The following is a 144,179-nucleotide window of genomic DNA, read 5'->3' as shown; positions in this document are numbered from 1 at the left end:
GTTGTAACAAAACAAGTAAAACGATTCAATTAATGTAACCAATTCTTTTATTGGCACAACTTAAATCAACAATGAATCATCCCCTTACGAAAGAAGAGTTTCCAGTGTTCGTCCAGGAAACATCATGTTTATATCCTGTGTACATGCTGTGTATCCTGTCATACACCGTAGAAGGTAACGGCAAGTACATGCCTTACACTCCACATGGTGAACATTCCATACACTCCACATGTTGTACATGCCTTACACTCCACATGGTGTACATGCTTTACATTCCACATGGTGAACATGCCGTAAACTCCAAATGGTGTAAATATCTTACACTTCACATGGTGCACATGCCCTACACTCCACATGGTGTACTTGCTTTACACGCCACACGTGTTCATGCTTTACACTCCACATGATGTTTATACCGTACATTGCACACGGTGTACATGCCATGCACTAAAAATGTTGTACATGCCGTACACTCCACATGGTATACATAACTTACAATCCACATGGTGTACATTCCGTACATTCCTTGGGGGTTCCATGTGAGGGATTGCCTGTCGTATTGGATGCAGGCTTGCGAAGGGTGTGGCCTACCCACCGCCAACGTCTCTGAAGAATGTCTTTTTCAACTGGCTGCTTGTGTGTTCATCTCCATAATTCTTCGTTGGAGATCTTGTCTGGCCAGCGGATCTTGAGGATCTTTCTGAGGAAGGTAATGATGAAGACCTGTATTTTCTTTATGGTGTTGACAGTGTTTCTCTAGGACTCTGCACCAAACAGGAGTAGTGGCTTCACGATGTTTTTGATCTTGGTGGTGATGCCAATTGCGCTGGATCCTCAGATGTTCTTCAGATGATGGAAGGCTGCTCGTGCTTTACCGATGCGGGTTCTGACATATGCATCCGTTCCTCCCCACAGGAAGCAGTATCATAAATCCCCCCGGGCCCTACGACCCTCTCGAGCTTACCCCAGGGGTTTCAGATTGTTTTAGGTACACCTATTGTGTCTGGTTTGACTTTTCAAGAACGAATATTGACACAAATACACAGTTTGAAAAAATACCCCTCGTTAAGCTCGGGGAGGGGATGTAGTGTCCGGGGGGGGGGCAAATTTATGATACTGCTGCCTGTGTTCCTACGTGGTTGTCCAGAATGCTGCCGAGATAGGTGAAGCTATCCACCTCCTCCACGCCTTGGACTGTGATGGGTGTGTTCTTGGATGCGTTGGTGCTGAACACATTGCTCTTTCCACTGTTGATGGTGAGGCCCAGTTAAGCTGAGTTGTCCGCTACCATGTTTGTCTTTTCCTGCATCTGTTGTTGGGTGTGGGAGAGAAGAGCCGAATAATCGGCAAAGTCGAGGTCTTCCAACTGTTTCCAGAGTGTCCACTGAATTCCATTCCGCTTCTGCTCCGTTGATGTCTTCATTACCCAGTTTATGGCCAGCAGAAACAGGTAAGTTAGAGTAAGCAGCCTTGCCTAACACCGGTTCGCACTTCAAAGTCATCCGTGAGCTGTCTGCCATGAACAATTCTGCAGGTCATTCCCTCATAAGAACTCCTGATGATGTTAGTGATCTTTTCTGGCACTCCTTAGTGGCTCAGAAGTCTCCAGAGGGACTCCCGGTCAACGCCTTTTCATAGTCAATGTAATTGACAAACAACGGCGAATTCCACCTCAGGGATTGTTCCAGAATGATGCGCTGGGTTGCGATCTGATACCTGCACGATTTCTTTTTTCGGAAGCCTGCTTGTTGGTCGCAGAGATGCGGGTCTACTGCGTCTTTCATTTGGTTCAGCAGGATGCGATTAAACACCTTTCCTGGGATGTACAACAGAGTGATTCCTTGTTAGTTATAGCAGGATCTGAGGTCTCCTTTCTTGGAAAGCTTGATGAGGTAACCCTCTTTCAACTCTGTTGGAATTTCTTCTTCTTCCCATATCTTGCTGAAGAGCGGGTGTAATAGCTCCACACCGGTATCCACGTCAGCTTTAAGCGCTTATGCCGTAATGCTGTCAGGTTCTGCAGATTTGCCGTTCTTCAATTGCTTGATGGCGCTTCTGATCTCTTCATGTGTGGGAGTGCAGCATTTGAATGGCAGATCGCTTGTAGCTGGAAGAATCTCCGGTGGTTTCGCAGGAGCTGGCCTGTTGAGTAGCTTCTGGAAGTGCTCAATCCACTTTTTCTTCTGCCCTTCATCATCTGTTATTAACTCCCTTCCTGGCCTCTCTAGCTAGGCAAACTGTCCTTCTAATCTCTTGGTGATGGAGTACAGATCTTTAGTTCTGTTCTGATAGGCTGCCTCTTCCGCATTTGTAGCAAGTGTCTCTAGGTAGTTCCGCTTGTCTTCTCTAATGCTTCCCTTGACGCTCTGTGTACTCTTCTTGTGCTTTCTCTTTTGCGGCTCGTGTTCTGCTATTGTTTACACTTGCCTTCTTTTCTCGTCTTTCCGCAACTTTCTGAAGAATTTCAGCTGATATCCACTCCTTTTGGGTATATGACTTGGCGCCCAGTACTTCTTGTCATGTTGAAGTCACTGCTTCTTTCACGTTCTGCCACGTGTGCTCTATCGTCCCTTCTTCAAGTAGCTCCTCTAGGACCAGGAACTTGTTGGAGAGAGTGACATTGAACTCTTTTTGCTTCAAGGTGTCTTTTACAGTGGCAGTTTTGTTCCGTTGGCGTTGACTGGGACCCAATTCCAATTCTTCTTCAGATTTAGTTTCAATCGGGCAACAAGGAGATGATGGTCCGAAGCCACGTCTGCTCCTCGCTTGACACGTACATCCTAAAGAGAGCGACGAAACTTCCTTGCGATGCACAAGTGGTCAATCTGGTTCTCCGTTGACAGGTCTGGTGACACTCAAGTGGCCTTGTGTATACTTCTGTTTGGGAAACACTTTACAAGGTTACTTGTGGCGAACAGGTCGGCGAATCTATCTCCGTTGTCGTTCATCTCGCTTTACCGTTTATCTCGCCTAACCTTTGCTTCTCCATGATCTCCTCATATCCTCAGTTGTCACTGCCGATCATGGCGTTGAAGTCAGCCATTAGAATGATGATATTTCTCTTTGGTCTGTCTTTTATGATGGTTGACAGTCTATTGTCAAAGTTGCCCTTCTCATCATCTTTCCTGTCGTTTGTCGGGGCGTAGCACTGAATTATGTCCACGTTGATCCTCTTATTCTTTGTAAGGAAATAGGCCGTTATGATCCGTGGTCCGTATGCTTCCCACCCGATGAGCGCTCTCAGTGCCGACTTGGAAAGCATCAGGGCTACTCCCTGGGTGTGTGCTTCATCCTTCTGCTCATGCCCTGAGAACAACAGTAACTCATCGGAAGTCAGTAGCTTCCGCCCAGAGCCAGTCCACCTTGATTCACTGATCCCTAGGATGGTGAGGTTGAACTTCCTCATCTCTGCGGCCACTTGTGCTGTCTTCCCGGTCTCATACATGGTTCGGACATTCGATGTACCGATGGTTGTGGTGGTCCGGGTGGAGATGATGGTCTTCGGCCTGATGGCTTCCAGTTGACACTGGCTTTCACCGTACGGCGTTATACATCCTAAAGCTGGAGGTTCACCTTCTCCCAGGTCCGTGATGTCTGTTGTTATGTTTGGCGTTTCTGTAGCAATAAGGTTTCAACAGGGTAGGGTAGCTACCCCAACGCTTAACCCTCCTCCTTTTTCAGCGTGGGCTTGGGACCGTCCTTGGCGGAGTAAAGGATGTATTCACGCCGGGTATGCGAATACTTCGTTGACGGATGGCACTTCACTAACAGAGAACAACAAAAGCCACGCGCGAGAGGTGAGTTCTTCAGCTTTTTTTGTATTTATGTTCTGTTTATTTGTTTTTTAGACACAGAACAGTGTTTGGGTGATTAATGGTATTGCACTTCGTATTGCGAAGAAAGAAATTCGCGGAAAAAAACGGTGAATTATTTAAAAAACGATAAAATTCCATCGATAATCAGCATGAATTGAATGATCAGTACATATTTTAACAAAATAAACATACTTGGAAATAAATCAAGAACGTGCTACTATTCGAAATAAAAGATCAATATATCCAGTAATGTTACAACATGTTACATTTTAGTTTACTAATGTATTTGAGAACATTCAAATGTTTTAAGAGTCGCATGCACATTTTTCATCTGCACTTCGTTTACCGATCATCTAAAAAACAATGGCACTTCGTTTCCCGACATCTAGACACTTTTTTCCAGATATAACACACTCGTTTTTTGTGAATCAAAAATGCAGAATTCGCTGTGGAATACTGTTAAAGTAAGCAGGCAATAAATAAAAATGTATGTACTTAGTACTCAAATAAAAAAAAGAATTACCGAAGCATGTTCTTATCCCTTTGAAATATTATTATGATTTGGTATAAATGTGAAAGATAAATGTTAAACAAATTGGATATGTCTGATGAGTAAAATCTATATGACCATATATTTAAAATTACGTTCTAAACGGTTGGTCTAAAGCATTTATCTTTATGTCCAAATGAAGGTACTAAGGCTATTTACTTATATATTAGATAGCATGTCATGAATAATCACTCTGCTTAAACTGCCTCTCAGATATTAATATCAGCAGCGATGCAGGTCCGAAATTCTATTGGAACTTAAACTAGTGGCACCCTAAACTTAGTTTGTGGGGGTATACTAAGTACTGACTCCATAATATGACATTTAAACATTTTATGTACGCATTGCTTTTTTTCCAGAATCAGTTGTTTTTACGATATAATTTCACCCGTGTTTCTTTAAACACAACCAATACAGTGATTTAGGGTCAGGTAAATCGCACTTCGAGCAAACGTTAGCGTTGCGTAAAAAAATTAAGGGAGTTTTACCATTCTCTTTTTAATTTTGTTGCTACGCATAGTATCGTCTTGATGATGCGATTCAAATAAGCACAACCGACATAGGATTTTATGAAGAACAAATGTGTATTTGCCTCATAAAGACCCGTTCACTACCGTTATCTAGAGCCCTGCTATAAGTAAAATTAAACACGATTGTGTTGATCCGCATTATCCGTTGTGTTTTCATTTCTCTGAATCTCAAGTTACCAATAAAAAACAAGTTCATTATGTACACATTTATTTAATAATAAATATTATCTTATTTGAAAATTGCAATTATAATAAACATAGTATAAATAAATAGTAATGTGATTTTTGAAAAATATATTTTCAAAATGGTTCGTATGAATGGCCATAATATAAATAAATGCATTTAAGATAGAAGATAAAACTCAGTTATTAGAGTGCCCGTTTTGTTGAAAGTCTCCGTTATCTGAAGTGCCCTTTATCGGTAAACAAAGTGCCTGCAACTTTATGTATGCCACCTATTACAACATGCACTATCTTTGTTTATATTTCATTGAAAACTATCAAAATTTCAGTATTTGAAGCACAGTGATTACTCTACATGCTGGAATAGCAAACAATTTCTTGCAATAATTCTAAGTAGTTTTATTTTGTTAAAATGTTTACTGTTCATCCAGTTTATGCTGTTTTCCGATCGAATTTTCTATTTTTTGGGCAATACTGTACCATTCTTCCGTAAAATTGTGTATTCCCAATACAAAAGGATACACCATTTATCAACTCGACCATGGGTCTTGTCTTAAAAACTAATCTTTAGGATATAACTTTAAATAAAACAGAGGAACTTACCTCTCGCGCGTGGCGTTTGTTGTTCTCTGTTAGTGAAGTGCCCTCCGTCAACGAAGTATTCGCATACCCGGCGTGGTATTAAGACACATGAAAACACCGCATTAACATTTTTTTTTCAAGTCAAATTTTAGTCGACTATTATATCACGGCTACTAAAGTAAGATTTTCCACCACTTAAAACACTAGACAATGAATTCAAACACAACAAGTGTTGTTGTTTTTATTTGTTTCTAAGTCTCTAGACAAACATATCATATTAAAAAATATTATTTCTAAGAAGTTAAACCGTCTTAAACTCGGTTGGCAGATTTTGACATGTTAAGACTCATTTTTACACTACGACCTCATTATGTATACATGTCAAACATAAATCCGAATGTACCAAAATCATGTCAACAGGTACACGTTGAACGTAACTTAATGTGAGTGAAACTTTTTGCTGATATGCTTTTTTGTTTATTTATCATAGGAATACTTGAAATGTTGGAGATAAGGCCTGTGCCAGTAGTTTTGTAACCTTAAAACTCTTCTTTAAAAACAATACTTTTGTACATGTTTTCATTAACGTACATATGTAAACGTTTTAATCAATTATTTTCTACTGTAGATACTCTTGTAAACGTGTTCAATCTAAATTTTATGCCACCTTAAGAAAATATTAAGTAAATTGTTATTTGAGTAAATTGAGTATTGTTTAAATTTTGTATTTACTAAATGGACTAATTAATCGCTAAAATGTATTCGAAATTTCATTTAAACATACCGGTTCTGCTTTTAACAAAACCTGTTAAAGTGATTATAAGGCAGTTAAAAATCCGTGTTCTTCAAAACCAGAATAGTACAGTCGTATCATTGTATATATGCTCATTTTCACTATACATGTACATACATATCAATTTGATACACAATCCAAGCATGTACTGTCTATTAGGCAGTTCCATTAATTCGAATCACTTAGCACGCGCACATTTCATGGGACTGTTACATGAATTTCATAAACTACACCAGTACGCGCACTCTCAATTAGGTAGCTCCATGAATGTCAAACTTTTCACAAGCACGTACAATTTCCATTTGGCGTGTCGATGAATATGCTAGACTTCACCAGCACACTCATTGTTCATTAGTCATTTCAATAAAATGGATACACCGAGCCAGCATACGCAGTTTTCTGTTATGCATTTTCAAGCATCTGATACAATACGCCAGCACGTACGTTTTTCATTAGGCGTTTACATGAATTTAATACAAGTTTTGTTCTTCGTTTTCATAGTTGCCTTCTCGTACGCCTTTGTACGGCCTTTTGACGCTGCTTTTCAGATTGTTTTCGATTATAATTGTAGCGAGTACGAGTACAAGTCTTAACAATTTTCGTCATATGTAGTTAATTTATATCAATATTACTATTATCATCGTATTTTTCATCATTTTGGTCATCTTCGGTTTGGACACAATCAGCCGATTTATGTGAACATGTTTGATTATCATCGCTAGAATCAACATCTTGATTGCTTTCTTTTTCAACCATTCCATAGTTCTCTCTTTGATATAGCTTTTCATACTCGTTTTGCACGTACCTATCAAATGACTCATTTTCAAGAAATTCAAATTCAAATGGACAAGCACTACAAAACCGTCGATGACTGAGACTCCCATCTTCTTTGTCGAACACAAAAAGGAAATGGGGCACAGCTGTCGATGCCTAAGTCTCACATCTCCTTAGTCAATGCTTCAAATGGAAATGTGCGCATGGCAAAACACGCATCGAACGCAATTAAAAATATTGTTGGAGATGATACAAGGGTCGAAGATGAACCCTTAGTTAGCCAGGTATTTTTTGACACGCCATTACGGGATGGCCTGTTTTTAAAGAGTTGAAGTGTCTCATCCATATAAATTTCGATATCGAAAATACAAAGACATGTTTGCTAACGAACGTTGTCTGAATTACTAAGGAATTCATCTGCTATTTATACATACTTTTTGCAATGTAGCCTTCATATTATATAAAAACGCCCGGGAAAATTAGCGGGTGGGGGATTTTTTTTACCACCTACCCCTTTCTTCAACCCTCTGAACAATTTCCGGGCATATTATATAGAGCCGCATCCCGCCCCAAAAATGGACGAATGAAAAAAGTTGCTGTGGTATACACTACACCAGCACGCACAGTTGGTTTCTTGAACTTGAAGCCAGCGGGTTGCATACTCGGAGTAGATAAGGATGCCAGACGTAAATGAACATTAATATTGAAGTATCAATCTGTTAACTGAGTACTTTGTTCATCCTACCATAAACACATGTAGCTGTTTCAATCAAATAGAATATTTTCAAAACGGGAAACTTTGTTTCTAAAGGTAATTTCAAGGAAAGAAGATTTTTAAGAATAAACATTGCCTTTAACGAAAGGAGGCATACAGTAATCGCATCGAACGTCCTTCTGTCCTTACTCCCACGATCACGTGACTAAAACTAAAATATGATTTTGTGAGAGGACAACTAAGAAGAGTAGAATTGAGCCTGCATGCAAGAGATTGGTGAAGTGACCAACTATACTTAAAGTAAGATTGGCAATTTTATTGACGCTGTACATACATTTAAGCGTTACAGATAATCTGCATGAGCTGCGACAGGATCGACTGGAGGCTGTTGTAGCTGTGTACGTCAAACACGTGGTGGCTATCGGTGGCTAAAGCATTCAGTTCGGCAAGGTTGATGCCTGTAAAGTGAAATGTATCATATAACAGCAAACATTGACCACTTCTTCGTCTGTACTGAATTAAAAACAAGATGTGTTTGAGAAAATTGCTAGCTTCAATATTGCAGAAGTGACATTACATGCGCAATTTTGACCCATATACTTGACCTTGAAGGATGACCTTGACCTTTCACCACTCAAAATGTGCAGCTCCATGAGATACACATGCATGCCAAATATCAAGTTGCTATCATCAATATTGCAAAAGTATTCACAAAATAAGCGATTTGGGCCACATATATTTGACCTCTTACCTTGAAGGATGACCTTGACCTTGACCTTTCACCACTCAAAATGTGCAGCTCCATGAGATACACATGCATGCCAAATATCAAGTTGCTATCTTCAATATTACAAAAGTATTCATAAAATAAGCGATTTGGGCCATATATATTTGACCTCTGGCCTTGAAGGATGACCTTGACCTTGACCTTTCATCACTCAAAATGTGCAGCTCCATGAGATACACATGCATGCCAAATATCAAGTTGCTATCTTCAATATTGCAAAAGTATTTATAAAATGAGCGGTTTTGGCCACCTATATTTGACCTCTGACCTTGAAGGATGACCTTGACCTTTCACCACTCAAAATGTGCAGCTTCATTGAGATACACATGCATGCCAAATATCAAGTTGCTATCTTCAATATTGCAAAAGTATTCATAAAATGAGCGATTTTGGCCGCCTATATTTGACCTCTGACCTTGAAGGATGGCCTTGACCTTTCATCACTCAAAATGTGCAGCTTCATGAGATACACATGCATGCCAAATATGAAGTGCTATCTTCAATATAGCAAAAGTTATTGCAAAATGTTAAAGTTGGCGCAAACAGACAGACAGACCAACCAACCAACAGACAGGGCAAAAACAATATGTCCCCCACTACTATAATGGGGGACATAAAAATGTATCGACTATCGATCGACTCGTTGATCAAGGTAAAATAGTAACCAGGGTGCAGGATCAACGTGGTTTTCAGGGGTTTACACACGGGCTGGAAAGAATGTTAACACATCGTTAAGAATGAGATCGAAAAGCGATCGGACGATCAACGCACGGTTAGCGCCCGGCGATCGCCCGACATCGGATTCGTTGTACGTGTATCATGACGTCCGGCGTCCGTTAGTCATCGTGCACAGGCCCTCCGGCAATCAGACGGTCGGCGGCGGATGCATGTCCCTGGGAAATACCTTGACTTTTGCCGATACACGTACAATAAATCCGACCGATCTTTATTTCCGATTTAAACTCGATTCCTTCCCGGGCCCGGCGTCATGCAAACTTTTAAGCGAGAGTCAAACTTTATCCGGACGCCGCACGATGCTTAAGAAATAATATTTTTCTATCATGGTTTGTTGTCCAATAACCCACAGTAAGGAGTATAGATGCGTAGGAATTAAATCACGAGTGCGAAGCACGAGTGATTTGATAACAGGCATCTATACAACTTACATAGAAAAATATTATTTCGATTCTAACACGATTCTGATTGATTTGGTCCAAGCTTTAGGACTCGAACTATATTTTTCAATACTCCGCCCATCTTAGTAGAAAGTTCACTTTTTAGTGACGTCATTGAATTGTACAAACATATGACGTCGTTTTCATTCATAAATATTTTGCAAATGACGTCACTTTCATTGAAAACAGCAATCGTAGAAACTTAATGACGTCACGTTTCTTGATGCTACTGAAAAGCTGACATGCTATAAATGTTTTCTGAATTACGTTTCCTGACAAATTATATTCTTTGTAGGCGTGGTTATGCCACTTGTCACCAAATATACAATGTGTTGTTTCATTACATTTATATACATGCATCGTTTATTACATTTCTTTTAGAGCGGGTTTTAGCACGTGCATTTTACTGCATTATTTTCTTAATTTATTCGGAACTGTTTTCGAAACATTAAGCTCCGCCCATAAGTTATTGCAGAATAACCCATACTTGATTTCCTTCTTTGTCTATAGAAAACGAGTCGCGTACCGTGTTAGAATAAGAAATAACCCGGTGTCCGTGCGATCATCGGCCGGGCGCCAGACCGATGGGCGTAAAATACGTCGTCCGCTGATCGGTCTCTTTTTGTGACTGAGGTATTATGTATTTTTGATGCATTTCACATTGCCAAAAGCAGTATAAAAACTGTCCTTTATGCACTAGTTGAAATTCTTAGAAAAATTGTTTTAAAAAGTTAGATGAAATAAAACACCACTTACTGTTGTGTTTACATCCATTACAATTTAATTGGGAACCCCACAAAGTCACGTTGTCCTGCATCCTGGTAACGTTACTGTTTGAGTGTTGCCGTTTTTTTTGTCATTGCGAATGTCAACATAGCGTTAATGATCTACTTTATTTTTGAGAACGACGGAAATGTCCGATGTGTCTATGATATGTAGTGAAATTTACTGTTATTTTTTTAACTTAGCACTGTTACCTGATCCGATAACAATGCTGATGACGTCATCGCTAACGGTGCGCAGGTTGTTGGCTTCACTAATTGTGTCTTGTTTATCATTGGAATCTCCGTCAGTAAAAACGATGACGACGTTCTTGTTATTGGGGCGGTCGCCATGTTGTGATGTCAGCATGGTAGTACGAACCAGTTTCAAAGCCTCGTTTGTTCTCGTGATGCCTCCTTGGTAAGGTACGGACGACAGGTTAAGCAGCAGTTGTTGTTTAGTCAAAATTTCGTTCAGGTGCCACATCGGCTGATCAATAATGCAATCAACCATCAATCAATCATTCAATTAATCAAACAAGTAAAACATGAATGGTCATATAAAAGAACCCATATTGATTCTTAAAGAATAATTTTAAGTTAAAAAATATTTAAGTATTTAAGGTCTTGCTAAGGATTAGATATAAAATAAATAAATATGAAGATCCGCTCACGGATATATATTTTCTCTTCGTAATATGTTATCAATACCTGCAAGTGACAAGGAATCGTAACTTATTTCTCTGAAAAATAATTTTCCGTAAAACAACAAAAATATGTTAAATGTATATGTACATATGTAATTACACGTAAGAAATGTTATTATGATGTAGAATCTATAGACATCAGCGTTTTGTGAAAGCATTCCAAGGTTCGGGGCTTGTATATATATCCCGAGTTAAAAAGTGTAACAAGATAAAAGGCCGGTCTTACTACAGGGCTCATTAAACATCGTTTGCCTCACCCTTAAAATCCGGATCAGTGGACGTAACATTTGGTATGTTAAGTTCTCTATTGAATTTTACAAAAAGAGTCATAAATAGATATGAGCCTAATATAAATAAAGTGATTGTGTTGTTATATATGCAGAACGTTGAATTTTTGTTCCAGATATTTGATTTAATTTAGGGTAATATGAGATCCTTAATAGATCACTTCACATAAACTTAACCACCATTGCTTAACTGGACATATGTCCATAGGACACGGACTTTTCCGAAATTTACCTGCAGTGTTAATATCGGTTAGTAAGGCCAATGTCGTAAAAAAAACATCAAAGCAGTAGGCGTGCAGCAAGAGACCATTTTTCGTTGCTGTTTCTGCTATTATTATTTTTGCTTTATACTGGTGTACTGGATCATCACCGTATAGTACATTTTAATCACTGTTTATAACCAACGTGAAAAAATATGTACGTTGAAACTAAAGCTCTTCACAATCGCTTTATTTGCAGAAAATGCTGAGTTTTTACATATCAGTTTATTTATAAACGCGATAAAACGTATGTCATTGCGCCTACACATACTTTTTTACCTAATCTTTGTCAATCGCGTATTGGAATTAAACAGAGAGAATTGCTACGATGGAATTCGTACTTAAGATTTTTTTTAACAAATATGTATTGTATCAAAAATACGCATTGAAAGCATGATGAAGTAACGAGAAATATGCTAACATTAGTAAAATAAATTGATTCGTAATTTTAAATACAAATATCATCTATAAACAATTAGTCATTTGTCTATAATAAATATTCTACAACATAAATATATATATTTACTTTAATCTTAATACTTGGGCGCTAGGAGTGAAGACTTTTATAGGCGATGTAATGGCATGCATAAGCGTGGTTGATGGCGGTCAAGACTTACATAAGCGAGGTTGATTGAGTACGACTTACATTAGCGTGGTTGATTGAGGTTACGACTTACACAAGCGTGGTTGATGGAGTTTACGACTTACATAAGCATGGTTGATGTAGGTTACGACTTATATAAGCGTGGTTGATTGATGTTACGACTTACATAAGCGTGGTTGATGTAGATTACGTCTTATATAAGCGAGGTTGATGGAGGGTACGACTTACATAGCGCTGTTGATGGAGGTTACGACTTTTATGTTTGAGAGGTTGATGGAGGTTACGACTTACATAGGCGTGTTTGATATAGACAACGACTGACATAGACGTGACATATATAGGTAACGAATACAGTAATCGTATTTGTTTGAGGTAAGAATTAATTAAAATAGGCGTTGTTGATGGAGGTAATGATTGCCATAGGCGTGGTTAATGGATCTTTCGACTTGCATATGCATAGATGATGGGGGTAACGACTAACACAGGCGTGTTTGATGAAGGCAACGACTTATGTAGGCGTGTTTCATTGATGTCACGACTTACGTAGGCGTGTGTACTGTAGGCAACGAGCCCCGTCATTGCGTTTGCGGGACCTATGGTCAGTTGTTGGACGATTTCTCTGATGAAGCCCAACCCCTGCAAAAAGTTTGCTCGGCCAACACTTCCAGAGTCATCCAGAATAAACACAATGTCTCGATCGCATCCTAGCATGTTATAAATATACATATACAATAACATACGATATTTTGTATTGGTTATTTTACAGCTTTGTGTTCAATACTATGATGAATCGGTACTCGAACACAGCTGACATACACAATTTGACGAGCCGATATGCGAGTCTAACGTGAACATAGCACTTGTGTACGAGTGCAAATAAATATTGTACACAACTCTGTTGAATAAATATTTTTATTATTTACCTATTACAATATTTGATTTGATTGCATTATTCACCTTCAGTACGCATTTCAACGTCAAGTCTGCGAAAGAGCGCCAATGCCCACATATTCTCATTACCTTATCACAATGTGTGACGATACCTATACACTATTTATCGTGAAATGAGCCTTGAGAGAATATTTATAAATTTGTTAAAAGCGTATCTAATCTGGTATTTATTACATAACCACATTTTCACAGATCTTCGATACGTATGGTTTCAACATAATCTAGATCCTTCTTTACTCGGAAATGATCGTGCATTACGGAATATACTAATAGTGGACGCACGTGCGTTCAATACCCTTGCATATTGGACGGTTACCTGGTATCCGCGACGATATCTGATTGGATGATCTAAATAGCTTTATAAAAAATGATTACTTATCATTTTTGTATACATGAGGTGCTGTTTTTTACGGCTGTGGAACAATACATTTGTGATGTATATCGGCCGACAACGCTCACCGTGTGGGAACGGTCCCGATGACGTAGGCGGTAGCCTCGTTGTGGTCGTTGTCGTTGTTGTCAGATAGTTGGGAGAGTTGCAGAAGTCCGTGTCGCAGCAGGCGATACTCACGTCACGACCGTATCGATCCCGCTCAGACTCGCTTCCGTCCCGCTTGCCGAACCCGAAATTCAGTCCCACGCAAACCTGAAAGCGGAAATCGTAGTTCTTGAATGCATGCGTAATTGTTCTCTTAATTTTATTTATACATTTCTTTAATCAAAATGAATGTTTTATCTATATACATGTATATTAGGGTAACAAGTGTCCTTTAGTGACTACATATATGTGCATGTATATACTTGTTACCCACTACTTGTTAAATTAGTCAACGACGATGAATATTACAATACTGATCTATTAGATACTTACTGCTTTTTGTTCACATGCCAAGATATACTCATGGTGGCCAGCTGCTGCCAGATGCTTGGTAACACAATCCTGCAATGCAGGATGGATCAATTTAACGTTAACTTGTGCATAAATAGTTGCCCATATATTTGTTCAATTTATCAACGTATGTAACTTACTTAAAAAGTAGTCATCCAGATTAGCATGGTATCTTATTTTGTAGAAATATATTTAGATGTTTGTTTCCAATTACTCGACTGAATTTCTTTGGTGCCGACACAAAACCTTTTGTGTAATTCCAGCCATTTAATTATCATACATTATAATCGCAAAATTTACTTGTTATCATAAAAAAGATATGTTGCAATCAGATTTAGAAGATTTCGTTCATTAAACAACCTTTCAAAAAACGAACCACCTGCCTTTTTGGATATAAAATGCGTAGGACCTATATCACAAATACGAATCCCGTATGAGTTGTTACAACCTATCTTTACCCCTAACCGTGGACAACAAATTATGAAAGAAAAACATTATTTTGATTTTAACATGATGTTCTATTTCTTGATTCATATTGTAAAAGCTAATGCACGAGAATTGTATTCATGTAACATAACGCACCCGTCGTAAACGTGTGTTAACGACATCATTTAAAAATAACAAAACAACACGGCGTTAGTTTCATTAATAAATTTGAGCGAAAGAAGTCATTTTAATCGATATCAAAGATGGTTAGCGTGTGGCTATAATATTAATAAGTAAAAGCATCATTTTGAATGAAAAATACTCAAATTATAACGAATTATCGCGTAACCTACTCGTCGACGATCTGACCCGATCCCAAGACTGTAATCTTCACGGAGTAAAGGGCATTTTCCCTGCAAAGTTCACGGACCTCGGTACCATCATTCAATAAAACGAATGAAAAACATTCTTACCGTTCTTGTCGTTACATTATGCATCACAAATGACTGTCGTTTGAAACCTTTGTTTACATACATTTTAACTGGCCGACATGTTTAGCACACGAGTGATTTCATTGGTCCAATGCGAAGGTGTGCCTTTACTCACTGAAGATTTCATACTTGAATCGGGTCAGATCGATGACGAGAAGGTTACGCGAGTTGTGTATTATTTTTTAAATTTTGATCCAGCATTTGTAAAAAAAATATATTTACATTTCCAGAAAGAAAATTAATTTCTGCGTTTAATAACCCCCCGTTCTCACATAGCTGCGACTTTACGACGATCATCCCGATCAGGCCACGATCTGAAAAAAAGGATCGAGGCCGATCGGAGTCTAAATCGAGCAATTAGGAACATTATGGTCTGCATTTTGACCGTTCTACGATGCCCCTACGTCAAACGCTTACTGCGTTTACTGCCGCGACATTCAAGATCATACTACGACGCTACGCTGAGCTTTTACTGCGCTTTTACAACGATCATGAAGATCTCTCCACGATGCTTCCGCGCTGCCTGTACAATTACGGCGCTTCTACTACGCTCTTTTTACGACTTTACACCGATTCTTGTTGGCCAAGATCCCGCAACGCTTGTTTTGAGCATGTTCAAAATAAGCGTGGCAAGAGCGAATAGCTCTCCGATCACGAAGACTCTACCGCGATCATACTGCGCTTATGAAGACTCCAATACGTTTCTCCTGCGATTTGTCACGATTGGCCACGTTTTCGGCCAAGCTTTGATCGTAGTAAAAGCGGCGTCTATGTGTGAACGGGGGGTTAGACCGAGTTTATTGAAATCGCTGTTCAAATCGATGCACGCTATTGTCGGGCCTTTTTGAGTTGAATACCTATATATAGATGATAGTGAAAAAATATATTTCAGAGAAATGATGTTTCGGTATAATTTAACAATTTTTAAATCAAAATTATGTTTTTACTTATTAATATCATACCCACACGCTAACTACATGTGATCGATATGACATTGAATGGACGATTCTTAAAAAAAATACAGCTACAATAAAATGTTTAATATCGCTTCCTTTTTTGAAAGTGTACTTAAATTGTTTATCACAAAATATTATATTTTATATATTAATACTTTGTACTAGAATGGTAGGTTCAAACGATGTAATTAGAGCGCGTTTAATTGCGTGCATACACTATCCTCGAGTTCTTCAGAGCTATTTCCAAAACATTAGGCTCCATCCATAATTATTGCATAGTATCCCACACTTGATGTGCTTTGTTTACAATACAAAAACGAGTGTCGTGTTCATAAGGTACATACATAAATATCAATCGAAAAGGATTTCATTAACACAAATCAAGGTGAATAAACGTGACGTCAACCTACCTGGTTAATGGAACACGTGGTGGTGGTATTGCAGTCCAAGGGGTTTAGCACGGGGGTCGGGCAGGCGTAACATTCCAGAGCTTAAATGAGAGGTGTTAACATTTTCTGTTATTTGCTAACAATAAATACAATTCCCGGGTTGAACATAATATTTCAGGGGGTGGGGGGGGGGATGCGTATACGGGAGCTTACCGGGTTTAAGTGAGGTTGGATGGCGTCGTTTTCGTGTTTTTCGTGAGGGAGTAGCGGATATTTTCACCCTGTAAGCAACTTTATATTTCTTTTTAATGAATACGCACTTTCGGCTCTACCATGTTTGCGCCTCCCTCTGTTTTTTTTTGTTTCAAGATCGTAGACGTCGTGATAAAAAAGTTATTGAAAGAAAACCGTCCACAAATCTGTTTTCTTCCAACGTTGCGTTCGAGAAATTGGATATACAAATATCATTTGCTCTTATAATACACAGTATTAACGCCAGTATACAGTAAAAAATATAAATAAATAATGATTATTTCATTTTCCCGACTTCGTTTCATCTCTGATAACTTATTTATTGCCAGAACAATGGTTTAACAACCTTTATGGGAACTGACTTCCTTTTAAGCACATTTTCGGACATGACTTCCAAATGACAAACACCATCAGCCTAATCAGTCATCCTAGCAATTTACATCATACTTAATCAATTGAAAAGTGAGGCCGAAGAACCGCTAGCCGAAGAGAAGGCTGGATTCAGACGTGAGCGAAGTACAGTGGAACAGATCGTCAACTGCAGAATCATCATTGAAAAACACATGCAACACCAACGTGAGCTCTTCCACAACTTCATTGACTTTAAGAAGCTTCGAACGCGTCCAGCATGATGGCTTATGGTATGTTATGAGGGGATTCAACATTCACAACGGATAGGTGTAAGTAATTCAAAAATTATCCGGAAAGGCCAGCAGCGCAGTACTTCTCAACGGACAGAAGGGGGACTTCTTCAGGACATATGTGGGTGCCCGTGTAGGTTGTCTGCTCTCGCCCGTCCTGTTTAACCTTTTCCTTGAGAAGATAATGCAGGAGACTCCCCATGACCACCACACCTCGATCTCCAACGGTGGAAGACCCATCTCAAATTTAAGATTCGTTGATGACAAACACCTCATGGGTGGCACCAGTGAACTTCAAGATCTCACGAACAGACTCTATGAAAGAGCAGGAGCATGCGGGATGGAGGTCAGCACGGAGATGTCGAAGGCCATGGTGAACAGCGCGACCAACACCAGTGCAGACATCACCATGAGGTCCGATTAAGAATTGCCATTGCGACCGCAGCGATGGCCAGTCTGAGCAGGCTGTGAACAAGCAGTTCCGTCTGATTCGCCACCAAGTACAGACTCTACAACTCCCTCGTAATCTCCATCCTACCATACGGTTGCGAGACCTGGACCCATTACGCGCACACATAACATAGGATACAGGCATTTAAACATAAACATCTCCGTAGACTGCTCCGCATCTCATACAAGGAGCACAAGACTAACGATTACGTCGGGAACATGACTGCAACACTTGTTTGTCCACAAGAGCACATACTGGCGACCGTCACGCGAAGTAAGCTTGGTTGGTTTTGACACGTCATCAGTAGAGCTGTAACGATTCGGTTCGATGCATCGAAAAAACGGTTCAACGCCTCCGATTCGATTTCGATACCAATTCGGCCAATTTCGATTTGATTCACTGCAATCCCGATTGATTTGCAATTTAAGCCTTACTTTCCAAATCCGTCGTCTAAACTTTATTGTCATTTGTAATACGTCTTGTGATTGGTCAATAGCCAAAATGGCATCCAATAAATGAATAAATGACACGCTGAGCATTACATCAGTCGTTAAAATGGCTTATTCAACCACGCTGAAAGGCGCATCGACAAAATTAAAATCAAAAGCATGGGAACATTTCGGAATTTGCGAAGGTTCTGATGCAAAGGCAACTTGTAAAACGTGTTTTGTTGACGTAAGTTACCCTTAATCTGGAAGCACTACAAATTTGAGGCAGCATTTAAAGAGAAAACATTCGGTTGATTTTTCACATGTGATTTGTATCACCTACATTTTGATAACAGAAAGTTACTGTCACTAAAATATACCCATGTGATGTTTTGATCTCGTTTGTTTCCTCGATACATATGGTTTGTTTACTAAATTGTGTGCATTCTGTTAAGAAGTAAACTTGACGTTGTTTATATGCTTACATGTTTTTTTCCCTGTTAAACACGTGTGATACAGTGTGCATTTATTGTTAGTTAGAATAACTCAACAGGAAGTTTTGTTCAATTATTTTGTTACTTGTAAAATAATGTCGGTTTTTAATTTTATTAAAAAAACACTCTTTGAATGTAAAACATAATCAGTTAATAACAAATACCAAACATATTAGTTCAAGCCCTGAACAAACCAAACATGAAATAGTTTGCAAAATAAGCAGCAAATAGTTTAATTTGAATCGAATCGAAAATAATCGAATCGGACCATTTGGTATCGAAATCGAATCGAATCGACTGATGGGCGAATCGTTACAGCTCTAGTCATCAGGCACGACTATCTGTGCAAGACTATTCTCCAGCACGCTCGAGGGAGGTCGACGTCGATACCGTCTGAAGAAAAGCTTGATGGACAATGTAAAAGAGTGGATATCCCTTCCTATGGATGAATTACTCTCAGCAGCACACAACATACTGGACTGGAGGAGGATTTATGTATCGTCGTCCCTCATTCCCCTTCCCAACGGCAAAACCGGTCAAGGGATTGATGGTGATGATGATGATGATGGTTATGATGATAATGATGATAATGAAGATGATGATGATGACGATTTGTTGGAACTTACCTCACTTAAACCCGGCCAGCTCCTGTATACGCATGTCCCCCTTATTGAAGTACTGTTTTATTATTTGCGTACCAAAAATGTTTGCTTCTTTGATAAGAAATTGTAGCCAAATTAATTAATGTACATTTATTACATAAAGTTTAATAATTCTTTTAAATAGCATTCGTGTTTGTTGTGTTCTATAATTATTATATTTAAATAAAACACATTAACCATCACAGGTTTTGTTCATATTATATATGTTGACCTAATAATAATATTACTTTTATAAGTTTTGACGCTTATTATAATTTAAACAATAACTTCTTTCTAAACTATCCCGCTTCCACTCTGTGGGTTGTTTCAGCTGTCCACATTGCTCCTTTTCTACCGTAAGTTGTTTATCGGTGTTTGCAACAACTGGGTCCGGTTCCAATGGTATATGCTCCACTAATCATTAATGTTTATTTGAGGTATTTGAGGATTATTTGTTGGTCATTTGTGTCGCATTTTCCTGCGGTAACACTGTCCATCAAGAGGTTTGATGGCGTATGATCATTGTAGATAATCGTATTTCTTTACGTTATGTTTTCTATAGGTTGAAGAGGTTTTAATTCTTACATGCATATCATGGGTTGTCTTTCCATTTTTTTCTTTAGAAGATATTCCGAGTTGTGAGTGAATGTAGCCCAACATCTTTCCATGCCTTTGAAAGTATAACCGTTTTTACTTTCATTAGAACACTGTTCATGCTCGTGATGTAATGTTTAAAATTCCAACACATTATTCTCTAAATTTGAAACATCACGACGACTGTCCAGTCAATCGTGTATGACCGTATTGTTTAATAAACTTATTCCTATTCATTTTTCTGTTGCATTCTTTTTTCATCGATGAATTGCTCTCATAACATGTGACTACTATCCGTTACCCCAGCTAATGTGTATTCTTTCAACCAAGCCATGTTCCCATCGTCTGTTAGGCAACTGTAAACATCATTTCTACTAGTCAAACTTACCAGCATGAATATCTTTCGGAAATCTTTTGACGTTATTCATATTAAACGTTGATCATTAAAACTAATAAATTTGTCTGGCCTTAAACTTGTATTTAAGTTTTTGTATGAACGATTCTAATGGCAATATTTATTCCTCTCAATCTTTAAACAACACATGAATATGAAAGAGAACAGTTTAATAAAGTAGAACTTTCACTGTTGTGCGTGGAATTCCGTCAGCATCGCGCTTTGGCACATGACATAGACAGCTCAGTTTTATAAACTTGTTTCACAACAATGCATGCTTCATACATATGCAGTTTCGAATTGAGACATAATATGATGGTCGAGATAAGCTCTGGACAAAATTTCAGCATGTGGAGGCACACGGGTAATTATTGTGAAATTTCGAGAGCAAGCACTGCGGTTCTTATGCAATGAACTTTTCACCATTGTGATATGTTTGTCTACTAAATATCAAGTTGATACCAATGAGATATCGTAACCAAAACCGTTTCAAGTTTATACCGCTTTTGATAGGGAACGATCTAGATCGAAATTATATCCTAACCTTTTCACTTAACATAAGATCGCTAACTTTGAACAAATAAAAGCAAGAGTTTAAGTTCTTGCCGCAATTCATATTTCCTTATTTGGTCATGGGATATACATACCTTTATGTTCTGGACAAACGTATCGAGTTTATACCTCTTTTTTTAAACGTGCTACAAAATCTAAGTACAAACATTAAAAAGGAAAAATAAAAATATACTTTTAGAGAATCAGAGAGTTGTGCTTCTTACATGTATACATTGCAAATACAATAAATAAGATTAACATATCTCTTAAAGATTTATAATTTTTATTTGATACCACTTTTAATTTTCGAAACAAACTCAGGACTAATATGTACAAAAATAAAAAGGGGCACAACGTCTAAAAATATGAAAGCAATTGCAATTGTTTTGTTCACTGCACGTTCCCTCTAATATCTATTTACATGTGAAGTTTAAAGGTGATACCTCTTATAATAATCAACATATGCCACGGCAAAAAGATCATACAGCGGGACGACGACAACGGCCAGACGGACAACCTGGAACCAGTAGACCCCCCCCCCCCCCTTAAAACTTCTTTGTGCGAAGGTAAGCATAATATACTTTAAAAGATACCATACATGAAATTCTGATTACATCAATGAAATTCATAATTACCATGTTGCTCTAAGCACAATATCGATACCAACAAGTTTATTGAAACTAACTGGCTGATTTATTTAAAAGTACCTCAACCTTCTATTGTATCTTTTCATCAACACTTTTGATTCAAAGTGTTCAGTTGCTATTTTCATTTAATTAGGACGTTCTTGCTACTAACATTCAAATGGTCCCAGAATGTATTACGTCATATTTTAGAGCGATTGATTGTACATACGACCATCAAATCATTGCAATCACAGAGTCGAATAGCTTCTTAAGATCGTCACGTCGATCATAAGCATCGTATCTTATTGCGCTTTGCGCACTTTTTTTGAAGCGGTTATAAATACAAATTTTATTTCACAATTTGTAATATATATGCAGGAAAATGTCTCAAATGCAGAATTTTCTTAAATAACCATACGAAGAGTTTTGATTATGTGACTTGACCTTCCTATGTTTATATATCTAGTATCTCATGGCATTCACATCTTCTTCTGCTTATTATGCTCCTTGTTCTGCTTGTAACGTGCTCCTTGGACTTTGCTGATGCGTTATTAATTGTCGCTTGGATAGTAAGTTCTTGTTCTCGTTGCAAGCGCAATCGAAGATCAGTTTTATTGAGATAAAACAAAATTCTGTCAGTTATTATTGATATGTTTCAGCTATTATGATATGTTTCAGCTGTCCATAGTCACATGTGCTATAAAAAATCTTAAGCTCTGTGTCTAGCTCAAATGTATTACTGCATAGTGAATAGAGTATTGAACAAATATCTCTCGAACTCCACATTTCTGTTTGGACTGCCGCGTTTTATTTAACTTACTGGGAAGTGCATTCATTTTTATTTTTTCCTAATCTGCAACAAATTCTTATAAATGTATTGTGCACTTCTTCACTTAGAATGATTTTAAAACATTTTGAGAAACCCACCTCATCTCATTTTCAGTTTTCAAGTTGCGTTAGCGTATAACTCAAATTCCTGTTGAGTTGCCAATACATTTCTGTCAACTTTACATCATTCGAAAGCTCATCTGTCGGTGATAAATGTTATTTTATTGTTCGAACATTACGTTTACAATTGTATATGAATAATTGTTGTCCAATTGAAGTAGTTTACTACTGCCACCATTTGTTCTTGAATTATTGCAATCAATAAAAAAAATCGCAATCATCTTGTTAAGGGGCCTTTTCACGTTTTGGTAAATTGACAAACAAAAAAAGTTGTTTCAGATTCGCAAATTGTCGGTTTAGTTATGATATTTGTGAAGAAACAGTAATACTGAACATTTACCATGCTCTTAAATAGCCATTATATGCATCTGTTGCCAATTTAAAAACCCGAAAATTATAAAGCGTTGCAACGCGAAACGATTGAATAATTTGGAGAGTTCTGTTGTTGTCGTTATATTTTGTAAAACTACGAGGATTGCTTATATAAAGTATAAAATACATCCATCATGGTATGAGCACGGATGGTCGAGTGGTCTAAGTAATAGATTTTTTACTCCAGGACTCCAGGGGTCAGTTGTTCGAGCCCTATTGAGGGTTTCATTTTTATTTTTATTTTTAATTTTATTCTTGATTTTTTACTGGAGCTTTTCAGATCCAATTTTTTTCATTTATCAATATAAAGCATTTAATGGCCAACTTCAATACATGCCAAAATCTTTTAGAAGGCCCCTTTAATATGTATTATAAGTATAAACATATTCCCATGCTATTCCAAGAAAACATATTCATATAATTATGTATTAACTGATAAGATATACAGTACTAGCCAGCCCTAAATATTCAGCAAGTCCAGTAATAATTATAGCATTCAATTCATCGATGATTGTGAGTGAAAAATGATCGAAACATAATAGTGCACAAGCATTGTCTTGTTTTATTTCGTAAAACGTTTACAACGTACGACAGTTTCCACAGAAGCGTCTACATGTTGTTTGTGAGAATGCTGGGTCTTTGCAAAGGTTTGGATTGGCCATGGAGAACAGAAGGCATGACTGTGCGTCAAGGTCACGACAACTGCTCTGTGGGTACTGGGCAACGCATGCGCAGAAAAGTGCAACTAAAATTAATGATAGATACGGAAACAATAATTACTGATGGGATGAGATTTTTACAAATGAACATTAGAGCCTCACAGATATTTTTAACTGTAAATTTGATAGATTCTTACAATGACAATGAAGGCCAATGAAGCAGGCGGCATGTGGTGTAAAGACGTTGTAGCATGTCTTTATAGTAAAAATACCAAACATGTGTTGTTCATAAAAAATCATATAATGCCTGCAGGGACCACAATTTGGTTTATATTCGTGAATTTTACATTCGGAAATTAATCCACTCGTTTGGGTGCTGATAAAGATCGTCATTTCCTTACGCCAGGAGCCACCGGTTGGGCGGTTGATGTTTACTGTGCCACTTTTTTGATACCTTGTGTCATTTTATGCCTATAAACCTCTATCCAACTGACGCTCGATCTGTATGCTTATAAAAGAACCTGTTTCTGATATATACACGAATGTTGTTGTGTTTTTTAACCTTTGCTTTCTTCAGAATATTATTAACTGCAGATGTTTATGGCAGATGTTGATGGAGCAGAATTCGATTCGGCGTCTTTGTTCAACAATAAGTGCTGCGGTGAAACGAGCAAGATTTCATTGAATTAATTGTTCAACAAATAACATGACTTATCTAAAGAAGTAGAGAAATCAATGAAATTAGGCTTGTATTTCAAAAGGTGATGACCTGCTTGCTTTCATTAATATTTGGTGTTAGAATACTGCATGATATATGTGGGATGGTAAACATTTGACCTAGTACCAGCACCTTACACATCATGGGCTGAAAACATTGAAATATTGAAAGACAGTCATACTGTATAATAATGCTAGACTAGTTGATACATACGAATAATAAAATCGTCGTTATTGTTTCAGTGTTTAGCAAAGGAAACTAAAAAAAGATATTCTTTATAAAGTATTTTAAGGACGATTTTTTTAATTAACTACAAAAAAGAGGCAGCACTTACGAAAACCAACTAGTCGACAAACCACCATTTTGGCATGTCCTACTTTGACAAGTAAGAGGTCGAGCTGAGATAAGGCAATGTTATCGTCGTAGTACGGAAATAGATAAATAAGAATGCACGTATTGGTGGTTGGGATTGTATGTGTAGCGTTTTTACAAACTAAGTGTCTTTAAATTGCCTTAAAAGCGACCGGTTTGTTTGTTATTTTGGCACCATTAAAGAAAGCGTACATACGACTTAGTGATGGTCACTTTACAAACATAAATGAACAGAAGTCATTATAAGACCAGTTTCTTGTTTGAATGCTAGTAATGTATCATCTAATAAGTATACAATTATAATTATACACGAGTATTATCAAATCAAAAATTGAAGTATATATATAGCACAACGCTGTTTCAATCTATTTAATAAATTAAATTTAATAAGTAAAAAACAAAATGTTACAATAAACATCGGACCTGCACTTGTAAGGAAAGTTGATCGCATTTACGTTCAGTCTTATTGGACAAAGCAAATTATTTTCGTTAATCGACTATTATAAGTTTTTTGTCCGAATATTTGGGTAAGCTTACCATTACAAGTATTTCCAATTGTTCAGTTCGTGTTTCTTAAGTTTGAAGAGTAAATAAGACTGATACAAACACAATACGGTCCACTACCAGAATAAACAAAGGGAGATATTCGATATCGTATTCAACAATTAAAACGGTACACACAGGGTATGCACGCAATCTAAACAGTGCTCGTCGGTGTATTAAAATGATTTAAATGCTATTCCTATTAATGAAGACGTTATAACGAACATTGTTTGAAGATCATATATAGATTTGTCATCGTAGCAACTGTGGTGCGGTGGATTTTGATGTCTTTGTCAACGATGGTCTTGGATTGCGAATAACGTAAAAAAGGGCGTTAGTAGTTGCCGATCCAATACTTATCTTATACGCGTACAAATGAATCTTTAACTACGTAAGAAAGTCAGAGATGATGTTTGTGTATTTGGATTTACAAATATGGAATTACATTTAAAGTCAGTGTTATTTATATTGTGGATCCTTACTCCCATTAGTGTAAGTAATATTTATGAGTTGTAATGCGCACGAATAATATAAAAAGCAATATTTGTATATACATGTATACACTATATTAGTAAAAAGTTTTAAATAAAGAATAATCGAATAGATTTTTCCATGATCACATCAAATTTTTTAAAGATAATATTCTCATTTTCCTTGTATACGTTGATGCAATGAGTCATTTAATATTGTACGTAATAAGTGTTTGCTTAAATATACGCATTTACAATGTATTGCAAAAAAAAAATTATATTAAGAGCATACAGTTTTTATTGTTTTATTATATAAACAAAACAAATAACTAGCACATTACATGGAAATATATTTCTTTCTAAACGTAGCATTTCTTGAAAACACTATAGCATATAGTTACAATGTGTTCATGCATTAATTAACATTGTACGGATCAATCTATATGTATGCATTTGTCACGCGAAATACGACAGGACACTTATATGTAATTGAGCCGAGTCGCGCTAAAGTCTGTTGTTGTTTTTTTAATTCCGTTGGTAAAATACTTGATCAACGTTTTAAAATTATGCACGAATGTGCTTGAAGCAACATTTAAAATGACGATGTCCGGTGATCTTTTTTTACAAACTATTAACTTTGAAAAATATGAAAATATAACATACAGCTTTAAAATTAGTATTCTGTTGTTGTTTTAAATACAAGTTTTGTCGTTGACCGGTCGATTCTTGTATGAAGTATGTTTAATTTAAGTGAGCTTATTATAAGATTAACTAAACGTGATTCCGAAATACGACCCCTGATGCCGTTTCATATTGAACGAACGCTTAAGTGTCTTTATGAACGTCTCATTCTCATCATTAAATGAAAAACGGGTGGTTGTCTGTAATTTATAATTAAAAAGTGATACTTACTATATTGGTATCCTATTTGTTTACAAATAATAATTTAAGTCCTAAACATTTCATCGATAACGCAGACATAACCATGACAATTAACTTTGATTATACGCAGATGTTCAAAAAATAATTACACAACTTTTTTTATGTAGGTGTTTGCTGTTTATTATTAAATAAACTGAGGCGCTTTTCTATTTGGAAATGAAAACATTTTACTGTGTAAGACAATAATCAGATTCCGAGTTGCCCAATTCAGTTATTGTATCGATAAAACAATGCAAATAGAACTGTATAGAAGCACTTAATTGCATGAAGATTTTAGCAATTAATTGAGCAAATAGTTGTACGTTCGGTCTGATTTTGTAAACGTTTTAGCTCAACAGTATTGCGGTGAATCTGTATTGTTTCTTTATAACTGTCAATTAGCGTTAAAAGTATAACTAACTCAATAAGGATCGGTGTCATTTAATTACTGAAAATCTTAATCCTCTTAGGCTCTGCTAGCAGACTTAATCTCGGCTGATTATATTATTACATAATACCTTTTCAAGTTTGCAAGCCAATATACAGATTATATAAATACTAAATAAATGTTTACTTAGTTGAAATGCGAATATGAACAAGAAATGTATTCAAAATAAACAATACAAATGGCAATTAACCACATTTAAAGATGATTATACACAACCAACGAATGCACGGTGATCATAATTTAAATAAGAAAACTTCCAGTGGGTGTAGGTAAAATGATATTTAGGAGACTACAGTATTTGTGAACAGATTTATCACCTTCTTCACCGGAGTCAAATTTAAGATATCATTCTTCCCACTGGCATCTTGATAGTATGATTCTTTATATTTTTTATATGCATTCGATCGCAAAAAGTTTTTGTTTGCATTATAATAATAGATTGTTGATTACTCAGCCACACTTCGATCCTATGCAAATGCAAATTTCACAATTTAATGTGACGAACGGGTTCCTATTGTTCGCATAAGTGAAAAAATAGTATCTGTATTGTTTTAATCCAACCATGTAAAATATGTGGCATTGCATACACTCATTATTGATAGTTCCAGACGGTTAGACAGATGAACCGATTCAACCGACTGACAAACACGTTGTAAATAGAGCTTTACTAGTCAGCCGATTGTTCTAGTATTTACTCTTGAATAGACCAAGTATGTGCCAGTGTTTAATATCTTATGAAAAGTTTGAAAACCTATGTACATCAATGCTTTGTTGAGGATTTAAATGTTAAACGACCAGTGTCAGGTTTCCGCATTCAACCTATAAGCACTGTTTTGTCACATAATACCCCCCCCCCCCTCAGAACATGTCGGTTAACGCTATGAAAGAGACATGTTTACCTATTTCTCGTATTTTGAAAATATATAATTAACTGTACATGTAAATTTATTTAATAACATGGATTTAATTTATTTGAGTTGAAATGATCTAAAAAAACAAAGGTTTTGCTGATTTGTATAGCCTTCTGCGGGACTCAACCCCGATATGTTTGAGGGCAAAAAAAAACACGCTACCAATTGGCCATTTAGGCAAACGCACTTAACAGAGTTTTAATGCGAGCAGCAATCATGAACAATCATGGCACGATATATGATAACAACGCTAATGGTGTATGATGCAATATGCAATTCGAAATAATCCTCAAACACATGTTTTAAACTTACTGCAAAGCATAGATATGTCGGAACATACACGTTTTAGCAAAACGGTATTAACAGGTACTTGAATGTCGTTTTAAAACTATTTTGTTACATTTTGTCGTATTCATACACATGCAATTCTTATCATTTCAGAGCGGTCAAACGCTGGTGCTAACATGCTCAAATGGTAAGCTTTACAATCAGTATCTATCTCGTTCTGTGGGTAATGTCGCTTTAATGTGCATATCGTGTTAAACGTGCAAGTATTTTACAAAGTATGTCCATGCGAGCTTTTGGGATCAACGTCCGTCGTTTGTCTTGAATTGTGCGTCGTGCGCCTTACACTGTGAACATTCAAAAATGCACATGTATTATTCAATCTTAATTAAACTGCAGAACAACTGTCCCAATGATATCTGGGAGGAGTTCGAAACTGGGTCACGTGATGTCAAAAACTAGGTCACTAGGTCTTATCAACGAAAAAGCTCGTTAAAACAATAGACGTACCGTTTTGCCCAATCTTTATGAAAATTTGGTCGCAAATTGTTCTAATGATATCTAGGTTGAGTTAGCAAGTTGCTCAGGTCCGATGATAAAAATGGCCACCATGGGCGGGCAGTGTTCTATAAAAGGCTAAAGTGAAACCTTTTTTAACACTTTAGAAGTCACATTTTTAGAGCAATCTTCATGGACCTTGGTCAGAACATTTGTGCTTATGACACCTCGACTGAGTATGAAACAGAGTCATGTCAAGTAAAACAACTAGACCACTAGGTCAAATAAAAGAAAACGCTTCAAACGTCACATTTTGGGGCAAAACTTCATGAAACTTTGTAAGAACATTTGTTTTATTGATATGTAGGCCAAGTTCGAAAATGTTTCAGTCCGTTGTAAAACGAGGAAAAAGTGATAATCATTACATATATAAAATGCTAGTATCATGTTTAAGTTCTTGATGATGATGATGATGATGATGATGATGATAATGATGATGATGATGATGATGATGATGATGATGATGATGATGATGATGATGATGATGATGATGATGATGATGATGATGATGATGATGATGATGATGATGATGATGATGATGATGGTGATGATTATGATGATGATTATGATGATGATGATGATGATGATGATGATGATGATGATGATGATGATGATGATGATGATGATGATGATGATGATGATGATGATGATGATGATGATGATGATGATGATGATGATGATGATGATGATGATGATGATGATGATGATGATGATGATGATGATGATGATGATGATGATGATGATGATGACGACGATGATGGTGATGATGATGATGAAGATGATGGTGATGATAATAACAAAGACGACGACGATGATGATTATGATATTGCTGGTGCTGCTGATGATGATGATTATGACAAGACGTTGATCCAAGATTTAATTATTGTAGTTGAAGTAATGTTATAAAACTTGTGGATAAGAACAGGGCTTTCTCTGTTTCATTTTCTGGAGTTCCATAGTTTGATATATTAATGTGCGTAATATTGACAATGTATGTAAAAATAAGAACTTTCATTTTCTGAACCTTCTTAGAATAGTTTAGTTCATGTTGGGTCTCAGACGAGCGCCTTCATTTTTTAAGTAACATTATAAAATATATATGTATAATGCTCGTTTTTCTAATATATTTGGTATAACATTTCTTTCTTAAAATAAACAAATTATTTATTGAATAAAAGAGCATTTTATTTTGAGTTTGATCGTGATGGTGATGCACTGTAACATTATGTTCGTTGTTGATTTTAGTTATATAATTTGTGATATTGCTCTTTTAATAGAATTTGACTTTAAGCATACAGTCAAATTTATTTCCGGGTGTCAACATGTGATGCATAATCGTATATTTGGCACGTTCGTGTTTCAGGCTGGGAGCTGATCTACGGAAAATGTTACTTAGTGGTGCCCTATAATTTCACATGGGACAGGGCACACCAGTTTTGTCGGAAGTGAGTACCTACTTTAAATTAAGTCTAAACAATATTTCATTAATTAACTTAGGTTTCCCAAAAGGAAGATTTATGTGTGAAAACGGACTTTGATAATTAATATTTCATTAATTAACTTAGGTTTCCCAAAAGGAAGATTTATGTGTGACAACGGACTTTGATAATTTTTCATCAAGTTAAAACCAGAGCCGTCATTGGTTTTATACCTTGCGAAAAGCATACGCGTGGTTCAATATATCCAATTATGAAATAAAGTGATGGTCATTATGTCAAGTAGTAATTACTTGTCTTTGTAAGGTATGGAGCCGTGTTGGTCGAACCCAAGGGCTATACATTGACCGACGTGATATCTCACCTAGCAACCGTTAGAGGGGTTGGCAACTACTGGACAGGTACGTTGCCAGCGTGTGATAATGGATGTGACGATCGTGTTTATATCGTAAAATATGTACTTAAAGAACGCGGTATGCGCTTCTTTCATATTTATATCGTATTGAATATATTTATACAGCTCATTGAAAGCAAGAATTAAGGTGTAGGTCGTCAGTTAACTTATTTTTATACTGATGTATGACTTTTAATATAAGGCATTATGAAATTGATTTTGAAGCATACGTTTTGTGTGTTTGTATTAAAGACGTCTACAATACCGTCCAATCAAGTACAAGAGTTACAAAGTAGCTGTTATAATATTTTCTTTCTAGTCTAAGCGCTTTTGTCAGTAAATCTTTTTTTTACGTTGATTGATGCATTGCCAAGTATTTTGCATTTTACGAAAAGTAAAACTCGACATTTGTTTTATTAAATGGAATACAGTTTGCATTGTTACATGCGTTTATAAAATATGTGAACTCATTTCTTAAACGTTTCAAAAACATCAAACCGCTTTACCAACTTGATTTATGCTTACACAAATAAGCTTATAAAATTAAAATGGCATTATTTTATGTAAAAGAAAAACACAAACCAACAACAACATGTTACATAAAACAAAACTAAGTAGGTAAGCAACAATTAGGTAAATGTATAAAACCTACGTTACATTTTTTTGTTTTTAAATTAATAGATTAATTCTGCAGAAATGTTATTTTCCATCGCAATCTTGACATTTTACCTTATATTATATGCGTCTGAAAAAAATATTTAAAAAAAGAGTTCAAAAAGATTTCATATTCATAGGTTACAACCGAAGACTTATGGACTCCGCACCTGAGTACAAGGGTCAGTGGAGCGACGGACGCGATGCGGGTGTCGAGGAAGGAGTTTGGGCCCCTAACGAGCCGAACATCACTTCCGGTCAATGCGCGTACGTCGGTGATCCCTGGGACTCAACGGATACTCAACGGTGGTGGTACATGGCGTCATGCGAAAACGTGATGATGAGCGTTTGTGAACGGACGCCATGCCCGGCAGGTACGCTTGACGGAAAAAGATAGTGATACAGATTAAGCGAGTGTTGAATATGTACATGCACGTGAAATTCATTAATTTTTATTTGAGCCGCGTCATGCGAAAATTGGTCTTATGTCACTTGCGGCGAGCGCAACTCCAGACCAGCCTGCGCCATCGCACAGACTGGTCACGAGCTTTTCGCTTTCAAGTCATACAAATTGTCGTGGTCTCAAAACGCGGATAGGGTAGCTGTAGACCAGATTTGCGGATGCAACTGAAGCTAAGCTGGCCGTATATTCCGTGAAACCCATCTCCGAATGACGCGCCTCATGTGTAGCTCATGTGTGATCAGTATATTCACATACAATATGATACTTCGTTAAAAAAAGCGAACATACCCATTAATGTTCGTCGATATTTTGCTTTAAGCATTTTAAATATATTTATCTTTAGCATTAAAGGGGCCTTTTCACGTTTGGGTAAATTGACAAAATCGAAAAAAGATGTTTCAGATTCGCAAATTTTCGTTTTAGTTATGATATTTGTGACGATATAGTTATACTGAACATTTACCATGCTCTAAAATAGCCATTATATGAATCTTTTGACGATTTAAAAACCTGAAAATTATAAAGCGTTGTACGCGAAACGAATTTATAATTTGGAGAGTTCTGTTGTTTTCGTGATATTGTGTGAAACTACGAGGATTGCTTAAAGTATAAAATACATCTATTATTATACTAAGAAGGCTGGTCGAATGGTCTAAGTGGTAGACTTTTTACTCCAGGACTCCAGGGGTCAGTGGTTCGAGCCCTGTTTAGGGTTACCTTTTTTTCTTTTTTAATTGTATTCTTGATTTTTTTTACTGGAGATTTTCAGATCCGATGTTTAAATTTATCAATATAAAGCATTTAATGACAAACTTCAAAACATGCCAAAATCTGTGAAAAGGCGCCTTTAAAATCTTAAGGTCGAATAATGGATTTGAAAAAATATCATTCTTGAGTGTTTTAAGGCTCAAAAATGACAACCGTTTGTCTGTTTCAGACACGTTCAGCTGTGGTAATGGTCGATGTGTGGGTTTCCCGACCGTCTGTAACTCGGCCAACGACTGCGGAGACTATAGCGACGAAATGGACTGTCGTTAGTATCCATGGAAAACCTTGATAATTTACAAAATATATTAGTAATTGCTTATTATATATAATTTAGATGTAATCTAGTGCTCTGAACCGCAATGTCGTTTCCCGTATGTCAATTCAAACTTATTCGTCGTAGTAGTAACGCAAAGCCTAATGAATATGAGAATAGCCGCCTTCAAAAAATGGCCTCGCTCTAATTCAGAGGTTAATGGAAATGATAATAAAATAAAAAATCGTTTAATGAAAAATAACTTCCTTGAATGCAAAATATCTTACCAAGGTAAATCTCGGACCGACCATAAATTATTTAAACAAACGTAGAAATCTCATCAATGAGGTCTGATTTAAAACTGGTTTCCATTCATATAAAAGATATGTTGCCAAAGTTTTTTATGAATTCTTTAAACATAGCCAATCTGGTTTTAAAAATTATTCATACGGGTAAACTGGCGGTAAATTTCTCCAACATTCCATTTGGTGCATTGGGAAATGTAAAAAGCAATGTATAACTGAAAGAGGCGAATATCATGAGGTATACGGCACATTTTATCAAATAGGAGACGTTAATCATGGCAAAATACATAATAATTTACATCACCTGTGTCTTATATAGATTTCCATTAATGTTTTCTTTCAGCATCCCTTTGCGCGCGCAGCTACACGTCTGCCAGCGGGAGCGTTTCTGTGGGATCATCTAACTACACCTTTTACGCCAGATGTCTGTACAGCATACACGTGGATATGGGCAAGAGAATTCACCTTAAGGTTGAGTACATGGCGCAACCAGTAGATCACATATATGTGTATATTTCATACCATTAAACATCTACATACATCTATAATATAAGTGGAATTAATTTCTAATTCATGGTCAAATTTGTATATTGTGTGTCGTGGTCAAGAGTACAGTTTCTTAAACATGTACACATTGGAATGTGTTACTAGATGTATAATGTTTAATTCAATCTTCATGCACCTACTTTCAGTTTAATTCTTTCGTCACGGAGGAGCACATAGACTTCGTGGAGATCTGGGATGGCGGTCCTACCCTATCAACCAGCACCCTAATTACCAGGTTGTCAGGCCACTCTATTGGCGCCTTCAAGTCGTTCAGCAGCAGCACCAATCATCTCATCATTCAGTTCCTAACAGACGCTACGGTTCAGAAAGCTGGGTTCTCGTTTTCATGGAGTACAGGTGCACTTTGTTTGTTTATAATTATAAATATATGCATATGTGTGTGTGTTATATGACAAACAGCGAAATATGCACTAAAGAAGAATTACAGCATTATAAATAATTTATACAAAGTTTCTCAAAGTTCAAACCTGTCTTAACGAGGTATTACACCCCATTAGGCCTATACCAACTTTTGCATTCGTCTCAACCCTTCGAATACTAGTACCTTGTGCTTTGTAAGTCTGAAACAAAAATGTATCACTGTACGTTTTTCGTGAACATATTTAAAACTGCCACTTTTCCAGACTACATCTGCGAAGTTCTGGAACAAACGGGGTTTAAATTCGCGGAACCGACTGATGGCTACACAAAGTCTCTATCAGGCACACAGACGGTCGCCAGCTGCGTTACTGAATGTGACAGGAACGCCAATTGTTGGGGATTCCGGTTGACTGAGACCGCCACTCAGCAGTCGTGCATCATGGTCGAGGAACCCGCGTCTCTCGTTGCTGACACACAAGGAACAGTCTACGTTAAAACTTGCCCAGGGGTTACACGCTCGCAAGGTTAGAACGCAATGAAGAGGTTTTTTCGTAATGGCTACAGTATCCAGACTATGGCCTGCATTCCTTGAATATGTGTGGATAGGTTCATAACCAAGAGGTGGTGCATATATTACCAGGGACATTTTGTGAAAGTTCTGCATTAAGTATATAATGCAAAGCGGCTTGACTTGCTTGTCTTGCCAATTCAGTATCAATTTATATTTCAAGGAATGTAATTCAACAAGTGTTTGGTGGCAGTTTTTTTCATTAGGAAGAGGAATAGCGCATACTAGCAATACATTCTGCTTCAATCATTATTCGAGAGTTATGGAACTTTTTGAAATTGTTAAAAGCTTTATAAACTATGGAACTTCAAAGATGTTTGATCAAATTAATATTGCATATTTGTCTGTTCTATTTTTTCAGCAAATAATGGTCATGCTCTAAGTTTAAATTACTAGTATGAAATAACCATATACAGTATATCAAGCATTATTATTTAAGTCCTACCATTTTTTGTCATATGCATTCTTCTGCATTGTTACATATTGAAGTCAAAGTGAATTGCTGAAATCATTGTTAACTTGTTTATAAGCTACTAAGCTTGCCACTGAAAAATCGTGAAATTTTAAACAATAAAAACATAATAAACATCACAGATTTGCTTTAATCATAGAAGATTAAAAAATAACATGTATTCAAAACCATTTCATTCACAAATTTGGTGCTCCTTTGTTTGTTAATTTGATATTCATTTAAGTACATGTACATTACAGGAACAAGATAATAATAGTGTTTGTAATATTGTATTGTGAAAAAAATGAATTTTGAATTTCATGTTTCAGTGATATTACCTGACATACCCACCGTGAGTGCTGATCTGTTGGCAGAAGACCTTCCACAGTACCTGTACTCTCCACGCTTTCCACTGTTCTATATCGGGAACTACCAGCAGGCATTCCATATCAGATCAACAGCCAACAGGCTTATCACCCTTCAGGTACATGTGTTGAGTAACATGTTATATTAGCATTAAAAATTGTCTCGGAAAATATTCAGTATTGTTTATAACAATTTAATGTTAAAAATGGATAGCTACAGCTATAAGATAAACAATTAGTGTTCTTTTTTTTCACTTTCATTATAAATTTACCAAGCTGGGAACAATCCCCTGTAGTCATTGATGAATAGCCAGCAACAACATTGACATGTTTGGCTGGTTTGTGCAGCATCTTGGTTTGCAATAGTTGACTATGCAGCCTGGTATTTCTATCTTCAAGATTTTTGGTTTTTGTCATGGTTACCCAACCCAATTAGCTCCTGATCAATCCTTTGACCAAAGGAGCGAGTGTTTCCAGCCATCCAAAATCCTACCAAAACTAGAATGGAAGTAGCAACAGACAACAAACTGCCTGGCCTCACAGCAGCACAACAAAACATCAAGTGCTTCAAAATTGTACTCCAGTAGATCCTCTCTGTGGAAAATGAGGTGGCATAACAATATCAACGCTGAGAGCGGAAGAAAAACACATGAAAACAAAGTCTGTCTACAAAATGAACACTATGAGAAAGTGCCTGTTCAGAACTAAACAGCCAGACGACAGCTTCCATCACTATACCAGACTAGAACAAGTGATTATCTTCTGACAAAGGGGCACAATAGACATTCATATGAGATCCACCATGTGCTGCTTCCTAGGTGTCCCTTTCAAGAAGCCCTCCAAATGGCCCAGGAATGCAGGGACCATTTACCCCCGAGGGATATTGTATGGCTGGAAGTAGTGAGACAGCAAGAGATGCTCTCATGTGGAGCTCTACAGAAGACCAGCAATTTTATCCCTGCCCACAGACTTCCAAGTTTAGCTGAAATTTAGAACAAGAAAATATTTGAATTTAAATAGGAAACAAAAACATCTATATTTTTTTATGTTAGTTGTGTTGCTCTAGATTTGATTTAGTTTAACGTGGTATTAGATGGTGAAACCACCTGCATGTAGTATAAATAATAACCCCTTTCAAGAGACTGGTGATTAAAATAAAAAAATAAAAAATGTAATATGGGTTTCCAACAGTCGCTTTCTATTTACCTCTGTTGCAGATGCTGAAAGGTCGTGAAGCTGCATTTATAAATGTAGTCAAATATGAACTGATTTCAAAGGTGGAGACTGTAACCATAAAACATGAATTTCAGCTCTTTCAGTGCTGGAACCAAATTTTGAAGGCCTTTGCAAACAGTCTGGATCCAGATGAGACGCCACAGAGCCTGGCGTCTCATCAGGATCCAAACTGTTTGCTATTCTGATAGTATTGTTTGAATAAAAGAGCTTATTTAAGAAATTCAGCAGATGACATTTTAGCAGACGACAAATTTCCCAGCATGCAAAGGGTAAGTGATTGTTCCCACTGTTGCTGCAGATCCTCTCTATTGACCTGTGCTGTATGGACCATGTTGACATCTTTGACGGCGCCAGCTATGCTGCAGGGCTGCTGGTAACCCTCGAGAGGCACAGCAAGCCCACCATCCTGGTCTCCAGTGGACAGGACCTCTATATACACATGGACCTTATGCATCACTGGAACTGCTCTGGTGTCCTCATGAAATACACAGAGGGTTAGTCTCATATATTAGGAAGCAGTTACTTACAAATAATTTTGTTCAGAGTGAGAAAACATTGAACCTCCTACACTTTTTATGCCCCCCCACCCCCCCCCCCATCCGAAGGAGAGCATTATAGTGATCGGACTGGCCGTCCATCCGTCTGTCCATCACACTTTGCGTTTAGGTTTCGAAAAATGCTCATAACTTCTATGTCGCTTCAGATAGCAATTTCATATTTGGCATGCATGTGTATATGGACAAGGCCTTTCCATACGCAAACAAATTTTGACCCCTGTGATCTTTACCTTGAACTTAGGGTCCGCGTTTAGGTTTCAAAATCTGCGTTTAGGTTTCGAAAAAATCCCATAACTTCTATCAAGCGTTTATAGGGGGCATAAGTCATCCTATGGTGACAGCTCTTGTTCCTACAATTTTCAACCTCTCATCTATTTTTCCTTATAATATAAAGCTGTTCATATGCAAATTTATTATGTATGTTAAAAATTTATTAACTTATGCCCTTGTATGATCACAACTTAAGCATAGAAATATCATTTTACATATTGTATACATGTAATCCTAACTTTTATTTGTGTTTGTTAATCTAAGTGTTGTACCAGAAATAGATACCAGATGCGCACAATACTTTGTGTTAATTTTTATGGGGCTAACATACATCAATAATGCAATAGCAATTATATTGTAGCCTAGTATTGGTGACCAGTTCTCTGCTAAATGTGCCTTTGCGACAGTCAGTTTGGCTTCAAACTGGTACATTCAGACAAAATGCAAAACACTGAAGACTATAAAACACTTTCATAAGACTCTTAATTTACTCACGTTACTTTATTTTATGAAAATACTGATCCATGATTTTTATTTTAATTCATATACTAATCAGTTCTCATAATATACTGTTGTAAAAACATATTGAAAATTAAAAGCAACTCAACCCAAAACCTTCCTTTGTTTCAAAGTGACTTTCTTTTAAAACAAAAAATTCCATTATAGGGTTAAGTGTTTTCGCTGATCAGCCAGTGCCCATACATTAAAAACCGTTTTCAAGAGACAGGCTTATTTTTACAATTACAACTTTTTTTATCATTTTAAGAGTCGTTTATGATTTCATCACTCTTTTTTATTTATGGTCTGTTTGAGACTAATATGGCAATCATTGGCGTCGCACTGAAGTGCGGCGACTTGTATGTAATACGTTTTTTTTTCGCTTATGGGAGAACAAGTTATTTTACGGATCAATGTATATATTTTTGTTGTCAGATTATCTTGCATAGTGGTGATTTTTGTGTAAATTAGAGTAAAAAAGTACCGGTACTACATTTGTGCCTATTACATTAACTACAACATTTATTGTCAATATTGCAAAGCTAATTCTTTTAATTAATAACTGATCACAGGGACTGGGAAATAATAAAAGATCACAGGGACTGGGCAAATACGCGAACCGGTGAAACCTTCTGGTTTTGTATAAAAACAAAACATAATCAAAATATATTTATTTTGTGTTTTTTCTAACAATAGCGCAGACTTTTGCTGTTCGAGTTTTGGTAAACGCGTATTTTCTTCAATTTTACAAGACGACAGCGATTACACAGTTTATTGCTTTATTGATAACCGTTACACTACAGTCACTTATTAATATCTTAGTTAGAAGGTGATTTTTCAAGTGGCTCCGTAGTGTAGTGGTTACACGCTCGCTTCACATGTGAGAGGCCCAAGGTTCGAGCCACAGTAGAATCAAATTATTTTATTTGCGTTCTATGTTAACTTTTTGTTTTGATGTAGACATTTTAGTTTAAATAAATATGCTGTTTTATTGTAACCATTTTTTGTTTTTATCATGCCCATGAAATATATGTGTGAGAGGGTGGGGGGGTCGTCAACGCATCAAAACTTTCACAGTGTTTTCATATCAATGAGTACTCAACCCCTATCGTAAATGAGCAACTTATGAATAAGTTCAGAATCATATCCCCTTGAAGTTGAGAAAAATATGAAATTACGCTTACAAGATGAAGCAGATTTTTTAAAACCTACACAGTTCTGTTCCATTGAAGGGATCTTTTCATGGTTTGGTAAATTGACAAAATTGAAAAAAGTTGTTTCAGATTCGCAAATTTTCATATTAGTTATAATATTTGTGAGGAAATAGTATTACTGAACATTTACCATAGTCCAATATAGCCATATGCATCTTTTGACGATTTAAAAACCTAAAAATTATAAAGCGTTGCACCGCGAAACGATTGAATAATTTGGAGAGTTCTGTTGTTGTTGTTTAAATTTACGAAACTACGAAGATTGCTTATATGAGGTATAAAATACGTCCTGCATGAACACTCGGCAGAATAGCCGAGAGGGCTAATGCGTTTTTACTCCAGGACTCCGGGGGTCACTGGTTCGAGCCCCGGTGCCAGCTACATTTTTTTTTTCTTTTTTTAATTTTATTCTTAATTTTTCACTGGAGCTTTTAAGATCCAATGTTTACATTTATCAAAATAAAGCATTTAATGACTAACTTCAAAATATGCCAAAATCTGTGAAAAGGCCCTTTAATGAAAACTGCACACAGATGCCAGTAAAAAAAATGAAACCAATGTAATTAAAATGAACTATGAAATATTTAGGGGTTACAACACAAAATCATAGATAATGGTTATTTGGGGGTTATAACACAACATCATAGATAATGGTTATTTGGGGGTTATAACACAAAATCATAGATAATGGTTATACCAGTATCTTTTTCTATTTTGTTTAAAATAATCGGCCAATATATTAATATTTAGTGACTACAGTAGAAAAAAAATTGTTCCATGAAACTTCATTGAGTGCCTTTTACACTGAAATTCCCGACGCCCTTGATGCTTTGCATCAATACTTATCTTGTATTATCAACTATAAATGTTATTATTTCATGATAATCCAATGGACATTGCAGCCACTGGTCCCTTTTCTGTCAATGTTACACAAAGCCACTAGTACATTTTTATGTGTACTGGTAGATCTATCTCTTATAATGAACTTAAAATATAAACACAACAACAACAATAAAGTAATCGATCTTATTCTTGCCACATTTATTTCTCTAATATGTTTATACACATGTCTCTTATCCGCCATACAGGCTGTGATGTAGTGTTAAGTGATGACTCTGGCACAGTGACCTCCCCTGGCTACCCAGCAGCCACCTATCCAGATATCGCCACCTGCTCGTGGAGTATACAGCCAGCCTCGGGCAGGAGTGTCAAGTTAAAGTTCTCTGCTTTTGAAACGGAAAAGGACAAGGATTATCTGAAGGTATCTGTGTTACATTTTCTATTTTGCGCTGACTAGCTTAGTTGGTAGCGAGCTGGATTACAAATCTGAGGATCATGGGCTTTACTCCCGACCTGTTAAGTTCACAGCTGGTTAGCATGTGGCTATGATATTAATTAGGGCTATTCCAGTTAAACATATATTCCCCCCAGGGTGGCAAAATAATTCTGTTGGGGGATGGGTTTCTTCATATTTTGGTTCTGAAGGGGGGCGTTATAACTTATATTTTACTTCTGTTGGGGGGCATCATTTCTTTGTTGCTTCTAACCCTATTTGCCAACTTAAAATGGAGAGCACAGCTCACGGAAACCAACAAAGTCTGTGGCTATGCCGCGGACGGATTCTTTTGTTTTGAAGTTTCTGCGCATCCATAACGAGTAATCACTCGGCATCATGCAAAGGCACTCGGTGGTCATTTGCGGAGTAACGCCGCGTCTGTTTCTTCCTCAGCATTGATCCTCCAATTCGCTGAGAAGAAATGTTTACAAATATTGATTGCATCAGGGACGTAGATATCTACGTCTCTGATTGTATACTATAACAAATGTTAAATAATTTTCCAATTAACCAATATAAGAATTTCAAATTAACGAATATAAGAAACAGATGATACCCTGATTTATTGCTACGTGATTGTTTTAACATTTTGTCAGCTTCTATGCATACTTCATACAATTACCATCGGATGTCTTCTGTCAAAACAATGATTTTGTAGGTCAGTAACCATATCAAAGAAATTTACACAGTTTAATCTCCGAAACGAGACTTGCTTAATAAACATTGAAAAAAAACGATTTCTATTTGCATAAGAGTTGCTAAAATACACAGATGACACAAATATAAATAATGTTGACAATTCAAATAAAATCAAATGTTGGTTTATTTTTTAAATGATTACTTTCACTTCGTCACGATTTTCAGAAAATGACTTGTACATGATTGTGCGTCAAAATTTAAATTTACACATGGCTTAAGGTGATGTACATGTGTTCTGTGTGAATACCGCCATCCCAATTGGGCTGCAATTTAATAAAATAATTTTAATAAATAAAAATAATAATGATGTAAACTTGATTTGATGGGGAAAAAATCAAACTTTTGCCTTTACAATTTCTTGAGCGATGTTGAACAGAATATGCTTTTGAAAATGGAAGCCGTGATTTTCGGAATTTTCGTTATTTTAAATGTTTCAAACATAGTTTTTTTACACTTGACATTAAAATAAGGGGGTGAATCTTTTGATTTGGTGGCATCCTGTTTCATTTCGGACCCCATGCAACTTTTCAGATCATAATCTCTGTGCTTTATTACTCGAACTTGTTAGTTACTGACCACATGTGCTACTGAACATAACCATCGGGACTGTATATTATGGCCCACACAAGTGGCTGCAACCCGTGTTTATGATCCCTTAATGTTAGATAAGCACATGCACTATTAATTATTATGTTGGTCAGTACAAAAGTTCTATTAAAAACCGCCGACTACGTCTGTTTTATTATCCCTTCAAGCCCCGAACATCCAATATCCTGTGTATAACCAGACACAAACTATAGAATAGCACGTGTATGTGGCTAGAATTTGTAACCGAAATTAGCTGTAAACGACGCGTGCAAACCGTGTCAGGTGATTTACGCATGTTGGAATACAACTGTCCTTATTGGGCACTTATTTCATCAAATCTTTAAATAGAAACATATGCCGAAATTCATTTGATACTTTCGAAAATTGCGAACGTTTGTGTTTCTGACATTCTTGAGCACTCTTTTAATTTGCTTTTAAAAATGGAAATTGGGCATATGCTGGATTATCAAGTAATGGATTTATAAAGACGAGAGAAGTTGCATGTATGCGATAAAGACAGTTGAAACGTATGTATCGGGGAATCGAGAGACCCGAGGGAAAATACGATTATTAAAATCAATTATGAGTTATCCATGGCTTCAAACTGTTAATTGCATAATCAAACACGCAATTATCACTCCTCCAGGTGCGGTATCCTACAGGAAGGTGCGAACACAGTTTTGTTTTATACACGCGGTTTAAAAAGACAGAAAAAACTGTCACGGGCATGGGTGTGGAATACATGTTGAAATTCGAAAACAACAATGCTTACGATCCCATATTGGTCTTAACAGACAAATTAATATTATTTTTCGGGGAGGTGATTGGCTTTGATTGTTTATGTCCGAATGTAGTAAATCTACATTTAATAAACAATATGATTCGGAATTTGTAATCAGTTTCTATCCAAGGTAAATTATAGTTACTAAGATTTTTTTCCGAGTGACTCGGCGTCATATAACTTACAATTTCCTCGGCGTTAATACTGCCCTACAACTGCTTTTAAAGTAAAAACGGAAGTGACATAAGCGTAAAAAACAACACCATTTTCCTAGGTGTCATTGAAGTAATGGTACATGTGTGTATTAAAGGAGGAACAACAGTTAGCATATCGAACCGAAAGTGGTCAATTTTATTTGATCAAAATTTATTTCATAAATTTACAATCTGCTACAATACAACATGATTTAAAGAAGAGGACAGAATAATCAGAACCCCCAACGAAAAATGCTTTGCAAAATTAATATTTTGGGCTATTGAAATTCGCATTAATAAAAAAAAATTCTAAAGGGGGTCCAAATAGCAGAAGAAAATATTCTAAAGGATTTGTTTTTTTTGTAAAATTAACTTATGAAGGGGGTTGGTTCATTTTGAAAGTGCCTTCCTGGGGGTGGGACACATGTTTTACTGGAATAGCCCTTAGTAAAAACATCATTTTGAATGAAAAATAATCGAACTATAACCAAAAGTCAACTTCCCTGAAAAAAAATCAGTATCAAATACAGTATAAGTTGATTTTTAGTTACAATTTGATTATTTTTCATTCAAAATGATGTTTTTACTACGGTAATCAATATCATAGCCACATGCTAACCACCTAGGTGGTTGTGTTGAGATTAGTTTAGATTTTTTCTACAGCACTTTCCCCCTGCCTCTGATTCCAGAAGGGTAGGTTTAAGTTACTTGAAGAAGGTGTAATAACCCAATTAGAGGGTATATACAGGATTCACTATGGGCATCCATCCGTCTGGCAGTCTGTCTGTCCTTGGGCTCCTACATTTTTTCCAACAACATTCAAACTTGTGACAATTCTTCCTAATGATATGAAGCTGTGCATATGCAATATTTATTATGTAGGTTCAGAATTGATTAAGTGATGCCCATTTTATGCCATTATATATACAGGCATATAATGATTGGCTTGTTGATTTGTTGATCCGTCTGTCCGTCCTTCCGTATGTGGTCAACTCAAAAATACCAGTTTTGTATACCATCAAAACAACGTTACTTCATCTAAAGCTTTTATACTTGAAATGTATTTTCAAACATCAATAACGGGACCTACAATGCTTTGATACTTGCATTGATGATGTCTTTGAAAGCTGACAACACAACTACATCACCTTACCTCACTTTGACCTTGACACTGACTTTCTTTTGGACTAATTAAACTGGTCCAAATGCTTGGTTAACCAAAAGCGAGCTTCCTCTAGCATCAATAATGCTATGATACTTGCATGGATGTTATCTATAAACAGTCTCAACAAACCCGCATCATCTGACCTCATTTGGACCATGACATTGACCTACTTTTGACTAATGGGCCAGTGAGTCAAGACTGACAAGCCTTCCACCAGAATAATTCTTTATTGAACATAAAATCTCCTTGATGTTATAATTTCTGTAAAATAGATATTTAAATATCCTATCTTTTGCAATAATGCAGTGGAGACAGTAGGGGCCTCTTTCATCATTACTGCTACAAACTGTTTTTAGTACTGGTGAAACATCTTACCCAGAAATATTTTGAGTAGGTTAATTCAAAGTTCTATGACTGAAACACTTTTGAATATCGCTTAAAATCCAAACAAACAAGTAAACTTTATATGTTTCAGCAAAAACTGTAATTTCAAGAAAAATGAGTATTTCTCATTCATTTTATTTCATAATGTTCAGTGACATTTTAACAAAATTAAAGCAGTATATACAATTTAGAAAAAAAAATCAAAACAGAGAAAAGCTTGATGAATAAAAAAAATATATTTAAAGTTCAGAATAAGTAGCACCAGAAACTCAACAAAATTAGAGTTTTATACAATGACAAATAATTTTTGCACAGAAGAAAAAACATCAATGTACAAAAGCACTGCTGCAGGTTCACTTTTGGAAAATTGCCAAAGTTTATTTATGGTCTCATCATAAGACAAGTACATGTAAGTAATATTTTCTTGTTGATATATAGGATCTGGCACGAGTTGTCATATCATACCATATTTTATTAAACGAGTTCAGGAATTTTGTTAGTAAGCGAGCCTTTGGCGAGCTTACTTATGAATTTCCTGGACGAGTTTAATAAAATATGGTATGATATGACAATTTTTGTCAGATCTTTTTTTTATCACATGCTTTTAAATGAGCAAATTAAATAAATATTTACGCAAACATAATGATAAATCCCGAATGTTGTTTGCATTTTGTGACGTCATTTTACGTTGCAAATCATTTCAGCAAAATAACAAACTGCGATTGGTCAATCAAACAAAAACTAAGCAAATGAAAACGCTTCAAAAGTATATTACACAAGTGTAAGTTAAAAATATTCATAATGGTTATATTACCTGGGAAACAGGGTATGGCATGTGATAAATTTATGTATTGGTTTAAGATTTAGAAAATGCAATAAAAATCTTATATACTGGCTTTTAATTTGCATTGTTACCTGAAAATAAGGGTGAAATTTCTGTGTAACATTATTCTATGGTGAATCCGGGTTTCAAGTGGTATTCATGACACTTTTTCATGATATTTTTAAATATTTTCCATGCCTTGGGACAATAGAAGTGTAAGGACTGGTCTTCAGGACTCAAACTCTTGCAATCTGACTTACAGAGCTGTTAAGGGCAATAAAGTTTAATACATTAACTAGTTACTATACTAATTCCCTGAAATCACAGCATATACTAGTTATTGTTTATTGTTCACTTCTCTTAGCTATACTTTGCCCTTGTTGCAGATCTATCAAGGTTCCAACACCAGTGGCCTACCCCTGTTCAATGGCTCAGGACCCTCCATTGACCCGGTCACTTTTTTGTCATCGCAAGGCTTCTTCCTGCAGTTTTCCACCAGCGGAGTGGAGGGTCGGGCAGGATTTCATGCAGAATACAGTTCAGGCAAGTTTTAAGTAGCGATGTTTTGAAAACACTTTTAAAACAAGCATTCAGGTGTGTGATTTCCTCTCCTTCAGCTGATTTTTGGCATTCAGGGGGTGTGATTTCTCCTTCTTTCAGATGATTTCTTCTTGAAACTGGCATTCATGGTAATTTCTCCATCGTTCAGCAGATACTCTCTTTGAAACCATTAAGAAGTATTTATTCTCTTTCATTCAGATTATTTCCTCCTTGAAAGGGGCATTCAGGAGGTGTGATTTCTCCTTCATTCAACAGATTTCCTCTTTTAAACTGACATTCAGGTGTATTATTTCTCATATTTTCAAATGATTTCCTCCTTGAAAATGGCATTCAGGAGGTGTGATTTCTCCTTTAAGCTGATTTCCTTTTTGAAACTGGCATTCAGGTGTATTATTTCTCATTTTTTCAGAAGATTTTTTCCTTATAACTGGCATTCAGAGAGTGTGATTTCCCCTTCTTTTACAATATATTCCCTCCTTAAAACTGGCATTCAGTGCGTGTGATTTCTCCTTTTTTAAACACATTTCCTTCTTAAAACTGGCATTCAGGAGTGTGATTTCTCCTTCTTGCAACAGATTTCTTCCTTGAAACTGGCATTCAGGGATTTACTTTCCTCTTTTTTTCTGCACATTTCACCCTTGAAACAGACATTAAGGTGTGTGATTTCTTCTTCTTACAGCAGATTTCCTACTTGAAACGGGAGCTCTAGGGAGTGATTTCTCCTTCTTTCAGATGATTTCCTTCTTGAAAATCTGGCATTAAGGGGGGTGATTTATTCTTATTTCATCCCTTGACTTTATTTGAAAACTGGCATTCAGGAGTGGAATTTCTCCTTCTTTCATTTCCACTTCTTTCAGGTGATTTTCTCCTGTTCAGTTTCAAGATTTACCAAAAGTTTTTTTAAAGGGTCTGTTAAAAATGAAGAATTTTGGTGAACTCATGAAGGATACAGGGTATTTTTCTCCCCTTAGTGTTAAAAAATACATTTCAGCAATTGCACTGTTTTATATTTGTTTTTATCAAATGCATTTGTTGTAAAATTAGTTGTAAAATCTTGACTCTTTACTGCCGTTTGTTTTCCATGTCTCTAGGCTGCCCAATGTTTGATGCCACCTCAGTGAAGGTTCAACCTCAGACGCTAAGCTACCACTATCCAGATATTGTGATAATAACGTGTGCCAAGGGATACCTCTTCGGGGGAGGATATGCAGGGAAGACAAATATTACCATGAGTTGTCAGAGTGACGGGACTTGGGATGTCCAGAACTTACCATTCTGCGAACGTAAGCATTGATCCAAAGATAAATTATAAATTGCTTTGAGTTAAAAATATGAGACATTTAATAAATATTCAGTACACTGATTTTTTTTTTCAAATATTTTGCAACAAAATTAACATTAGCAATAATAATTTTGTTTTGTTTAATTTCATAGATGAAACAATCATTTAGAACATATCTGTATGTTTCACTTTCATATATATATATATATATATATATATATATATATATATACACAAGGGTGATTTTTTTATGTCTATTATTTTACCAAATATTAACGTAACCTTACCCTTCAGGTGCCTATTGTGGCTTTGCACCCTCTGTTGCCAATGGTTACATAGAGCATGGAGATGGTGTGCAGGGAGGCGACTCTGTAATGTACAGATGTGATCCTGGTTTCTCATTGGTTGGCAATAGCAACATCACTTGCCTGAGTGAGGGGAAATGGAGTGATACACCAAGTTGTGAGGGTATGGAGTTTCTTTGGTTTGGATTTTTACCATATTCTAATTTTAATGTCCATCTGTTAAGCTGCCTATACTTTTGCTGGGTAATCTGCATTGTTTAACAGTTACTATATTACACTACTGTGGTCGCTAACTGACAACTGCTCTAGCCTTGAATCAGAGGTTGGGGAGAATGGATATAGAAAATATTTCATGTCAATTACTCATTTAATTTACGATAGGAGTGGATAAGGGGCAGTCTTTATGAAACACGGTAAAATGAAAGTCAGCCTTTTTCATAATTATTGAAATTTACCATAAACGTATATCTTCTTGTCCCGGAAAAAAACAGGGAAAAAAATAAAGAATACACTGATTATTTGACAATGATCAAAATATATAAATAAACAGTTAATATTCGTAGTAATGCTTTCAAATTCTTATTGTTGTAGCACCAACATGTGAACGTCTGTCTACCCTAGTACCAGGGGCCAATATTACCCTTGTTAGAGGAGATGGGTTGAGACATGGGTCAGTTGCTATGGTTAAATGTCCACAGTACCAAGAGATCATTGGTCCAGAGACCATGTTTTGTGACCAGGGAACGTGGAATACCTCTGTGCCCAGTTGTAGACGTAAGATTTCACCTTACAGTTCTCCACTACAAAAAACAATCTTGTTTTATCTTAATATTTAATATTGAACAAAAGTCATTCAAAAATTATTTAAAGGATGCATTATCATTGATCCATTTTCATAGCTGTGACTAACTTTGAAATCAAGAATGTTCTTAGTAGCAAGAACAGGAAATAAACCAGTAATGTTGGGAGCATAGTGAGCAAACGTGTTGAACGCTGAAGATAACATTTTTCTAGTCTGAAGACTAACACTTGACAGTAATCACATAGGAGTGTTTGAAGTAAAAATAAAGTAAATTTCCATTGAAAGTGTTCTTACTGCAGCCAAGCCTTGTGCAGTGCCCAGGATTGTGAATTCAGACCTGAACTACACTGGTGTGGTCAACATGAGCATGGCCATCAATGTGCAATGTCATCTAGGATATGGACTGGTCAGTAGCGCTTCCTCGGGGACATTTAGGTGCGGAGTTGACACACCTCTTGTTTGCTCCAGTAAGTGTTACATTGTAGTATGTAAATTTAATTAAATGTCTAAACATGTTAGTTGTAAGCTAGTAATAATTCTTTATTCAATAATTTGATTTTATGTTCATTTAAAGTATAAGCAGTTCGTCTGTTTGTCTGTCATGAAGCTTAAACTTTTAAGTCCTCTAAACCTATTTATTTTAGCTGGATTGCATCGAAAGCCTCAGGCTGATAGCAAAGCTTTCGAGTCCGTTACATGGGCCTATAACCAGTACTTGGTGTCTTTGGGGAAGATCTAGAGAACTCTCCCCGAGTGGGGATCGAACCCATGACCTCCTAATTGCTGGGCGGACACCTTATCCATAACGCCACGGTGAACTTAAAGTTCTCTTTAACTGCTGGAGGGATCTCGCTCATACTTTCACTCTTGACTGTGACTAGTTTCTGAAGAATTTACAGCCATTTGTCTTTATTTCATAGAAAAGTCCAACTATTTTTAGCTCGACTATTATATATGAAATATATATAGTGGAGCTATCCTACTCACCCCGGCGTCGGCGTTGCTGTTCCCGTTAGCGTTAGCGTGCAAATGTTAAAATTTGCGTACTACCCCAAATATTTCATATGTCCTTTGACATATTGCTTTTATATTTTGCATACTTCATAACCCACATGACCCCAATCTATAAACAAGAGCAGACAACTGTATCAAGCATTTTGACAGAATTATTGCCCCCTTTATACTTAGAATATGCATATTATTGATAAATCTATGTTAAAGTTTACATACCACCACAAATATTGTCTATGTCCTTTGACATATTGCTTTCATATTTTGCATAGTTCTTTACCAGCATGATCCCAATCTATAAACAAGAGCAGACAACTGTATCAAGCATTTTTACAGAATTATGGCCCCTTTTATACTTATATAATTGAACATTTTGCTTAAATTGCCATCACTTCTTTATTTATGCTCACATTTGATTCATACTTTGACAAAACAACACTTACCTGACCTACCACAATGCACTCCACCCAAACCATCCCCATGGTCCACCCCAGAATCCCCCCCCCCCCAAAAAAAAAAATAAAAAAATAAAAAAAAATTTTTTCCTTATTTTTGAAAGATCATCTATTAAATGACCACCCATCCCCTCTCTATGATGGCTTACGTTATACTGTCAAGCACTCGAATAGTCGAGCGCGCTGTCCTCTGACAGCTCTTGTTTATGCCTCCGGTCGGGTGGCATATAGCAGTTGAACTGTCCGTCAGTATGTCAGTCTGTCCGTCCGTCCGAAAACTTTAATGGTCATAACTTTTTCAATATTTAACATAGCAACTTGATATTTGACAGGCATGTGCATCTCATGGAGCTGCACATTTTGTGTGGTGAAAGGTGAAGGTGAAGGTCAAATGTCTAATATATGGCGTCTGTCCGTCCGTCCAAAAACTTTAACATTGGCCATAACTTTTTCAATATTGAACATAGCAACTTGATATTTGGCATGCATGTGCATCTCATAGAGCTGCACATTTATAGTGGTGAAAGGTGAAGGTCAAGGTCATCCTTCAAGGTCAAATGTCAAATATATGGCGTCTGTCCGTCCGAAAACTTTAACATTGGCCATCACTTTTTAAATATTGAAGATAGCAACTTGATATTTGGCATGCATTTGAAAGGTGAAAGGTCAAGGTCATCCTTCAACGTCAAAGGTCAAATATATGGCATCTGTCTGTCCGTCCGAAAACTTTAACATTCACCATAACTTTTTTATGCCCCCGAAGTGTGGCATATAGTTTTTAGCGAGGCTGAGGTATTGTCATAGCCTGTTCGTCGTCAGCTGTCTGCCGTCCGCCATCCGCCGGCTTCGTGCTAAAACCTTTACATTGGCTCTAAAATCTAAGTGCTTCCACCTACAACTTTGAAACTTCATATGTAGATGCACCTTGATGAGTTCTACACGCCACACCCATTTTGGGTCACTAGGTCAAAGGTCAATTTCACTGTGACCTCTAAAAAAAAAATCTGACAAGCTTTCGCAGCCGAGCGTGGCACCTGTTATGGGGTGCTCTTGTTAAACTGTCCGTCAGTCCATCCTTCTGTCTGTCTGTCTGTTCGTCAGTCAGTCGGTCGGTCCGTCTGTCCGAAAACTTTAACATTCCCCATAACTTTTGCAATATTGAACATAGCAACTTTATATTTGGCATGCATATGTATCTCATGGAGCTGCACATTTTGAGTGGTGAAAGGTCAAGGTCATCCTTCAAGGTCAAATGTCAAGGTCAAAGGTAAAATTTTGCAATATTGAAGATAGCAACTTGATATTTGGCATGAATGTGTATCTCATGGAGCTGCACATTTTGAGTGGTGAAAGGTCAAGGTCAAGGTCATCCCTTAAGGTCAAGGTCAAAGTTCAAATTTTGCAATATTGAAGAGAGCAAGTCAATATTTGGCATTTATGCAAATCTCATGGAGCTGCACATTTTGAGTTGTGAAAGGTCAAGGTCATCCTTCAAGGTCAAAGGTAAAATTTTGCACTATTGAAGATAGCAACTCGATATTTGGCATTCATGCGTATCTCATTGAGCTGCACATTTTGAGTGGTAAAAGGTCAAGGTTATCCTTCAAGGTCAAGGTGAAAGGTAAAATTTTGCACTATTGAAGATAGCAACTCGATATTTGGCATGCATGCGTATCTCATGGAGCTGCACATTTTGAGTGGTGAAAGGTCAAGGTCTTCCTTCAAGGTCAAAGTTCAAATTTTGCAATATTGAAGATAGCAACTCCATATTTGGCATGCATGCGTATCCCATGGAGCTGCACATTTTGAGTGGTGAAAGGTCAAGGTCATACTTCAAGGTCAAAGGTCAAATATATGGCTTCAAAGCTGCGGAGTAGGGGGCATTGTTTTTCACGAACACAGCTCTTGTTGCTTTCAACTTTCATTTACTATTGGATGTATCTCAGTCAAACTTTCACTGGTTAATGACGTTAATGTTTTTTTTATGGCAAAGAGATGAATTTCGACTGGGAACAATTTTATCAGAATTAAGGCCCTTTGTTTTGTCCACTGTGAATTGTCTGTGTGGGGTCATCAGTGTCTGTTATAAAATTCTAATTACCCCCCATTAAGTTTACCATATAACAAATACTTCTTAATTCTAGCTTTTGAAAAGCATTTTAAGCCTAAGATAAGTATTATGTTTAACTATAAAAAAATCACTGATTTAAAAAATGTTGTATGTCTGTTTGTTAGGACGTCCGACTACTTAACTGGATTGGGTGATTTCTTAAAAAGAACTGATATTTAGGAACATATCGGTCATGTTTTATTCTTTCAAATAACAGTTTTGTCTTGAATTTCAGATATAAATGAATGTACGCGAAGAACCCACAACTGTACGAATGCCACATGTTCCGATACAGATGGCAGTTACTCATGTACTTGCTTGGCAGGCTACATTCCAGTCAGTGGTAGCCAAACACATTGTCAAGGTAACACTTTACTAACAAATTTCCAAAAATATTTAGTTGTCTCCGCATCTCTGTTTTGCAGAAGGCGGTTGTCCAAGGATTTTTAGTTAATTAATTTGATTATGCAATAATATGTTCTTATTTACCACAGAAATGAAAAGCTCTGTCCTCACTCTGCAGGTCACATCTTGCCCATTATGCAAAGAATGAGTCATTCTCTTAAACATTCTGAATATCATCCTATATCACCTAGAAACATTCTTAATCACAACCTATATCACCTAAAAACATGTTTATTTACAACCTTTTTCATCCATCAATATTCTTAATCACAAGCTACATCAACTACAAACATTCGTAATCACAGAATAATTCACATAAACATTCTAAATCACAGCCTATTTCTCCTCTTAATATTCTTAATCAAAGACTGTTTTATCTATAAATATTAGTAATCTCAGCCTATTTCACCTATAAAAATGCATGATATCAAGTTTTTACCATATAACATTCTTATTTACAACCTTATCAACCAACGAATATTCAGGATAACAACCTTACCTTTAATTTTCTTAATTGAAACCTTCTCCATCTGTAAACATTCTTAACAGCATATTTAATATTTCACCTAAATATTTCTCTTTAACCAATCCTTTTTCTATGGATTACTTTTTAAGTCCATGTGTGTCTTTGACCATTTAGTATGAACGTCAGGCCTTTAACAAAATCAAATTACAAAACAAATTTTTGGGGTGATTGATTTGTTACTTTTTAGTATATTTTGAATGAAAACCAGGTATATTGAGTAAAATAATATCAACCAAAGGCCTCATATCATTTTAATTATTCCTTAATTAACACTTAACAAATTTCATGTTATAACTATCAAGTGAAACATTACATTTTGTGCTCAATGACATTAAAGATGTTGATGAATGTGCCACCACCAATGGCTTGTGTGACCACAACTGTACAAACCAGCCTGGCTCATACCAGTGCACGTGCAGCGCAGGCTATCTGTTGTACACGTCCAGGAACTTCAATGGTTTCCAGTTGCTACCCACAGAGGACGGGACTAAAGCCTGGCACACGTTCCATATTAACCATTCCTGTGTCCGTAAGTTCCGTAATAGTTTCAGCATGAACTGATGTATAATTTTTAAGTGTCAAATTTGTATGCGAGTTATGACCTGGTTGCGAGTGAAAAACATCCATTATTATTTTCATTAATTTGATGATAATTTTGAGTGTTTTAATTTGTAAACTGTTGTTTGATTACAAAATCCCATTTCATTTTTTGCCAATAACATTGTCAATTTTAAATGATATCACATAAGTAAAGGACTTTAAGATTTTACATACATGTTTTAAAGGTCTTGCTTTTGAAATGCATTTGATGAAAGATCTTAAACTTATCATATCATATCAAATACTTGATTAAATTGTCCACTGTCCAGGATAAAAAAAAATGTATTAAATACTTCATGCAGCAAATTGTGCACATTTTCCAGCAAGACAATGCAATGCCAGTCAAGTGCTTGCCATCAGAGAGGGTAAGGCCATGACCTCCCAGACCTTTTTCTACTACCAAGACAGGGTGGAATACATTTGCAACGTGGGATATTTCGTCCAGGGCACCAATGACAGTCTGGGGAACGCCACCTGTGGCGCTGATGGACAATGGAGCAAAAGGCCAATATGTGAAGGTGAAAGGAAGTTTAAATTAACCCTTTGCATGCTGGGAAATGTGTCGTCTGCTAAAATGTCGTCTGCTGAATTTCTAAAATTAGCATTTTATTCAATTTTTTTCAAGAATACTATTAGAATAGCAAACAGTTTGGATCCTGATGAGACGCCATGTTCTGTGGCGTCTCATCTTGATCCAAACTGTATGCAAAGGCCTTCAAAATTCGGTTCCAGCACTGAAAGGGTTAAGGATGCTTGCTATTTTTTTAGACTGTTCAAATATTTATGCAACCCTTCGAAGAAGAGGGGGTATATTGCTTTGATCATGTCGGTCTGTCTGTCTGTCGGTCTGTCGGTCCGTCCACCAGGTGGTTGTCAGATGATAACTCAAGAAAGCTTGGGCCCAGGATCATGAAACTTCATAGGTACATTGCTCATGACTCGCAGATGACCCCTATTGATTTTGAAGTCACTAGGTCAAAGGTCAAGGTCACGGTGACCCGAAATAGTAAAATGGTTTTTGGATGATAACTCAAGAATGCATACACGGCCAATAGGGCGAACTCTGAACAATATAACTGAAGCAACTGGTCTGTAATCCTAAATCTATAATTATCAGTCCAATGAAACATCATCCTCTTAGTAAAATAAAGTGGATCAGTAAAAATATTATCAGAATATGATTTTTTTTGTATATTTTGTATATTAAATATTGTGTTAATGTTTAATTTTGTTGATTAATATAAATATAAGCAGGACAGGGGAGGTAATACACTATTATATCTTTCTTATATACAGGGGAAACAAATGCAATAAGTTAAAATTTCATGTTTAATGAATAGAGGATATCACCCCCCCCCAATTTTTTTTTAAAACATCATCTAATAAATAACCACACCCCACATTAAACCCCCCTCTCACCCCCACCCCGCCAACCCCCCACCCCCCCCCCCATTTTTTTAAATCTAATAAATAACCCCACCCCACATTATACCCCCCTCTCACTCCCCCTACCCCCCCACCCCCAATTTTTTTTAACATCTAATAAATTACCACACCCCACATTATACCCCCCTCTCACTCCCCCCTACCCCCCCTTCTAACCCCCCCGCCCCCCTAATTTTTTTTTAAACGTCTCATAAATTACCACACCCCACATTATTACCCCCTCTCACCCCCACCCCCTACCCTCCCACCCCTCACTCCCCCCATTTTTTAAACATCTTATAAATTACCACACCCCACATTATACCCCCCCTCTCACCCCCTACCCCCCCACCCCCCGGATTTTTTTTAAACATCTAATAAATTACCACACCCCACATTATACCCCCCTCTCACTCCCCCTCTACCACCCCACCCCACCCATCCCCCCACCTCCCCAATTTTTTTGTAAACATCTTATAAATTAACACACCCCACATTATACCGCCCTAACCCCCCCACCCCCCCCAATTTTTTTAAACATCTTATAAATTACCACACCCCACATTATACCCCCCTCTCACTCCCCCCTACCCGCCCCACCCCCCCACCCCCCCACCCGCCTCATTTTTTTTAAACATATAATAAATAACCACACCCCACATTATTACCCCCTCTCACCCCCCTACCCCCCCCCCCCCACCAGCCCCCCCTACCCCCCCCCCCCCCCCGCCCCCCCCATTTTTTGTTATTTTTTTTTAACATCTTATAAATTAGCCCACATAATACCCACCTCTCACCCCCACCCCCCTACCCCCAACCCCCCAACCCCCTGTTTACAGACACACCTTGTATGTGTTTTTATGTAAGATTGGTTTTTAGAAAACGTATTATGAAATGCTGTGCATTAAATAAATGTGTTCATCATACCTTAATTTTCTATAGATTTGAGGTTTTTGTTTCTTAGCTCAACTTCAAGGCGCGTTTTACTCATAGCAGTGCCATCTTGTTTTGAATGTTAGCTGATAAAATATGAATAAAGAAACCTATATATTGCAAGGAACCAATTGCCAAACACTTAAGCACATACAAAAATGCACTACAAAATAGACAAGACAAACAAGCTCTGAACTAACACATGAAAGTTGGAAAAGGAGTAGTTATAGCATTGGAATGGTCAATGCAAAAAGACTCATTCACAGTTGTAAAGGAACTTATTCAGAAATTTTTCTTATTTTTGAAATATTTGGAATACTTTTGAATAGTTATAATAAGAAGGAAAAAAGTGCCTGCCTTTTTGGATAAAACTCTGAACCTCTATAAGCAAAAACCTCACTGGCTGCCACTACACCAAACAGGCTTTTAAATCTGATACATAAAGTTAAAATCCCATGTTGGTTATATACATTTTTGCTAAATAATCGAAGAAAAGCATTACAAATGATTTATTATGTTTTTACAATTTTGATTTATTATTATTATACAGGCCATATTATACAGGATATATTTTTATACGCCCGTATAAAATACGGGACGTATTATGTGAAACCCCTTGGCGGCGGGCGGGCGGCGGGCGGGCGGCGGGCGGCGGGCGGGCGGCGGGCGGCGGGCGGCGGGCGGAAGGCATCACTTTGTCCGGACTCTAATTCAAATTGTATTCATCCGATCTTCACCAAACTTGGTCAGCAGTTGCATCTAGTTGATATCTAGGCCAAGTTCGAATATGGGTCATGCCGGGTCAAAAACTAGGTCATAGGGTCAATAAGTGCATTTTCAAAGGGGCCACTTTGTCCGGACTCTATTTCAAATTGTATTCATCCGATCTTCACCAAACTTGGTCAGCAGTTGCATCTAGTTGATATCTAGGCCAAGTTCGAATATGGGTCATGCCGGGTCAAAAACTAGGTCATAGGGTCAATAAGTGCATTTTCAAAGGGGCCACTTTGTCCGGACTCTATTTCAAATTGTATTCATCCGATCTTCACCAAACTTGGTCAGCAGTTGCATCTAGTTGATATATAGGCCAAGTTCGAATATGGGTCATGCCGGGTCAAAAACTAGGTCATAGGGTCAATTAGTGCATTTTCAACGGCGCCACTTTGTCCGGACTCTAATTCAAATTGTATTCATCCGATCTTCACCAAATTTGGTCATCACTTTGTCCGGACTCTAATTCAAATTGTATTCATCCGATCTTCACCAAACTTGGTCAGCAGTTGCATCTAGTTGATATCTAGGCCAAGTTCGAATATGGGTCATGCCGGGTCAAAAACTAGGTCATAGGGTCAATAAGTGCATTTTCAAAGGGGCCACTTTGTCCGGACTCTATTTCAAATTGTATTCATCCGATCTTCACCAAACTTGGTCAGCAGTTGCATCTAGTTGATATCTAGGCCAAGTTCGAATATGGGTCATGCCGGGTCAAAAACTAGGTCATAGGGTCAATAAGTGCATTTTCAAAGGGGCCACTTTGTCCGGACTCTATTTCAAATTGTATTCATCCGATCTTCACCAAACTTGGTCAGCAGTTGCATCTAGTTGATATATAGGCCAAGTTCGAATATGGGTCATGCCGGGTCAAAAACTAGGTCATAGGGTCAATTAGTGCATTTTCAACGGCGCCACTTTGTCCGGACTCTAATTCAAATTGTATTCATCCGATCTTCACCAAATTTGGTCAGAAGTTGTGTCTAGATGATATGTAGGTCAAGTTCAAATATGGGTCATGCCGGGTCAAAAACTAGGTCACGAGGTTACTTAGTGCATTTCAAGCATTTAGCATGGTGTCCGCTCTCTAATTGAAGTAGTTTTCATCTGATCTTCACCTAATTTGGTCAGAAGTTGTGTCTAGATGATATGTAGGTCAAGTTCGAACATGGGTCATGCCGGGTCAAAAACGAGGTCACATAGTGCATTTCAAGCATTAAGCATGTTGTCCGCTCTTTAATTGAAGTAGTTTTCATCTGATCTTCACCAAATTTAGTCAGATGTTACATCTAAGTGATATCTAGGTCAAGTTCAAATATGGGTCATGCCGGGTCAATAACTAGGTCTTGAGGACACTTTCAAGCATTGAGCATGGTGTCCAAAACCTTCGAACGGGCGTATCTTGTGACAGTTTGGCACTCTTGTTACCATTATTCTTAGTCAGGAATGTTTTTTCTTGGATAAATTTTGCATACATTTTTTTTTTAATTTTGAATCTATGACAATTTTTTTTAATTGTACTTTTAAGGAGATTGAAACCTAACAATATGTGAATAATTATTTATAAACAATTTCTGAGTAAATAATAATTTACTTCAAAAGCATTATGAAAGAAATAAAATAAAGATAAAAGAGAATAGAGTTTAATGTAATTATCATTTCACTTCTCAATGGTTACATACAGACCGCAATAGAAACGTTACTGTCTGAGAAATAATGAAATTGAACTAAAACAATTCTCTTATTCTCATCATTATTAAATTAGCTTTTGAGACAAAAAAACTTCAAATGCCTAACATTGTTTCAGATGCATTTTGTGTCGAAACTCATGGCCCAAATGTGACGCCAGTTGGCTCGATCCCATATGGCATGATGTACACATTGAGATGCATCCTGCCAAACAATGCCATCATCCAACTGCAGCGTATCTGTGGCTATGACAAGCAGACAGGCACCTTTAAGACAACTGGGGATGAGCTGGTTTGTCCAGGTTAGTTTCATTTGCATATTACATGTTTATCAAAATTTTCAATGGAATGTTAACATATATTAACAATTAATGCTTAATTGTACATTTAAAATGTCTCATATTACCGCATACTGTCAATTGCATCATTATGACTTAAGCCTGTATTTTTTTCTTTTGCACTCTCCAACTCTCTTCTATGTAAAACATGTTCATACATTACATTACGTTTTGTCACTGCATGCAAAGTATTCTGATAGGATGTATAGCCTGATAATAAATATACACTAAACCAAATAAATTGACATGCAAGTTTTCCATTTTAAAAATCAACAAAATAGAGGTGTTTTTGTATCTTTGCTTATGTGTTTATTGCATTGCTGATTTCAGAGGTTGAATGTGGACCTATTCCGATACCAACTGGAATGAAGGCCAACTTTGCGCCAACCTGCAATAAGTATAACTGCACGGTGATATTTGAGTGTGAGCCATATTACGAACGTAAAGGACGTAGCGCTCTCAGTAATGGGAATCCATTTGTGATCTGCAACGCAGACGGTTATTGGGACTTTGGTACCCTATTTTGTCAAGGTAAAATACTTTCAGAGCTTTGAATCATTTTTGTTAAACAATTTCAGCTGGTTGAAACAATTGCTAATTGTGTTCTGTATCACATGGCCTTCTTTATAGATATTATATATATGCCAGGCACTTGCATGTTTTATGATTATCTCTCGTTCATTATCATCGCATTAGATGCTTTTTTTACATTGTTTTTAATTTTAAGCTCGGATGTTTTTGAAGAAAACCCGAGGTATTGTCATAGCCAGCTCGTCGTGTCATCTGCTGTCCGACGTCCGCGTCGTGCTAAAACCTTAACATTTTGTTAAGGTTTTGAACATTGGCTCTAAAATCAAAGTGCTTCAACCTACAACTTTGAAACTTCATATGAAGCTCCACCTTGATGAGTTCTACATACCACACCCATTTTTGGGTCATTAGGTCAAAGGTCAAGGTGACTGTGACCTCTAAACAATAATAAAAAATTCTTACAAGCTTTGATTTATTATGCTCCCCCAAAATTGTTTGGGGGCAGCATATAGTCGCCGCTTCGTCTGTCCGTGCGTGTGTCAGTGTGTCCGTCCGTTCGTGCACAATTTTTGTCCTGGCTATTTCTCAGCAATTAATGACCCGAATTCAATTAAACTTTATGGGAAGCTTCACTACCAAGAGGAGATGTGCATATTATCAGCCGGTTCTGGTCGAATGATTTTTTACAGAGTTATAGCCCTTTAAAATTTTCCATTAACTGTACATATAGTGCAATTATTGTCCCACCAACTACTAGCCATTTCCTTTTATCTGAAAACCTTTGGGGAGCATCACCTGTCTCCGACGGTTTCTTGTTCAAAACTGCACCCACAGTCGAGCGTGGCACCCGTTATGCGGTGCTCTTGTCATATTTGAAATGCAAGAACAACTACAAGCATCCACCAGCTGAGTGTTATGATATGTGGCACTGTTGTTCAGCGTGAACACATTGTCACCATATTATTTAATGACTCTGTGATGATACATTGGTCAATAGATAATAATAAAGAAGCATGCTAATTATGCATTTATATATCTTTTTTTGAGCAACAAAACAAACTAAATTTATTTTTTGAAATCATCTATTTTTAGTTTAAATAAAAAAAATCGAGGATATCTTTTTATTTATTGCAAAATCTACATTTATTGCTATAGAATGGTCAATGATAATTGAGTAATACAGTCATACATTGTAGGAATTAATTCATAACTTGGTACACTTGTAAGTGTCCAGCAGCGTTGATAAAATTACATAATTAAACATGAGCTTTATTTTTAAAAATAATCAAGTACTACTGTATTTTGTTATTTTTTTAATAAATGCCATTTTTGGCCCCCCCCCAAAAAAAAATCTGACAAGATATATTTCTAAAGTATTGTATGTTATAATATAACACAATCAATACATAAAGTAAAATCATACACCAATGTCTAATCCCATAATTATGGCTTTTTTAAGGACTATTATTTAATCATTCTTAATTACAGGAGGACAGTGCGGTCAACCAGTTACTCCGTACAATGGCTACACACAACTATCGTCTTGGAGACACGATGTGACCACTGTCCAAACCACAGAGATTGGAGCTGTGGCAACATTCCACTGCAAGACCCTTGGTTACGAGCCAATGCCGGTCTACAACACAACCTGCATCCAAAATAGCATCACAGGTCAAGCCATCTGGAGCTATGAGAGCCCAGTCACATGTGTTGGTGCGTGTTTTATTAGTATATTGGTTGAATGTTTATATTGAATGTTTATTATTGTTGAAGGAAAATTTCTTCAATATGTTTATTTAAATCTATTTATTTTATTTTATTGCATTATATCATTTTATACAGATACTCCATCTTCAGAAGTCCGTTTTCAGGGTAAAACCAGTACTTGGTGTCATAGAGGAGATCCTGAGAACAATCCCAAAATGTAGAATTAAACAAGACCCTCACACTCACAGCGAAATAAGTCCTCTGTAATTACTTTAATTTCAACTAAATAACAACACAACTGACCTTACAATTTAATTTCATTTGAATTGTATATTAATTTTGCCATTCAGAAATATTGGTATAAATGTTTTGACAAACGTGCTTTTTATACGCCCGTTTTTACAAACGGGACATATTATAGTTTCACCCTTGGCGGGCGGCCAGCGGGCGGTGGGCGGGCGGCGTCCACAGCAGTGTCCGCTCTCTAATTCAAGTAGTTTTCATCCGATCTTCACCAAACTTGGTCAGAAGTTGTGTCTAGACAATATCTAGGTCAAGTTCGAATATGGGTCATGCCAGGTCAAAAACTAGGTCAGGGGGTCACTTAGTGCATTTCAAGGATTAAGCATGGTTTCTGCTCTCTAATTGAAGTAGTTTTCACCCGATCTTCACCAAATTTAATCAGAAGTTGTGTCTAGATGATATGTAGGTCAAGTTCAAATACGGGTCATGCTGGGTCAAAAACTAGGTAATGAGGTTACTTAGTGCATTTCAAGCATTTAGCATGGTGTCTGCTCTCTAATTGAAGTAGTTTTCATCTGATCTTCACCTTATTTGGTCAGAAGTTGTGTCTAGATGATATGTAGGTCAAGTTCGAATATGGGTCATGCCTGTTCAAAAACGAGGTCACGAGGTCACATAGTGCATTTCAAGCATTTAGCATGGTGTCCGCTCTCTTATTGAAGTAGTTTTCATCTGATCTTCACCAAATTTAGTCAGATGTTACATCTAAATGATATCTAGGTCAAGTTCAAATGGGTCATGCCGGGTCAATAACTAGGTCTCGAGGTCACTTAGTGCAATTCAAGCATTGAGCATGGTGTCCAAAACCTTCGAACTTGTGACAGTTTGGCCCTCTTGTTATTTTTATGCCCCCGGATCAAAAGATCGGGTGTATATTGTTTTTCGCCTATCTGTCATTGTATGAGTGTGTGTGTGTGTGTGTGTGTGTCCCAAAACTTTAACCAAAACTTTAACCTTGGTCATAACTTTTGCAATATTAAAGATAGCAACTTGATATTTGGCATGCACGTGTATCTCATGAAACTGCACATTGTGAGTGGTGAAAGGTCAAGGTCAAGGTCATCTTTCAAGGTCAAAGGTCAATAAAGCATATTGAAAACCTTTAACCAAAACTTTAACCTTCTTCATAACTTTTGCAATATTGAACATAGCAACTTGATATTTGGCATGCATGTGTTTCTCATGGAGCTGCACATTTTGAGTGGTGAAGGTCAAGGTCAAGGTCATCCTTCAATGTCAAAGGTAAAAAAATTAATTCAAAGTGGCGCATAAGGTGGCATTGTGTTTCTGACAAACACATCTCCTGTTTTGTTTTATTGTGGAAGCTGTTATTCTGGCTTTCCCAAGGGTAGATTTGTCAGAATTAAATTCGTTATCATCAATAGTTGCAGTTTTTTTCCACATTGCATGATAAAAAAATATGCTCATACTTTTGTGACATAATTTCTTAATAATATAATAAATGTATACCAATGATTTGTTTCTTCTTTGTGGTTAAAGTAATATACCGGTAATGGCAGGTTTGTAAAATCATCTAATCTCATCTTCGACTGTGTTCCCGTCTGGGACATAGGCTGCCAACCAGCTTCCTCCAGGTGTTTCTAGGCCGTCCTCTCTTTCTTTTCACTTGGGGATTCCAGGTGAGAAATTGCCTTTTTGGATTGGATGCAGGCTTGGGAAAGGTGTGGCCTATCCACCGCCAAAGTCTCTGAAGGATCTCTTCTTCAACTTGCTGCTGCTTTGTTCTTCTCCATAATTCTTCTTTTGAGATCTTGTCTGTCCAGCAGATCTTGAGGATCTTTCTGAGGCAGGTGTTCATGAAGACCTGTATTTTCTTTATGGTGGTGACATTGGTTCTCCAGGTGTCTGCTACATAGAGGAGTATTGGTTTCACGATGGTATTGAAGATCCTTATCTTGGTGGTTATGCCAATTTTGCTAGATACCCCAGATGTTCTTCAGCTGATGGAAGGCTGCTCACCTTGAGCTGTGATGGGTGTGTTGTTGGATGCATTTATATTGAACAACTTGCTCTTCACTTTGTTGATGGTGAGGCTCAGTCTAGCTGAGTTGTCCGTCACCATGTTTGTCTTCCTGCATCTGTTGTTGAGTGTGGGAGAGAAAAGTGAGATCATCGGCAAAGTCGAGGTCTTCAAAGTGTTTTCAGAGTGTCCACTAAATTCCATTCCGCTTCTGATCCGCCAAGGTCTTCATTACTCAGTCTATGGCCAGCAGGAACAGGAAAGGTGAGAGTAAGCAGCCTGGCCTCACTATGGTTCTCACTTCAAAGGTGTCTGCCCTGAACGATTCTGCAGGTCATCCCTTTATAAGACTTCATGATGATGCTGGAGATTTTCCCTTGCAGTCTGTCGTGTCTCAGAAGTCTCCAGAGGAACTCCCGGTCAACGCTCTTGAACGCCTTTACATAGTCGAGGAAGTTGACATAAGGTGCAAATTACACTCCAGGGATTGGTTCCAGAATGATCACCCAGGGTTGCGATCAGATCGGTGCATGATCTCTACTTTCTAAAGGTCAGAGAGATGTGGGTCTACTGCATCTTTCATTCAGTTCACAGGATGAGAAACACCTTTCCTGGGATGGACAACAGCGTGATTCCTTGGTAGTTGGAGCAGGAACTAAGGTCGCCTTTCTTGGGGAGCTTGATGAGGTATCCCTCTTTCCACTCAGTTGGAATTTCTTCTTCTTCCCATACCTTGCTGAAGAGCAGGTGTAGTAGCTCCACACTGGTCTTGATGTCAGACTTAAGTGCTTCTGCAGGCATGCTGTTTGGTGCTGCAGATTTGCCGTTCTTGAATTGCTTGATGGTGCTGCTGATCTCTTCCTTTGTTGGAGGGCAGCACTTGATTGGCAGATTTCTTGTAGCTGTCACAATCTCTGGTGGCTTGCAGGAGTTGGCCTGTTGAGTAGCTCCTGGAAGTGCTCAATACACCTCTTCTTCTGCCCTCTGTCATCTGTTATTACTCCTCCATTTTTGTCCCTTACTGGCCTCTCTGGCTTGGCAATTTTCCCTGCTTATCTCTTGGTGATGGAGAATAGATACTTAGTTCTGTTCTGATAGGCTGCCTCTTCCGCCTCTGTTGCAAGTGTCTCTAGGTAGTTCCGAGTGTCTGCTCTAATACTTCCTTTGACGCTCTTATTTGCTTCGGTGTACTATTCTTGTGCTTTCACTTTGGCGGCTCGTGTTCTGCTGATTGACACTTGCCCTCTTTCTTCAACTTTCTAAAACATCTCTTCTGATATCCACTCCTTGTGGGTGTAAGACTTTGAGCCCAGTACTTGTTTGCATGTTTAGGTCACTGCTTCTTCTACTTTCTGCCACTTCTGTTCTATTGTCTCTTTTACAAGTAGCTCCTCTGGGACCAGGAACTTATTGGGAGTAACCTTGAACTTTTCTTGCTTCTAGTTGTCTTTCAGCGTAGCAGTGTTATAACGTTGGCATTGGCTGGGCCTATAGGAATATATATATATATATATATATATATATATATATATATATATATATATATATTCCAAGAGAATTTAATATTGCTTTTTCAGACAAACAACCACCCGTATTTTCATCTTGTCCGTCCAAAGTGCAAGTCGGTTTGCTGCAGCCAATGAACTTCGCTCCACCAAGTGTTATTGATAACACAGCAGTGAAATCCATCTATTCTACTCCACTGAATGTTCAAACTGGGACAGTCGCAGGGGAGGATACCTACATATATTTTCATGCTGAAGACTACACTGGACTAACCGCAACCTGCACGTTTCCTATCACACTACTTGGTAAGTTTTAAAAAAATTGCCCTGTTTGTTAGATTATGCAATCTCTAATGACGCCAGTCTTGTGAACCGGTGGTAGTGAGGAAATAATTATATGCCGTAAGATACGAAGTAATTGAGTGTATACTGGAATCAACAAGGATGTCAGTATGACTGTAAATTGGTCCTTTTGTTAGTAGATTCAAATTTGCTCGGAAAAGTGCTCATACTATTTTCTAATAACAACATTCAAACTTGAAATGAAGTTGTCAATGTGCATTTTTTATCATCCTTACTCACAAATTACAAAAGTTATGTCACTTTTTCAATGTTAAATTTCTGAACATTGTTATTGATATTATAGACTTTATTAGGAAAAAACATGCATCTTCGCATCTACATAGTCCAATTTTTGGGTATTTTAAATTGTATATGGTCTCTCTTATAAGTATCATCAGATTGTAACCCAGAGGTCAAAACTGATGATACCCAGTAATTGAAATGGTTTATATAGACTTATATAGCAAATTAACTTAAAATATTATTCCCTGAAACCCAAAAGCAAAACGGCTCAAGACTAAGTATTTAAACTTGTTGTCTACAAAATGTTTTCAAAATGAATGTCATACGGGTAAAAACTTTGCACACAACAGGGTCAAACATTTCATTGTTACATCTTGGTACATATTAGTACATGTGATGTGGGGTGTATTCTTCACGTATGTGACAAGATTTAGTTTAGAGCAGTTTGTAAGCTAGCTCATCATTTATAGAAACACAAGAAGGTATTAGTGATTTTTGTATCTCCTTTGGGGAAGGTATGTTAGCATTTTATTGGTTTAAAAAATTACTGAAAGGTATTCTTCTTATATTTCTCTTTTTGATACAAGGGGTTCCACTGGCCCAAAAAAAAGTTATCGCCACTTTTTCGCTGCGTGAAACTGTCAGTTATTCCGACCTTATTAATTATGACAATCGTCTAAGAAACCTTACAACATCAATGTCATTGACTATATTATTACTTTTAAAAGTATGTAAATACAAAAATAATAAGTAACTTCATAAGTCTTAATAAGCTTTATTTATACATAAAAACATTGGTTTGCACATGATAAACAATCACATATAACCAAACTTATCTAATAATGTTAACATCAATGGAGATTGATGATTTGCTGGCAGCCGCCATATCCTTCCGAAGCTGCATCGCCTCAGCAGCAGTCTGGTGTTCTGAAAAGAATAAATAAATAATACCACGATAATTTGTTTTTATTATTTCCATACTGTATAATCAAATTTCAATACAAACAATACAGCTGGGAAGCAATGTGAATATGCACTTTAAACTAAACAATTTGCTACCACACACAAACATACCCTTTGTTTTTACATGCTTAGTTAAGGACTCCTTTTTCATAATGTAACAACCAGATGTTAATGCATTTTTGAACTCGCTTTTAACACAGTAGTCACAAAACATTGACTTTGTTTTCGCATCATATGAAATGAAAGGGAATTCTGACTTCCAGCTATCATTGAATTTTCGCTTTGCTACATAATTATCATGTTTTTGCAATTTTGAAGGATTTCCATTGCTTTCATTTGTTTCAATTTCTAAAGCACGCTTTCGAGGATTAAAAACGTCATGAAAAGCCATGATTGCTTGTGAATATGTAATCATATATGTGTCTTTATATACGAAAGCCATCAACATAAACTGTGAAAAATATGAACAATCTGTAACTAATGTGTAAATAACAATACACTTACCATGGTATTGATTAAAGAGTAGCCGCCTTATATATCGTTATAATCATTGATCTTTGTGCCAGTTTGTCCTAAGTGTTACATAATTGAGTGTTCTTTATCTTAAAAGAACCGTTAATCTGATAATAACCCCCATAAAACTTGACAATAGCAGTAAAAACACCGACTGTAACACTTATACGCTTCCGTGATTTCAGTGCACTCTACACTGTAGGTCGCTTACATCGTCGAAATCAGTATTTACAACTGACAAACGCTGGCCGCTTATGCTCGGTCGCGTGCTTTTCGACTCGCAGTACATTCTTGGATAGGATTTTACTGATTTTTTGAAATTCGCCACTTTAAAAAAATTGGAGCCACTTAAAAAAAAATAGCGCCATTTGGCGCCAATGGCGATCGACAACGGAACCCCTGATTAATTAACAATTAAAATGCTGCAAACGAAGATAATGCAACAAGATTAATTGAATGAAAAATTGCTGGGATTGCGTATGAAATTGCCTCCATCTAGTCTTTTGGTGTATTTCATATGTACATCTGAAAATACATTATGTTGGAATCAATTGGTATTGTGATTGTTATGATCGTTTTTTTTACAGACATCGCACCACCAAAAGTGATTTGCCGAACACCACCAGTTATAACAGCTCAAGTGAATGGCAGCAATATCAACCCAAATATATATTTCACAATCTCTAGAGAGCCAGGACAGATATTTACCAACTTCTCTAATCCTGCAGTGATAGGCACAAACTTCGCGTCCATTGGGACTAACCCTATCCTCAGCTTCACAGCAACTGATGGCAGTGGAAACCATGCATCTTGTCGCACCCAGATGAAGATTGAAGGTACAATACCTTGAACCATTGGGCAAATTGTCTATATGAGACGTGGTCTGGGAAAACTCATAGGAGGGAAGCCCATAGTTTTATTATTTTTTTTTTATATATATATGCTATAATAGCATATATATATATATGTAAAAAAATATCAAAAATAATACTATGGGCTTCCCTCCTGTGGGAAAACTTGGCTTAATTCATTATCCTAAAGTATCCTCTGCACAGTCTAATCAGGGAGGACACTTTCAACATAGCCTGGATTTATGTTGAGAAGGTTCTTCATTTTAAAAAAAAATCCTACAAAAGTGTCATCCCTGATTAGTGATTAGCCTGTGAAAGCTTTTCTTGGAGCTTGTCGCCTATCAGATTACTTTTGCTGGATTCATATGGAAAGAACGTTATATTGTATTATACTTTGTGTTGACTTAAGGTTTGAGCTTGAAATTTTGCCATATTAGGTATAAGAATAAATACAAACTTTCAACTTAAAATATTTTTGTACATGTATCAATAACATTTAAATATGTTTTAGAACAAAATATCATGCTGTAAAATAATAATTTTCTGGACCACATTAGAGCTAACTCCTTCTTTTGTTTTTTCTGATAAAATTTTTCATTAATTCTTGCAATAACTTATTTCCAGCATATCTAATATTTATAATTTAAAATGGAGCATTTTAGCACAATATCATTAAATGCTCTTTAGTAGATATAATTTAGCTAATGACCTGTTATATTTAATGTTATTTTTTCGATTTAAGGATTAGCTCCTACTACTTGCACGAGAAAAGGAACATTTAAATGAAGTAGACTAAAAATTGATAAATTGTTTGTTTCTTAAATGAAAGAAATATCATTTCATTAATATCACATCATTAATTCTCAATATTTCCTAAGCTCCCAAGTGCACAATTGGTACGCTAGAAGTGCGCAATGGTGATGTTTCCTGTGTCTTTACTGACATTGGTCTCAACTGCACGTCCAGTTGCCATGACGGCTACAGTTTCTATGAAAACCCATCCTTGAGTGAGATCAGAATCACATGCAGTTCTGGTGGGGAGTGGAACAGGGCTGTACCTGTGTGCACAGGTAGGTAACATCAATTATAACTTTATATTTTCATAAACCACTTTAAACAAAAACTATGCTGTAAAATTTCCTTTTAAGATCTTTGAAACAAGCCTTATTTTAATGGATCTAAACTTTACTAGTTTACTCCAGAGATGTCACTAGTACTGAAGAAAATACAAGGACATTTTTTTCCAAAATGCTATAATTGCATACATCTTGATGTAGCTGTTTGTATTTGAGCAGGAACTTGTACACTAGTAAAGATTCCTACAAAATGTTTTTATATTTACTTACAATCTTGTTGACACGTTTCAGTGATGCATGACCATTATGCCAGGACAACACTGTCGTTGTTCTTCAGCCTTCAGGGGATCTTGGTGGACCAGAGTTGCACAGCAACGTACCAAACCCAGGCGAGCAACACGCTTGTGGGACTAGAAGTTGAGTTCAAGAAACTCTGCTCTAATGCCTTGAATGGCCTAGACCTTGATATTGTTTCCCCTGCAGATGCCCCGGTGGTGGCCAGTCTTGATCCTGTAAGTATTTGTTTTATTGTGTTTTATAGCTAGCAAGAGTTCTTAATCTGATTCTGTAAATGTTTGGTTTAGTATATTATCTTCTTATGTTACCGCCCAGAGGTTTTCTTAAATAAAGTTTATTTCTATAAAACTATACCGGTAATAAAATATTTCTCTTATAGTTGTCAAAGTAATAAAGCAATTAAATAAACACGGTTAATTCAAATGTGGGATTGTTGAAAATCACGTAAAACATATCATGAGGTCAATAAATTTTGCAAAGCGTTAAAATGTATGTTTCAGTCTTCATTGGCAGTGAACATGACATTTGACATAAGGAATCCTGGCTTGTCAGACAGTATATATCAGTCATGCTTCAATGAGATGCGAAATGCACTCAACAACAAGACCCCAAATACTTCTACAATTCACCAGCTTCAAGGTCGCTCAGGGTGCATGACCTTGACCTTGACCTCTGGAAACACCACTGACAAACGGTCATTTGTTTGCTCAGGTCAAGAAACTGCTGTTCATTTTAACAGCACAATGCATGTTTGCAGTAAGTGTATTTCTGATATTCTTTTTGAAAGTAAATTCTACAAGCAGAAATATTACGTGAATCTTAAACAGATAATGGTGTCATAGAACAGAAGGAAACTGAGTCAGAGTTTAAATTGTATTACCTGTATCTGGCTCCATTGTGTGTCATCTGCTGACAACTTTTAGATCATCACCACTCTAGAAGCCATACTTTCTAATCTTGCTAAAACTTTGTTTTTATGTAAATATCTTGACTATATCTTGGCCAAGTTCAAATCTAGGTCACATGTATCCAAAAAGTTGGTCATGTGGTCAAATCTTTGTTATTTAAATAGCAGCCACATTTATGACTCAATTTGTATGAAACTTAATATGTTTTTTGACAATATCAATGGCAAATTTTAATAATCTTGATCAGGTGTGTCCAAAAACTAAACCACCAGGTCAAATCTTAAAATTTAAAATTGTTACCAATTAAGAGGTCACATTTGTGACTCAATTTGGATGAAACATGGTCAGAATGTTCGTCGTGACAATATCTAGGCCATGTTTGTTTGTGGGTTAAGTGGGTTAAAATAAAAAATCATCAGGTCAAGTCTTCAAAGGTTGATGTCACTGAATTCAGGTGAGCCCATAAAGACTTGCAGGGCCTTCTTGTTAAAGAATTTTCCCTGATCTTCAGTTTTAAAACAACAACTTTCCACATCATTACTTACAGGTAGTATGTGGTTAGGGGAATTATTCTCTGCCTTTTAAAATTTATATTTATTTTTAAATAATATTTTCAAATACAAATATAGAAGATTGTTTTATGTAATTCTTGATTGTGCACATTCCAGTGGTGTGTCCGCCAGGCACATACAGTTCCAATCAAAACTGTATGCCATGTTCTGAGGGTACATACAACGATCAGTTTTCGAGATCACAATGTGTTGGCTGTCCTCCTGAGGCAAATAGCAAGACCATTGGAGCTTCCAGTGTGAAAGGTTGCTATGGTAAGGTTATTTAATAGTACAAACAGCTAGACCATAGGAGCCTAAAAATTTGAGTCAAATGTGAATAGTTCAAATAATATATTGCGAGGTCTAGTCTTCAACACGGATGCTTGGTAGTACCCATGGTACAAACAGCAAGACCACTGGAGCCTCACATGTGAAAGGTTGTTATGGTAAGGATATCTTCTTCTATCCACGATACAAACAGCAAGACAAAAGTCAATTATAGGTCCAAATGTGAAAGGTTATTATGGTAACTATATCTCCTAGTAACCATGGTACAAACAGCAAGACCATTTGAGCCTTAAATGTGAAAGGTTGTTATGGTAAGGATATCTTCTTGTATCCATGGTACAAACAGCAAGGCAATTATAGGCTCAAGTGTGAACGGTTGTTATGGTAAGGATACATGTATCTACTAGTAACCAGGGTACAAACAGCAAGACAAGTATAGGATCAAGTGTGAAAGGTTGTTTTGGTAAGAATATCTACTAGTACCCATGGTACAAACATCAAGACCATCATAGCCTCAAGTGTGAAAGGCTGTTATGGTAAGGATATCCACTAGTATTAATGGTACAAACAGCAAGACCATTGTAGAAGTGTGAAAGGTTGTTATAATAGTAAGGATTTCTTCTTGTATCCATGGTACAAACATCAAGACAATTATAGGCTCAAATGTGAAAGGTTGTTATGGTAAGGTATCTCCTAGAACCCATGGTACAAACAGCACGACCATAATAGATCCTTAAGTGTGAAAGGTTGTTAGGGTAAGGATATCTTCATGTGTCCATGGTACAAACAGCAAGACCATTATAGGCTCAGGTGTGAAAGGTTGTCATGGTAAAGATATCTACAAGTACCCATGGTACAAAGAGCAAGACTGTTGGAGCCTCAAATGTGCAATGTTCAAATAATAGATTGCCAGGTCAATTCTTTATAAGGGATTTCTGCTTGTGTCCATTGTACACCTCGTATACAAAAATTAAATAAATCTCTTAATCATGTAATTTGGGACTAAGATTTGTGGGATTGTTTGTTTGCGTCACTAAAACTGCCCTTTATGGAGTGCAAAGTCGTCTTCTATATTGTTTGACAAATGTGCCTTCTAAATATCGTCTGTAACTTCATTTTCACAGAGGATTGTGGGATGCGTCTCTACAGTCTATCAGGGAAGCCGCCCTGCTCGGAGTGCCCTGTAAACACTTACTGGAACAGCAGCACCACCTGTCTACCCTGTCCTGCAGGCACTTACACAGACACCAGTGGGGCATACCTTGTGTCAGAGTGCAGAAGCAAGTGACAAACTTTTACTGCTGGCATTGCATATTGTTTTTCAATGAAAGTATATTAGCATAAGTTGAATGTTTAATGGATTTTTCAAGTTTCTGTGTTTTCCAAAGTATGATGAGATTTAAAAAGGATAAATATGTATTGATAATACTGTTATTAGTTTGTGTTTTAGCTCCACTGGCCAAAGGCCAGCGGGGCTTATGTCATGGTCCTGTGTCCGTCGTGTGTGCGTGCGTTAACTTTTCCTTTAAGGTAGCTGACCACGGTAGACACACACTCTCTCGGAGCCGCAGACGCCTTCTTGATCTCCACCACGCTCAATTCAGAAAAACATTGACTGCACACAAGTAGTCTGAAACTTACATTTAAGATAAAAAAGAGCATATGGAACCTGTACAGATGATACTATTGACAAAAGTGAAAGAATGGCAAGGCCGCAAACAGGGGCTTTAAAATCGACCTTTTACCATGTACGAAAGTGGCTGGGGACGAAACAAAAGGAAATGATAGCCTGCTTTTGGAATGATATTTTTACACGCAAAACATAGCACAACCCATCAAACCATGAATAAATACCTCCTTACCAGGTGGGGGTTTTCGCGCAATAATACACAGCGCGACACTACTAGCGATTCCAGCTTAAAAAGAACCCAAAATACAATATGCCTACCGCAGTTGTCCTTCCTGAGTAACAAAGAACACAACAACAACAAGAGGTCATGACCCCACAGTTTCGCATTTGAAAATGGTCATTACCCTATTACCCTCAAATTTGACATTGAAACCTACCCTTTCCCAATATTTCACTTTTTGACCGGGGCAAATTCACATATTTCTGCTTCCTACCGTGTACTGCTACCTTAAACATCTTCTTCTCCTAAACTACTGGTCCAATTCTGATGAAATTTCTCAGGAATGTTCCTGGGGTGAACCTCTTACAAATTTGTTCAAATTATGCCCCCGGGGTCAAATTTGACTCTGCCCCGGGGTCACAAAATTGAAAATTTGCTTATATGAGGCCTATAGTGTGAAAACTTTCAAAATCTTTCGTCCATCACCATTGGGCCTAGGGCTATCAAATTTGTTATGTAGTGACATCTAATAGTCCTTTACCAAATTTGTTCAAATTTTATCCCTGGGGTCAAATTTGACCCTGCCCCGGGGGTCACAAAATTGAGCATATGCTTTTATAATGCCTATTTTGTGAAAACTTAAAAAAATCTTGTCCATAACCATTAGGCCTAGGGCTACACAATTTGGTATGTGGTGACATTGTATAGTCCTCTACTTTGTTTGTTCAAATTATGCCCCAGTGGTCAAATTTGACCCTGCCTGGGGGCCACAAAATCGATTATATGCTTATATAGTGCCTATTTTGTGAAAACATTAAAAATCTTTGTGTCCTTAACCATAAGGCATAGGGCTACCAAATTTGGTATGTAGTGACATCTAATAGTTCTCTACCAAGTTTGTTCAAATTATGCCCCTTGGGGGGGGGGGGGGTCACAAACTGAACATACGCTTATATGGGGCCTATTTTGTGAAAACTTTAAAAATCTTCCTGTCCATAACCATTGGGCCTAGGGCTACCAAATTTGGTATGTAGTGACATCTATTAAACCTCTTCCAAATTTGTTCAAATAATGCCTCTGGGGTCAACTTTGACCCTGCCTCGGGGGTCACAAAATTGAATTAACGCTTATAAAGCACCTATTCTTTGAAATCTTTACAAATCTTCTTGTCGAAAACCATTCGAACTATGGCTACCAAATTTGGTTTGCAGTAACATCTTATAGTACTCTACCAAGTTTGTTCAAATTATGCCCTTTGAGTCAAATTTGACCCTGACCCTCGGGTCACAAAATTGAACATTATAATTTATATGCTTATATCTTGCTTATTTTGTGAAAACTTTTAAAATATTCTTGTCCTTAACTCTATGACCTAGGGCTACCACATTTTGTATGTAGTGAGATATTAGTAGTCCTCTACAAAGTTTGCTCAAATTATGCCCCTGGGGTTAAATTTGACCAAGCCCAGGGGGTCACAAAAGTGTACATGTGCTTAAATAGGGCCTATATTGAAGTATTTGCACATGCCGAGAATATTTGTTTCAGCCTTTTTTTCAGTAGTGGAGCAATACAGGGCCATCATGGCCCTCTTGTTTTATATTGATAAATATCTGTAGATACAAATGTTATTACTGTGTAGTTTTTTGTGATAAATATCTATAGATAATACTGTTATTATTTGTAGTTTGTATTGATAAATATCTATAGATAATACTGTAATTACTTTTATATATATATAAATATCTATAGATAATAATGTATGGTATTTACTTTTTTTATTCATTTTTATCTTTAGATAGTAATGTAATTCCTTTATTGTTTTTTTATTAATAAATATTGATAGATAACAATGTAATACTCTTGTGTTTTTTATTGATTAATATCTATAGATAATAATGTGATAACTTGTATTTTAATACATGTATTTATGTTTAACAGCATAATGTCAGGTTCTTTACAGACAATCACTCTTGCTGAAGTTGTAATATTGAAGAGCATCATTTCAAAGAAAAACTGACGCACATATTGACTGACTTGCAGAGTTATGTCCCCCTGGTTCCTACTCCCATACTGGGCTAGAACCCTGCACACCATGTCCTCGTAACTTCTACCAGAGTTCCCCAGGCAGTAAGACATGCACTGAATGTCCCTCCGAATTAGTAACCACCAGGGAAAATGGGACTAGCACAACAGATTGCGTGGACGGAGGTTTGTCATGAAAAAAACACAACAAAATATTATCAAAATAGATTGAGAATTGATGAAGGCAAATCATCAATAAACTCACTTTGAAAACAGTATTCCAATTAAAACAAAATATGATTTCATTGCGCCTATGTTGTAAAAAATCTACAATTATACAGAGCTTACTATGTGTTAATTATAATAAAGAAGCTTACATTAATAATAATATGATAATTTCTTTTAAAGTAATATTACTGCCATAAATTTTACTGGTTGTTTTCAGCCTCAACTCTCTGCTCAAACTCACGATGTGCAAATAATGGCCAATGTTCTGTCATTAGACATGCCTACTACTGCAACTGCACAGTCGGTAAGTAATATATTTAAGGGTTTGAATATATCAACATCAAATTGTTTAATATGAATTGTGTATTGCAACCAGTGTAATTTAAATTATGCAATTTTCATTCTTCAATTAGTTTCACAAATTGTGTGTTCATTTAGATTCATGCCGACTTAGTAAATTGTTCTTGTTTTTTCTTAAAAATTGTTGTATACGGCTTAAGGAGGTAATACTTTTAGTGTTTTCTGTTGGTCGGTTAGTTAGCCAGTAAATCTGTCAGTCTGTTCTCATTCACTTAAATATCTCATAAGCGATATAGTTAAACTTACAATACGTCATAACCATAGTGTATAGATGTGTAAGACACTTTTCATCCCCAGCTATATTCATTATTTTGTTGCATGCCCTTGAACATAGCCTTGAGCATGGCAGTGACATATTATTTTTTTTTAGTATTTGGAGAACACTAGTTGTAGTTTAAGTATTGAATCATTTGCAAAAGCTATTGCCTCAGTCGAGGCAATTCACATTAAATTATTATGATTCCTCGAAATATACAAAATAACTGATTTGCAAATTTGGATTGTGTCTATAAACAGTGTGGAAAAAGGGAACAATATATTTTGTGCCATGTCCATGCAGGCTAAACAATCTACAGTAGTAAAATATGCATAAGATATACATTACATTCAGAAAATAAAAAGAATTATTATTGTTAAATCATTTTTTTGTTTTATTAAAATAGTTTTTCTCTCAAAATAGGTTTCACCGGTCGCAATTGTGAAAATGAGTTATCTCCATGTGTCTCCTCACCCTGTCTGAATGGAGCCATGTGTACAAAACTGAATGCAACTGCGTATAAGTGCACCTGCAAAGGTAAACTTGAAATAAGATGTTTATGATGTTAGGGAGTGTATTTGCTACAGAATTCATTAATAGTTTAATCATTTGTGTAATTTTAGGATTCAAACAAGAGTGTAAAATGGCTCTTATTCTCTATCATTAACTCACTACCGGTACTAAATATAATAAAATTATACTATTTAAATTAAAGTAATAACTCAATATTTATAATAAAACAGAAATGTGACAAAACTACATTATTCAAAATGAATCGTATTAATCCTCATAGTTACATGTGTTAAAAGTATCAGTATAAAGAATATTTACTAAACCTGTTGCAGATGGGTATTCTGGAGACCATTGTGAGAACAACAGAGTTGACTGTGCAGCCGACTCCTGCGTCAACAACGGGACCTGCATAGATGGGGACAATGGCCACATATGTGCCTGTTCTTCACACAATGGCTTCTATGGCCCTGTGTGAGTAATGATTATTGTTTATTTAGCAGTATTTCAAGACAGCTTATGCAGTTTGGAATAAAATGTTTTTGTGCTCAATGCTTGGTTGTTTAATTAATGCTGATGTTTAAGTCAGTTAATTTGGTCTGTAAAAATTAAGTTAACTTTTTAAATAAAACTATTTGTTAATTTAAAGTCTTCCTTTTTCAATGTTCCTAAAATTTTATAATTTGTAATAACTATAATAACAAGCATTTCTTGCTATTTTTTTGTCAAATTGTATAAAATTCTTGTCAAATAAGGTGTTGTTAATTTTTTATAAATGGAATTTTTACTCTGCTTTTATTTAATGTATCAATTCATTGTCACATCAGAATTTTTTTCCTTATACATACAATTGCAAAAATCAAACAATGCCACCTTATTTGTAAGTAACGAGTAAAAGAACCTGTTAATGAAAGTAAAAGGTGTGAATAAATGTATAACTTAATGCAGAGCCTCTTTTGGATTTGAGATCTTTTACTGTATACTGTTATGTGATTTATTTTTGTGTTCTGTCCCAAATTGTTTTTGACCTGTCTGTTGGTTTGTTTGTTTGCTTGTGTCAAACTTAAACATTTTGCCATAACTTTTGCAATATTGAAGATAGCAACTTCATATTTGGCATGCATGTGTATCTCATGGAGCTGCACATTTTGAGTGGTGAAAGGTCAAGGTCATCCTTCAAGGTCAAAGGTCCAAAAAATATACAAGGGAAGTAATAAGTTTTAAAGGGAGATAATCACCTGAACCTGCCAAATTATTTTTTTTTAATAAATCAAAGCGGTGCAGCAGGGGACATAGTGTTTCTGACAAACACATTTCTTGTTGGTATTATATTTTCTTATTTATTCTCAGTTGCAACCTCAACCAGAACCCGTGTCTGAGGTTCCCATGTAACAACAGTGGGGTGTGTAAGGCCATGGGCTCATACCATCGTGTGTGTTATTGCCCGGCGGGCTTCTCGGGTCATGACTGCCAGATCAATCTAAGTGAGTCAATTAGTCTTGTTAGTTGAGCCGCGTTGTGAGAATTAGGTCTCATGCCATATGCAGCCAGCACAGCTCCAGACAAGTATGCACAGTTGCACAGTTTGGCTAAGAGCTACATTGTCCGCTATAAAACCATGCAAGCATTCATAGTCTCATTTATGGACAGACTGCATAGCTGATGACCTGGCTGGTTTAGAGCTAAGCTGGCCGCATACGCCATAAGAGCGTTTTAGCATGACACAGGTAAGTTATAATTTGGATCTCCAAATATATGGACAAACCTATGTAATGTAGCAGGTCACAAATAAAGCTGACACATTTTATACACGAATTGTAATCTTGATCAGATAATTATAGTTGATATAGTGCGTAATTTTGACAGGATTTAAAATCCGTTAGCTTTGTCGCATTCTGGGCCATGTATGTTTTTATTTGAATTGTTGAATAGGTTAAGAAATTAATTATATATATATTTTAATGGTAAATTTAATTCTTATAAAATTGTTTCATTTGTAGAACACCACTTTAATTTAAATACAATACATATTGATCAGGTTGTTTGCTCTTCTATTTGAGTGTAATAAAGCACACGATAATGGTCGGTTTATGTGAAAAAAAGTTGTTTTTTTTCAGTAAATGCATCAAAAGATAAGATAAGATAAGATAAAGATAAGGTTTATTTTGAATCGGCAAGAGTTAAACAACAAACATAAGCTCAGACAGCTTGTACAACCGACTATAAAGTCAAATTTATGGTCCAATCTTTATGAAAATTGGTAAGAACATTTGTTCTAATGATAGCTTGGCTAAGTTGAAAAATGGTTATGGTTTGTCAAAAAATATGGCCACCTGGGGGGCCGGAAATTGTTCTGTATATTGCTATAGTAAAACCTTGTAAGCACTCTAGAAGTGATATTTTTAGTCCAATCTTCATGTACTTGGTCACAACATTTGTTCTAATGATATCTGGGCTGAGATAGAAAGTGGTTCCCATCCTATGACAAACATGGCTGTCGGGGGGCAGGGTATTTTTCCTTATATGGCCATAGTAAAACATTGTTAACTCTAGAAGAAGTATAATGTTCCAATCTTTTTGTCAGAATACATTTTTTTCTAATGATATCTAGGATGAGTTCAAAAATGGTTCCCGACTGTTGAAAAACATGGCCGCCAGGGGGCTGGGCATTTTTCCTTATATGGCTATAGTAAAACCTTGTTAACTCTCAAGTCAATATTTTTGCCATATTTGACAATGGTTTGAGAAACATATGAAAAGTGGCTGAGAGTAGTTCAGATCCCTGAAGTCTAAGGTGAGCGACCTCTGACCCTCTTGTTTCATTTTTATCTCTAGAGATGGATATTCATTCTTTTGTGAACCATATCAATTTCTAATGATGTTTTACTATACACAGATGAGTGTGCAGCAAGCCCATGCATGAATGGAGCCAGGTGCCAGGATGGGGACAATCGTGCCATCTGTGTCTGTCCGGCAGGCTTCAGGGGACACTACTGTGAGCAGCGGGACAGTGCCGACATCTGCACCAGCTCTGTGTGCAACCCAGCAAAGTCCTGTATAGATAACTATGTGGCAGATACCCATTACTGTGTCTGTCCTGATGGGTGGTATTTTGGTAAGAAAGTTTTCGTAGTACGACCATTAATACATTACTTTTGCAATATTGAAGATAGCAACTTGATATTTGGCATGCATGTGTATCTCATAGAGCTGCACATTTTGAGTGGTGAAAGGTCAAGGGCATCGTTCAAGGTCAAAGGTCAAATATATGAGAGGGACATACTGTTTCACAAACACATCTTGTTTATTATTGTTTTCATCATGAAAATGACTCTGGAAACTTGTTCATGACAGTATCATTGGATTTTTGTGAAGTGAAACATGTCAAAAGTTTAAATTGATATCTTTTTGAATAACTTATCACAAAATTTTCTTTCAATCAAATTGTGATAGCAACAGCTTATACTTCATGCTAGTTTAAACAGTATTTAATATGGCTTCTATCCTTGTTTTAGGCTATACCTAAGGTATAGAACATGGCTTCTATCCTTGTTTTAGGCTATACCTAAGGAATACAAAATGGCTACAATCCTTGTTTTAGACTATACCTCTGGTGTGTGTGGGAGTTTTGACAAAGATATCTACTGCCCACCAAGCCAGTGCACAAACGGGGGAGAGTGCACCACCTACGATGGTGGGTACCACGTGTTGTGTCGGTGTGGCGCAGGCTATGGGGGACCACAGTGCCAGCAGGACGTCAATGAGTGCCTCTACCAGCCTTGTCGTAACAATGGGACGTGCACTAATCTTGTCAACAACTACACTTGTGCCTGTCCACTAGCAGCAGCCAATGGTATGCTGGTTTCAGGATTTGAAGTTTAAACCAATTTTGTTTTATCTTGATTGCATCAAAATTCTAAGGCTAATTCAAGGGCTGTCCAGCCTGTAATGGATGCTAAGTAGTTATTTTGTTTTCCACTTTACATTTACCATTTCAAAGTGGTGATCCAAGTTTTATCCATGTGTGTTTTGTGTTATGTATTTTGGCGATGTCCTGTTTTGATTTTGGCTATTAATCTCTAGCCATGAAGGAATAACCTAGAGCTTGAGTTTTGAAAGGGAGTTTCAGCTTGCGATCTGCTGTGTAATGCTAATATTTTAGTTTTATAAAGTTTGCGGGACAATAAAAGAGCCATTTCATGCAAACATGGGTCTTTTGACATATGGCCCCAGGGTAGTTTCAGACCCATCTTTGTTTTTTCCAAGTCTGGCCAGGAGCTACTATGTATGCTAAAAAGATTAAGAAACCTTGCCAGACTTTGTTGCTGAAAGGTTACTTCCTGACCAAACTGTGCAAAAGTGCAGGCTGGTCTGTAGCTATGCTTGCCAATAAGACCCATTTGCACAGGCATTGGCTCATTATAAAATATATGGTATGTTGGATATACTTAGTCAGGTTGTAAATGTAACAACTTCTTATAAATGTGAAGTGATTGATATACACATTTTGGTTCCATGTGGCATTTTCAAGGGCCTCCAACACAATTATGGACTTATTATATTCATGAAGATCTCCATGTCCTTCTTTGCTTAGGTTCCAAAAACAATGACAACAGGAATTATTGTATCTGCTTTCTTGAAAAACTGGGCTTAGTTTGCGCAGGCGAATCAAGGACGACACTCTCCACATGTATGGAATTTTTCATTTAACCCTTTCAGTGCTGGAACTGAATTTTGAAGGCCTTTGCAAACAGTTTGGATCCAGATGAGACGCCACAGAACGTGGCGTCTCATCAGGATCCAAACTGTTTGCTATTCTGATAGTATTCTTTAAAAAAATCGAAGAAAAATGCTAATTATAGAAATTCAGCAGACGACAAATTTCTCAGCATGCAATGGGTTAAATGAAGTATCCTCTAAACAAAAATCCTGTTTAAGTAGAAAATGTCATCCCTGATTAGCCTGTGAAGACTCAAAGACTTATTTGAGATCACACTTTACAAACATGCATTAAGCACAGTTTTCACAGAACTATACTCATACACATGTACGCCTCTTCTATAGGTACCAACTGTATTGACAGTGTAAATGGCTGTCAAAACTGTGTGGTGTCCAACACTAAGAACTGCTCAGACTATCTAGATGGATATGTTTGTCACTGCAAAGATGACTTCAGGGGAAACAACTGTCAGGTACTGTTGAAATGCTGATAAATCATTCTAATTCAAGTTGCCCTGCAATAGAATGTGTAAGCTTTTAGCACAGACAATAACCTTGATAAAGGAAGAAAATTTGCCTTAAAATCACGTGATAAGTATTTATACATGACATTGTTATTAATATTATTTTAGTGGAATATAGTAGCTTTGGATTATAAGGTTGTTTTTTAAGTAATGTGGGATATAATATTTCAGTTTCAAGTTTTAAAAAGTCAATTACAGCATTAAACATTGAATTTGCCATTGATAATATGGCCAGGTGCCAGCTAGGACACATATTTACAGCTCTATCTTAATCATTAAACTGTTAACATGCAACATATTTTAACATATTTAAGCCACATAATGGGAAATTGAGTGTTATGCCATATGCAGCATCATACCACCAAATCGCAGGGTGCAGTCGTGTAGTCTGGTCTTATAAGCAGGCAAGGCAGCTCCAGATCAGGCTGCGCAGATGCATATTGCTTAATATGACGCATTGTTGCATGAAACGGGTCATTTTAATTTAAGACTTGTTAAGATTAGGTAAGATTTTTGGGTCATGGAGCAAGATTCTCTAGTCTCATTCTCAACATTCTATTATTCAGGAAGTCATTCCCACATGTGAGTGGTTGCCATGCCAACATGGTGGCACCTGCACCAATCCCACGTCCCCTGGTGAACACGTGTGCACATGTGCCATGCCATGGACCGGTAGAAACTGTGAGACAGAGATCGACAACTGTAAGGCGGGAAGCTGTCTCAATGGCGCTACTTGTGAGAGTACCAGCAATGGCTTCATTTGTCTGTGAGTCCATGTCTTTTCTACAACAAAATCACTGCTTTCTTTTTTTCTTTTTGGTTTTGGAGGAAGCTGAGTGGAGGATGCATATGCTTTATGCTTGTTTTTACCAGTTTAAATTACTGGTCCTTCAGTGGTGTACATTAAAATGAGTTAGCTTAAGAAGCTCGTTTATAGACAGAACTGCAGTTCTGAAATTTCATTTATTATATTGAGAAGAATACACGATATACCATCTATTACAATATTATAAATCTTATTTTTTTATATAAATAATTATTATATTCATTTAAATGTGTTTTTTTTCATGCCAATACAATTTGAATACTCCAGGTGTCCGTTGGGGTATATTGGTGTACGCTGTGAAATCACATATGACTTGTGTGACCGTGCAAGGCTATGTGTCGGTGCCAATAACACCTGTAAGCAGGTGAACCAAGAAAGTGTGATATGCATCTGTCAGGATGGTAAGCAGTTGTAAAATTGGTAAGAAATGGACTTAAAGGTTCATTGGTCTACTGCTGTAATAGGACACCTTGTAGCAAAATAGTAGTCATGTTTATAAAGAATTTTCTTAAAACGTAACTTTTCTAAAAGTTCAATCAATTGAAGTTTGCTTTTTATATGAGTGACTAAATAAGTATAGTCAAGGGTTACGACCTTATTTCATAAAAAAAAAATCTTTGCATTTTTAATTTTAATATCAAAGATAAGAAAAACAAATTAAACAGTGTGTCAACAATATGTATTTATTTACTTTACATAATTTGTTTGTTTGCAAAAGAAGGCTATGTCAGTAATTCAATAGTCTGTAAGCAATACAAAAAGAGCATTGACATTTCTTATAACTGGAAACATAAGATATTATTTCTTTTGTTATATATCTTGTCTTAATTTCATGCTAGAATACACTGGAGAAAGCTGTGAGTCTCTTCTGTGGTACTGCAAAGACACCACGTGTAAGAATGGGGGACAGTGCTCTGTCGTCAATGGTTACGAAGTTGTCTGCTCCTGCCTAGATGGTGAGTATGGTTAGCCTACCTGAGTACAATGTGCTAATGGTCAAGATCTCCCAATTGCATTTTTTTTTAAAGAAATTAATGCACTTTGTTTAAAATTACATATAAAAGCTTCTAGTCACAACTCCTCCTTCATTTTGCATACAATTTGAGCTGAACTTTTACAGAATAATGATCTCCAACTGCTACACTTAATACATGTATTTTCAAAGATTCAATAATGTGTTACTGGCATTTGACCAAAATAGCATTATGACAGGGCCTTTTGTTTGCAGCTTTTTGCTTCTTCTGCATAAAAGTTCTACTGCAAATTATTATTTGATTCTTTCAAAAACAATGCACCCGTGGAATGGGATCAACTATCTGTGACAGATTCTTGTTTATGTAGACTTATACTGCAGATCTATCTGTGACAGATTCTTGTTTATGTAGACTTATACTGCAGATCTATCTTTGACAGATTCTTGTTTATGTAGACTTATACTGCAGATCTATCTGTGACAGATTCTTGTTTATGTAGACTTATACTGCAGATCTATCTGTGACAGATTCTTGTTTATGTAGACTTATACTGCAGATCTATCTGTGACAGATTCTTGTTTATTTGGACTTATACTGCAGATCTATCTGTGACAGATTCTTGTTTATGTAGACTTATACTGCAGATCTATCTGTGACAGATTCTTGTTTATGTAGACTTATACTGCAGTTCTATCTTTGACAGATTCTTGTTTATGTAGACTTATACTGCAGATCTATCTGTGACAGATTCTTGTTTATGTAGACGTATACTGCAGATCTATCTGTGACAGATTCTTGTTTATGTAGACTTATACTGCAGATCTACCTGTGACAGATTCTTGTTTATGTAGACTTATACTGCAGATCTACCTGTGACAGATTCTTGTTTATGTAGACTTATACTGCAGATCTATCTGTGACAGATTCTTGTTTATGTTGACTTTCCGCAGATCTATCTGTGACAGATTCTTGTTTATGTAGACTTATGCTGCAGATCTATCTGTGACAGATTCTTGTTTATGTAGACGTATACTGCAGATCTACCTGTGACAGATTCTTGTTTATGTAGACTTATACTGCAGATCTATCTGTGACAGATTCTTGTTTTTGTAGACTTATACTGCAGATCTACCTGTGACAGATTCTTGTTTATGTAGACTTATTCTGCAGATCTATCTGTAAAAGATTCTTGTGTATGTAGACTTATACTGCAGATCTATTTGTGACAGATTCTTGTTTATGTAGACTTATACTGCAGATCTACCTGTGACAGATTCTTGTTTATGTAGACTTATACTGCAGATCTATCTGTGACAGATTCTTGTTTATGTAGACTTATACTGCAGATCTACCTGTGACAGATTCTTGTTTATGTAGACTTATACTGCAGATCTATCTGTGACAGATTCTTGTTTATGTAGACTTATACTGCAGATCTATCTGTGACAGATTCTTGTTTATGTAGACTTATACTGCAGATCTACCTGTGACAGATTCCTGTTTATGTAGACTTATACTGCAGATCTACCTGTGACAGATTCTTGTTTATGTAGACTTATACTGCAGATCTATCTGTGACAGATTCTTGTTTATGTAGACTTATTCTGCAGATCTACCTGTGACAGATTCTTGTTTATGTAGACTTATACTGCAGATCTATCTGTGACAGATTCTTGTTTATGTAGACTTATACTGCAGATCTATCTGTGACAGATTCTTGTTTATGTAGACTTATACTGCAGATCTACCTGTGACAGATTCTTGTTTATTTAGACTTATACTGCAGATCTACCTGTGACAGATTCTTGTTTATGTAGACTTATACTGCAGATCTATCTGTGACAGATTCTTGTTTATGTAGACTTATACTGCAGATCTATCTGTGACAGATTCTTGTTTATGTAGACTTATACTGCAGATCTACCTGTGACAGATTCTTGTTTATTTGAACTTATACTGCAGATCTACCTGTGACAGATTCTTGTTTATGTAGACTTATACTGCAGATCTATCTCTGTGACAGATTCTTGTTTATGTAGACTTATACTGCAGATCTATCTGTGACAGATTCTTGTTTATGTAGACTTATACTGCAGATCTATCTGTGACAGATTCTTGTTTATGTAGACTTATACTGAATATCTACCTTTGACAGATTCTTTTTTATGTAGACTTATACTGCAGATTTATCTGTGACAGATTCTTATTTATGTAGACTTATACTGCAGATCTATCTGTGACAGATTCTTGTTTATGTAGACTTATCAACTATCTGTGACAGATTCTTGTTTATGTAGACTTATACTGCAGATTTATCTGTGACAGATTCTTGTTTATGTAGACTTATACTGCAGATCTACCTGTGACAGATTCTTGTTTATGTAGACTTATACTGCAGATCTACCTGTGACAGATTCTTGTTTATGTAGACTTATACTGCAGATCTATCTGTGAAAGATTCTTGTTTATGTAGACTTATACTGCAGATCTATCTGTGACAGATTCTTGTTTATGTAGACTTATACTGAATATCTATCTTTGACAGATTCTTTTTTATGTAGACTTATACTGCAGATTTACCTGTGACAGATTCTTGTTTAAGTAGACTTATACTGCAGATCTATCTGTGACAGATTCTTGTTTATGTAGACTTATACTGCAGATCTATCTGTGACAGATTCTTGTTTATGTAGACTAATACTGCAGATCTATCTGTGACAGATTCTTGTTTATGTAGACTTATACTGCAGATCTACCTGTGACATATTCTTGTTTATGTAGACTTATACTGCAGATCTACCTGTGACAGATTCTTGTTTATGTAGACTTATACTGCAGATCTATCTGTGACAGATTCTTGTTTATGTAGACTTATACTGCAGATCTATCTGTGACAGATTCATGTTTATGTAGACTTATACTGCAGATCTATCTTTGACAGATTCTTTTTTATGTAGACTTATACTGCAGATCTATCTGTGACAGATTCTTGTTTATGTAGACTTATACTGCAGATCTATCTGTGACAGATTCTTGTTTATGTAGACTTATACTGGAGATCTATCTGTGACAGATTCTTATTTATGTAGACTTATCAACTATCTGTGACAGATTCTTGTTTATGTAGACTTATCAACTATCTGTGACAGATTCTTGTTTATGTAGACTTATCAACTATCTGTGACAGATTCTTGTTTATGTAGACTTATACTGCAGATTAACTTAAACAATCTTTTCTTCTTAAACATCAAGGCCCACAGTTTGTAGAGTATTTGTTACTACTGTGACACTTACATGTTTATGCCCCCCTTTGAAGAAGAGGGGGTATATTGTTTTGCACATGTCGGTCGGTCGGTCCGTCGGTCGGTCCGTTCACCAAATGGTTTACCAGATGATAATTCAAGAACGCTTAGGCCTGGTATCAAAAAAGTGACATTGGTCATGACTGGCAGATGACACCTATTGATTTTCAGGTCACTTGGTCAAAGTTCAAGGTCACAGTGACTCGAAGCAGTAAAATGGTTTCCGGATGATAGCTCAAGGACGCTTAAGCCTGGGATCAGGAAAGTTTCACACAATTGCTGCCACTACAACTGACAGCCCATTTTAGGGGGCATGCATGTTTTACAAACAGCCCTTGTTTTCATTATTGTCATTGTACCCCTAGCCACAAAATGACTCTTTTAATTTAGATCTGTCTACTAGCTGATGTAAAGCCTTTAATTGTTCGTCAAAGACATAGAAAATACTAAACTCTTCAAAACAAAAAGTGATAAGAGAAATATAATCCTCTCTTAGTCGCTGTTGTTATTTTTTTAATGATACAGACCTTAGTTCAATAGATATTAGCCGTGCTCTGTGAATAGGGGGTTTAATGCATGTGTGTATAGTGTTATCCCAGATTAGCCTGTTCAGTCCGCACAGGCTAATCAGGGACGACACTTTCCGCCTAAACTGGATTTTTGCTAAGAAGAAAAAAACAATAAAAGTGTAAAGTGTTGTCCCTGATTAGCCTGTGCAGTCTGCTTTACGCACATTCATTTAACCCCCTTTTCACAGACCACTGCCAATATATTTTTTCAGCTGTCTGAACTGCAAACGTTGATTTCCATTTAAGGTTATTCGGGACCATATTGTGAGACTAACATTGATGAATGTTCCAGTCAACGATGTCCTCCTAACTCTGTGTGTGTTGATGGACTGAATTCTGCTACTTGTGTTTGCAGAAATGGCAAGATTGGTGAAAACTGTGACAAGGGTATGCAAATTTATTTTTAAATTTATCATAGTATTTATAACTCAACCTTAAAGTTAACATCAAGACAACTGACAATTTGTTTTCACTAGATGTAATTTACTGCGAGATGTAGCAAACAAATTGTCATTCAGCAGACTGATGTTATTGACATTTTTTTTTCTCCAGATGCAACTGACTGTTTATCTTCCAACAGATGAAGCAGTCTGTAAATCTTTCACCAGTTGTAACTGACAATTTATCTTTCAAGAGATGCAATTGACGATTTATATGTTCCAAGATGTAACTGACATATTATTTTTAACCTTATGTAATTTACAATTTATCTTTCCCCAGATGTTACTAGCAGTTTTGATATCATCATCAACCCCAATGTCGGAGTATGTGACCAGGATGTTAAGCTCACCAGTTTCCTATCAAACAGCACTACAGCCTTCACCTTGGCCTTCTGGGTCCGCCTCACCACCCTCAACAGCCCAGGAGCCATTGTGACTGTGTATGGCATGCCAAATAGGTGAAGCTCCATAATTTTAGTTTGTATGCTTCTTTCTTCTCATAGCCAAGGTTGCATACACAAGTCCTCTTTAAAATTTTAAATATTAATCTTATTCTTTTTTTGCTCTGTCCCCTAGTGAAATATGTATGAAGATTTAACTCTAAGGGTTAAAGTGAAGGGATTCAAATGATTGATATACTGTTAGAAGCCTAAGAGAGAACGTGCTAGTACACTAACTTTTTTCTGTCAAATCACATCTTTGACTTGAATGAAGCACTAAAATGACTGTTGGTTATTTTTTCTTAAAGGAAAGATGATAATAATATTAAAGGTATTATAAAGCACATTCAAAGATTCAGTTGTCAATGTAAGCTTTTTTAATATCAGTCTTTCAAAGAATGAATTATATTGATAACCAAACAAATGTTGATTTTTTTTGTACAGGCTGACTGGAGACACATCAAACTGGCAGCATAAATTGTCTGTAACATCGACACACGTGAACTTCAATATCAGCACAGCAGGGTTTAAAGGTTCAACCTCTGTACCAATACTCAACAATGTCTTACACAATGGACTCTGGCATCATGTGACAGTAACTTGGAGCAACGCGCAGGGATTTATTATCCTCTACGTTGATGGCATATACAACAACCAGGGTCAGTTTGCCAAGGGCAAAGCAATATCATTATTGTAAGTAAATTTTGCTGTTTTCTGCTCAACCTAGTTTATTTATTGCATCTAAAGCCTTAGTATATGGAAACATTCTTGAGTTAGTTTCTAGAGAAGAAAAAGTGTGTGATGTTTTTTAAAGATCTTATGACCAGTTCTTGATGGTCTGTTACCTCCCAGACTCAAGGCGTAGTGAGCACGCCATCATGAGAAGTGTTCTTTTGTAGTGCATTTGTTTCTTGCTTGTGTCCAAATTATGTAATTGATTTTAATAAAAGACAATAAAAAATGACAATTGGCTGATGAAGAGATTATGTGAGTAGTAAACCGGTACTTAAAATCTTACCTGTTGTCTACAATGTTACAGTTTAGCTGAAATAATGATTTAAAGGTTACTGTGGGTATAAGGCTTTATGTTACTTTTGAAGAAAAAAATTGTACATTTTTTGCGTAATTGTTGTAAAACAGACTTTGACAAATTATTTATCTTTTTTTAAATGAATCCATGAAATAAAATTTCAAAACATTCTTTATAAACATGTTATGATCGAACCTATTGAAGAATTTGCTTTTTGTTCATGGCATCTTAGAAACTTGATTGGTAATCAAAAATATCTGTTTTTTTAAAGCCTGTATTGCTTTACAGCTTTCACTTAATGTATCTTCAAATCTTTGACAATTTAAGAAATTGTTCAATGGCATATATTGTTATTCAGAGGCCTGCTGTACTTGGGGAGCCATTTATCAGAACTGAACAAGTTTGAGGGCCGTTTGAGCCAGCTTAAGGCATACTACACGCAGCTGGATGATGCAAATGTGCTTGCCATTTACCAGGGTTCACAGGCAGCTACTAGCCGCATCAGTCTATCTGAGGTATGGATGATTGCAACCTGTCATGTCATTAGTTTAGACCTTTTCTAACTTAATTGTCAGTATCATCCTAAATTTGAAAACCTTCCCAGCTGAGGCAAGCCCAGGTAGGTTCCCTTTATGTCCCTGTATAATTATATAGGCCTTATTTTAGCTTCCAAATTGAGTCTCAACTGCCACAAGATTTATTTGGGTCCCAATGGGTGAAAACATTGTTTCAACATGGGCTCATAATTGGTTTATTATTGGCATTGAGGGATGGCATGTCATGAGATGCTGTTATGGGTTCCATCACCTTAGGTGCAGGATTTTAAAAGGGTCCCATATGGGATACAAAGTGGGTCCACCATGGGAAACACACACATGCTCAATTAGGCACACAGAGAATGGAATATTAAGAGACGTCCCACATCTGGCAGTGCAACACCATTTTAAATGGGTCTCATGGCAGTAAGTGCAACATAATTTTTTCTGGGTCACATATTTGCTGCTTGTGGGACATGTGTGGATCTAATATGGTCTGCATGTGGGTCTTTATACATGTTCCACATTCTTTATTTTCAACAATCCAGCAAATAGCTAATAAATATATTTCAAGATTTCCACCTTTATTAAACAGCAGAATTTGATGCAAATGGTGATTGAGGCTGCTCTTATTATCAGACCTCATTTTGTCGTTATTTTGAAATGTGTCTGCCCTTAGAGTATTTTGGGTTATGGTTCTAGAATGCCAATGGCCTTATTAGTTTGCCAATTTCTTGAGACATAATCCTGAAAACATGCCTTCAGTATTTACGTATTTCATTAAATGTCTACTTCGTCCCATACACAATATTTCAACATAGTATCATAAAGGGACTCAAATGAAAAAGTATCATTGTTTAAATACATAACAAATGTTACAAAAAAGTGGATGCTATCATGTAAAATATTCTATCAACTGTTCTAAATTACTTACCGTTTGTTTTCTTAATTGTTGGTGCTGCTGGAAGTTTCAAATTTCAAATTTAATTTTCCGCACTTGTTTGGGAGTATTGATTCACACAAACTGGGCGCATGCGAGTCCCATGTAAGCTGTACATAAATCCCTTATCACTTAAAAGTTGTCTTTAAATGTTTTATGATTAAATTACAACTGCTTTTAACGGTATTATCACAAACAAGCACAAACATAATATAAAAATACAAAATAAATACCTTTGAATTCTGTTTCGTAACAGTGCTACAATATGGGTTCCATTAGGTGATTTCTGGGCATTCGTAATTGGGCTTGCCGTATAGATCCCAGATGGGTGAACTATTGGCAAGCCCATATTGGCATGCTCATTTAAAGATCTTATGGGACCCATATGCAGATTTTTGCTGCTCAAGTTTGTTATGCCCCCGGATCGAATGATCGGGAGTATATTGTTTTGGCCTGTCTGTCTGTCTGTCTGTCTGTCTGTCATTGTATGTGAGTGTCTGTCTGTCCCAAAACTTTAACCTTGGTCATTACTTTTGCAATATTGAAGATAGCAACTTGATATTTGGCATGCATGTGTATCTCATGGAGGTGCACATTTTGAGTGGTGAAAGGTCAAGGTCATCCTTCAAGGTCAAAGGTCATTTTTTCTAAAATAGCTGCCGTGCGGCTTCAAAGCGGCGCAGTAGGGGCATTGTGTTTCACAAGCATAGCTTTTGTTCTTTAGTTAAATGAAGTTAAACTCTTTCCTTGAAGGAGCAAGCATTATTTCTGTTTTTTTTGCTGCCTCACTACGTGAACTCTCCTGTGTTCATATAATCAAAAACAAGTTTGAATCCAATTATGTACAGAGTTGGTATTGATTGATTGATTTATTTCGGCATGGAATACACAAACATGGACATTTAAAACAACATGTATAATTCAGAATCGTAGAACACATGAGAATAAATAAACCATGACATGCACACCAACACCAAGGATAACACAAAAAAGAGCAACTCTTATTTCCATTGTGGTCCTTTTGTGAATAGGTAACTGAAAGTCTGGGTGTGTATGAATCAGCCCATTCTTAGTCTTCAGAACAAAGACTAGGCTGAGAACCAAGAAATATACATTCAACGTTTGAATAAATACAGGCCACTACTTGTGATAGTGTGCTTAACAAAATGTTCTTCATGAAGAATGCTGTAGATAGAGGCCATTTAAATAGCAAATTTTACTTAATATTAAAGCAATTCTTAAATATTTCAATTATAAGAATAAATCAACAACGTTTTTGTTGTATAAAAACCCAGTAGTGCGTTCAGTTACAGCGAACATTCGCCAATGATCTTTCGTTTCTGATTCAGTCGTATTGAACGATTGGTTTCTCTAGCGAACTACCTCTTGAGAGGGTTCGCTTTGGTTTGCAAACGTTTGCAGCGAACATGGCGTTCAAAAACGAACGTTTGCAAGCGTTTGCAAACAATAGAGAATGTTAGCTGTAACTGAACCCACTAGACTTTGGTTTTGCTAGCGAACTACCTCCTGAGAGGGTTCGCCCCTGTTCGCGGCAAATCGAGCGTTCAATAGCGAACATTCGCGAACTAAAGCAAACATTCGCTGAACCTGATCGCACTACTGTATTGACAATATCAATGACTTGCTATTTCAGGTATCCATGACAACCATGTACACTGTGGACTATGCTAGCCAGCTGACCAACAATTTTTGCAGGACCAGTTCCAACTGTCTAGATAGAGCATTTAATGGTGGGTAATTTTGAAATCTGACATGATAGTTGCTGATTTTTTCCCTGCGTATACACACTATATACATGAAAAATATGCACAATACTTGTTTTTATTTGATCCAATAAGCAACAAATGTCTATGGCTGTCTTTTATTCAGCACCAACACTGCTTGCTGCATTACATGGATTTTTGCACAGTTACCTGCTTATGACCATTCACTATCCGCCAGTTTTTCCCAGTCTTACTTTTATTTTGACATAATTCAAACTTCAATTACTTAAAACCATCACATTGTTACAACTTGTTGATACTTTCTCAGTGTTTGTATTGATTGTTCTTTTCCACCCTATATAACTCAATCTAATTTTGACCTTCACCTTGACCTGATTTAATAGGCTTTTTGTTAACTATATTTTTACCATTTTTTCTATCATAAACACTTGCTTGATTACAGATCTAGCCCATTACCATCCCAGATTCATACATTTCAGCCAGCCTCCATTTGACCTTGAAACAAAAATAGGAATTAAAAAAAATTGCTATTTTTCAATTTAATGCTTCCCCACTTGGATATATAAATTGACATAACTTATAATCGAAATCTGCCAAATTTACCCTAAATCTGTGGCCTATATCTTACAGAGACTTAAATAAATGTTGAAGCTAGCAACAAGTTGTGTTCATAAAACATTCATATAACATCCTGTATTCTGTTTACTCTGCAGGAGAAATATTATAAGAAAAGCTACAAACAAAAAATATGCAAAACATTTACAGTAAATTGAGTATTATTTAAGTATCAGTATAAAGTATTTAAATACGAATGGGTATTTTCAAATTCTCAATGGAAACATTTTTGCGATAGGAAACATAAGTAACCTTTTGGAACATCAGAAATTGTTCAAAAGAGGCTGCATTCAAAAGTAAAAATTTTAATTTTAAATTATTATTTTAGCATCATTCTTGGAAAACAGGGGTTAATGCATGTGTGTCAAATGTTGTCCCTGATTAGCCTTTGCAGTTTGAACCGGCTTATCAGGGACACTATTTTGCAGTTTGAACAGGCTTATCAGGGACACTATTTTGCAGTTTGAACAGGCTTATCAGGGACACTATTTTCCGCCTAACAGGCTTATCAGGGACACTATTTTCCGCCTAACAAGCTTATCAGGGACACTATTTTCTGCCTAACAGGCTTATTAGGGACACTATTTTCCGCCTAACAGGCTTATCAGGGACACTATTTTGCAGTTTGAACAGGCTTATCAGGGACACTATTTTCCGCCTAACAGGCTTATCAGGGACACTATTTTCTGCCTAACAGGCTTATCAGGGACACTATTTTCCGCCTAACAGGCTTATCAGGGACACTATTTTGCAGTTTGAACAGGCTTAGCAGGGACACTATTTTTTGCCTAACATGCTTATCAGGGACACTATTTTCCGCCTAAACTAGACTTTTGTTAAGAAGATACATACTTTAAAAAATAAAATCCATAAAAGTTGGAAGTGTCTCTGATTAGCTTTTGCGGACATGGCATAAGGCCAGTTTTCCCAGAGTGCATCTAATTTTATTTTATGCAGAAACTTCATTCCCAAGGGTGGTATCATGTACAGAGGACACCCTTGTCGTCACCCCGCGGGTCTCCTCCCCCAAGTGGACACAGGCTACATTCTCAGGGACCAGTGCAGCAACGCGACTGAGCACACATATCTCGGGAAGTAAGTAAATCGTAGGTGACTTAATCCCATTATATGCTCAATTATAACTAAATAATTAAACTTCTTGTATTTAATTGTTTTTTACTCTGATTGTTTTGGAAGTAAGGACATAGTATCAGAATTAACCTCTATGATACAATCAATCATAATTTTATAATTCAACTTATTTTACGTCATTGAGTTTTACTTATTATTTTTTTACATGCACCAGAGTACCGTGAAGTGCGTGTTATGATTTTCAAAGTATCTATGTATCCATTTTTAAAGCAGAGAAACACTTGTTTGTGACAATGCTTGAATATAAAGGGAAATACATATCATTGTTTACTGTTGGTACCAAACTTATTCTGCATCATAAATTTAGATTCATAATATTTTTACAAATAAGTTGCAATTTTGAACAATGGCTGTTTGATTTGAAACCAATTCGCTGATATTAAGGTTCATGGGGGGATAACTTTCATTAAAACTTCGCTTTGGTTTTTCTTCATTGAATTTGGTACAATATGGTCAAACTATATATCATTTTAAAGCTAAAGACGGATAGAATAACATAAACACATTTTTGACATTCAATATTTGTGTGCTTTATTCATATTTTGGTTTAAATCCAATACATTTTTACACTAATTTACAAAATCTCAATCTAAAGTTAGGAAGGATATATACTACCTTAAGTTGAATAAATACAAAGCTATATACATATACAAGGTCAAGTTAGCAACATTTCACAGAAAATAATTGTCATAAAACAACGAATGAGTTTTTATTCAACTGCCTTTTTTGGATAAATATCCTAAACAAAGTTCTAAAAATAACTTAAACGTAACTGCTTTTTAAAAATCCAGGTACGGTCGATAATAAGACTCACAATTCTATTTCAAAGGCTTAACAATTTTGTTATTTACCTTTCAACCAAATTGCAAATTTTAAACCATCTCAAATTGAAATACATTGCAGACGACATATAAAATTGTAAAGTAATAAAGAAATTGGCAAAACTATTGATTTTATATTTCGATTCCTTCTACCCATTTTGAAAGCGTGGCCATCGCTGTGATCCGTAGAAAAACGTGCAAAACAAATCGGTCGAAACCACGTGCAGAGGTGAGAAAACCGGGTATGTGTATACACATACCTGAGAAAACACATGTACTTATTTTGACAGTTGTGTGGTACTAGTTAAACAACTATTAACATTAATCAGCAAGAGATCGCACTAAATAACAGAAATGACCACGTAGAGATATCATCACTTACCCTATTGCAAATATTTTCCAGCTGAAAATTGTCCCCCACACGTCTTTTTTAGTTTGTTTGTTTTGTTTTTCTGGAGCCGAAGTGCATCTCACAGAATATCCATCCAACTTCCGTTGTTTTCACTTTCGTTATTAAAAACTCGGTTTAAAATAATTATTTCTACTTTTAGATTGTTAAAGCGACGTATTATTATATATTATCGATAGAATTGTATACCGTGATGAATTGAACGGAGTTATGTATCGATCTTTCTGTCAGTCTGTAAGCGTACTATTTTATGCGCAATAATATAAGTACAGTGATTCGACAACGATTGTAAACATGGGTGAAATGCTTCTTACATAGTTATTCTTTTGAGTGTTTATGAGGTCTGATCGTGCAGTCTGCAAACATCAAAGGAAAGATTACAATCCAATGCATTTGTCATCGTCAACCGTTTGGAATGTCAATTAGGCGATGAGTGAGTTTTTAGCATGTTTCTTTCTATTTTATTAATTTAAAAATGGCTGACCCATGGTGATGAAATGACATGTGTTCGAGTTTTGATATTTTAAGATATGTAAACTTTTTTTACTATTTAAGCGTAACTTGCCCTCGTCAATGTCGATATTATTCACTAGTTATATAATTTTCCGCCGAAATACGTGGAATAAACATGATTCAGATTTTTTTAAATAATGTATATTTTAGTGTTAAAATCGCTTTGTAGTTTGATTGATTTTGTGGATGTTCTGATACGTTGATGTACAAAATTGGTAGCAGTTTAAAGGAAAAACATCCTTTCAAGCATATATGTATACATTTTCAATGTGGCACTCTTCCTTTAGTCAAATTTGATTTCAATGCTAGGGGTCCCACATTTTTCAAAATGAAGCCTCTACATGAACCTTAACCTTCTTGATACTAAGGATTTTTATTTTTATTGTTAAGTATTTAGTAAAGTATGGTTTAGCCAATGGTACAACTGCTTTTGCTTAATAAATAATTGTTCATTGTTAAAATTCTACTATTTCTGTTGTTTGCATTGAAATATATCAGACAGTGATATTCTTACATTCACAGAGAGCCAGTTTGTTTGGGGCCTATACAGTATAGGGACTGTTGAGCATACCTCAGACAAGATGGCAGCAGCTGTATGCACTTTCAGACTCTACAATAGACGTGAGTAAAGCACCAAAGTTCAGTGGAACAAAAATTGTGCTTTCATTTGGTGGCAATCTATTTAGAACTTTACATGATTATCATAAACTGTAGCGAAGCATCTTTTACCTTGAACAACAGAGAAGACTAGCAATATTCCTAAGACACACATAGCAGAAACTGGTATTAAGCATGATGGTATTGTTTTAAATGTATACATCTAAAATTGTCTCTTCATGCAAGTTAATATTTGAATAATTCAATGTTTTGGGTCAATCATACTTATTGGCATTTTTTTCAAAACACCAGCATCAAAGCATTTTTAAAAGCCTCTTTGGTAAAAAACCAACTTGCCAGACAGTACAATTTTCAGGATAATCATTTTCTAGTGTAATATTATTTGCTTTTGATTGATAATGCACCTTTACCCTTTTTAATAACAACTTACCAATCAATAAAATCCTAATGTTAACCCTTTCCTACTAAGTAACAAGCAGGCTGTTCAGGTTTTTTTTGCTGTTTGCTGCTCATCAGTACCTGGTTTGAATTGAAGCCTTTACAACTTGGATCAATTAAAAAAGGTCCTCAACTTTACAATTACAAAATTGGTCAAAATGAGCATGTGTGCAGTAAAGTGTTAATGACAATTTTTTTTACATGCTCCTCTATAGGTCGAGGTTGCACTCCACCACTGTTTTACAACGGCAACGCCCCACAGTGCACAGGGCAATTGGAGGATGGTTATGTGTGCAAGCCTGCATGCACCTTGAGCGCTCAGGTTCCAACCATCGAGACTCCCAAGTACTTCACATGCGGGAAGTACGCCATGTGGGATGATGCCGACAGAGTTGCGGACTTCATGATTCCAACATGTGGCAGTACGTTTTGTTTTTTAACACTTTCCCACTTAGAAGCAAAGTGAAAATGGCTATGTGCAAACAGCATAAAACCAGAACAGCCTGGGAGTAACTCACAGTCTTTTCAGGTTTTATGCTGTTTGCAGCTCATTAGTATCTAAGGTCTGGAAAGGAAGCCTTAAACACTTGAATCTAGTAAGAAAGGTCTTTTGATAAATTAAACTACAAATGCGTAAAAATATGTATCTAAGTGGTATTATAAAAGGGTTAAATGTGCCTCGCTCTGGGAAAACAGAGTTTTATGCATGTGCGTAAAGTTTTGTTCCAGATTAGCCTAAGGTGGTGATTTTGTTAAATTTTGGACACAGTTGTCATGGTCTTTTAGTTGAAAATGATCATCATATGTTAATAATGCATGGTAAAATTTAGTTTAGAATTTTGAAGACTTGATTTAATTGTACAGCTGCACAGAGCCCGCAACATACGGTGTCAGTGACAATGGAATATGTAACGACGTCTAAATGTGCTGCCTACAAGCCCACTCTGATAACTTGGGTACAGAAGTCGTTAACAGACCTAAATGTTGCGACAAACTACGGCTTATGTAAAGTGTCTAATGGTGGAAGTGATGCATTATGTTCCGGCGCTGGCCTTGCGGTTGACTGCATGTCAGACAACATGGTCTCAGTTCAGTTTAGCTTGAAGTACTTGAGGTCGGTATTTTATGAGCCACAGCATGCAAAAAGGGTCTTATGCCATATTTCCTATGCCATATGCCGCCTGGGTAGCTCAAAGCCAATCTGCTCATCCCTGCAGTCTGATCAGCAGCTACACAGGCCACTACAAAGTCATGAAATGTTTTATGGTCTCATAAAAGGACCGGGTAGCTTTTGACCAGAATGTGAAAAATGTGCCGGCGGGTTTGAGCTAAGCATGCCGCATACAGTATAATACCTTTTTTTGTATGAAAGGTTTTATTTAATATAGTCAGTGTGACATGCTGTGTTGTGACTGTTATAAACTGTATTTAGTGCTGATGTGTCTGCTGGTATACCAGACTATTGATCAGCTTAATATTTTAATGGCAGACATGAATTTTATGTAAAACAATTATTTTCCAATGACTAACTAAACTTGACTTTCTTTAAGTCTGACGTACCTTTTTAGACTCCTCATAGATACATAAAGTATCTGATTTACTCTTAAGACGATTTCTTTTGAAAAATCTATGATAGTAAAATGACTGCATTTTTTGTTGACTTATAGCGAATAGTTGACCAATGTCCAACTTTGCACTAAAAAAAGACAAGATTTGAGTGAAGATACTGATGTATAAATTTTATATATTTCTTTCTAAAGAATGCAGTCTATACAATTTCAGTGGTCAAGTGACATATGGAGGGCTCCCAATGAGTCCACAAAAAGTTCTTAAAATAGCAATGAGGGATCAAGCAACATTCACGTATCTCTCGGTGAGTGAATGTATAAAACCACAGGTGGTTAGCGTGTCGCTATGATATTAATTAATAAAAGCATCATTTTGAACGAAAAATAATAAAATTACAATGAAAATTTCAGTCTTGGATTGGGTATGGTCGATGACGAGAAGGTTACACGAGTTGTGTATCGTGTTATTTCTTACAATTTGAACCAGCATTTGTAAAAACATTGCAAGATATGTAAATTTCCAGAGAGAAAATTCATTTCTGCTTTTAATAAGACCAAGTTCGTGGAAATCGCTCCACAATTGATGGAAGTAATGGCTATTAAAAGCGATGCACCTGGTTCTCGGGTCATTTTAAGTTAAATACCTTGTCATATATATACATTTTATAGTGATTTTCTTTTTACAGAGAAGTTTGTTTTTCATTATAACTTGATTATTTTTCATTCAAAAAGATGTTTTTACCAATAAATATCATAGCCACACGCTAACGACCTGTGATTAAAATCACAATACAAATATTTGGAGATGATACGTAAGGAGTAATACTTCTTCCATAGCTTAAAGGTCAAGGACACATAGACAGGTCCAGTGTCAAAGATTGGCATTAAAAATGAATGGGCAGCTTTAAACAATTTAAAAACGCCGTCTTTTTGTTTAACTTGTAGCACAGCCATTGGAAAGTTAAGAAATATTTTCATTTAAACATTGTGTCTGTGTTAAGCTGCATGCTTGCAAGTTGTAATAAAGAAAATCATATTCGCACTTACCGGTACCAAAAAATGAAATTTGTTTTGCATAATTTTTTTCAAACCAACATTTCAGAATGCTATTCCCTTCTTCCCTAGTCTGAATATTTCCACATCACTGATGTGTTCGACTGGACATCAGCTCATTGGAGACAAATGTGGTATAGAATATATTTACTATTAATTTTGTAATTCAAGATCTTATAAGAATATTTCTTATTTAATTGATTATTTGTTAATTTATAAACCTCAAGTTAAAATGAATATGATGGGTTGTTTCTAATTTTGAAAATGATTTTTATTGTAAATTAAACACTTTCAAATGGAAAATAATTATTGCATGTTTCTTGTAATTGAAAAAAAAACAGTAGTAATTATTGAATTATTGTGAACAATATACTATTAGTTCAACAAAAATGATTCCCAATTAATTATTTTGTGAAGACTTTTATCACTGTTATTTATAATGCTAGTTCTATGCGGGGATGGATACTACTACAACTCTGGGACATCGAAGTGTTTGGGGTGTAATGTAGGCCAATATAGGACTGTGCAGGTTTACACAAACCCCCTGTCATCCTGCGAGAACTGCTCTGGAAGTGGAACCACAGATAACACTGGAACACCTGCAAGCACCTACTGCCATTGTAATATATGACATGGAATTTGTGCGCATAAATCTTTTGGAAAAAATATTCTAAGACCTCAGCTTGGATTTATACTGATGATTAGAGGCCAGAACTCCTTTTGAATTAACATAGAATTCTATTACATCAGTTCTTTAAAACTTAACATAGGCTAGGCCATAAGTCCTTTGAAATATGACATTCTAGGATGCCTGCTCTTTGGAATATAACATTGGTTAAGATCAGGGATCATATTTTCCAGCAACATTAATCCGTCTGGATTTAAATAAGAAAAAGTGTCCGAAAATTTTTATCCGAAATTATGACAAATTACGTTAAAATATATACCATTGATTTTTGCCATTCATGAAGTAATGATGTACAAGTTAAATTGCCTTAAGCATTTTTTAAACGGAACATACGAGCTTTCTCAATTGGTTTTATCATTAGCTATTTCATTGTTGTTTCGGTAACTGTTTTATCTGACTTTTCATCGTTGTCAATATTATTAATCTGTGTAAGTCTATACACAGCCGATAGTTACGATGCGTAGGGATTAAATCACGAGTGCGAAGCACGAGTGATTAAAATCCACGCATCTTAACTTCCGGACGTGGGTTTTTCAACAACAAACAATAAAGTACACGAATTATTTCGATTCTAACACGATTTTTACTAAAGATTTATACAATGCATATTATTTTTCTTGTGTACTATTTTATGTGAAGTTCCGCCCATACAAATAACTTTCGGCTGTTCTGTCAATCAAAACCGCAACTTTCATTCATTTATTGCCGGATTATTACGCTGGTGGAAAATGTATCGGCATGTTGTGTTTAGTTACATCGCGAGCTTTCAGTGTATAAGGTCCGCCCACAATTATTGCAGAATATCCGATTTTCTTCTTTGTTTATATGAAAGTTTACTGACTGTATCACGCATGAAATGCACAATTTCCACGAGGATAACATCGAGGTTTTAATCTCCGAAGTGACTGTCAACGATTTTATCGTGGACGAGCACACATTACGGACCGATTAGTGTGCTAGGTATAAGCCAGTGAAATTATCGATTGATATTGACACTGGGTTATTCACGCTTGACTAATACACAACCGCGCGAATCTTCGTTCTTAGGGTCGTTCGCTATACTAGTCGGCTGACGTGCAATAGACTGGTCCTGACCGGTTTAGAGACTGCAGTGAATGGTTTATCACACCTAATCGAGATAAGAATGTAATTAGGGTATGCTAGCATGTGCACTGCGTAATCGATTTCATGACATGGGAATTTTAGCAAACAGAATCGGACCGACTCTTTGGGATTTTCAATCGGTCTTTCATGACCCCAATCGGTCTAGGACCAACAAAACCGAATAAAATATGATCCCTGAACGTAAGCTCATCGGCTATTTGGAATATAACAAAGGATTCTATGACATAAGTTTTTTAGAATATTACATAGGGTTTTAGGACATAAATTGTAATCAAACATAGAATTTTAAGGACATATGTCCATTGGAATATAAAATAAGATTTCATAACATTAGCTCTTTGCAATATAACATGGGCTTCCAGTACATAAGCTTGTTAGAATATTAAACATATCAGCATTCATTAATAGTATTTAATTGCAACTAAATTGCAAAATTTAAAAATGCAACTGAAATACGTGTGCATTTTTCTATTATCAAACCGAATACTGATACTAGTTTCACTTCAAGCTATTCTCTTCCTACAGACAAATGTTACCTGGGCCAGTTCTACAACTCGACGATCAGCAAGTGTATGTCATGTGACTACGGCGAGTACAGCGATTCTATTGGTGCGTCCATCTGCTCACCCTGTGGCATGGACAAAACAACCAATAAGACTGGGTCCATCTATTCTAACAGTTGTATTGGTAAGGATTGTATTTGTATGTACTGACTCACAATGCTTGTGAGTTTATAGATATGTTATACTATTCATTGCGCATGAATTTGAGAAAAGATGTTTGGTATGTAAATTTACGGTTATTTCTAACGTCATTTTAGTTATGATTTATAAATAAAAAATTACATTTGTTCACTTTATTTGTAATTAAATATGAATTTAAAAAAGACCTGAAAATTACTAGGGATTGGTAACAAATATAAAATATTCACATATTAAAAAAAATCAAATATTTTTTATGCTATTTGAATACCCACTTCTTATAATGTGGGAATTCAAACATGCTTTTTTGGCAATTGTTTTTGATCATTTCCAAACCTTTGAAACTGCGCCACAACTTCAATATAAACAATAATTATACAATAAGGATTTTCAATGAAGTAATTGCACAATTAAAAAATTATCCCACATATAATTTGCTTTCTATTTCGAGGGGTGAAAGCGAAACAGCTCTAAGTGCATTTTTCAAAATTGTTCAGGAGAAGGTAAAAACTGTATCAACACAATAATTCAAACAATGAAGGCTATATAATTTCAAGTTTTATTGATTATAGTCTGCTCTAATCACAGGTTTTTTAAAACATGTTTGTATTGTCACAAATAAAGAAGTTTTTTGAATAAATGTCACTTAGACCTTTTTCGCACTGAAATGTCATATTTTTTGTTCTTGACATTAAGAGCGAAAAAGCTCTAAGTGATTTTCAAACTAACTTAAGTTATCAATTTACAACAATTATTTTATATACAATACATTAACCATTTTAAAAACAATGGTTTTTTTTATAAATATTGCAAAAAAAGTCGCTTAGTTCCTTTTCGCTCTGAAAATTTACTTTTTTCAACTTTTTGTTCAGAGCAAAAAAGTTCTAAGTGACATTAATTGTCTTTAAAAACTTTTGGAAATGTTACTTTATAGCATATATTTGAAATGGAATTCACTTTACATTTTTAATATAAGAATTGAAATATATTTAGAAAAAATGTTACTTAGAACTGTTTCGCACTAAACAGATAGCACATAAATATTCATATTATATCATTTAATTATGCGAACAAGTTCTAAGTGACAATTCATAAAAAAATCTTCATACTTTATTTATCGCAATGATTTGTTGCCTAAACATTGTATTTTTTTTTAATTATACTTTAAACTAAATTGTTTAACTAGACCCACTATTAGGTAATTTATAAAAATTTATAAAAATAACAATTTGTTGTTGTGTGTGTTTCCAACAATCAATGACATGTCAAAAAAGTATTTAAACTAACTTGATTCACAAATAATTTGTTCATTCCTACCTGAAACCTCTTTAAATTTAAATGGCGAGGTTTCTATCTGTTTTGCTATGTTCTATCATATTTGTAAAATTAGTTTATAGATTGGTAGATTTTCGACATATAGTGAAGGTGGTATGTCTTGAGCTTTTCTTAGTACATAGAGCAAACACACACAAAAGGCAAGCAACAACAGCATCAATCATAATGCATAATAGAACTTTTTCGAAAAATGCTTTATTAAAAAGATGTGAAGAGTCTAATTATCATTAGAGTAGCAGAATGCAAGTAAAAATGACGCGATTGGGCCGTGGCTATCTCACATTCTCATCATATAATGCCACAACCTGAATGTATAATATTAGGCTTGCATAAAGCACTATTACTATGCAGAATATTTTAATTTACCACTTACCTACGATTCCACAAAACCATTAACGCCTTCATGTTTAATGATATTACAGTATTTCATAATTACGGTCATACAATATAATGTGAATACCATGCAAAAGTAATAAAGCTCTGGGCTGCAGACCTAGTACGGTACAATAAAAATACATGGCTCATAGTCATGATTTAATAATGCAACAAGCAACATTTGTTCTGAAATAACAAGCTAGTTTGCGTTTCATATCAAACACAGTCATTGTAACAGGTACTTCACATCTCATACGCAGACATGTTAAAAATTTCTTTCAATTGCATAATTATGGTCATTATAAGTAACAACTACTTCCCATCTCATAAGCTTAGTCAAAGAACTTAATACTTCACATCACATAAACACAGTCATGGTACTAATAACTTCCATTCGTATAAACCCAGTCATTGTAGTAACTAATTCACATAAAAAACACTCATTAATTACTCTCAGACACTTAAAACAAAATAGTACAAGTTTGCGTCCAATCATTTACATCCACAAAGGTATTCCCAAAAGACACTGTCCTTAAATTAAGCGTCATCTTGACAATATGCATTGCATTGACATTCAAATATTCATGTTGTATGAACCTAACACATGTAGTATTTTGTGAATAGGCATATTGACTTAGATAACTGAATTGTTATAAGGCAATAATTAACAAAACAATAAATTATTTTCAAAATATCATAATTGGCACAAATTGACATCATTCAGTAACAGCTGTTCATGAAATTATACAAAACAAAAAGAGAGTTCATACATTAAGCAACACTCATTGGTACCTTACGGCAATACTTTTAACTGCATACCACTTGTGGTGCTTACAGTTTCATTCACACAATATTATCTATTTTAAGCAAATATATAACAAACAACATCAAATAACAGTATGCTTAAGTGAACCTTAATTCCCGTGCAAAGCGCGGGATACAGAAACACAATTATTATATACAATATTCCACATAACCATAATGTTGCAAAAACAGTTACATTCTTAGTCACACTCTATGGAACTCTCTGATATTGTGTCCCTATTTTAAAAGCCATTTTCCACCCAAAAATAAATCCTTCAATGCTTTTAATACCATGATTCTTATGGAGAAAAATATAGAGGCTTATTTCAATAAAATCTATTTTGTGTGTAAAAAACACACACTTTAATATGTTTATGTTCAAAAGCTCTAGGCACAAATAACATTAATTTTATATTTCATCCTGTACTTTGTACAAGCTAATGTATCAATCTAGTTGCATTTATCAAAACAATTTTTTATGACAATCACACAATCTTTAGTATTTGTCCATTTTTACTGATTTTTATTGAAGGTTTAGTTAGTTACATGCCCATTAAAATGTTATCTGCATAATTAAAGTTATTTTAGTGTAAGTGGACTGAAGTGTAGCCATAAAGCCCCTTCTTGTAGGTCATAGCACGCTCAGGTCACAGTTTTTAAACATATATCCTTTGGGATGGTATAACTTATAATAAGGCTTAATAGAACAAAAAAGAAATTAACTGTCTGTAAATATTAATGAACTGAGACATTAACTATGTGGGATTCAAAATCTAATAAAATTCATTTTCATGATTAAGCAGGGCAAAAAAGATGTGGTGAGCTTTTGGAATAAGATCAGCAACACACAATGAAATGAGATCATTGAACTTATTTAGCGGAATGGGGATAGGATCATTTCTTAGCTGCAACAGACAAATTTTCTTTGCATCAGGAGTGCTATCAGATGTCCGCCTTAACCTAGTTAGCAGGTTTACAGACAAAAAGGTTGTGGTTTCATGACTGTATTTGATAAAATACTTATTGCGTTCTTCAACAATCAGCTTCAGGATCTTGATTTCGCTTATATAAACCTTAACTCGCCCATCACTTAAGTCAAAATTCTTCAAAGACTTACTTACACACTTAAAGTCAAAAACATCACAAAGGGACATTTCTTTGACTGTATAAGGATTATTTCTGCGAGCAGATTGAATAATGCTAGCCCACTGAGCTGTAGTGTATTCAGTCATGTGCCTAGAAGCACACTCTATTGCAGCATGCACACTGTCATTCTCGTTGAATGTGTGGCCCTTTTCTAATTATTTGTGTTCAATGGAACACAGATCAAATTTATTTTAAGCATACCACCATTGAGATGTACTGTTTTTTTTTTATTTTGAGCAAAGCAGTTATCTTGTGTTATCTTGTTTTGCCAAGTTTTTGTCAAGCTGTTTCTGTTCATTAACTAATGTTGTGTTTTTAATATTAAGTGAATATTCTTCCTGCACTTTATTTTTTTTCTGTTTCTGAAGCATTTTTATATGAGATGCACAAATCACATTGATCTTTGATGGATTTATGAAAACTGACATTGTACTCAGTATTGAATATTTTCCTATATGTGTGTAATTTTAATTTGTATATTCAAAGGTAGAGCAGTACTGACAATAAAGCTCATACATTTTTTTCAAATTTAAAGAACTGTCAAGGTACTGTTTATTGGTTTCTTTTCGGCAATAATTTGAGTCAATTGTAGGGACGGACTCTATGTGTTCACGCACAGATTCTAGCATATTTTCAGGGGTTCTATTAATTCGACTCCGTTCAGACAACCCTCTTCCCTCTTTCCCCGCTACACCTATATCCTCAGATTTACTATGTGATGTTACTACAACTCTGTTTGAAATGGCAAGGGTGTCTAAGAAAAACATTTTGCAAACCTTTTTTGTTGTATTAAGACCGATATTTGGTAGAATAAACTTGAATGAGTATGTCCGTCTTGATTCCAATTTTTCTATGCCACGAGCTTTGTACTTTGTTTGAGAAATTTAAAATAAAATTCCTTTGCGTACTTAGACAACCAAGATTCCAATAGGAATGAAAGATGTCTTCTCGATTGGCTTTGTTAAAGTTCTCGTGGCATTTGAACCTGCATTTACAGCCACAACCAAATTTTAGTTCTCTTTGTCTCTTTGACTGACCTAGTTTGTTTTTACAACTTTTACCCTCATTTCTTAGCCTTTTAACTATATTTCTTTTCCATTCTTTTTCGTTCCTTACCCTCTTCCTACCCTGTCTGATACCTTTGACATTTTCGGAGTGTGTCCTTTCTGCAGTTGCATTAATTGTTGTATCAGGACCAACTGTATCCGATGTCATATCTTGACTAACTGTTAAATTTACAAGCACTCTAACATGGGACTTTTTACTAAACCTTTTACTTCTTTTAGCTAATAAGCTTAGAGGTACACTTTCATCATATTCAGCGTCTGAAAAATAGACAATATTGTCCTCATCACTGCTTACACCAATGTCTATCTGCTGTAAATCAATTGATGCAAAAAAGGTAGCAGAGTCATTCAAAGTTTCCATGGCTTCGTCAATGATTTGAGAAGCACTTCCCTCTTCAACATCACCATCCAGTCTACCGCTATCAAAACTGTCCCCAACATCACCATCAAGCCCACGGCTATCACTCACTCTGTCAACAACACAACCATCCAGTCCACCACTATTACTCACTCTGTCGCCAACACAGCCATCAAGTCCACCACTATCACTCACTATGTCCCCAACACAGCAAGCAAGTCCACCACTATCACTCACACTGTCCCCAACACAGCCAGCACGTCCACCACTATTACTCACTCTGTCACCAACACAACCATCAAGTACACCACTATCACTCAAACTGTCCCCAACACAGCCATCAAGTCCACCACTATCACTCACTCTGTCTCCAACACAACCAACAAGCCCACCACTATCACTCACTCTGTCACCAACACAACCATCAAGTCCACCACTATTACTCACTCTGTCCCCAACACAACCATCAAGTCCACCACTATCACTCACACTGTCCCCAACACAGCCATCAAGTCCACCACTATCACTCACTCTGTCTCCAACACAACCAACAAGTCCACCATTATAACTCATTCTGTCACCAACACAACCATCAAGTCCACCACTATTACTCACTCTGTCCCGAACACAGCCATCAAGTCTACCACTATCACTCACTCTGTCACCAACACAACCATCCAGTCCACCACTATCACTCACTTCGTCCCCAACACAGCCAGCAAGTCCACCACTATTACTCACCCTGTCCCCATCATCAGCATCTAGTTTACAAGTATCAGACATTTTGTCATCAACATCACAATCTAGTATTCTACTATCAGAATCTGATATACTTGACTCAAATACAGTTTTGGTACTTAGATCACTTGTGTCTGAATCTGATACACTGGTCAAATAATCTAATTCTCTTCCTAATTGAAACACGTTTCTGTTTTTTGTCATAGTTTCAAGTGTCATGTTATCTAATATGGTTTTCTGCCTTTCTTGTATTAAAACAGTCTGCATACATATTCACCGTCCCTCAAGTCACTGAAACCTGAAAACTCTGAACTACTTGTGATTGATACATTCATTGTTGGAAGACTTTGATTTCTTGAAAGGCAATATGGGTGACCTCAAAATACAGCGTACAATTTGAAAACAGTTTTGAGCACAGATGCCTTATAAAAAGCATTAAACTGCTTAGGTTACTATGACCTGTTAAGATAGCAAGGCATACCACACTCACTCCTGCTGTGAGAATCAAAGATATAAAACATGTTCCCATATCTTATAATTGCAATTGTGTAACATCCTACAGTAAAGAAACACAATTTGGCAAGTATCATTAGTGCATCTGTGAGCCTATAAAAGGGATTTTCAGAGCAAAGCCTGTCAGTCATGCCACAATAACAACGTAAAACTTTCATACGAATATTATGAATGTCTGTTGGTAATTCTGATATAAGTAAAGATTTTGTAGATCCGGTCTTCTGATACAGTACATCGCCTTCCTGCAGAACAAAATCAAGATCTGAAGTTGACTATAGATTTGGGTCCTTCTCCAACGCCAATATCATAGCTGCTAGGCTGTTTGCAGCACATTGTTGGCCAGAACCATAGAAGTTTGATAAGCCCTGATGACTAGATCCTCTGACACATGATGACATTTTAAAATTTAAAACCAAATTCATCTTTTCATAGTTTTATAAAAGGAATAATTTGGATTATTATCAAAAAGTTTTAAACTTGTGTCTTTCAATTATTTTGAAGAGAAGTTTTCTTATGTAATGATTTGAAATACTCTTTAATATTTGAGCAAATATAATAACATGAATAAGCAAGACTTACGTGCTATTCACCAATAATTTAACCCTTTTAATATAATTTGATGTACAGAATGCCTGGATTATTATCAGGGCTTTTTAAGAATAACTGCCAATTATCCATAATGTATTATTACGGTAACCACCAACTATTCAATAAAGGATTAAAGGGGTAAGATGTAAAATATAAAATAAATATCTACAATATATATCCAGATTAGTTTACACTTATTTATTAAAGCTGGATTGCATCAAAGGCCAAAGGCTTATTGAACTGACTCTCGAGTCCATTTCCTGGGAAGAACCAGTACTTGGTGTCTTTGGGGGAAATCTAAAGAACTCCCACAGTGGGATCAAAATCATGAACTTCGGGTCATTAGATGGACACTACATCCAACACGCCACGGTGACCTCTTATCCAGATTGTTCATTATAATACTTCGTCAAAAGTAATTAAAATCATTTTTCATAATATATATGGCTAGCCCATTCTCTACATCTACATCTGCATGGTATCATCACACTGTCATGGATTGACATTTCTTTGACGGTTCGCAAGGCAAGAATATATTAAAGTAAAGAGTAAAGCTACAATAGTAAAGGTAGAAAAAAGCTAGATAAAAGTAAGAAAGTATAGTAGTGACCCCAGTTACTTTTCACATCCATCAGGGCAAGACCTGTTTAGCTTCCGTGACGGTACCGAGGCACAAGGCCCCGCCAACATAGCTCTAGTCCGTCATTTGAATGCTTAATTCGTAACTGGGAGGGTATCTCCTTAGAAGGTTAGGCTGAAAAGCCCACTCTTGAAGGATGCCAGAGAGGGGGCCTCAGCAACGGATGCTGGTAGATCGTTCCAAAGTGGTATACTACGTGGGAAAAAGCTGTATTTAAAGGTGTCAGATGTAGGAGTGACTGGTAAGAAGCCGGAAACGTACGGGTGTCTAGGCATCTTCCTTCGTGGTGTCAGGTACTTGTTGGCATCAATGTCATCCAGCTTGTTGACTATGCGGTAGAGCATTGTAAGTTGATGTTTTGTGCGGCGTGTTTCGAGGGTTTCCCAGTTTAGCTCTTCTAGCATACTATCAACACTGCTTGTATTGTGGAATCTGTTTGTAATAAAGCGCGCTGCACGACGTTGTACCGTCTCGAGCTGATACTTGTGAGTTCCATAGTGTGGACTCCATACTGTGCGTCAGTACTCTACGCTGGAGCGAACTAGTGCGATGTAGGCATTTGTCTTTGTTTGTTCTCCTTCTACTTTGTATCACTATCAACCTTATTCAAATACCAGCCTGTTAAGCTGTCAATTATCTTTACTTATATAACTTTTAATGTTTACCTTGCAATTTAAGTGATAAGTTTACAGAGTTCTGGAAGCACACACTCTGCCATGTGATGTATATCTTGTAAAACTCTATGAGTTTAAAGCAAGGTGACTCACTTATCTACCAAACTTATTATCTGTCATCCATCATCTAAAAACAAATTTAAAATAAAACATAAAGTAATAGATCTTAACTCTTTTTTTGAAATAAATAAATTCAAGCATGACATTGTATTGCTTTTATTGTAAAGAATACTTGATTGTAATGCTTTAGACAAGTCACATTCTTAATATGTCTTATTCATAATCATTGTCTTAATGATTGAATCAATATTTATTGATTAATGATATATAGAATAAAAAAACAAAAAGATTGTGTTGTTTTAAGTAGACAAAAAAGTCTATTTATGACCCAGGTCATGTTATGCAAAATAATGATTTATCAATATCAATACATTGCAATCTAATTTTTCATTGACGAGCTCTGTGCATACTGTTATCAAATTATCTGTATGTATTTTTGCACAGTGTTCGGTCATGATGATAGGTAGCTTACAACATTTCCTGGTCTGAAAATAATTAAAAAGTGCATTAAACTGTTGTTTTTTTTCATTTCCACAGCTTGCAATCCAACAAAAATGTTTAATTTGCTGACATTGACCATTGGTTATCATATTCAAATAAGTTTTAAAATCATTATATTTTTTGGTGAAATAACTTAAAAAGTTCTCCATGAATAGAGGAAAATAAAAGTCTACCAGTGATTCTAAACAAAATTTCAAAAAAAAAATCATTTATTATATTTCATATTATTTTTATAGTAAGCAACTTACCTCCAAACAGCTTTCTTCTTGACCACTCTTTCAAATGTTGTTTTTCAGAAACAATACAAGGTCAGCCTTCAGAAATGTTAAGAAACAATATTGAGGCCCATATTGAGGGCTGTGAATGATTATCTTTCATATTTTTATAATTTAATACCCTGGACATTTAATAATTCTCTTGTGCAAAGAGTTATTTTTCAATTTCCATTTGGAATCTTGAGTAATTATACCGTGAAGACTTATCGTTTGAAAATGGACATTATCGTTTAAAAAAATCGGAGGTATTTTAACACAAATTTATAAGACATTCAATGTTATGTATTTGTATGTGTCAGGGCCTCATGATTACTTCCCCTGATATATTATGGCATCATCAAATATATGATGTCATTAAGTATTGATGACATCATATAATTTTTATTTTTTATTGCACATACATCTCTTTTCATTAAGTGAACTATTGGAATTTCATTGCGAAAAAGGTCTAAGTGCAAATATGTTATCATTTCAATACTGTTTATCATCATAATATGTAAAATATTTTGTGTAAACATATTAATTTAAAGACAATTACTTTTAAATAAACAGGAAAGGCTAAATTAAGATCTGATCAAATGTTAGGAAATTATAATCACTGAAAATCATTCTGAACTTATGGAATTATTAAGCGCGAAAAAGTCCTAAGTGATTTTTTTCTCCTAAAATCGCATTTAAAAAACTTAAAATTCAAAAGAAAGTGTTTTACAGTTATCTTAATGAACAATATGTTACTTTCTCTTAATAACTTATAAACAGTTATACAGTGTTTCACTTAGAACTTTACTAAACTCCACACTTTTGAATGCGAAACAGCTCAAAGTGCTGCTCTGCACATAGACCTATTTCGCACTCATAAATAAATTAAATTTCACTTAGAGCTTTAGGACAAATTTCAAGTATACTTTTTATTTGATTGCCTGGAACTAATATATTTTAATACATGATGGTCATGGATGTTGCCATACAAAATATACACAAAAGTCATTTAATGAAAAAGTGTCAGTAGAGCTGTTTCGCTTTCAGCCCTCGATTTATTCTCCACTAAATCTCATTTTGTTGTAATGTCCTGGTATGTTTAAGATTAGTTCTGTATTGTTGTGATATTAAATCATATTAAACATGCCTCCTGTACTGTATTTAATATGTATTTATATAATATAATATACTGTTTATGCATGTATTTTGAAGCATGTTTTTTCTTACAATATATTGGTAGCAACTATGTTAAAAATAAAACACAAACTTTCAGATCTTAATCATACATATGTATTTAAAACACGGCAATAAACTATTTGAATACTTCAATGAACACAAATTTGAAAACAAATTTTGCTTTTGGTTACTAAACCTTATAACTTTAAGAAGTGCAAAATGAATTTCTTTAATAGATAAATGCATGCTTATTTTTCAGTTAAAAAAACTTACTGTCATTAAGTGAGCATTTTTTGTTTTGTGTATTTCAGCAATAGTCACTCCCACGCAAGGACCAATCTTGGAGCCAGGTATTGAAATGGCCAGCATCAGTCCAGCTGTCTGTCTGTCATGTCTGTAACCAGTTTGTCCAGTGGCATTCTCCAACTCATTTCAACATACAGCATTGAGACTTGCAGGCATTATTTCTTACAATAAGATAAAGTTGAGCATATGATATATAAAACGCCGTACATTAAAAGTCATGTTATGCTCCTTTTTATACGCCCGTTCAAAACGGGACATATTATAAGATTATCCGTGGCGGGTGGCGGGCGGGCGGCGTACACAAAATCTAGGTCCAGATCGAATATGGGTCATGCCAGGTCAAAAACTAGGTCACGGGGTCACTTTGTACATTTCAAGGATTTAGCATGGTGTCCGCTCTCTAATTCAAAAATTTTCATCTGATCTTCATCAAACTTGTTCAGAAGTTGTATCTAGACAATATCTAGGTCATGATCGAATATGGGTCATGCCGGGTCAAAAACTAGGTGACGGGGTCACTTAGTGCATTTCAAGCATTTAGCATGGTGTCCGCTCTCAAATTGAAGTAGTTTTCATCTGATCTTCACCAAATTTGGTCAAAAGTTGTGTCTAGATTATGTATGGGTCAAGTTTGAATATGGGTCATGCCGGGTCAAAATTTTGTGACGGGGTCACTTAGTGAATTTCAAGGATTGAGCATGGTGTCCGCTCTCTAATTGAAGTAGTTTTCATCCGATCTTCACCAAATTTGGTCAGAAGTTGTGTCTAAATGATATCTAGGTTAAGTTTAAATATGGGTCATGCCGGGTCAAAAACTAGGTCACAAGGTCACTAAGTGAAACCGATCTTCACCAAATTTGGTCAGAAGTTGTGTCTTAATGACATAAAAATATATCATTTTGCCACTCAAAAGGTAAAGTTATCAAGTTGTCCACAACCTTTGTCAATTTATATATTTTTATGCCCCCGAAGGTAGGCATATATTGATCGGACTGTCCGTCGGTCCGTCTGTCCGTCACACTTCGCGTTTAGGTTTCGAAAAATGCTCATAACTTCTGTGTCCCTTGAGATGTAACCTTCATATTTGGTATGCATGTGTATATGAACAAGGTTTTTCCATACGCACACAAAGTTTGACCCCTGTTACTTTGACGTTGAACTTAGGGTCCGCGCTTAGGTTTCGAAATCTGTGTTTAGTTTTCGAAAAAAGCTCATAACCTCTATGTCCCTTGAGATATAACCTTCATATTTGGTATGCATGTGTATATGGACAAGGCCTTTCCATGCGCACAAAAATTTTGACCCCTGTGGCCTTGACGTTGAACTCAGGGTCCGCGTTTAGGTTTCAAAATATGTGTTAAGGTTTCGAAAAATGCTCATAACTTCTATGTCCCTTGAGATATAACCTTCATATTTGTTAGGCATGTGTATATGGACAAGACTTTTACACACACACACAAAATTTGACCCCTGTGACCTTGACCTTGAACTTAGGGTCCGCGTTTAGGTTTCATATCTGCGTTTAGGTTTCGAAAAATGCTCATAACTTCTTTGTTCCTTGAGATATAACCTTCATATTTGGTATGCATGTGTATATAGACAAGGCCTTTCCATACGCACAAAATTGTGACTCCTGTGACCTTGACCTTGAACTTAGGGTCCGCGTTTAGGTTTCAAAATCTGCGTTTAGGTTTCGAAAAATGCTCATAACTTCTATCAAAGCGTTTATAGGGGACAAATATCATCCTATGCTCCTATCCTATCCTTGTACATTTGCTTACAAACATGGCTGGAATACTATTAGAGAGTACAGTACAAGCAATCATGTTACTATACATACCAAAGTTATAAAAATATAATACAAAAGCACTAATAATTAAGAATTTAAATTATTATTACGAAAAAAATCCACCAATTCCCACAAACTTTTTATAAATGTTTGATAAATATGTAAATTGTATTTTTGCAAGCTCTATCAGGTTTGCTAAATCACGACGCTGGGGTAATAGATTGCCCTATCCAGGGATTAAAAATAATTATATTATAGATATATACATCAAAATAACTTAAGCAAATCTTTTGCTCTGAACTCACAATATGCAAAGGTTCAAATTATAAACTTGTATCAGATTCTTTACAAACTTTTGTTTTAAAAAAGCTCCAGGGGTCAAAACTTGCCAATCAAGAGTCAACTTTGTTACTGTGACAACTTTCTATGTACATGTATTACTACTTGCAATGACAGGGGATATTTATTATAACATGGAAATGTGCTAGGTTTTGGCTAGATTTAAATGATTATTAGTATTTACAGAAATAAATCACATTAGATTATACTTCTACTATACTTGGTTTTGATCTTATTGGGTGGTCAGTAAATGGGCAACTTTTCAACTGTGACAAGATTAGTGATAAGAAAAAGGAATTAATACCAATCAATCTTATCCAAATTCCTGTTGTTTTTGCACTTTAAATACTTGCCTCAGAAAATATTCTGGTATTTCAGTGGTCAATTAAAATGTTTAGTAGCCAATGAATTTATTGGCTGTATTATGAGAGGTTTGACATAGGCGTATTGCACAGATATATCGAAGCAACAGAAAAGAGCAGAAAGTTTCCTCTGTAGACTGTAATGAAGCTGTTTCAGGACCAGTATTCACAAAACACCTGAGATATACTTTAATGAAGATTTCAGATTCTTTTTCTTTATACGAGTCGCGTTCTGAGAAAACTGGGCATAATGCATTTGCGTAAAGTGTTGTCCCAGATTAGCCTGTGCAGTCTGCACAGGCTAATAAGGGATGACACTTTCCGGTTTTAGTACATTTTTCATTTAAATGAAGTCTCTTCTTAGCAAAAATCCATTTTAGGCGGAAAGTGTCGTCCCTGATAAGCCTGAGGGGACTGCACAGGCTAATCTGGGAAGACACTTTACGCACATTCATTATTCCCAGTTTTCTCAGAACGCGTCTCATATAATCCAATGTTTACTGCTTAAAAAATGATCAACTAATAATAAATTGTATAGCACTTTTAACTGGTTTCCAATATTTGAATATATATAAACACATAAACATCACCAGTAAATACTAAATAGCCGGAGACATTTGTCTCAATGATAGCTCAGTTGAGTTTGAAAATGGTTCAGGTCCGTTGAAAAATATTGCCGCAAAGGGGTGGGGCAGTTTTCCTAATATGGCTATAGTAAAACCTTGTTAATACTCTAGCAGTCACATTTATAGTCCAATTTTCTCGAAACTTGGTGAGAACATTTGTTGTTATGAAAGCTAGGCTGAGTTTGAAAATGGTTCCGGTCCGTTGCAAAACATGGCCGCTAGGGGGCGAGGCAATTTTCCTTATATAGCTATTGTAAATCCTTGTTAACACTCTAGATGTCCTATTTATAGTCCAATCTTCATGGAACTTGTTCTGAAGATTTGTTCTAATAATAGCTCTTCTGAGTTCCAAAATGGTTACAGTTCGTTGAAAAACATGGCCGCCAGGGGGCGGGCAGTTTTCCTTATATGATGACTAAAACCATGTTAGCACTATAGTTGTAATGAGAATGTTGGTGCATAATGATGATGATGTCGATGATGATGATGATGATGATGATGATGATGATGATGATGATGATGATGATGATGATGATGACCAAAATAACCAATTTAACAACCCAAATATCAAACTATCATTATTGCATTACTTAAATTATTTATTGCCATTACATCAGTTTGTTATCTTTATTTTTGCAGAAATTAAAAATAGTGTTAAAACCAATAAAACAAGAATTTTTACATATAAATTTTCTTTGACCTTTCATTCGCTTATCTTATTCTCTATAAAGTCATTTATACCTGTGGTTGCATTGTTGCAGTTAAATACCCATGTGATTATTGTGTAGCACTTCCTGGATATTGGCCCCAATTAACTGGGTAATACCATCAAAGACCTTTGTCTTGATGTCAGATGGACACCATTCATAAGATAGATAACAACTTGAAATGTTTTAGGCCTACAGTGTGCAGTCAGTCAGTAGTTTGTGTGTGATTATGAAAGATTTGTGATTTTAACAGGTTTTATTGTTGTTTAAATAGGAAATATCATTGCAAGGTGAGTCTGAAAATTGTTTCAGTTGTTTAAAAACACTATGTCAAAAATGTGAACAATATGGTAGTAAAAAACAAAAGTTTATCACATCTTTTAAGAAGCCCAAAAACTGTTTGGTTAAAAAAAGTGGTTTTGGCAGTTGTGTTTGCAAAAATTATGTTTTAATGCTACCATTTTTTTGCATTTAAATCATAAATAGTTTGACAGTTGTTTTGATAAGATACATTTTCCAATGCCTTGTGTGTACTTCTATATTTGCACACATTTGTAACTATGAGAAAGATCAAGTGATGTTTTGTACTTTAAAAGAAGATCAATGTTGAATTTCTAGTACATATTCTCATACTCATCTACTTCTTTACAACCAACTTTGAAATATGATAACAATTCAACATATTGTTTTTAATTATGCACAAACTATTGCATAAACACTCAATCTATTGAACAAATACAGTTGTTTTCAGTATATAAAGCTGTTTTTGCAAAAACAAGTTGTATCTTATAGTCATGCCCTATAACATCCAAAGATGCTGAGCCATCATGTTTATCTCATGATTTCAAAGCTTGACAACAATTTGTGGAAAAAATGTACTTCCATTTTGTTTTGCTGGTGCTCATTATTAAATTACTGTCCTCATATTACTTTTATCCAAAATATAGCTTTGTCGCAATGGGTAACAAATGTCTATTTTAAAAAACATAAACACACACACACAAAACTACTTATAACGCATATATGTATATATCTGCCAAAACAACAAACACTTTCTTTTCACAAAACAACGTGAACAAACCTTGCTTAAAGTTAATGCTACTCAGGTGAGCGACGCAGGGCCACAATGGCCCACTTGTTTTGTAAGTTTGACCTCTTAGTATTACTTATATTAAGCATTGCTACACTCATCATAGTATATTATTCCATAAAACTTGTGTAAGAAATGTCTGATTCTTAACCTATTTGGCGGATTGGAAGACAATTTTGGGTTAAATGTTGCATGTACTTCTTCAAAATATACTGTTGCCGTGGAGCTGTTAAATGTAATTCATACTTTTACTGATTTACCCTGTTTAAGTTATCGTCACCAAGTTTGGCTTCTTATCTGATTCACAATTTCAGCTGCCCAAGACGTGACACTTTCAAGTAATGGAACAAATGGAGCCACTGTGTTCCAGGGAAATGCGCTTACCTTAACGTGTGCAGTCTCACAGAATGTGGTGGCCGTCTACTGGCATAAAACAGAAAGCACAAACTCGTCGTTTGAGAGATTAATAACAGGGACCGGATTTCTTACTAATGGGTCATGCGGTAATGACCCGGCACCTCCTGCAGGCATCACCTGTGCATGTGTCAGTACCTCCTATTATGTGTGCACAATACAGTCAATTACCACTGAGGATCATGGGGACATTTGGAGATGTCGAGTCTTTGGTTCACCAAAGTATAGCAGCAACTTAACTATCATTGTTAATGGTAAGTTAATCACATCTTGCAGAAGCGGGATAATTACTATTTGCAAGTAAGACTTAACTGGTCAGGGATGTGATAATATTACTCAATAAAGGCTTTTTAGACAACATTTGCCTTGTGCACACAAGAGGCCGCATTAATTGCCCACATCTACATGAAACTTGGTAAAAACAATTGTTCCAATAGTATTTTGTCAAAGTCTGACTTTGGATCACCTTGAGTTAAAAAACTAGACCACAATGTCAAATTAAAGAAAAATCTTGCGGGGGACATACTGTTATGTGGCTATATGGGAACCTTTTGAACACCAGTTCACAATGCTTGCCCTTCATGAAACTTATTGAGAATAATTGTTCTAATAATAACTTGGTACAGTTTGAAAATGGTTATCAGCGTGTTTCCTCACCATTTTGGGAATAGTACCGGTACCGGACATTAATGGAAAATAAGCGACTTTTTCATCCAAATTGGGAAATTTATAAATTAAAATGTATACTGAAAACTTCGTGCATTTCAATATTTTCAAAACATTTTTTTGGACACATTAAATGTTTTCACAAATTATTATTCAATTAATTACCTAAAACTGTAAATCTCTTGTTGCATTCTCCAGCGTTTTCCTTTAAATAAAGTTGTTACCGTTAAACAGCACAATTCCCAATATGATAATTTTTCCCAATTTCAAAATAAAAAATTCCCAATTCTCATAAAAAATTCCCAATTCCCAAAAGAAAATTGGCAAAGAGTTGTATATGCATATGTTAATCTCTTTAGTAAAAACATTGCAGGCTACACAATAGGTCAGTATACCTGCTAAGCGTGTTTTCACAACACCCAAGACTAAATCCAGTTTTGTCCGGATTTTCTGTCTGCAAAACTATATTTTTTTGTCTTCATAGCTAATGTGGCTATGAAACTTTTAAAATGTCATAGCCAGAGGAAAGTTTTCAGAGCCAGAAATATTTATGTCCCCCACTAAAGTAGTGGGGGACATATTGTTTTTGCACTGTCTGTTGGTCTGTTGGTTGGTTGGTCTGTTGGTTGGTTGGTTGGTTTGCGCCAACTTTAACATTTTGCAATGACTTTTGCTATATTGAAGATAGCAACTTCATATTTGGCATGCATGTGTATCTCATGAAGCTGCACATTTTGAGTGGTGAAAGGTCAAGGTCATCCTTCAAGGTCAGAGGTCAAATATATGTGGCAAAAATCGCTCATTTTATGAATACTTTTGCAATATTGAAGATAGCAACTTGATATTTGGCATGCATGTGTATCTCATGGAGCTGCACATTTTGAGTGGTACAAGGTCAAGGTCAAGGTCATCCTTCAAGGTCAGAGGTCAAATATATGTTGCCCAACTCGCTTATTTTATGAATACTTTTGCAATATTGAAGATAGCAACTTGATATTTGGCATGCATGTGTATCTCATGGAGCTGCACATTTTGAGTGGTGAAAGGTCAAGGTCAAGGTCATCCTTCAAGGTCAAATATATGGGTCAAAATTTCGCATGTAATGTCACTTCTGCAATATTGAAGCTAGCAATTTTATATTTGAAATGCGTGTGTATCTCAAGGAGCTGCAAATTTTGTGTGGTGAAAGGTCAAGGTCTTCCTACAAGGCCAAACGTCATATAGGGGGACATTGTGTTTAACAAACACATCTTGTTTTAACTAATTTACAGTGACATAATCATGAAAGGACGACAACAGTCTCACGGGTATCGATCTTAATCATATGAATGATTAACACTGTTACGGTTATTTCGTAATTTAAATGCTTTTAATAACACACATTCAACTGTTTTACTTAATTTATAAAAAAAATGGCACTATTGTTTCATTTATCAGCGTAGAATGCAAGTTCAGTTTAGTTTACCAAAAGTATTACGACATTGTAAATACGCATTTTTCACTCTCTGTAACATCTAAGGTAGCTCACTAATGATAGAAAGCTAAGGGAAGTAACAAAGCGGTGTCACTGTAAGAATTTACACCTGAAATGCGTAAATTGATTATGTATTGGTTTATTTAAATATATACAATAGTTTTCATCCAAAAATCTACACACACTTTGCAAGAGGATGACGTGATGTTGTACATACATGTATGCAGCATATGTTTTGCGCGCTTTATATCGGGGAAAAACAAATCAACATATAATAAATGGGCACTGTTTTTTAAAGCTAGATTTTGATAACGTCGTGTTAAAATTAAAATTTGAAAGGGTTTTTACAAATTAATTATGTGGTCATTTGAGAATGAAACAAAACATTTACAGTTGTGTGTAATTAATTCAATAATAATTTGTTGATTTGCTTTACGTGTCAACATAAATGTTTTGACAATATTAAGCATGAAATGCACAATTTCTAAAAGAATACACCAGATTGCCATCATCAGCTTGTTAACTAACTTGCCACAATTTATAGTGGAGCAGTACACTGTAGGGACCAATTAGTGTAGTAGGTGTAACGTCAAAGCCAACAAACTACCACAAAAGTAAAAAATTATTTATTAATAGTAGGGATGGCAACGGTTATTCGGTTAACCGGTTAACCGTTTCTTAAGGAGGTTAACCGGTTACAAAAATAATATTCAGTTACTCTTGCAGAAAACAAAATTTTTGGTTGAACGCAATAAATGCTCAAATCGTTAGTTTTGTTTTACTTCATTTCACTGTATTGGATAATCCGCATATCTAATATAACAAGAGCAGACAACTGTATCAAGCATTTTGTAAGAATTATGACCCTTTTTCTATTATAATATGCATATGACTTTAGGTACATTGCCTAAACTTCTTTATTTATGATAAGATTTTATTAATACTTTGACAAAACAAAACTTACCTGAGTACCACAATGGATTCCACCCAAACAATACCCCACGCCCCAACCCAGAATCCCTGCCCCCCCCCCAATTTTTTTTCCTTTTTTTATTTTTGAAATATCATCTAATAAATGACCCACCCCACATTATACCCCCCTCTCAACCCCCCCCCCTACCCCCCCTGAAAACAATAAATAATAATTTGTTTTTCCCTTTTTTTAATTTTGAAAGATCGACTATTAAATTATTGAATATGAACAATTTCCCCATGATGGCTAACGTTATGCATGTACTGTCAAGCACTCGAATTGTCGAGCGCACTGTCCTCTGACAGCTCTTGTTAGCTCACCTGAGCACAATGTGCTCATGGTGAGCTTTTGTGATCGCCTTTTGTCCGTCGTGCGTTGTGTGTCGTGCATTGTGAGGCGTCAACATTTGCCTTGTTAACACTCTAGAGGCAACATTTATTGTCCAATCTTCATGAAATTTTATCAGAAGATTGGTCGCAAAAATATCTTGGGTGAGTTCGAAAATGGTTATGTTTGCTTGAAAAACATGGCTTCCAAGGGGCGGCGCATTTTTCCTTATATGGCTAAAGTAAAATCTTGTTAACACTCTAGAGGCCACATTTATTTCCGATCTTCATGAAACTTGGTCAGAAGATAATCATCCCAATAATATCTTGGACGAGTTCAAAAATGATGCCGGTTGGTTGAAAAACATGGCCGCCAGGGGGCGGGACATTTTTCCTAATATGGCTATAGTTAAACCTTGTTAACACTCTAGAGGCCACATTTATTTTCCAATCTTCATGAAACTTGGTCAAAAGATTTGTCCCAATGATATCTTGGATGAGTTCGAAAATGGTTTCGTTTGCTTTAAAAACATGGCCACCAGGGGGCGGGGCATTTTTCCTTATATGGCTTTAGTAAAATCTTATTAACACTCTAGAGACCACATTTATTGTTCGATCTTCATGAAACTTGGTCAGAAGATTCATCCCAATAATATCTTGGAAGAGTTAAAAAATGATGCCGGTTGGTTGAAAAACATGGCCGCTAGGGGGCAGGGCATTTTTCCTATAGCTATAGTAAAACCTTGTTAACACTCTAGAGGCCACATTTATTTTGAGATCTTCATGAAACTTAGTCAGAAGATTTGTCCCTTTGATATCTTGGATGAGTTCGAAAATGGTTTCGGTTGCTTTAAAAGCATGGCCACCAGGGGTCTGGGCATTTTTCCCTATATGGCTATATATGGCTTTAGTAAAACCTTGTTAACACTTTAGATGCCACATTTATTGTCCAATCTTCATGAAATTTGGTCAGAAGATTGGTCTCAATGATATCTTGGATGAGTTTGAAAATGGTTGCGTTTGCTTGAAAAACATGGCTGCCAAGGGGCGGGGCATTTTTCTTTATATGGCTATATATGGCTTAAGTAAAATCTTGTTAACACTCTAGAGGCCACATTTAACTGTCCGATCTTTATGAAACTTGGTCAGAAGATTCATCCTCATAATATCTTTGACGTGTTAAAAAATGATGCTGGTTGGTTGAAAAACATGGCCGCCAGGCGGCGGGGCATTTTTCCTTATATGGCTATAGTAAAACCTTGTTAACACTTAAGAGGCCACATTATTTTCCAATCTTCATGAAACATGGTCAGAAGATTTGTCCCAATTATATCTTGGATGAGTTTGAAAATGGTTTTGGTTGCTATAAAAACATGGCCACCAGAGGGCGGGGCATTTTTCCTAATATGGCTATTATATATATTGCTTTAGTAAAACCTTATTAACACTCTAGAGGCCACATTTATTGTCCTATCATCATGAAACTTGGTCACAAGATTTGTACCAATGATATCTTGGATGAGTTCGAAAATGGTTCCGCTTGGTGGAAAAACATGGCCGCCAAGGGGGCGTGGCATTTTTTCTAATATAGCTATAGTAAAACCTTGTTAACACTCTAGAAGCCATATTTATTGTCCGATCATCATGAAACTTTTCAAAAGATTTGTCCCAATGATATCTTGGAAAAGTTCAAAAATGGTTCCAGTTGCTTGAAAAACATGGCCACCAGGGGGCGGGGCATTTTTCCTTATATGGCTTCAGGAATCTTCATGAAACTTTGTCAGAATATTTGTTTAAATGATATCTGTGATGTGTATGAATTAAATGGTTCTGGTCTGTTGAAAAACGTGGCTGTCAGGGTGTTCATTAGTCATGAAAGTTGGTAAGAACATTTTGTTCTAATGACATCTTGGCTGCACAGAACAGGTCAGTTCCTTTCCAGTGAGGTGACCAACTTATGGCCTTTCAGGCCCTCTTGTTTTATAAATATTACATCAACGTGAATATCCAGTATAAAGTTGGTCCAACTTGTTCAGATATCACGTATTAAAAAAGTAAAGCGACAATCTATAATAATATTACAACAAAGAAATATCACAGTTCACCGTCAAGCATGTAATAAATGTTGGAAATAACTTTAGGAAATGACTAAATATTAGATTCAAAATGTATAATATTAAATTTAGAATTTGAATGGCCAATTTAAAGGACCAACAAAATTTGTAAAGAAACAGTATTTAATTGATATAATGGTTAAAGTAATTAGGTTAATCAACAAGACAGAGTATATTTGCATATACATGTAATTGTTTATAAACGTATACGTTTTTCGGATGTTGTTTTTATCATTTATGTGGTACAACGACAGTCGGTTAACCGCTCGAATATCGAAACAGGTTAAACGGTTACGGATTTGCTTTGGTTTGCCATCCCTAATTAATAGTGATACTGGGTTACTCACACATAACGGATTCACAATCTTCTGTGCCTTGGAGCCATACTCTAATAATACTCGTTAAGTAGTATGCAACCAATTTTGATGTACCGTCTTTATCCTAATAAAAGCGCCCTGGCGCGATGCAAATCACAAAGGGGGTGCGTTTGTGTCACCCCCTTTAGGTATAATATGAGCCAACACCTAAAATGTGTTTACCGGTATTTTCAAAATGTTCCAAGGTCACTGAGCAATCGTAAACATATCACAATTAGTTTAACCAGAATCGTTGACATCGGTGATGTGCAGCTCAAAGATGCTTTAACACACTTGCAACGTCCTCGGCAGCCATTTTTACTTTTGCATCCACATCTGATGAGTTCAGCACAAGACTCGAAAGCTTGCTGTAAGGTTGTCCAGAAAGGTTCCCACATTCCATCTTTGTTGCGCTTCCAACCCCAGGGGCTAGGTGGTTGGGGCTCTTGTTGTTTGTTAAGTGACTGTTCCCAGCAAAATTCTGCTTGGTAAGCCACTCTCTTGATGTGTTGGTGTAACGCGGCAGAGCTTGGTGGGGTATTATCGATTGCACGCACTTTTCGAGTAAAAAGATCTGGTCTTGCCTCATCTACGGTTATGCACTCACTGCTCCTGACATACAACAATACAACAAAACGTTCAATGTTTGAAGTACATTCATTGATTCTATTGATATCTGGCTTATCACTCAATGTTTCGAAATCTTTACTTCATATAAGAAAGACCATGTTTCCCATGCAGTCTTCTTTCAACGATTAGACAAGGATGACACTTGGTCACAGCCTCTAAAGGCATTGAAGAAAAGACGTGCACTGGACTTGAAAGGTCCCAAATTGGCAGCAATTTCATGAACTGGTATGTATCTTAGATTTTTACCGACTCCAAATGCTATCAACAAGGTTAGTATGTTCAGTTTATGCACAATCGATATTGCAATGACAATAGCATCAGTATCTACGGTTCTGATCATTATTTGACGCATACCATTTTGTACTGCATCCTTAAAGTGTAACATTATGCGCGGGTCTGCCTCTTCATGGTTACACGGTGATATTTGACTTGTATCCTTGCTTGGGCAAGTGCATACAACTTCCATTCTGAGTGTCGAGACCACTATCCTGTTCTGCTAGATAGGTAAATAACTCCGTCTTATTGTCATCAATGCGAAGAAAGAATTCCCAGTTTCGTGGAATGGCTGAATCTGCTTGAACACGTCTTCTTATTCCTTTTCCACGCTTGCCACGAGTTGAAGCTTTCAAACTGTCTTCGCGATATTCATCCCATACAACATCAACTTTGCTACACGTCTTCAATTGGTTGTCAATATAAGATAGAAGAACGTTTTTGGCATAATCTTCGAACGTCTTGCAGAACCTTGGCTTCAGCATATTGACAATTACAGCTTCTAAGATCAAAGCTTCTATCTCAGGACATTTATTTTGTGATGTGATGATCTTCTCTAAAGGCACTAACAAATCTGACTTTGAAATGAGTCTCAACTGTCCTAATTGTGAAAGAGAAGGTGGATACGCTTGATTCTCATGACGAAACAATTCGTCAAGATTACCGTCAAGAACCTGACAAGAGACATACAACTGAGAAAATAAGGAACAATTTTGTTTCAGTGAACTAATTTGCTGTTTATCATTTGCGACCTTGGTTTCTTGACGACTGAATAGATGTCATTTGTTTTGTTTTATAGGATCAGAGTGGTTTAGTTCGATTGTCCAATCTGCCTCATAAATATTCCTGGTATTGATTCTTCCCAATATGTTCAATATTTCGTATTGTATGTGCAACCTTCGGATCAGCAATTTCACGCGTGCATAGGACTTAAAGATCCTCACATTCTTCCAAGAATGGATTACCTATTTCCTAAAGAGTATTTGTCATCGCTTGGACTTTTTTAACAAATGAATGCTGTTTACTTTCTACGTGCTCATGGTGTTTTATGTCCGGCCCTTTAGTTTGTTCTTGCTTGATACGTTCTTGTGAAATCTCAAACTAATTGACCACACGAGGCATTTCTGAACCACATACCATCTATCGTGGAAGTTGAGATGCATTCTCTGTAAGCCCGATAACTCCACCTTCTCCCATCATTTATTTGTTGTTTTTCTCATGAGCATGGTCGATAGCTATTGCAGAAAATGCGTGGTGAGTTTTTTGTACAACAAAATGACCCTTCTTGAATTCTGTCGCTATACTTAGTGCTACGCTGTCCAATGCTATCATATCTCTCACATGAAGAGGGAGTCAACGAGCGTAATTTGGATGGTCCAAAGCGAAGAACCAGGGAATTAACATGGTTAAAACTTCTTTATACAGCTCAACATTTCTTTCTCGTAGAGACCTCACAAAGGTAAGAATTATCAGTTCAAACTTCAATGTAAGTGACCAGAATTTGAACAGTGGACTTTCCATTTCTCTTCTTTCTTTCCTCTCCTCAAAACTGAGACTTTTGACCCCTGTATCTTCGACACTGTCTAAGAATTGAGTATAGGCTTTATGAATCAAAATATGTAATGAGCAAGCAGTTATCTGGTGCGTATGTCGGGTTCTAGTTACAGTCTAGTGATGACTTAAGGAATGAAACGGGTGGCCATGTTTTTCAAGCAACTGGAACCGCTTTCGAACTTGTCCAAAATAGCATTGGGACAAATCTTCTTACAAAGTTTCATGATGATCGTACAATAAATATGGTTTCTAGAGTGTTTACAAGGTTTAACTATAGCTATATAAGGAAAAATGCCACGCCCCCATGGCGGCCATGTTTTTCCACCATCCGGAACCATTTTCAAACTCATCCAATATATCATTGGGACAAATCATCTGACCAAGTTTCATGATGATCGGACAATAAATGTGGCCTCTAGAGTGTTAACAAGGTTTTAATAAAGCATGATATATAGCCATATTAGGAAAAATGCCCCGCCCCCTGGTGGCCATGTATTTTAAGCAACCGAAACCATTTTCGAAATCATCCAAGATATCATTAGGACAAATCTTCTGACAAAGTTTCATGGCCTCTAGTGTTCACAAGGTTTTACTATAGCCATATATAGCCATATAAGGAAAAATGCCCCGCCCCTTTGGCAGCCATGTTTTTCAAGCAAACGTAACCACTTTCGAACTCATCCAAGATAAGATATTATTGAGACCAATCTTCCGACCAAATTTCATGAAGATTGGACAATAAATGTGGCCTCTAGAGTGTTAACAAGGTTTTACTATAGCCATATAAGGAAAACTTCCCCGCCCCCTGGCGGCCATGTTTTTTCACCGATCTGGACCATTTTCGAACTCGTCCGAGATATCAATGAAACCAATGTTTTTACCAACTTTCATGATAATTGGGCAAAAATTGTGTCTTCTAGAGTGTTCACAAGGTTTCTCTATAGCCATATAAGGAATACTGCCCCGCCCCCTGGCGGCCATGTTTTTTAACGGACCGGAACCATTTTTAAACTCAACCAACATTTCATTGAGACAAATATTTTGACAAAGTTACATGAAGATTGGGCATCAAATGTGACTTCGACAGTGTTCACAAGGTTTTTCTTTTTTTGAAGTAGTGACCTTGTTTTTGACTAAGCATGACCCAGTTTTGAACTAAGTCGAGGTATCAATGGGACAAATGTTTAGACAAAATTTTATGAAGATCAGACAATAAATGTGGCCTCTAGAGTGTTCACAAGACAAAATGATGACGACGGACGATGGACAAAAAGCGATCACAAAAGCTCACCATATTCGACAGGTTTTCAAATCAAAATGAACAGCTGTTCACCAAGTCTTCGTCAGATATTCAAATAAGCTTTAGTGTATGCCGCAAACTTGAGCCGGACTGTCAAACATCATAATGCATAGCTATGCACTGGGTGTTCGATATGGTTTCAAATTAAAATGAAAAGCTCTTCATCAGCTCTTCGCTAAGTATTCAATAAGAAAATGGTGATTACCGCTGTATTACGCAGTGCTTTTAAGTAGCGTAATGCATAGCTGAGCACTGGGTGTTCGACAGGGTTTCAAATTGCAATGAACAGCTCTTCACCAGATCTTCGCAAGATTTTCGAATGATGAAATGTTGTTTGCGACCGTTCAACTCCGCACTTCCAAGCATCACAATGCATAGCTATACACTAGGTGTTTGACACGTTTTCAAATTACAATGAAGAACTGTTCACCAGGTGTTCGCCAGGTACTCATATACGAAATGGTAAGTAGCGTAATGAATAGCTGTGCACGGGGTGGTCGACAGGGTTTAGAATTAAAATGAAGAGCTCTTCGCCAAGTGTTTACCAGATATTCAAATAAGAAAATGGTGATTGCTGCCGTATTGAGCAGTGCTTGTAAGTAGCGTAATGCATAGCTGTACACTGGGTGTTCGACAGGGTTTTAAATTAAAATGAAGAGCTCTTCACCAGGTCTTCGCCAGGTATTGAAATAAGAAAAAGTTGATAACAGCCGTAATGAGCAGTGCTTAAAAAATAGCGAAACGCATAGCTGTGCACTGGGTGTTAGACAGGGTTTTAAATTAAAATGAATAGCTCTTCACCAGATCTTCGCCAGGAATTCGAATTATAAAATGGTGTATGCGGCCGTATAATGCCGGACTTTTATGGATCATAATGCATAACTGTGCACTGGGTGTTCGGTACGTTTTCAAATAACAATGAAGAGCTGTTAACCAGGTGTTAACGAGGTATTAAAATAAGAAAATAGTGATTGATGCCGTATTGAGCTTAGCTTTTAAGAAGCAAAATGCATAGCTGTGCACTGGGTGTTCGATAGGGTTTCAAATTACAATGAACAACTCTTCACCAGATCTTCGCCAGGTATTCGAATAATTAAATGGTGTTTGCGGCCGTAAAAGCCGGGCTTTCAAGCATCACAATGCATAGCTATGCGCCAGGTGTTCGAAACGTTTTCAAAGTACAATGCATAGCTGTTCACAAGTTGTTCGCCAGGTATTCAAATAAGAAAATGGTGATTTCCGCCGTATTGAGCAGAGCTTGCAAGTAGAATAATGCATAGCTGTGCACTGGGTGATCGATAGGGTTTCAAATTACAATGAACAGATCTTCACCAGATATTCGCCAGGTATTAGAATGATGAAATGTTGTTTGCGGCCGTAAAAAAACTAACTTTCAATATAAAGAAGTGAAACTCCAGCTGCTGGAGCAGTATTGAATTTTCATTAAAAACAATTAGTTGGTCCAGCATCACAATGCATAGCTATACACTAGGTGTTTGATACGTTTTTAAATTACATTGAAGAGCTGTTCACCAGATGTTTGCCATGTATTCAAATAAGGGAATGGTGATTGCCGCAGTATTGAGCTTGGCTTTCAAGTATCATAATGCATAGCTGTACACTGGGTGTTCGATTGGGTTTCAAATTAAAATGAAGAGCTCTTCACCAGATCTTCGCCATGTACTCGAATAATGAAATGTTGTTTTCGGCCGTATAAAGCCGGAATTTTAAGCATCACAATGCATAGCTATGCTCTAGGTGTTCGATACACTTTCAAATTACATTGAAGTGCTGTTCACCAGGTGTACGCCAGGTATTCAAATAATTAAATGGTCATTGCCGCCGTATTGAGCTTGGCTTTCAAGTTTCCTAATGCAAAGATGTGCACTGGGTGTTCGATTTGGTTTCAAATTACAATCAAAAGCTCTTCACCATTTCTTCGCCAGGTTATCGAATAATTTAATTGTGTTTGCGGTCGTAAAACACAGGGCGCTCAAGCATCAAAATGCATAGCTATACGCCAGGTGTTCGATACGTTTTCAAATTACAATGAAAAGCTGTTCACCAGGTGTTCGTCATGTATTCAAATAAGCAAATGGTGATTGCCGCCGTATTGAGCTTCGCTTTCAAGTATCATAATGCATAGCTGTACACTGGGTGTTCGATTGGGTTTCAAGTTACAATGAACAGCTCTTCACCAGATCTTCGTCAGGTATTCGAATAATTAAATGGTGTTTGCGGCCTTAAAAAAAACGGACTTTCAAGCATCACACTGCATAGCGATGCGCCAGGTATTCGATACGTTTTCAAATTACAATGAAAAGCTGTTCACCAGGTGTTTTTCAGGTATTCAAATACGAAAATTGTGATTTCCGCCGTATTGAGAAATGCTTTCAAGTAGCATAATGCATAGCTGTGCACTGAGTGTTCAACAGGTTTTAAAATTAAGATGAAGAGCTCTTCACCAGGTGTTCGCCAGGTATTCAAATAAGTAAATGGTGATTACCGCAGTATTGAGCAGTTCTTTTAAGTAGCTTTATGCATAGCTGTGCATTGGGTATTCGACAGGGTTTTAATTAAAATGAAGAGCTCTTCACCAGGTGTTCGCCAGGTATTCAAATAAGTAAATGGCGATTACCGCCGTATTGAGCAGTGCTTTAAAGTAGCGTAACGCATATCTGTGCACTGATTGTTCGACGGGGTTTACAATTAAAATTAAGAACTCTTCACCAGATCTTCGCCAGGTATTCGAATAATGAGATGTCGTTTTCGGCCGTATAAGGCCGGACTTTCTCAAGCATCACAATGCATAGCTATACACTAGGTGTTCGATACGTTTTCAAATTACAGGTTGAGGTGTTCGCCAGGTATTCAAATAAGAAAATGGTGTTTCCCGCCGTTTTGAGCAGTGCTTTCATGCACAATAATGCAAAGCTTTGCACTAGGTGTTTGATACGTTTAAATTTACAATGAATACTTGGTGAACACCTGGATAACAGCTCTTCGTTGTAGTTTGAAACGTATCGAACACCTAGTGCGTAGCTATGCATATCTCTACTTGAAAGCACTGCTCAATACAGCGGAAATCACCATTTTCTTATTGAATACCTGGCGAACACCTGGTGGACAGCCCTTCATTGAAATTTAAAACCCTATCGAACACCCAGCGCACAGCTATACATTATGCTACTTGAAAGCACTGCTCAATGCGACGGAAATGACCATTTTCTTATTTGAATACCAGGCCAATACCTGGTGAAAACAGTTCTTCATTGTAATTTGAAAACTTATGGAATACTTAGCGCATAGCTATATATGCATTATGATGCTTGAAAGTCTGGCTTTTACGACCGCAAACACCATTTAATTATTCGAACACCTGGCGAGGATCTGGTGAAGAGCTGTAAATTATAATTTGAAACCCTATCAAACACCCACTGCACAGCTATGCATAATGCTACTTGAAAGCCAAGCTCAATACGGCGGCAATCTCCATTTTCTTATTTGAATACCTGACGAACACCTGGTGAATAGCTCTTCATTGTAATTTGAAAACGTATCGAACACCTGGCGCATAGCTATGCATTATGATACTTAATAGTCCGGCTTTTAACGGCCGCAAACACCATTAAATTATTCGAATACCTGGCGAAGATCTGGTGAAGAGCTCTTTATTGTAATTTGAAACCCTGTCAAACACCCACTGCACAGTTATGCATTATGCTACCTGAAAGTCAAGCTCAATACGGCGACAATCACCATTTTCTGTTTTGAATACCTGGCGAAGACCTGGTGAAGAGCTCTTCCTTTTAATTTTAAACCCTGTCGAAACCCAGTGCACAGCTATACGTTACGCTACTTGAAACACTGCTCAATACGGCGGTAATCACCATCGTCTTATTTGAATACCTGGCGAACACCTGGTGAAAAGCTCTTCATTTTAATTTCAAACCCTGTCGAATACCCAGTGCACAGCTATACGTTACGCTACTTGATAACACTGCTCAATACGGCGGTAATCACCATTTTTTATTTAAATACCTGTTGAACACCTGGTTTACAAATCTTATTTTAATTTGAAAACGTATTGAACACCCAGTGCATAGCTATGCATTATGATGTTTGACAGCCCGGCTCAAGTTGGCGGCATACACTTATTTTCATTTGAATACCTGACGAAGACCTGGTGAACAACTGTTCATTTTTATTTGAAAACATGTCGAATACCCAATGCATAGTTATTTGTTATGTCATGAAAAGCTGGTGAAGATCTGGAGCATAGCTGTGTTTTGCTTTTCTTTTTTAACATCTGACGAACACCCAATGCATAGCTATGCATTTCTATTTTAAACAGCTGACGAAGAGCTAACATATAACAGCCAACTTCATATACCTGCAATGTTACTTAGTAGAAATATAATTCATCAACAATTTTTGTGAAAATTAATAATAATTTTCTCCTCAATTAGCTTAAAATAACAATATACATGATTTAAATCACGAGGCAGGTGACAGCAATCAAAATGGGATAAATACATTTCGAACTTGAAAGAAAACATTCAGCAGTTTAACGACCGCAACGTACAATAGATTTATATACTGGGGGTGTTCACATGTTTTGTCTGTGATAAGCCACTATCAATGCTACCTGATCAACATGTTAACATGAAATGCGATGCTGTGTCTATTGTTTTCAGGTCCACCACAGGCCCCACATCATGTCCAGGTACTCAATGTGAACTCAAATTCTGCTGAGGTATCCTGGTTGCCCGGTTTCCATGGTGGTTATCCACAAACATTTGTTATACAGACCAGCACGGACAGAGTAAACTGGAGGAATGCCTCATTGATTGATGGTGAAATGCACAGCGATGAGTCTCCATTCAACAAAACTCTCTCAGGACTGGAAACAGAGACACTGTACTGGATAAGGCTGTTTTCGTTCAATATTGAAGGGAAAAGTGACTATTCGGTAGCAAATAACGTGACTACTGCAAAAGCGCCATGTTCGTGTATAACATCATTTACGTCGTTTTTTATCTAGTATAGGCTTTATATATATTATTTAGCCTTATTCCATGCATCCCCAGTATTCCAACCAAAGTCTATTATTAACATTTTGTTCAATCTAGTATAATATAATGCTGGAAATTAGCCTATTCTACGTCGTAGAATCATCTGTAAATCTTTATGCGGTAATGAATAAAGTAATTCAAAGTACACGTTGTTAGTAAAATGGTAAATGATAATGTTTATGTTAAACAATGGTCTCGCAAATAATTTTGTTTTCACATATAAGAGTAAAACGCTTATAAGCAATTATTCTTATTGTAGTTTTTCGGATTTACCAATCTCTGTTTAAATTGAAGTTGCAGAAGTGACCATTGCATTTATTACTTTTATTGGTGTGCACACTTTTTTGTAGATCAAATATCGTCCACAAGCAGTTCCAAAGCTGGGGTGATTGCCGGAAGTATTGTGGGAGGACTAGTTGGACTACTTGTCGTTGTTACGACTTTGGTTGCACTCAGAAAATACGAACTCATATTTAATTGTAAATGCGTTCGTAAGCAGGGTAAATACATTTAAACTTCTTTAAAGGGATCTTTTCACGCTTTGGTAAATTGACAAAATTGAAAAAAGTTGTTTCAGATTCGCACTTTTTCGTTTTAGTTATGATATTTGTGAGGAAACAGTAATACTGAACATTTACCATGCTCTAATATAGCCATTATATGCATCTTTTGACGATTTTAAAACCTAAAAATTATAAAGCGTTGCAACGCAAAACGATTGAATAATTTGGAGAGTTCTGTTTTTGCCGTTAAATTTTGTGCAACTACGAAGATTGCTTATATAAGGTATAAAATACGTCAAAAATGTGTACTCGGCGGAATAGCTCAGTAGGTTAAAGCGTTTTTACTTCAGGACTCTGGCAGGACTCCGGGGGTCACTGGTTCGAAACCTGCTCCGGGCAATGTTCTTTTCCTTTTTTAAATTTTATTCTTGATTTTTTACTGGAGCTTTTACGATCCAATGTTTACATTTATCAATATAAAGCATTTAATGAATAAGTTAAAAAATGCCAAAATCTGTGAAAAGGCCCCTTTAAACCTGAAACATATGTTATTGCATATTTTGACATATTAACAATAATGTGCATAGTTCAGAATCCACCGGGAAAGCGCTGTATGAGGCCTCCGCTGTTTTACCGATAAACAATGGTACGAAGCGTAGATAGAAAAATGCTGACATCTGCTTAAGTTAAAAAAAATAATATATAAGCCCTTTCATTATACAAAAATCATAGCATATCCGTTTAATGCATTGTTATTTTTGTTAAATTAGTGTATATTTAGTGTGTGTTTATCATTGTAGTGGAATACTCCCTTGGAAATCGGAATGATATACGGTACGTTAAACTGCGTTTGAATTGTGGTATTCAAACTTATTTAATCGAGCAATTGAAATCGCATTTACTCTTTAAAACAAAAGAAGCATTTATCATGACATGCGTCCATGAACACGTATTAATTTAACAAAAATAGTATAAGTATTTCGCTAGTGATTTTAACTAATTTTAGTATTTAAACAGTCACGTGCTGCTATATCATTTATTAAATCACTGCTGAGTCACAAGTAAAGTATGTAGCTCAATAATCTGAGGTTTGAATGTAAATACATCTAGTTTTTAATTGTCTCATAATACCTTTAATGAGTTCTGTTTCTAGACGCGACCAACCTGACATCAACTCTAGGGGTAATGACAATGAACTGGGGACAAATCCGTACGATAGTTTAGGTGAGTTATTTAAGTGTAGAACATAAAGTTTATAACATAACTACATTCTAACTCTGCTGCAACAATAATTATTTTCACTAAATTATACGTTAATTAATTGTTTAACTCACTAATGTACAACCTAGATTTTAGAACAAAACTATGTATAACTACTGTTTGCATGTATGTAATTAATCATTATATGTAAGAGCACTATCATTCTGAATTATGGCGACGTTGCTATTATATAATGAAGAACGGTGCTTGTGTTAGTCGTCGCGTTCGGATTTAAGCGTTTCCCATTTCTCTTGTAAAAAGTAACAATGCTTTGCTTACTATTTCAGATGCTTATCAGAGGTAACAACACACCTATCATTACCTGCAATCTATTATATTCTGAAATATATAGGATCGAATTAAATCATGTAATGTTATTTATAAAATTCTACGATGATCTCAAGGTTATGAACTTATATTCAACTCCATGTTTAATACATAGCAGCGAGCATGTGTACTCCGAACTATGACGTCAGGCCGGAAAAAGAAAAACACGTCCGTATGAAACCGCTGTACATCTAGATTCAGGTGACAACATAATAATATTTATATATCTTTAAATCTTCTATTTCGAGTGCATTAAAATAAATGATGTAATGTCCAATATCATTGCAAAACAAGACGATACCATTGGACAAATATTAAATAAACAAACACTATTTCTGTATTACAGGAAACGCTGTGTATGTGAATACAACGCTTGAAAATGCTTAACAGGCAATCCACGCATGGTCTAATGGTGGACTTGTCGCGTTTTTGAAGCATTGGTGTTATTTGTTTGTTATATCTACATTACAATTAGTTTATTCTATTTTATTCTATACATTTATTATAACGATTCTTCTTTACATAATAAAGACATACAAGCGGCATATCGACGACCATTTGGGGATTAGTTTTAACTTTTAAAGCAAATGATTAATTTTAATTAATAAGTATGCATTGAATGATTGACATATCGATCTCATTAATATAAACACATTAAATATTGCTTTGTTTTAAATTCATAACTTTAAACAATCTCTACGTGGACATCTCTCATGCCACTGGAAGATCAATAGCCACAGTAAGTGTCGCTATTGATAAGTGTCTTGTTCTGAGAAAACTGGGCTTAATTCATATGCGTAACGTGTCGTCCCAGATTAACCTGTGCAGTCCGCACAGGCTAATCAGGGACGACACTTTCCGCTTTAATGGTATTTTTAGTTTCAAGGAAGTCCCTCCTTACCGAAAATCAAATTTAGGCGGAAAGTGTCGTCCTTGATTAGCCTGCGCGGACTACACAGACTAATCTGAGACGACACTTAACGCACATGAATTAAGCCCAGTTTTATCAGAACAAGACACATAAGGGTTCTGCAGTTTTAGGAAATTCTTGATCAAGTGCGCATTAAAAACTGTAGCAAACAGGCTTGCGCATTGTAAAATATGTTCCCCAATAATGTGTACGTATGTGTCTTGTTGATCCTTGATAAGTAAGTACGGGATAACTTGTAAATAAAAAAGCCAGCTTATATTCCGTAATAAATGTATCATTTGAATAATTATGTACTTTGTTTATTTCATAATACTTAATATTTATTTAATGGAGTTTTAAATTTTATTTTGAATGTATAATGATGAACTGTGAAATTATCGTTGTGAATGCTTGTGTTCATTTTGAGATTCAAACAAATAGAAAGTATGTACTTATAAACCAAAACACGCATGCTACTAAAAATAATGTCGTTTGGCTAGTTAAAATTGGCCAAAGATCTCTTGTACCAGTTGTTTTGTTTTTTTTTAATTAAATCTCACATTAAATAATAAATAAGATATTTTATATTTAATATCTTTATATATTTATAATAAATTTGATACATTGAAAAATAATATATTTAAAATATAGTTTAAATACATGTGTTTATATAAATTATGTTTAATGTTTAATATATACATGTCAAATTGAATAAATGCAATGAAGTTTCATTATTTAATCATATAATTAGATTATAGATCATTTCGTTCTCCTATTATAATATTCTATGTACCCATCTAGCATATTGTATATAGGCCTTATTAATTAATTCCATAATCGACCATACTTCATTTTGTCTTACTTTTGTTATATTATATATACCCATCAATACATTTGTTGATATTGTACAGGCAGACAGTAAGGGTATAATATACTCCACACGTGACCATTAAAACAGAAGCGGTTAATGTGTTCCGAATTATCCGTGTAAATCAAGGCGTTCAACGTTGTTTTTTGCCGACCCTAAACAGTTTAAGTATTTCAGACTCGATAATCGATCATGATTGCTAAATTCAATCAAATTCACTGTATTCATTTAACATGTTGCGATCATTTTCGTAGCATTTGATAATATTCGCGAAATTAAGTTGAAATCCCATAGGTACTAGGTAAAGAATGTTAAATAGAGATTCGGGAGAGTTATACATGTTCTTGTATATGCTTTACGATAGACAAGTTCAGCTTATCTACCTTCCTTATTTGTTGGGAGTTTATAGTGGAAACCAATATCTTTTCTTGGTAAAATAATCAGAAGCGCTGAATGATTTTTAAAATGTATATAACACATGTATTTTGATGAGCGTTTTATATTCTACGCATTGTCCACGTCGAAAAGTACTGTCAGCCTCACGTCCTGGCATCCGTAGTCGCTACTTTCCTTATGTTGTTATTATGTATTCAAATGCTTATATAATAAACCTCGGGCTGTTAACCAATGATTGGTTTGTTCCTTTGCCCATACACGTACATATTCGTGCGGTTTGTAATCGAATATTACTTGAGAATCTCAAAGTTCATAATGTATTTGTGTTTTGTACTTTTTCAAGAGTATTCAATTAATTAAACAGCGAGTACCATCTGTTTAAAGTGTAAATGAAGTGAGCACATATTTCTCAGTGTGACCTCGACAATTGCAAAATATAGCAATACGGTTTATATATTCGCCAATGCATTTCATAAATTGCATTAACGTATGTGATTTTAATATATAATTTATATTGTTTCTATTGAATATATTGCATCTAGAATACATCTAGTTGTGGTTTTTATTTGAGGTCCTTTAAACGAAAGCAAAAAAAAAACGTAGATTTTATGTATCTAATACCCAATTATATCTGATATACATAATGTCATATTAATAAAGGCATTATTTCAATTATAACAGTTCATCTGCCGAATTAAAACTCGTCGAAGAATTCGAGTCATAAAAGCGAAATGGGGTAGCGCATTAATGTTATATATCGGTATGACACACAATATAATACTCATAAAGATGATTTTTTAAAAAGGCAAACATGTCTTCCAAAGAAACCCCTATTTAAAGAACACCAAGCAGGGGTTTATCTCAAGACTAATAATTCATAAGTATTCACCAGGCCCTGGTGCCAGCGCCCCCCCCCCCCAGCTGGCTGTCGAATGTGGCTTAGGACTTTTTTAATAATGGGCCTACTGCATTTTTTCTCTTATGAAAGGGCCCACAGTACAATATTCCTCGATACAAAAGAACGGATGTGTTTCAGTGTCCCGGATAAACAAGGGGATAAGCGCTAATTTATTCGCCATCAGAAATAAGCCCCTAGGAAATGTTTTTTTATCACCTTGTACAAACATCATCGATCACTTAGGTACCCCTTGTGATCATGAATGCTTCGTCTATCGATGGTTGATGAAACACGTCTTTTCATTGGCCAAGTAAAGCGAAGCAACATAAACAAGAGGACGTAAGATTTGGAATTTCTGACGTAAATAATTTGTTAGAAACAAATAATGTTGAAAGCAAAGCCAATAACTTTTCCAGAAATCAATAGATGGGAACAAAACTTATACTTTGTCTGTAAGTCATGTTGGTAGACTCACACACCAAATACCATGTCGATATCCCAAAGCCTTTTGAAAAAAAAGTCCGGAATTTGAAATGCCGGACAGAGAGACCAACGTTCAGTCGGACTGCTATATGCCACCCTACGGGAGGCATAAAAATCAGTTTCTGATCAGAGATGCACGAATTCCACCGGAAAACGATTATTATAGAGAAAAAATTAAGCCCAGGGCCCATAGCTTTGCCAAAAATCTATGAACTAGAACACATTTCTCACTTCATCTGTAGGTCATCTAGGTAGACTCGCATAACAAAAATGAGCTCGGGGAAACGGTTATTATAAATAAAGTCCATTCTAATGTCGGACTTGTAGACGATTGTGATGGTGTATCTGTGTTGATGATTGTGAAAGTAAACTTTTGTATTAGATTATAAACATTTTATTAGGCATTTACTTTGAAACGTTAGAGGGTTGAATTCAAAGAGTGAATACCGTTATTGTTATATGTCAGTCATACTTTAGGATACATTTCTTAATAACATTTCTTAATAAAGGTATTTGATTTTCAAAATGTGCTTTCCTTCTTAATCAAACATCATACATTTCTGAAATCTAAAGCTGTAAAAACGTGTGTGAATTTCACACTGATGTTTAAAGCTCTATACTTCAGAAAGGTTTTACTTATTATATTTCATAAATTAATATAAAACATGTTAGTGCAAAATTCAAAAATGTTAGAATAAGGAAGGCGAGTCCGATATTGCACCCTCCCCGGTTACCCCCTCCCCTGTCAAAATTCCTGTGTACGGCCCTGATTTACAGTTGACACCGCTTCGAGCAACTGCTCTTTTACGCTTGGAAATAAGATGAATGAAAATATGTTGAAGAAATAAACTCATGACGTCAAAATGAACCCATAAAGGTGCAAAAGAATTAAGAATCATACTTGATGTCGACTTTCTTATATCTCAGAAAATGTACAATCTGTTTTTAATTAAAAATTTCAACATACACATACGTGTAAATAGCTGAATGAAGACTTATAAATATATATTACCCTCATCGAGACCATCTCCGATTGTTTAGCCATTTTAACGCAAAATTTAATGCTATATTTTAGCAAAAAAAATCCCCAATTATATATTTTAAGAATGTTTCATTTGAACTATAATAATTGTTACTAACATACCACCGATCAAATTGTGGCACACTTCGCTGCGTAAATAGCAATGTAAAGGAGCGCAAGCATTATGAATAAACGTATGCAAACGTATAGATCTTCTTTCTAGAACGTCTAATTTCGTGTTAAAATTATCAAATTGATTTGTAAACTGGACAACATGTTAACTGCTAATTTTCTGCACATTTCCAGAGGCTTATTGCTATGGCTTGAATTAAGTTGGCTTAACAGATGATCGATCAAGTTTTTACAATTTATTGAATTTCATGTTTTATTGTATAATAAATGCATAATAAGGAAACGTTAATGATTAACAATCTTCTGATTGGTTTAATTGTTCAATTAATTGAAAGTGTTGATCCGAAAGTTATCACACAATATCCATAAACGTGTCATTTGAAACTTATTGTACAGACGATATTTACATTTTAATGCACGTCAACCATGTCCATTATTTACGCTCTTTATAACTTGGAACACTATTTCATTCTACGTTACCGCACTGTGAATTCAGTGACATGTTTACAAGTCATTTCTATTGAGATAACGTAAACTTGTGTATATATTAAAAAAAACATTTAAGAGCCGTTGTGTCACGACTGCTCACATGCTCAGACTTTAAGAAACATCGACAGTTTAGATAGGACAAGTCAACTTTACCATAATTACTACGATTTCTCAAATTAAGCAAAGGCGAAATTGAATCAGTGTTATTATAAACCATTTAATGAAATTAAAATACGCGATTTAGCCATTCTAAAATGTATCCAGTAAAATGTTATATTTGAATACCCAACACATTTCGCAAATAAATGTATATATTGAAAGGATGTTAAAAAGAAACCAACAAAAATTCATCAACTTTACATATTAATTTTTACATCAAACTCCTTAGACCCTTATTACAGCCAATGTTATATGAGGTCAACATTAAAATGTAGATGATTGAATTGAAACAAGCAAAGTACGATGGGCACAGTTGCTAACATTAATTTGGCCGCAACCAGAAAACTAACTTCAAGCACAGCGGCGGGCCAGTAATAATCATAAACAACGCAACATTACATTGGCGACGATGATTCATGGATTAACTGGTGTAATAAGAAAATGACTGGATTAACTCCTTTTCCAAAATTTGATGTGTACGGGAAAGAGAGTTTCTTCCTCGGTGTACGATGGGCAAAATACTTATCTAAACTTGAACATTTATTCGTCGGATTAAGCATCGAAAGCATAAAGCGAAGAAAAGCCCTTCTTCTACATTAAGCTTAAAACGGCGTTCTCGACATCGACATAACGTTGGATCTTTCAGATGATGAATAAAATTACGAAGACACACAGCAACAAATGAAGAAATATTTTAATCCAGAGAAGTTCGAAAGATATGAATTTAGAAGCATTTGGCATACACAAAACGAATTTGTAACACGATTAAAGCACAAAGCCGAAAATTTTAAATTTTGGAGAAAAGGATGCTGAAATCAAAAGTCAACTAATAAAAGAAATCAAAAATTAAACTAATAAAAGGATGTACATCAAATAAATTAAGATTAAAATTTCTTGAGGACGACAGGCCGTTGAGTGATGTCCTTACAATTGCTCGAACCATGGAAATTGCTGAGAGAAAGTCATAGGCCATGGGGAACAAAGAATCGCCGCATCACGACGACGTCAACATACTAAGATTAACGCTGCGTAATCGAAGTATTCAAAGCAGGTATATGTCAAGCGCAAAGCCACAATCAGGACGACAGGACCGAAAACCTAATTTCAACAGTGTTTCCAGAAACTGCGAAGGTCAATATCCACACGAATCACAGTGCCCTGCTCAAGGAAAGGAATATATTGCCATAAATTAAATCACTTCAAAGCTGTGTGCAGAAAACTAAAACCTTTAAATCCAGAGTACACGAAAACAAAAACGGCAGTGTTACCGAAGCTACCGCAGGCACGGAGTTAGCATTTGAACTCAAAATAGTTTATACAATCTCTACCTCTAAGTTACCGAAGGTGAAACTGAAAGTAAATGGAGTGAAACCAACGTTCCTTATGGGCACTGGAAGTACGCTTGACATAATCAGCTCCCGAATGATCGAAGCCATGAACCAAAACCTCACTGAAATATTCAACAACAAAGACATTCGCGTTTGGACAGAGCCAACCACTTTCCATAAAAGGTCAATATACTATTCTTGTAGAAAACAATGATAAATTCACAACAGCAACGTTCCATGAAGTGCGACAAAACAACGACAATTTAATTGGTTATAAACTTGCTACCAATCTCGTCATTGTACCTGTTATAAACACGATATCCAAGGGTTCGAATTACGAATGTTTAATACAGACATATATAGAAGTATTCCAGGGTGTGGTCAAATTAGAGGACACACAAGTTTAATTTCATGTTGACGAAACAATCATCCAGACTGCACAGCCAGCTAGACGGATCCCGTTCAACGTGAGAGATAACGTTGAAAAAGAGCTAAAACGCCTAGAAGATTTAGAGCCATTGAATATGTAGACGGCCCGACACCATGGGTGTCTAGAATTGTCGTTGCGCCAGAACCAAATGCAACTGACATAATTCGCATGTGTGTAGACAGGCGAAACGCAAACCAGGCCATTAAACGATGGAAGCACGTGACATTGACGCTCGATGACGTCATTGTTGAATTTACCGAGTCAACAGTTTTCTCAAAACTTGATCTAAATAACGGGTTTAATCAGCTAGAATTAGCACCCGAGTCACGCAACATGACCACTTTTGCAAAACACGTCGGTCTATGTCATTTTAAAAGATTAAATTTTGGAGTAAATGCTGCTCCGGTTTTGTTTTTCAAAATAAAGTTCGGCAAGCAATCTCGGTACTTATCGGCACATTAAACATTGCCGACGACATTATCTGTCGACGAAGCAAATCCACGATGAAAAACTCGAGTCTCTGCTGAAAAGACTTAAAGAAAAGAATATTACATTTAACATAGACTTGTGTAAATTCGGACAATCATCACTGAAATTATATGGTTACATTTTCAGCAAAGACGGCATATCACCAGACCCAGCGAAAATCGAGGCAATTAAAAATGTCGAAAAGCCGCAAAACGCTGGAAATAAGGTCGTTTCTTGGGATGACAAATTACTTGTCAAGGTGTATAAACGACTACTATTGCTTATCGGAACCTCTACGTAAATTAAAACGTCAAAATCAAGCATACAGTTGGGGTACCGATCAAGACAATTCGAACACTTCGGACAGTATTAACCAATGACCAGGTCAGGACCTATTATGATCCTAAGAAATGCTCGGAGTGTGGGTGGAAGCAAGTCCAGTAGGGTTATCAATTATATTGATCCAGGATTACAGAGTCGTAGCGTATGATAAGCGCGCATTAACATCTAAAGAAAAGCGGTATTAACAAACAGAACGCGAGGCTTTGGCATGTGTCTTCGGATGCCAACACTTTCATCTGTACCTGTTCGGGTTAATCATAAAGTCAGCGTCTCCGCACAACAACTCTGAACATGTAAAATCAAGTCCGCTACCCAAGGGACAATGGGATGAAGTATCAATTGATTTTTGCGGTGCTTTTTCCGAATGGCGATTAAACAATGGTAGTTATATGTGGTGACTGCCGATATTCAGTCTGCGAACTCAGAAAAGTATCAGGACATACAGTGAAATCTCGACAGGAGACAATATTCGCTTTGATGGGGATTCGAGACATAGTAAAGTCGGACACCGGAGCACCGTCCAACAGCCAAAATGTCATAGAATTTGCAAACGAACACGGATTTCAACATCGCAGAGTAACACCGTTGCACCCACAAGCCAATGGTCTATTTGAAGCGTTCATAAAGCCTCTTGTGAAAGCCTTGAAAACGGCCGGTACGGAAGGAATACAGATGCGACAAGGTTTGGGTAACTTATTTATGAATTACCGTAGCACACCATATCCTAACACAAGCCGCTAACCGGCAGAAATCATGTTTGGAAAAAAAACTAAAACTAAAATTCCAAAATACAGAGCACCAGAAAACAAAGAACATGTCCAAAAGAAGGACTCAGTTGCAGAAAGCAAAATAAAACGAAATGAAGATATCAAACACAAATCGAAAACGTCACAAATCAACGTAGGGTATAAAGTCTTAGACAAAAAAACGCCATAAACTTGATTCGCCATTTAATTCTACGCCTGGAAAGTCATTAAAAGAACGGTTCTACAATTACGGTAGAAAATCAAGGAAAACAGTTTCGCCTGGACACATCACATTTCAATCCAGTTCAAACAGATGTCCATGCCGCAACAGATTACATGTATTATCGCAGTACAACGCCTTCCCGACCACGACGGTCTCAGCAGCAGAATCGCCGACCGCCGCGACGTTACGATGGATGACTGCCAAAACTTTCAATGCATGTGTGTGTCGAATGAATGCATTATACTTGGTTGATTAAAATAATATTTTGTGAAATGAGCGTTAAAATCAGTCTCACTAAGGCCATAATAATGCCAAAGTTAAACAGTGTTATCTCACCTGAAATTAGTGAATCGTGTTTCCAGAGGAAATCAACCGCACGCACTCCGGTCTAATTGTCACTCCGCATTACATACATTTAGTACCACCGCGTACATAAACTTTCATTACATTTTCCCATTCATTAAGGGGAGAAATGGCATGGCATTCCCAATCAGGAAATTTGCTACGTTTACAAACATTTGTGAAAAAGAAACACCTGGTAGATAAACATTTTCCAAGGAAGTAAGGGTGGAAATGACATTTTAAACAACAGCTCGCTTGAACTCTTTGTTTGTCAGTTATTGTTGTCTTGGTTGTATGGAAGTTAGTATGTTTAATCTTGACATTTGAAGATCGTTGAATTACTGTTCAAGGAAATTAACATAAAGCAATTCATGGTCGTATTTCATATTTTGTAATACCATGTGTTGATAAATAGTGTAACCATCTGAAATTTGAAAATTGTTAAAGTAACCTTATCATCTTTATCATGCATCACTATATTTGTTCATTTTGTTAAACTTCAAACTTAAAAGAAATGAGGGATGTAAAGGTCAGCGATGCCTGATAAGCCCCGCCTACTGCCCCGCTCAGCAAATAGAAGCTGGCGGTATTTTGTATGAATGTATTGCTGTTATTTAGTTGCTCTTTGATAGCGGTAGTGAATAAACGTATGAAAAAATACATCCCCCTTGGGTCTTGTGTACAAACCATCCCTCTAAGGGTCTAGATACTAATATTCATAAGCAAAGCAACATTACAGTATGCAACAAATAATTGTACAATACTTTTACATATCG

At 36.2% G+C, this 144,179-nt stretch overlaps 3 protein-coding genes and 1 long non-coding RNA gene across 4 annotated transcripts; 2 read left to right on the top strand and 2 right to left on the bottom strand.

Annotated features, from left to right (window-relative positions):
* Nucleotides 1–8,243: 8,243 nt before the first annotated feature.
* LOC127863304 (collagen alpha-1(XIV) chain-like) lies at nt 8,244–24,813 on the bottom strand. Its single transcript, XM_052402725.1, has 8 exons — nt 24,730–24,813; nt 23,608–23,763; nt 16,647–16,726; nt 14,346–14,414; nt 13,934–14,120; nt 13,067–13,227; nt 10,882–11,155; nt 8,244–8,400 (listed from the first exon to the last, which is right to left on the bottom strand). The coding sequence occupies exons 1-8, from the start codon at nt 24,755–24,757 to the stop codon at nt 8,279–8,281; spliced, it is 1,077 nt and encodes a 358-aa protein (XP_052258685.1). The 5' UTR covers nt 24,758–24,813; the 3' UTR covers nt 8,244–8,278.
* Nucleotides 24,814–30,107: 5,294 nt separating this feature from the next.
* On the top strand, nt 30,108–46,502 carry LOC127863318 (tolloid-like protein 1). Its single transcript, XM_052402737.1, has 13 exons — nt 30,108–30,120; nt 30,267–30,348; nt 30,646–30,740; nt 31,528–31,761; nt 32,788–32,883; nt 33,520–33,668; nt 33,869–34,079; nt 34,367–34,627; nt 35,452–35,606; nt 37,022–37,217; nt 40,351–40,523; nt 45,619–45,775; nt 46,369–46,502. Exons 1-13 carry the CDS (start codon nt 30,108–30,110, stop codon nt 46,500–46,502), a joined length of 1,956 nt encoding a protein of 651 aa, XP_052258697.1.
* A 386-nt stretch (nt 46,503–46,888) lies between these two features.
* On the top strand, nt 46,889–136,574 carry LOC127863297 (sushi, von Willebrand factor type A, EGF and pentraxin domain-containing protein 1-like). The gene is made up of 50 exons (XM_052402716.1): nt 46,889–47,076; nt 47,370–47,543; nt 47,972–48,154; nt 48,482–48,649; nt 51,994–52,122; nt 53,027–53,218; nt 53,613–53,807; nt 58,226–58,408; nt 58,775–58,975; nt 60,464–60,688; nt 64,544–64,777; nt 67,120–67,368; nt 68,262–68,453; nt 68,751–68,971; nt 69,257–69,512; nt 70,333–70,488; nt 71,628–71,783; nt 74,394–74,561; nt 74,821–74,907; nt 75,643–75,756; nt 76,065–76,203; nt 77,080–77,213; nt 78,626–78,844; nt 79,331–79,582; nt 80,794–80,921; nt 81,539–81,738; nt 82,066–82,199; nt 82,638–82,754; nt 86,890–87,030; nt 87,364–87,541; nt 87,968–88,216; nt 88,912–89,068; nt 91,684–91,780; nt 93,347–93,484; nt 95,807–95,905; nt 96,556–96,762; nt 97,205–97,454; nt 98,123–98,213; nt 99,011–99,095; nt 99,408–99,581; nt 101,300–101,461; nt 112,016–112,054; nt 117,238–117,591; nt 131,701–132,009; nt 132,429–132,578; nt 133,382–133,415; nt 133,735–133,805; nt 134,129–134,141; nt 134,284–134,369; nt 134,515–136,574. Exons 1-49 carry the CDS (start codon nt 46,893–46,895, stop codon nt 134,309–134,311), a joined length of 8,016 nt encoding a protein of 2,671 aa, XP_052258676.1. The 5' UTR covers nt 46,889–46,892; the 3' UTR covers nt 134,312–134,369; nt 134,515–136,574.
* LOC127863306 (uncharacterized) lies at nt 65,816–66,717 on the bottom strand. Its single transcript, XR_008041019.1, has 2 exons — nt 66,524–66,717; nt 65,816–65,983 (listed from the first exon to the last, which is right to left on the bottom strand). It is a non-coding gene; the product is annotated as an uncharacterized LOC127863306 (long non-coding RNA).
* Nucleotides 136,575–144,179: the final 7,605 nt, after the last annotated feature.

This window comes from Dreissena polymorpha, unplaced genomic scaffold, assembly GCF_020536995.1.
Source record: "Dreissena polymorpha isolate Duluth1 unplaced genomic scaffold, UMN_Dpol_1.0 chrUn004, whole genome shotgun sequence".
In the NCBI taxonomy this organism is placed as follows: domain Eukaryota; kingdom Metazoa; phylum Mollusca; class Bivalvia; order Myida; family Dreissenidae; genus Dreissena; species Dreissena polymorpha.
This window is presented reverse-complemented; position numbering and strand designations above follow the sequence as displayed.

What these genes read in the sequence shown, in the direction of transcription:
- LOC127863304 (XM_052402725.1), bottom strand. Translation starts at nt 24,757, where the DNA reads ATGGTGGTTTGTCGACTAGTTGGTTTTC. An exon ending in CCACGTGTTCCATTAACCAG is followed by an intron (nt 14,415 to 16,646) that starts GTAGGTTGACGT and finishes CCTGCATTGCAG; the next exon opens with GATTGTGTTACCAAGCATCT. An exon ending in CCTACAGTACACACGCCTAC is followed by an intron (nt 11,156 to 13,066) that starts GTAAGTCGTGAC and finishes ATTATTGATCAG; the next exon opens with CCGATGTGGCACCTGAACGA.
- LOC127863318 (XM_052402737.1), top strand. An exon ending in GGTTGGCAACTACTGGACAG is followed by an intron (nt 30,741 to 31,527) that starts GTACGTTGCCAG and finishes TCATATTCATAG; the next exon opens with GTTACAACCGAAGACTTATG. An exon ending in ACAGGCTTATCACCCTTCAG is followed by an intron (nt 35,607 to 37,021) that starts GTACATGTGTTG and finishes CTGTTGCTGCAG; the next exon opens with ATCCTCTCTATTGACCTGTG.
- LOC127863297 (XM_052402716.1), top strand. Translation starts at nt 46,893, where the DNA reads ATGTTTGATGCCACCTCAGTGAAGGTTCAACCTCAGACGCTAAGCTAC. An exon ending in GGCTGTACCTGTGTGCACAG is followed by an intron (nt 68,454 to 68,750) that starts GTAGGTAACATC and finishes GACACGTTTCAG; the next exon opens with TGATGCATGACCATTATGCC. An exon ending in CAACATTCACGTATCTCTCG is followed by an intron (nt 98,214 to 99,010) that starts GTGAGTGAATGT and finishes CCAACATTTCAG; the next exon opens with AATGCTATTCCCTTCTTCCC.